Genomic DNA, 144,179 nt, shown 5'->3' with positions numbered 1-144,179 from the left:
AAAGCTGTTCAGATTGCCAACAACAACAACATAAAAACTTGAACTCGATAAAATGTATAGGATATACAACGCTAACGATGAGGGGTGGGGAGGGAGAAATCACACAATTATAGAATCTTTAATTAAAAACTGATAAAAATAATCAGTTTTCAGGTTGCACAAAAATATGCTTAGTGATTACAACTCTACTAATGCTCGATATTATTATAAGATTGTACAAAAAGTGTTAAATGTGTACAAGGATCAATACTTGCAAAATGCAAAGTCTGGGAAAATTATTGTTGATTGCTAAGGTTTCATATATAATTAAATAAAAATAAGTGTTGAGACTCGGTTCGAGATCGAATTATTTTTCCAGTTGGGCATTAGGTGATTTTTTCTTGGCCGATTTAGACCAATATTTCAGTCAAAGCTGCAATTTTGAATTGGATAGTTTTTTTAAGACGTGGAACAGTTTTTTTGATCACAATACATTTACAATATTTTGAGCTGTTTTAATATTCACACAACACATTCAAATGCATACCAAGTTATTATATATAGATGTTCACAATTTCAAAACACATATGTTGTCATCAGGGGCATCCACATGGGATGGGCTACAAGGAGCTACTCCCCCCTCCCCCAAAATGAGGATTTCTTCCTTTTTAATAGAAAATTTTATATTTGAAATTTAATTAATTTTTTTACAACAATTTCATTATTCTGTAAATTGCAATAGATTTTAGAAATTTTTCGGCAAAAAAAATATTCTTGATTTTTTTTCTATAAACCCCCCAAGAAAAAAATATACATATATATTTATATGTAAACCTGTGGACGTCCCTGGTCATTTATAATTATTTGATAAAGATGTTTTATAGAAAAATTTAAAAGAGACTGATTTTTTTTGTAAGATCGATCAGGAGTGCCTTTGGGACCGGTTCAGACCAATCTTTTTTTAGCACCAAATCAGTTATGTTTACTATAAATCATAATGTTCTCAACCCGGCCTAGGATTTTCAGACCGAAATTCAAATCTAATACTAATGTACTACAGAAAATAATTGTTTTTTCTTCTTGCAAATGATTTGTGAGGCACTAATGAGACCATACTGATGACTAAAGGATTTTTATGTGAATAATTTACGAGTTTCAGCTTCAATTATTTTTATTGCCATAACTTATAGCTACTTCAGCAAAATTAGGCAAAATGAACAAACTTATTTATCGATTTGTCAAAAAAAATGTCATAAAAAGCCGGACGAACTTTTTGTAGTTGCAACCTGAAGAGGGCTCTTAAAAAAGAAACATTTCATTACAAAGAAATATTCATAATAAGGAGTAATTGGAAAGCCTATATGTCCTTCCTATATACCGAGTGGGATTTGTGCTTATTTTCTTCCTTTCACAGCTGCTTGCAGCTGATGTAATAAAACTTCATGACAACTAAACCCCTCTCCTCCCAAACTTTCCTCAAATTGGTAGAATTACCAAGCCATTATTTTTTTTTTCACATGCCCAAAATGCAAAGGATTTTCATTAATGATTATAAGTGTAAGTCCTTGTTGTATTACGGTTAAAATTGAGGATCAACATCGGAGTAGTACGAGCCTATATGTTATTGCTATATACAGAATATGATTTGTATTTATTTCCTTTCTCTCACGGCTGTTTGGTGCTGATCCAATAAAAAGTCATGAAAGTTAATCTGCTCTTCTCCCAAACATTCTTCAAGTTGTCAGGGTTACCACGTTCATTTTCCGTTTCTTTTATTTTAACATATTTGCTTGCGTACTACTACTCCTTCTTAATCTGAATGGACCTTTATAAAAACATGCAAATAATATTTGTGTAAGTGACATTCAATTTATGTTTGGAGAATGTTTTTCATTGTTTATATTGTCTCCTTTATTGTATTATATTTGTGTATGTACAATGTACATAATTATTCTACAATGAAAAGAGCACCGCTGCTACTGTAGCTAAATAATATATAATAGTTTTATTTACATTAGGATGGCTCTTATTGTGTACTTAAAAAATCCATGTTATTAATTCCATTCTCTCACACCCTTTCCACCGGTTCCAAGTATGAAAATATATTAATGTGTCAACTATTGTAATATTTAGGGTACAGTCATAGGTGGCCACCCTTGGGTCTTAAACTTTTGAATGGAAGGGTAGATGGCTAATTATAAATTAAAATTTATTATGTACCGATAAGAGATGAGTAACGTTGACATGTTTCTAATGAAAAAACTATATTCAAAAATTTAGTAAAGGGGAAACAGTTGTTGTGTGTGCTCTTTTTTCTTTTTTGTTTATTATTTAATGGGTCGTTGTGGTGTTAACATCTCCCTCTGAAGTAGAATTATCTCATATCTTTATTGTAAATTGTTTTAAAAATGTATAATAAAATATTATTAAGATATTTTGCCTTCATTAATGCTATTTTAAATGTAAAAGATTCTCTTTTTGATTGCATTTTATCTCCAACAAAATCATATAATAGGCAGCTGATATAAATCAGGGTTTGAATTCACTCATACCATATGTCTTTCTCACGCCTTCTCTCTGCGCTCTTTTTTTTCCTCACAAACATGCCAATAATGTTATAAGTGTAAGTACCCTGTCTTACTCAGAGTTCGTTTTGTAGATAAAGTACTTTTTAATATAATTATTATTAAATTACCTAATATGGCATTACCAAACTAAAAAAGTATATATTATCTGTAAGGTGGTGTCAAAGTCTGTAGCTTACTGTTTAAATCACTGTTTTTTTGAAGGGATATTTTGAGAAATATTTTTAGAGTGCTCCCTAAGGAGTTACATATTTGTATAATGTCATCATTCATGGTGTTGTGTTATTTTGCTGCAAGATGGCGTCACTTAATATCGCTCTGTTAGAAACTAATATAAGTAAATAATATTCATGCTCATTGATGTAAAAAAGAATTAAACCGTGCTTTTGAATTGAAAAAACCGTTGCTAATAAACATAACTTTATGTTATTAGAAAAAAATTAGAGATAAGAATTTTTTATTTGGCTCATTTTTGAAAAATAGGGCAAAACATTAAGAAGCAAGAGCCACCATTAAATATCAAAAATTATAAAAAAATTGATGATGAAGGGATATAAATGGAAGGGTGAGACAAGACAAAGTAAAGCATTGAATTTAAAGGGTCACCCTAATGTACAGTGTACACAAACGAATCCATATAAATAGTATGCATATGTTGAGTATACCAAGTGATCCATTAATGCCTCAACCCTTTTCATTCTAAAATTCAACAGATATGATTTATTAATTAACAATAGAATTTCAGATAGAGTCCTTTGTCATGGCGTCCTAGTGCAGTGACTTTGAGGGCCTTGGTGTTTGGATGAAGGACACTGCTGGGCTCCCTCAGACATGCACCCAAAAGCTGTCATGGGGAGGTTGGCATTAGGGCTGTAGCGGGCCCAAAATAACTCATTGAAAATAGTTTTGCAACGGAGTAAAGGGCTTTCTTTCATTGCTGGTGTCAAAACTGGCATCTACATCCTCACGAGGGTCTTTCCATCGACTTTTTTGATACCTGTCTGGACAGTCTAGTGTGCAAACCCGAGATCTCTTGCATGGGTCATCATGGAGTGGGGGGAACTTGCCTTAGCTGTTTTTTTAAACTCCTCCAGGTCCAATTTGGTCTTTTTGACAGATCCCTTCTTGCTATCCACCGTTTTGGACTTGCTGACGGTGTAGACGGTGGTCCTGGAGACGTTTACCTGCCTGGTATGTAGGAATGGAAATACATCGATGACATTCAAGTGTCATTTGCTCGACTTGTACGTTATCTAGAGAGCTCAGATTTGTTTTGTCTCGTCACCAATCGTTTTTGCTTTAATATATCAAAAATATGAAATAATTTCAATCAATCAAACCTAATTAATAATTAATAAAATGCTTCAAATTGTCAGTGTAACGACTTTAATTTAGAGTATTTTTTTCATAGCGATGCTTACAATTTACATTCCTACTTATTAAAAATATAAATGAGAACATTTCAACTTCATCGCATTTCATTGGTTATAACTTGTACAAAAAATTCCAACTTAAACAATGACATATAAATAAATAGTCTTGGTTTTTGTTTTAAGTAGTATATGTATTATTCATACTGTTTATTTATAAAACAAGAACACTGATTTATTTGTTTTTTAATTAAATAAATACATGTAGAATATTGTATTTATAAAACAAGATGATTTATAATTAAATATATGTAAATATTTAATGTGAATAGTACTAAGTTAAAAAAATTACACAAGATATAATATATTATTTCAAAGAAAAACAGATTTTTCTTCAGGGAAGAAAAACACGCTTGACACACAGATGTGTGTTGACTTGTATAATGACTTTTTTATATCTTCATATCCCTACATCCTTCTTAGATGATTTTTTATATAGAATATGAATAAAATGTAATTTTATTAGTTATGCAAGTATATAATGCCACCCATAAAATGTTTTTAAAGTTTTGTTATTAGTTTATATACCGGGTGGGGATTTTAAATCTGGAACAAGCTTAACCCTTAATATCTTGGCAATCGGGATGTTTATGTTTTTGAAAGCGTGCTCATCAGATTCAACTGACAAAACAATAAAAGAAAAGTAAACATTTTGGAAATTTCTTCCAAATACGAACATCGTGTGGCCATTCTGATGGGATGTGACTAAACCTTCAAGGAGTCTGATTGGTTGCGAAGACCTGCAAGAAATACTCATGATCGTTCTGAGAGTTTAAAAAAATGCATTTCAGACTTCCTGAAGCAAAAGGGTAAAGGAAATGTAGTCTCCTGGCTCCCCTGACTTGAATCCCTTGGACTACTATGTGTAGGACGTCTTGGAGAGAGAGTCCAATAAACGTGAACGTAAATTTTTTGACTCCTTCCGGGCTTCCATTCTTTAAGCAGTGTGTAACATGGACACGGAGCTCCTCATCAAGGCCTGTGCCAGGTCCAAGACCAGGTCAGAGGCTGTGGTTGAAGCTGGATATGGTTGGTTTGAGTGAGACTTCAATATGGACCTCTGCATGCAGGAGCAAAATATTTGTAAATTAATTTTGGGAAAATAATTGTACTATACATTGTCCTTTAATTTTCTAGATTTAAAATCACGATGATACATTTTTTTACGATAGGATCCGTAAGGTAATAGGTAACTTCGTATCAAGCATATTCGTATTAAGTCAATTCGTATAAAACGTTTTCGTATAAAAACAATTTTGTACAAATTTATGAGGAAACGGGGAATAGACTTTATGAATTGTCATTTTGTACCGCGAATGTGGGAGGGTGTTTTCGTGTACTGTCGGGTACGCGAAAATACCCCCATCCTTCGGTGTAAAATTGTGGGGAGGGGTTTCAGGGGCTCTCAGTAGTTAATTAAGTATCAGTGGTGGGTTCCATCCCGTTTTGGGAGCCTGCAGTACCCAAAAACACCCCAACATTGAGAAGTTCAGAAATAAATTTCTTTATCTAGGTCCCAAAATATAAAAAACTACAATTTTAGGCTATTGTTAAAGTAATAGATTTACATTAATGTTAATTAAATCATTTATGCATGATTTTATAAAGAATTATCATTAAATGATGCCATTTTTAGGTATCACAACACCTAATAATTTCAAAGGAAATTAGTTTAAAAAAGAGTCCAAAAGTCATTACCCTTGTGTACACAATGTTTCTAAGTACATATTTGTTTATATGTCAATCAATATGATAATAAATCATTCAATTGTTTATAGAACAGGTTAATGAAAAAAACACCCGTGTAGTCATGCTGGAAGTATAGGCTTAGCAATATCAGTGAGTTGATTAACACCTTTATTTTATCACACAATTATTTTATTTCCCCAAGAAGCAAAATGAATTAACGCTCCAAATCATTTTGTAGTTAGCCAATTCTGGGCCACTTCTTCCTAAATATGGAATTATTATTCAATAATTGTTGGAAATTGCTCTCAGCTGAACCAGGAACGCTAAATAGAGGAAAATAAGCAGAATTAAATTATTTATTATCTTATATAGGAGAAAAGCCCACCAGTCCCGGAGTGATAAAAAACTTTTAGGGGTTAAAGAGGAAGGTCTGCCTACTTGTACAACAACATCAACTCTTTGAAGGGTTCCATTACTGGTACAAAGTCTCCCCCGTGGCTTGCTCAATGCCTGCAAATACTTTAGGGCTCGTATCGAGTGAATAATTGGTGAAGCTGATAGACAGATTAAATCATTTTTTCTTTTGTATTATTAGCACTTTTATTAAAATTTCAAATATCTACTTGCTTCCCTAATGGATCAGAATGCAGTTAAAGGTTCCGGATTTATCTAAAAGTCCCCCTAGCATTGATCTTCAAAAGAACGTGTTCAAATTAAACAGCTGTTTCGTGAGATATAGCATTGTGAGTGAAGCAACTATTGTTATAACTATGGATTTAAAAAAATCCAGTATTAATGAAGCATTGCTTTTTGAAAATATGAAAAGTTTTAATTAAGAAAAATATTAAATCAACGAGATTGTAGAATTTAATTAATATTAAAACAGCGATTTTAAAACTAGCAAGGCGTCATACCAGAACAAATTTATAAATGCAAGTACCGTTAATCGATAAAATAAATCTTAAAATTTAAAAATTGTGACAAGGTACTGAGTTGGGGTCCGAAACTTGCAGTAAGATGAATCAATTACAAAAAAACGGGATTTTTATTGGATCAAGAAGAGACAACTAAAAACAAAATTGTTTTATGATTAAATACTTTTTTTAGCTATATTTTTTATTCAATATGTCCTTCTTTACAAAAGGAATAGCTACGACACACTCGTGAACAGATTGACAGCTCTTGGCAATGAAGACCGTGTCCACGGTGTAGAAGTTTTGGTTCTTCTTGGCTGTATGGGGATATAATGTATTTGCCATTATTATGTACAGAGTTACAACTTTTCTAAAGTATACAATACAATATAAAAGTTCCTTTTTACTATAGATTACTAATCATTTTAAAAAAATCATAGAACTGTAAATTTAATACATATTACAAATGCCACTTGATAAAGGAGTACTCTCACTTCTAAATTAAGAAAGCATGCACGCTATTTTTATTATGATAAAATGAATATCTTCTTAATGGGACACAATATAAATAAAAGAAAAATGATATGCTTTTAACGTAACTCTGTATCTCTCATACAATATCTCTGACACTCGACTACTTATCCCTTTAGTATACTTACATTTTGAGAATAAAATGCTTAGGGGTCTCATCTTCAATTTGTCATAAAAAAACATCATTTTCTCTCCTCCGCAGTTTTTTCATACATGCTTCCAAAAGGTAAAGTATTTGTTATGGCTTGGTAAATGAACCAATACATGGAAAAGTTCAGTCCTTTATAATTTAGGGCATGCAATATTCACATAAAATATTAGGGGTTGGGAGGTTGGTATTGAAAAAAAGTCTAAAAATTAAAACTTTAAAAAAAAAAAATTCCAAAAATCTTCAGCTGTTGACTAGAAGATCAAAAATGAAACTTCAAATATTAAATTTATCGGAAAAAATGTCAAAAATCCGCAGTTGTTCACAATGAATATAATTTTATGGACAAAAATATCTAAAATTGAAAACTATTTACAGAAAAATAATTTTTATTAAAACATTTTACGGATAAAATTTTTTGAAGATTTTTTTTTCGGGGGACGGGAGGAGCTATAGACTCTCCAGCCCATCCCTGCGGACACCTTTCCTTATTAAATAAAAAAAATATCCCTCGGTCCAATCGCTCTTGCACGTACTTTTATGTCTTTAAGAAATCTCTTCCTCTCCAATTCCTCCAGGTAGGTCGAATTAAGATGGACTTCTTGATGTTGTAGGCAGTCCAAGTGGAGATTTCAAGGATTTTTACAGCCTTTTGGGTATTGCCACCGGCACAGAAAAGATTGCAAGAGCTTTGCCCTTTTTTGTTGTTGCTTCGACATTTTAACACTTAGAGCCATAGGTAAAAAAACTTATTTATTTTTGTTTCAGCTGTCGTTTAATTCCGTAACGAAACCTCGTAATTCAAAATAACGGTGTTAAAATTATGATTTGATGTTACTGTGAGTCTTGGATCCAATTCTGTATATGGATCAGGGCTCCCGAAAATGTTCAAAACTGGGGTGGGGCAGTACTGGCACTAACAAATAATTTAATGTGTTATAAGGATCAATTATATTGAGTTTTCCCAATAATAGCTCATTTGAAATAGTAAATTTTTATTCAAAACGGATGAAAAAGATAAAAAGTGTAAATTATTAAAATGGAATATTAAATATATTTCACATAAATTATTTTCTGTTTCATAATGTGATTTATTTTTATGCATACAAATGCTTTCACATTTGTATGCATAAAAATAAGCTAAAAAAGTTTAACTCAAAGGAAAGAATAGTAACAGCAAATTGCTGCCTCGTTCAAAGTTAAAAAAATATAATGTTCATAAACTAGAAAGGTTTTTCTATGTGAGGGTACATTCACAAACCACGAGGTCACTTAGGTAGGAGGGGGCAATGCCTTAAACGACGTCTATTCTCATTGAGAAGCAAGAAACTTAAAACCACGTAGACATGAATAATACGCCAAGATGACAAAAATGACGTAAGGGAGAGGAGGGACCAAATTTTGAAAAAAAATATTGGATGGACCAACCTTTTTCATTTTTGAAAAAAGGGGCTAGAAATTCAAAGATTTGTTTTCTAAAGGAATAAACAGCCACAAGAAAAACTTTAAAAAAGTTTAAGATTAAAAATAAAAATAAACCATGTGGTCAATGAATGACTACATGGTTCTGTACACTCTTCAGTTTAAATTAGTGCTGTGTGAGGAAGTTTGTAATACAATGAAATACTAATCCGTGCCAAATTTTAAAACGATGGACTGTATTTTGGAGTTTCCTCAATTCAGCTAAAAAAATCATTATAAATATTTAGTACATTTTAAAAGATTTTTTTACATTACAACCAATTATGATCAGAAATTTCATTCCTGGCCTATTATTTTAAGCTATAATAATCAAATTAAGTATATATGTTGTTAAATATTCATCTTTATGTAAGAAGAATGAAATTATTTTTTTTCAATTTTCTCTACAATAGTAGTTAATTATAAATTATTATCAATATCTAATAAAAAGTTAAGTAAAATGATTTTACCTTTACAATTTAATCGATAGGGTTAGTCATCCACACAAAATAAATAAATTATATAAACATAAATACAACTTAAAAATTAATTGGGAACCTTTAAAATACAGTAAACTGACCTAAAATTTGGGATAGAATAGTTTGTGGCGTTTTCACTTGAGGAAACTGTCAATTTTAATCTCCCTCTCAAGTGCAGAGATGAACTGTTATGTCATGAGAAAACTGCCAATTTTAATCCCTCTTTCGAGTAATAGTTTAAGAAAATAGGATGGAAATCCATAAATCCATTCACAAAATCAAGGCAGCAGTGGATGAGGTATCGCCTTGCCACATCTAGAGTATTTACCAATAAGTCCAAACCACATGGAATTTTGTAAGAAGCACGTTGAGTCCTTCTTCTATCTCTTTACAAATGTTGAATCTTGAAACTGGTGAGAGCGGTACTGTGGACAAAGGAAAGAAAAAAAAGGAATGTAGAATGGAACTTCAGAAAGAAGAATTGCCCTTTTGCTATTCCTGCCAAGCTTCGAGTCCACTAAAAAGTAGACTACCAGTCATTACTACCATTATATTTAAAATTTGCCAGAATGGAACGATTAGTACAGCTTAGAGGACATCCTGCCTAAATACTTTTATTAATAGACAATTTAGAATTTTTAAACATTTTAGACAAAAATGTAATCTTTGTTTAACCTATTATGAATCACGAAAAAAAAAACATATTTTCATACCAAAACACAGCATTCCTTATACCAAAAAAAAAAAAAAAAAACTATTTTCATACCAAAACACAGCATTCCTTATACCCCATTTTCAAAATTCGAAAAAATTGATACACCCCCTTGAAAAGACCGACTTTAATATAAAATATATACCACAGTTCGGTAACAAAGTGCAGGATCTCACTCTTACTAAAAATATTCACTCATTAAAGCCCATAAAGAAAAAAAAATCCCCACGATAGTATTATATAAAAGTTCACTTAATATTTATGTCAAAACAGATAAGTTAAAAATCATATTTGAATGGGATATAGAGATGTGCTTATAACCGATTCTTTATTAATATTATGTATAAAGGAATTACATTAACAAATAACAAAATGATTTCCTTTTTATTAATTAGGGTTTGGCAAAAAATAAATATATATCAATCATAATTATGATTATCATTAGTTGTAAATAATTTGAAATAATATGATTAAGGAAGTACAGTTATCGGTGGTATCGGTATAATTAAGCCGATTCTGATACTTCAAAAAAAATACTTGTGTATATATCTACTCATAATCTATCAAAAATATATTTCTAGTTAAATCAATGTATGCAATCGTAGAAAATATAATCTGTTCTAGAAGTACAAAAGAATTTATACTTTTATCCATGGGTAAGGATTTTTTATCTTTACTCCTTTTCTAAAAGGAAAATTGTTTTACCCATTAGCAAGTATGAATGTGAATCCCCCCAAAACCTTGTAAAGTAAAAATAATTATTCCCGAGAGAGATGAGTTTTAATTAAGAGGCTCGGTAGTTCTGGTTTATTAATGATCTAGATGGTTCTTTCAGACAGAACATTCGGATATGGATCTACACTCATTGTTCCAATGAATTCATTTCTTTTCATATAAATATTTTAACCATATTTTTTTATGTGCTCGATAATCAAACACAATTAAGACGCAATATAAGCTGATTTTGAGCGTAGTGAAGTCTATAAATTTTTAGTAGAAGGCCTTTAGTTTCATAATAATGACATTTACATTGATGAAAACATAATATATTCTTCGCAACTTTTCCTCGCAATGTGCATAAATGATCATCATTGTTAATGTACAATAATGGTAATCATTTTTTTTGCTTTGCCCTTTTTTTTATAGTTGTTAACCTAATGAGTAAATTCTATTTTCTTAAGCAGCTATCATTATTATTTCATTTTTGAGGAGTAAACTTCCTCTCCTACTGCATACAATTATATAGAAGCTAAGCAAAACATCATTCAGATTGTTAGGGATGTCATGTTCATTTTTGATTTTTTTTACAATGAGAAAATGCTTACGATTTACAACCCTAGTAATATTCCATTGTTCGCTTTTTACTAATTATTATAATTAGCATCACTATTAATGCACCTTCATACTTAAAAATGAAGAACATATCGACTGAGCAGATACAATCAGGGAACAAAGAAAACAAATTATAGTTCACAGACCCCACCGACAAACAATAGTGTATTTTGTCAATAATTAGAAAGCTGAAAATAAGAATTATCCAGTAAGTGAAGAAGAAGAGAGTTAAATAGAACGATTTTGTAATCTACTTTATTTACGTTTATACTATTTTTTCATATAAATCAATTACATTACCACAGTACCCAGTATGTTAGTATTGGTCATTAATTGGGACTTAATATTAATGTACATCTTATTGGTCCTTGAAAAATTAACCAATTTAAGAGTAAATTCTAGAAGGATTCATTTTCACTAATATATAAGGTTGGAGAAAAAGTAATTTCGTATTTCCCTCCCTTTTTTCAATTAAGTATATTTTGTTCTTTGTTGGTAAGATCGAATCATACGATAAGGTGTTATAAAGGTGTGGGTATATAGAACAAACGCTTATTGAACACTATTGCTGTTATAAAGGTTAGGGTACGAGAAATTTACCTGAATATTTAGGTATAAAGATTCAAACCGATCCAGGTCCGAGAAAATGTGGATCTCTTTTATCTTTATCTCTGACTCTTTAATTATCGAGATGATTTTGGCTATTAAAGTAGTCTAGTAGAAAATTACAGTGTATTGCAGTATGAATCATCATAAAATATATTTATTATTACTTTCGGCAAAATATCAGTTCAGCAAAAGGGCACTCGGAAAAGTGGCTTTCAGTGTGATAAACTTGCAGTTTAAGCCAAGTATGTCCTTTTCTGTTCCATAACTTGTTGACAACGAGAATCCAACTTCATAATGCTCTTCTAGTAGAATCCCTTGTCCCTATTGGCAAAAAAAAGTGGACAACCGATTTTCAAAGGCCTCTATTAAGGGCCAATTTGTACCCTAACTGCGTTGACTATGGATAAGGACAGGTGGCTGTCAATTGGTGCCAGGTCTGGATTGTAGGGTGGATACATAAGAACTTCCCTTTCGACCTCTCGGAGCTTCTGAGTCATCATCAAAGATATGTGATCCCTGTTGGTGAAACACGATTCCTCTTCTATTCCAGGTTCTAATGTAACCAGCTTTCTACAAATTATTCTAAACAGTTTCATAATAGTTTTCAACTCTTGGTATCTTCGTACTTGTTTTTCAGCTCTTGGAATTGTAGTAGATACTACAACTACTAACATGACGGTATTCCGTATATAATATATGTAAAATATGGCGAACTTCTTCATTTGAGACCTCCATACTCAACGCACAATAATTCACAACTGAACAGGACAAGCGCAATACTGTCCCAAAAGCATTTGTAGTAAACACTCACATTTTATGACTTAATGTCGTATGATCCGATGTGACCAACAATGAACAAGATATATTTAGTCCAAAAAACACGGGAAATACGAAGTTAATTTTTCTTTAAACTACTATATATGAATATTATTTTTTTCGGCAAAATGTCCGTGATTGTACATTCAGGGATTTAAAATTTTGAAATCTCATCCCAAATTTCAAGAACGCATCCAAATAGGATGAAAAATATGCCTCAAAGAACAATCCTTAATCGATGACGTCATCATACCAGTGATGGTATTAATCTTAATTAGATTAGAGTATATGTTTGTTTACATAAAAAATTGTGACTGTTGAATATACAATAAGTTATATTTTTGAGTTGGGTATATTATCTTGGTAAATATATAAAAATTATTATCATTTAGAATTGAGCTTATCCTTGTCACTGAATCTTAGGTTTAAAGATGGTCCAATCCGTTTCCAACCAAATATTTGAAGAATTACTCGAATTATCATCCTCACTCTCCTTGAAGCACTCTATTTTCCGTAATTATGAAATTGTTTGCAAAGAGTAAAATTAAAAATAACGACGTAATCTTTTTTTCTAATCGTTTAAAATATCATAATATTCAAACAAGTGATCTAATAAACTTAAATCAACTAATTTGAAATTAATCACAACCATTGCAATTCTAACTTAATGAAAAATAGGTTATAAGCTAAATAAATAAATTGAAATGGATTTCAATATACAAAAATATTAAAAAAAACCGATATTTTCTTCTATTACACAAAAGATCTGGGGGTTCCGATAGGCGTAATATTTAAATTTCTAGGAATACTATGAAGAGAAAGCATTCATGTTATCTCTTGCCTTTAGTTAGTCCCTAGAAAGTAATCATTCCTCAATAAATAAGAAAATATCTTGACTCTTTTGTAAAGAAAAGTTGATGAGTTTTCTCAAAGCTCCTAGAAATGACTTGTCATGGAAGGACTTGAAGTTGTTTTATTTACGTTCAAAATCAAACTTTAAGACTTTTTTGACCTTCTCTTCTGTTCTTCATCCATCACTCTTAATCATAAATGTAACTGGCTTTAGCGGCATTGATAGCTTCAAGACGGCAGTGGAAGGCCTGGAACCAACTGTGGATGTAGTCTTCTGTCATGGCGTCCCACTGCTGGCTGACAATGGCTTTCAAGGACTCAATATTTGGATGACAGAAACTACAGGCCTTCTCCTCGATATGCACCCAAAAGGTGTAGTCGAGGGGATAGGAATCAGGGCTATAGGATGGTCAAATGTGTCAAAAAAGAGTTCAAATAACTCAAAAGACTCATTCAGAAAGAGTCTTTGAACGGAAGAGATGGGATTCTTTCATTGCAGAAATAAAAGGGGCCTCATCCCCCTCAATAGACTTTTTTGACTGGTGTGAAACCCCGAGATCTATTACATGGGCCTCATGGACTTGAGGGGATTGGCCTGGGCTGTTTTCTTTAACTGCACCAGATCCAATTTGGCCTTTTAGACAAATCCCTTCTTCTACTCCAACGTTTCGGCCTTTCTGAAGGTATAGACGGTACTCTTGGAGACTACTGTAACTGCTTGGAGTGCCGGATTGGAAATTTGTCGATCGCTTTCAAGTGTCATTTTCTCGACTTTTTCGTAAGTTAGAGAGTTCAAGTTTGTTATGTTTTGAAGCTAATTGATCTAATATATCAAAATATGAAATAATTTCAACCACTCAACCTTTAATTAATTATTGAATTAGTAAGTGTTCCGATTTCAATGGACCACCCGGTGATATGTACATACTTGTACAAAACGCTAAGCCACGTATTACATTTCAATAGCAATAACATTGACTTATATTAAAAAATAAGATTTTTTTTAGAAACTTGAATGAAGTCACATAATTATGAATAATGTACAATATATTAACTATACATAAAATATTTCTTTTCACTCTCTCAAAATACGAGCCCTTCCTTTGTTGTTAGAACTCAGCATCTTTCTCTACTCGAAGTCATATTCATGATGAAGGATCAATCGTCTAATTGTTCTTCAATTTTAACGATCTAATAATAGAAAAGAACTACTTCAATTCATGCCATCTGAGCAGATGTTGTGTCTCAGACACGTGATTGAAACTACAGTAGTGAAACTTCAACCTAGGGCCGTTACTAGCATATAATTTTTCTTTGATAGGGTTTGTTCTTTTGTGTAAACTTGTAAACGGGTATCGGTAGCTACAGACTGGGATAGCCTCCGATTTTTTACTTGTTCCAGGGGAGTACCCAAAAGCAAAAAATATTAATAAAATCAATAGTGCTGAAATATCATCAAAAATTTATGTACAACCAAACATAATATATTTGTCTTTTTTATATATTCCCTTAAGTTGAGAACTTTTAAAACAACGCAAGGTATAATTCTGCATTTTCAATGATAAAATAATACGTAACAAATATTATTCTTAATCAGAATGTGGAATGCACTTTTAGGATTTAAAAGGGATTATCCAGGATATTCAAATAAAGTTTTTTTCGAAAGACACAGGTGATAATTTAGCAGCCTTTTGATTTTTTCCGCTTCAGAGTTGAACGAATACTTTGTATGAAATCTTGCTCAATATATCCTGGTACATGTGACCAGATTCACATTTTTTTATTTATCAAGTGAGAATGAACTTTGATTGCCATTAATTCTTTGGATCACCGCACAATTGAAAATATTAGTAGCAAATGAAGCGTTGAACAACTTTTTGATTAAATCTCGGCTCTTCAAAATGCTACTCAGGAAGTCGTTTATGTAGAAAATTGACAAAACAGCAAATTCGAAGGGCTAATAAGTCCTCCTCTATTAATCAACACAATTAAACTATTTTTCTCAGCTTCTTCTTCAGTAGTAGCTTGAATATTATTGACATCGAAAGAACACTTTTTAATTAAAAGATTCTTGGAGCTGGAAAAGAACTTTTTTAGAGAATGACCTTGCAATGAACCCACAGGCGTGGTAAAGAGTCGCATTGAGGGTGGTATCTTCATTGGTAACCCCAATTTCTGTGTTACAGAGCTCGTTATAGATGTTAAACGCCAAATCTAAATCTCCTTCACATTCCAGTTCATTGGTGTCTTTCAAGCGAAGTGCTTTTTTCTGCTTGAAGAAGTTGTCTAATTTAGATGAAATAGTTTGCCTATGCCATCATACGATATCGTCCAAATCTCTGTTCAATATGTTCAGATTAGAATTTCCTAGTAAGTACAAACTCAAATCCCCAGGTATTAATCAAATAAAGTGCCAAGGAAGGAATTTCTCTACTTGCATGGCACACGTTTCATGTTTCAAAGATAATTTATATGAATCTTTCTTTTTCTCCGTATTTTTGCTAATTCTTCCAAATAACCTAAGAAAGACGAAAAATCTGTAAGAAAAACTGCCGTTGAAGAGTTATTTCAATATATTGCTTCTCTTGTAGGATCTCGAAGTCTTGTGGCTGTAAATAACTCTTTCACATTCAAACGGTTCCACCATTCCCTAATAAGGCGCAGAAAAAGGACGGCTTGTCGAAAATGAGGGTAGTCATTAATTTGCATACCATTCTAGCCGAGCAAATGTACTTTCATGGAATACCGGATTTGCCAATTGCACAGACGTTTTCTCCAATGCTGTAGGTGCGAGACATTTTTCTGTAAGTAGTCAAGCAATTTTGGTCCCTTTTGTAATTTCAATATTTTAAAGTTCTCGGGTATGAGAGAACTTCGGTATTCTCATGTCCTTTGAACAAAATCCGAAATTGAAACATTCCGGCGATCATCCAATTGTTATAGACAGATTTGAAGAGATGAGTTGAGTTAAAAATTGTGAAAAACTCCCGGCCATCATTGATAGGATGGGAGAAAACTCCCTTAGAAGAATATGCTTTTTTGACATAAATGCGATATGTCCCGAGAAGCGACAAGCCCTTACCAATATCAGCCTGACGAGGAACACGATAGCTGAGAGGATTTTGGAACTATCGTAAGATTTAACCAATCAATTGAAGCAAAGAGTTGGGTGTTTCATAGCATTTTCCGTTGCAATTGACGAGAGTACTGACATTACGGATGTGGCTCAATTGGCGATATTTATGCGTGGTGTTGATAATACATTGACAGTTACTGAGGAATTTGTTGAGTTGGTGCCCATGATGGACACAACAACAGCTGAAGAGATTTTTGTGTATGTCGCAGCTGCACTGGGCAGAGTAGGAGTGGAATGATCAGCATTGCTACAGACGGTGCACCATCCATGATTGGAAAAAGGCAGGGGTCGTTACTGAGTTCAAAGCGAAAGTGCAAGTACGCAACGGAGGAGATCGTTTCTTGGCTTTCCATTGTATTTTCAACCAGGAGGCATTGTGTTGTAAGTCCTTGAAAATAGACCCCGTTATGGAGGTGGTTGTTCGAACTGTAAATTTTATCCGAGCCAGAGTGCTAAGCCATCGTCACTTTGAAACCTTTCTACGATAAATTTTAGTTAAATTAAACACTGTACCTTCTCTTATTCACATAAGAACAAAGGAAATACATGATGTTTTGGTTATTTAGAGGTTATTTATAATTTTAATAGCCGCCCCTCAACGAACACATAACGCTCGTATGTGGCCCACGATGTGAAATGAGTTTGATACCCCTTCTTTAGAGATTCTTAAGATACAACTGATCAGAATAGAGATAGAGTAAAACAGAGTGTTAACCCTCTGATTCTCTTAGACTCAAAACGTCTCTGGAATATAGGTCGGTCTAACTCAGACATTGGAAAATTGGGATGGAAATCCGTCTTAAGGAATCCGTTCACCAACTCCAAGGAAAAATGTTTGCTATATCGTCTTTCAACCTCCTCAAACTTCAATTACAAATCTAAAGAAAATGAAGCTGGTAAACTCTGCTCTTTCTGTAAGAATTATATTGAATACTCCCCCAATTTGTTCAACGAATGTAGTAGAATTGAACCTGTGATGAAAATTGTGGAAAAAAATATGAGAGGGGTATGGCATAGAAATGAAGAAAGAAGATTGGCTTGAAGCTATGCCCCTCATAACAACGACTCACCAAAAAGCAGATACTATGGTAATGAAATTTTTTTACAAAATATATTTCAACCGAACAACACTCAAAATCATAAGAACGTCTGGCCTCGATGATTTTATAAATAGAGAATTTAAAATATTACGGTCGTTAAATATGCATATTTTTAACTATTTTGACGAGAAGGGCTTAAGGAGCTGGATTTTATTAATTATTTACTACTAGTTCTTATTATTACCGAGAACTTTGAGAGTGAGAGAGAAGTAGGGATGTTATTGTATTACGAACCACTCATTACTTATTTTCTCCCGTAATTTAATTTTACAAAAAACATGTATTTTTATTTAAAGTATATATATTGTAATAATTGATTATTTAGACAAACAAAAAAAAAAAAAAAAGAAGAAGACTTCATTCCCCTACAGTTCAGTCTCGGTTCAATTGAGTCCTGAATATCATTTCTAAAATATACTAAGTTCGGTCTTTGATGATTTCATTTAACTTTTTTTCTTCTTTTTACTATCAGTTCTAATCCTGACAGTCTTAAAGGCCGATCCCAAGTACTTATAGGATTTATTCCTATTACTAGACTGAACTGGACGGAATTAATAAGGACTGACACTACACTATTTGCAGCTCCAACATGCCATTTTTTTTCGTTTACATATTATAAAAAAAAGGACGCTCTAAGGAAAGAAACTAATAAATGAATTAAGTTTATTATAAAACGTGTAGGCAAAATGTATTCCATATGTTTTGATCATCGTTTGATTTAAATGTCTACAAAAAAGTGTATTGGAAAATTGTGACAGAATGTGAGTAGGTTTTTTTTTTTTAAATTGACAAGAATGAATATTAATTTTAAACACACATTTAGGCGACATACATTCATACTTTTGACAAAAAAAACGTTGTCTCTTCAACAAATTTGACAGCTAGATTGTAGCTATTGTAGGTATGTGTAGCACGCCCGTAATTCTCTCCCCACCCGGTGTCATAGGCCTGTTTAAGTTGTATTATTTTCTGAATAGGACTTCTAGTTAACAGACTTCCGATTCAACCAGGAATTGTGGTTCAAAGAAACTGTCGAACAAAATTTAATACTTGTTTTTGTGTATCTATGCATAATTATTTCTGAAAAATTGAACAACAGTAAATATAATTTGTATTATTTAGTGCAAAAGACAACTGTCGCTGTCAAAAATTTAGAATATTAAATATCAGACTAAAATCTTAGGATAAATTATAAAGAAACTTTATGTAATATCTTTTAAAAAATTAAAAACTAAACTTATATGAGGATCAACTTAATTTCCAATATAAAAGAAATTAAAAGTAAAATAAACTTTGAGTATTTGATTTGAGAAAATACTCAATTATCGTTAACTATCATAATACCATACATTGAAAATATAATGCTTAATAGGGATGAATTAAAGAAACTAATGTAAAAGTTAGAAACAATCAAGTATTTAACCATGATCAGGGATTCTTATTGTCATGACAGATCTGTTTTGATAGAGGGGGAAGGGGAGGCCTTAAAATTAAATACAATTTTAGCCCTACTTTTTGCATGCAAGAGCATATTTTAAGTACTCTAGAAAGAATAATTTTTCCGGCCACTTCTTTGCAATTTATATACTTATGCCAATATTTTTGGAAATTGCCATTAGTAACACATAAATACTTTTTTGGCTTAGACATATATCTCGTTCCAGACAAAAATAGTTTAACTTTTATATAACGAATATTTTAGTCCTGATTTGAAATATAAATCATGGAGACAATTCATATGTACAATAGCATTTAGTGCCCGCCTTTCAATTAAGTCAAACAGAATTGTAAAAGTAATTGCTTTTCTCAAACTAAACTAATGATTCCATTGACAGAGAACATATGTTTTTGGATTTGAAGATTTTGATATGATCAGAAGATATTTGTTGGGGCCGAATTTAATTTTTTTTTCAGCAGAGTACTATAAAGATAATAAGCCTCCTGGACGAGTTGGGCTAAAATTGAATTGGATCATTTTCATTAATTTTAATTAACGATATGACACTAGTATATATCTAGTATTCAGTTGACACTGGAGGTGACTATTAATGGATAGGAGGCGGATATAAGTTATGGTGTTTATGGATAGTATTTAATAGTGAGTAGGAATGGAATCCGTGGAGATTATTTATTGGTATCTTGGGAGATAGAAGTAAAATCCGTGATTGCTCTTCTTCTCCTATCTTCCTTTCCTTCCCTCACAATTCAAATATACATAGCTCATAAGTAGAGATGGGATGTTTGTAAGAACGGGAGGAGAAGGGAGAGGAAAACTTATGGTACCATTGATTAAAATAATGTTGTGATAATCAGCTGCTTGCTTTGTTATCATTTTTGTAGGTATAAATAAAATTATTTGATAAAAAGGTATTTTTAATTGAGGTACAGAGTACATTCAACTAATTAGTTAAGAACTATATTCCTATGGCATTAATAAATTATAAATCAAGCAACAAGGTATAGCATTTAGAAATATATTTATAATTCTAAGTTTAAAAAGAAGGATTAAGCAAGAAATAATAATATAAATTATTACTTTCAATTATAAGTTAAATGTACAAAATTAAACTAATAGATAGATCCAAATTATCTATTAAATTATAAATATACAGAACAAAACAATAAATATTTTAATAGAAAATAATGTTAGAATTTTAATCCATCTCCTCTAATAATCTTAATTCAAACAGCTTATAGAATCCTACTTATATTTTTTGCATGGGGTAAGTTCATCCAACAAAATAAAAGAGAAAAATTAATTAATGTATTCAAATTTTGATTTAACTTGGCGCTGTTGTATTTTTAGTTTGGCAAAAAGTAACTGTATCATTGATTTATTTCTTTGTTTTAAAATTGAAATCACAGGGCCGTCTGCAGGATTATTATTTTTTTTTTTTTGGCTTTTTTTGCAAATTGAATTATAATTTACTATTTATATCCAAAACTATGAATGCACAAGGTGCAGATATAGAATCTAGAAAATTAAAGGACAATGTATAGTACAATTATTTTCCCAAAATTAATTTACAAATATATTGCTCCTGCGTGCAGAGGTGCATATTGAAGTCTCACTCAAACCAACCATATCCAGCTTCAACCACAGCCTCTAACCTGGTCTAGAACCTGGCACAGGCCTTGATGAGGAACTCCGTGTCCATGTTACACACTGCCTAAAGAATGGAAGCCCGGAAGGAGTCAAAAAATTTACGTTCACGTTTATTGGACTCTCTCTCCAAGACGTCCTACACATAGTAGTCCAAGGGATTCAAGTCAGGGGAGCCAGGAGACTACATTTCCTTTACCCTTTTGCTTCAGGAAGTCTGAAATGCATTTTTTTAACTCTCAGAACGATCATGAGTATTTCTTGCAGGTCTTCGCAACCAATCAGACTCCTTGAAGGTTTAGTCACATCCCATCAGAATGGCCGCACGATGTTCGTATTTGGAAGAAATTTCCAAAATGTTTACTTTTATTTTATTTTTTTGTCAGTTAAATCTGATGAGCACGCTTTCAAAAACATAAACATCCCGATTGCCAAGATATTAAGGGTTAAGCTTGTTCCAGATTTAAAATCCCCACCCTGTATATAAACTAATAACAAAACTTTAAAAACATTTTATGGGTGGCGTTATATACTTACGTAACTAATAAAATTACATTTTATTCAAATTCTATATAAAAAATCATCTAAAAGGATGTAGGGATATGAAGATATAAAAAAGTCATTATACAAGTCAACACACATCTGTGTGTCAAGCGTGTTTTTCTTCCCTGAAGAAAAATCTGTTTTTCTTTGAAATAATATATTATATCTTGTGTAATTTTTAACTTAGTACTATTCACTTAAAGTTTACAAGTATATACATCTACAATATTCTACATGTATATATTTAATTAAAAAACAAATAAATCAGTGTTCTTGTTTTATAAATAAACAGTATGAATACATATATATACTACTTAAAACAAAAACCAAGACTATTTATTTATATGTCATTGTTTAAGTTGGAATTTTTTGTACAAGTTATAACCAATGAAATGAGATGAAGCTAAAATGTGCACATTTATATTTTTAATAAGTAGGACTGTAAATTGTAAGCATCACTATGAAAAAAGACTCTAAATTAACGTCGTTACACTGACAATTTGAAGCATTTTAGGTAAGAGAGTAGATTAAATATCATTATATCAGCTGCAAGCAGCTGTCAGAGAAAGGAAATAAACACAAATCCCATGCCTTATATTGCAAGGACATATAGGCTAGAATTACTCGGATATCGAACCTCAATTCTACTCTAAATACAACAAGGTCTTACATAGACTTTAAACTAGTGATGAAAATCCTTAGCATTTTGGTCATATTAAAAAAAAACTGAAAATGAACGTGGTAACCCTGACAATTTGAAGAACGGCTGTGGAGGTAAGCAACTTATCTTTCGTGTCTTTTTATTAGATCAACCCCAAGCAACCGTGAGAAAAAGGAAATAAACACTAACCCGATTCCATATATAGTTAGAATATATAAGCTGGAATTACTTCGATCTTTTATTCTACCCCGAGTCCAACTTATAAGCAGTGAGGCTAATCTTAGCATTATTTATAATGGCTCCACATCCATTGTGATCTCTGTCTTTTAAAGTGGCCATATTTTTATGACATTCGCTTAGCTTGCAGAATCCTGCTTATATTTCATACATAGAGAATGCTCATCTATAAAAAGAAAACAGAAAAATTAATTGATGTATTCAAATTTTAATTATTTATCCAGGCAACTACTCTTAACTTCATAAAGTTTTATAATATGTCATCGTGGAGATTTAGAGCAATAGGTAATTATTTTTGGCCGAAATCAGCAAAAAAATTTATCAATAATGTTACTGCCATTAGCATTTTTGTTGTTCATCACGTTAATGACATATGGGCTACCCGGAAAATAGCCATGCAAAGGACCCATCAATAAAGCTGTAATTGATCACTCCTGATTATCTTTAATCTCCTACTAAACGGCTACGACAATATCATTTCCATCAACTTTTTCTTTGATTATAGAGATGACATCTTGACCAACATCCTCCAATAAATTAATATGATTCTTCGCCAAGGGACGGATTGTCCGTTGTATTTCTCCAGGAGTTTGTTAAAAGTAGCATGATTGACACTGGATTGAGGCATGCAATAGGTAACAAGGATCTTTCTGAGGTCGAAGTTGAAGTCCAATATGTTTTCCTTATATTCATCATTTACATTAATTTGATCGATTTATATCAATCTAGACATACGGGCACGTTTTATTAGCCATTTTATTCAAACCTCTATTGACTCTCTATATTAGTATTATAAAGAAAGGCAATAATTTATAAACTTCTTATTAGAGACAGATGTTTGAAACACAATGGTCTATAAAGGAATGTTAATCATTAAAATATAACACACACATACACGCACTAACCGTTTTTCTGTTTCTAATCGCTATAATTAGTTTTTTCTTTGGAAACCACCCATCTTTACTGCTAAGAAATGTCAATAAGCAAGTTCCTCGGTCTCTCACTCTACAGCAGGGTTCCTAACCATTGGGGAATAACTGGTCGGACAAAACCACCACTATTTTAAAATTTAACTAATTTCAATTTCAAATCTCAACCATTTACAGACTGTTTTAATAAGAAAAACAACCAATCTATGAGGTATTACAAGTCATTTTTGGGTAAAGTGACAACACTGCTGGGTTAGAAATGTTAACAACAGCTCCCGCAAGCTCACTACTGTTGCATCTCAAGAACAAAGCCATCATCTGCCTCAACAGGCTGCTGGACGAGTTTCAGGACTCTTTTCCGTACTTCAAAAGTGACATCTCAATGATGGAGTTCACGACGTATCCCTTCATGTTTCAGGTTGACAACTTCCCGGAAGAAAACATCGAAGACCAGTTTCTTGATCTGGTGCATGAGTCCGCAGCAAATGCTGTTTTTGTAGGGGAAACCCTAAACGCATTCTGGGCCAATATCCATGGTTTGCATAATTTCCTTGCATTGGCGGCTGGTTGCATTTCTCTTCACATTCCTGTATGTTCAGCGTTTTCGAGCATGTTTGAGACCAATACCAAATCGCACAACCGTCTGATTTATCTTGAATCTGATTGTGCTGCACCATTTCAAAAGTGGAACCGAACATTGAGGCACTCATCAAGGCAAAACAAATGCAGAAGTCTCATTAACCTATTTGCGTCTAGTATTGGATTTTTGGTATGTTTGTTTTTTATGGCAAAATAAAATGAGAAAAAAACTCAATGAATCTTTTTATATATATTTCCATGAGATTAGTAACAAATATAAGATATGCAGAAAAATAAATAAATGGCTGTAAAATGGCACCAAAAAAAGTGTATTCGATTTACGTACTAAATGCTGAAACACTGCAAGTGTTGATATCGAATTTGTCAAAGACTGATGCTGTGGTGAGAAATTGAGAGTTGACTAACTAAATCCGGAGAATTTGAGAAAAAAGATTATGAGGCCCTGGTCTACAGCGTTACAAAAAACTACTAACTAGTTTAGAAACATAAACCGTATGATATCATTAAATATCCCTCTTTAAAACAGGGATTAATTCACTAGGAATGAAAAAACATGTAATGAATTTACTTTAAATGTATTTACCGGTAATCATTTAACGAATTTTAATAACATTGAATATATTGTTCTGTCTCTTATTTTAGAATAGATCATCACTATAATCGTTATATCATGCCTTTAAATACAAGAGCTTATACTTTAACATTCAAACTTAAAGTGATTAAGTATGCTTTAGTGAATGGTAATTGACCAGCTGGAAGAAGATTTTCATTAAGCGAAAAGCTTGTTAGACATTGAGTTTGCGGAGTTATTTTTTAGTGATTCTGAAGCTGAAGAACTCAATGGTTTTGAATAATTTAATTACTTTTATGTTGTTTATTTATTTGATGCGACTTAGAGTCTGGAAAGTACGATTATTTATTCTTCATTTTGAAGTTTGTTGAGTATTTCGTCCCGAAGTGTATTCAAATATTCCTTTGTTATCCATGTTTGAATTTCTGTGGAGTTCCTAATGTTTGACTGACAAATTAATTAATTAAATATTAATTATTGACTGACAATGTCAATAATTCACAATTTTTCAAATTTAAGAGTTTAAATCTTTTCAAATTGTTAGCTGATGCCTCCCTCATGATGACTGATCTCATAAGTCATACCTCACGTGAAAACGACTCTATTGTTTATTGTTTGACAACGACCTTAGTGATGACGAAATCTTTTTTTTTCTTTTCCTTTTTTGAAGAATACAATAACTAAAAAAAAAAAAAAGAAAACCACAATTAATCACATTTTAAAATAAATTTTACGAGATGTACATATGCAAGGAGTGAATTACAATAATAAAATTATATTTTCACTCCCTTTCAAGAATTACAAAATTCCAAGAAGTCCTTAATGATTGTGATCATTACTAAACCATGAATGAATGAACATTACTAGGATTGTAAAAGATAAACATTTTCGTTATGGTAAAAAAACCAAAAAAAAACACCCGTAAATGAACAAGGTAACCTTGATAATTTGAAAATGTTTGAGAGTAGGACAGTTTAGCCGTCATGACGTTTCGTTAGATCAGCAACAATCAGCTGTGGCAAGGGAGGAGGAAAAAAGGTAATATACAAGGAATTACTCCAATGACGATCCTCATTTCTACTCTGAGTCCAGCAAAGACTTACAATTATACCTCAACAACAAATCCTTAGCCTTACTCTCCATCTGATATGAACACACGGAAATGTTCAAATTCTACTCTGAGTCCAACAAGGAATTACAATTATTATTATGCAAAAATTCTTCAGGGGTTTCTTCGTCTTTTATGAGCACACATTGAATCTATTTAGGAAAGGATGTACAATACTCAGTAAATTAAATAATAACGATAACTGCTTAGGAAAAAAAAAATCCTTCTTTATATTACCAATGATAAATTAATAGGCCAGCTAAAAAACACACCAGATTTATGATAACTTGAAAATATGTAGCAGAAAAGGTTGCCAACTTATAACTTCCCAACCATTTAACAATGTTAATTTTCAAGAGTTGTACGTACAACTCTTGAAATTACTGATTTTTACTGAGACCTCTTATCTCATCAAGAATGAAATAATAATTATAGCAGCTTTAAAAAATAAAAGCACTATAAATAATAAAAGGACACAATTGTAAGTCAATGAAAATATAAGTCATACAATCTATATAAAATAAGTAGTTACACTTAGTACACACATAAAACGAAGATGACTAAATATTTTTTTCTTTCTTAAAATGGTTTCGTATCAATCGTACGTCTATATTGTTAATTGTCATCATTAAAATGACTTTTTTCTTTATATTTATGAATCAAAACTATATTTTCCCCAATAATATAAAAAATTAATTGGACGATTTCAAGTTAATAAATAATTGAAGTAAAGCTTTTTTAGTAGACTTCTGAGAGAAGACTTGAGACTCTACATGAACTTGAAGTATAAAAACAACCAGGGGTGTCCGTAAGGAGGGGACTGCATGGGTTGTAGCCCCCCAAATGAAAGAATGTTTGCTCTTTACTATAACTTTGCTTATTCGAAACAAAGCAAACAATATCTTAAAAAAATTCTGAATAGCTGTGAATTTTTTAATTTATTTTTCGAAAAAATTTAATATTTGAAATATTTTAAAATTTGTATGAGATTCTATTGACTTTTGAAATGATATTCTAAAAGAGATAACTTTTTAAATTGTTTTTGAAAAAATTTAATATTTGAAATTTAATTTGTTAATTTTTTTTCAAAAAATTTAAGATTATGTTAATAGCTATGAATTTTTGATTTTTGGCAGGTTTTTTTTTCAAAAAAAATCCGTAATCTAAACCCTCCAAAAATGATATGCTTCAAAAAATAGAAAAATCAAAAGTACAAAGTATATTTTTATGTAAGTTTATTGTAACGGTGAAATCAAATCATCTGCGGTTAAACATTTAATTAATATTTTAATGCATTGTACAAATATATTTTATATACCATCGTTGATTGTAGTTAAAAAAAATTAGTAGATACTGAGTTTTAGTAACGAAGGTATTTATTTATATTTATACTTCGCACGAAACCATTCAAAATATAACCTTGCTATTACATAGTTACTTAGTCATTCTTTAATCTGCTTTCGAATGTTAGATGGAGTATTCTTCTCAAGTGGTAAAGAACTGTTGTGAAAATATGAAGGACCTCTCTAATTATATACATACAACCTTTTGAAGTATGTAATGTGTAAAGTTTAAATCATGAAAAAAAAAAAAAAAAAAAAAAAAGTGTTTATGATCGTGATTGGAGGATTGCCTGTAAGAAATTTTTCATTTGCAGAAAATTGATGGTAATTATAGTACATTTATAGTGATTTATCTACAGATTTGTCCCATCTACCAAGGGCGATCATAGGATTTTGGAAAAAAAAATCAAAAATTAAATGTCAAATATAAAATTTCAAATATTAATTTGTTTGGAGAAAAATTTCAACATAAATCAAATTTACACACTCATTTAAATTAGTACCTTTGTCTTTGTTATATATATATGACGAAATAACAATTTTTGACTTACGGGTAAAAGAGAATGTTTATGAGGGATATAGTAAAAATCAAACATTTCTTAATTTTGGTGGGGTGGACTACAGTCGCTTCAGCCTACCCCTGCCGATGCCCCTGTCAACAGATGGGTATGCCCCATCTAATAATCCCTTGATAGTTTTCCTATCTCTAGATGGGCGACAATAAACCACCAATCTAATTTCGAATATTGTACCCAAGGCAACAAACATTTATATAGGGCAACTATGAGACCTCGATACATACTTGTTAAAAAATACCACCGCCACTTCAAAGAACCCCCATAACTATCACTTATGCTCCTGGTAAACAGGATGTGCAGTATATTTGTAGCTGTGAAACAAATTAAAAACCTCCATCTCAAAAGTATCAATGTACTTTTGAGAACTATTTACCTTATATTTTACTTAGAATTATATTTTAAATATGAATTTAAATTGTATTAACATAAATATACTTTTAAAATTCTTAGCATGAAAGGAATAAATGTGTCTTCAAAAATGTTTTCATTTAATAGAATTATGTAAAAATGAAGTGAAAGTTATGCAACAAGAGGCTTAGACAAGTTTAGTTGAATATACAGGGACTGCCAGCAAAATGAAAACTGTTACATAATGCCAATTTCTTCATTAATATAGGAAGGTTTAGCGATTATTTTTTGACATTCTGCTTCAGCCATCTTTTGTGCATAAACAAACTTTCACTAGAAAAATTTAATATTATAAATTTTTCTCAAAAATTTTTTATTATGAGACTTATTTTTCTCAAAAATTTTTTATTATGAGACTTTTTTTTCCAAAAAAAATAATTATTGAGAATAGCTAAGAATTTTTGAAATTTTTTGTGAAAAGCTAAAGATTTTTGAAAGTTTTGTCCAAAAAAGTAAATTTTTTGTGAGCAGCTGTGTATTTTGAATTTTTTTAAATAAAAACTTAACTTTGTGACAATAGATATGAATTTTCGAAATTTTTTGAGAAGATACATGCATTTTTGAAAAAAAAAAACATTTAAAAAAATAAATTATTTGTCAATACCTTTAGGATTGTTGAATTTTTATTCAGATTTTAAAACCAAGAACCAACCAACCAACCGCAATCAGAAATGTAATCCTGCGGAGGCCTTGTCACTGAATCTGAAAATGTTTTGTCCTGGTAGGGGGTAAGAGCTTAAATAAATATTTTACAAGTGGTACATCAAGGTGGCCAAGATAAAGAATGCTGGAGAACACCTGTTCAGGAAAGCAGGAAGTGGAGGGCACAATTTAAAAAGGGATTCAGAGTTCTGTGCCCAGCTTGGAGAAGAAGATCAAGACGGACCTCCACATCAACCAATCACCTCGCTAACGACATATTTGCAGCTGCTAAGACCATCAAGAGGGCTGTCTAGTAGGGATTGCCTCATACACGACAACCTCATTCCACCCTCTGGTAGAGATCATGAAGGCCAGGAGGCTCGATATTTCAAGTTTTATTACCCTGTTTACTATTTGAGTCAAGCAAAATATCCCAAAGGCTTAAAAGGGCTATCAAAAGGGAGGCGAATATACACTCCGTTTGTACTCTAAATAATATTAATAATTATTTGAACATAGTTAGAGATTAAGTTTTATTTCACCTTTTTTAGAAGTTGGATTACATCACATTATTTTAGAACACTTCAAATTTTAACGCAACATGCTGACATATTTCTGGTATTATTTGAGTATGCTTATCAACTTTGCCGATTTATTGATTTTCCACAAATTGCAGTTGAATTCAGCTCATCAAATTTGCAACTCTTCCCGTAGCAAGGAACGAAATTAACACCTTATTAGTTGAAGGCTACAAATTGAATCCAGACTCAATTTTAAGAAAAATAAAAAGATACACAATTTCTTCTGGAAATCCGTAAAAGTTGAATTCCAAAAGTTTGTCGGTCCTATTAGTAGGTATTTAGACACACAGTCGATTAACATTGATTATTCTACTTAATTAAAAAGAAGAAAGGGTTTATTCTTATACAATTTGAATATTTATGCCTTCTTCTAGATGGCTGACTTCCATATAAGTGAAGTGATGTGAAAACAATCAACAGTCTATACTCTATAAAATTAATGGCTTGAGCAGAGAACGTGTGCTATATTTGGATAGACGTCACTCATTCTTTTATTAACCTGTTGATACTTGTTTTTCCATTTCTTACTTTTCAAATATATAAAATCATCAGTGTACTTAGTAAAGGAGGAGATGTGACTCCGCTAAAAGTTTTTAACAAATTTCATAAAATAGATATATATAATTAATGTTTGTTTTATTATAACAGTTAACTAAGGAGTCAAATGGGGTGAGTCCTAAAGATCACGGAACGTTCATTCTAATATTGATTAATTATGTTAAAGAATGAACAGGGGAATAATGATTGATGGGCTTCATTTATTCGGAATTTGGAACACTAACAGCAGAGATATGACCATGGAATCGAGACTTTAAACTCGAATAGATCAAACAATCAAAGACTCGAGACTTGACTTGGACTCAAAAGCTAAGACTAGCGAAAATATTTACGGACTTGAACTTGATTTAATGAATACATTCATGGACTTGGACTTGTTGGTAAAGACTTGAGGCTCAACTTGGACTTTAGATTTGCAGGTTAAGGACTTTCCCTTCACGCCTGGAATAATGAGTTCCAAATATATAACTTTAATCTTGAATTTAAAGAAGTATCTACTTAAAATTAGTTGTTAAATATGATCGACAGAATCAAATGTTGTGCCCAGGGCACGAAAAATCAGTACCCGACGTCCTGGGGCTAGGCAACTCTTTACCCCCATTATTAAAATTCTACACTCAAAGCCCAATCGGTTTTCTGCTTTTGATAAACAGTGATATTTTCTTTAAATCAAAGTGATATCTACTGTTAAAATGTATACATTTTTTTTGTTGTTGCTCGATTACAGACGAGAGTGGTAGGGTACTTAGAACAAAATATCATTATGAATTCCATTGTAATAGTTAATTTTTATCTATGTATACTACCGAAATAACGATATATTAACCGTTTTTAATCCATTTTAGCAAGGTTGTGCCCTTATCGGTTCTATCAGTTCAAGCGGTTCCTTTTATTGATCCGTTAGAACTGGAACCAACAAAGTCTAACTGATACTTTAATATATTACTTATCGGTCTCAGTTCTTATACTTTTGTTCCTATATAGAATATATAAAGAAAATACAATATATATTATTAAAAAATAAATTAGCTCAAATCAATAAGTCAATTATCTAAGTTTTTATTGTTCAATTACGCGTTTTACATTTTTTTTTATGCGTCGCTAGGGTGATCCAGTTATATCTGAGTTCCAAATAGCTAAGGGCTTCATATGGATCTGGAAAAGGGGTTTAATGCTCCACAAGGTGTCCACAATAAATTGGAACTATCTTAAAACTCAACCTGCTTGATAAAAATGGAATTTGGAGTGTATTTGTTAATATGAAAAAGTTAAACATGATATTAAACAATAAATTTATTCAACATGTCCTCCCTCAGCAGCCACAATCTTCTCCATCCTGCCCCTAAAGGATTTGCATGCCCTGATGACTTCCTCTTAAAGGAGCCCTTCAGGGCTGCGATGCTCTTGTGGCTGACCTTGCACACCTCCCTCTCCAACTTCCCCTACCAGTGGTAATCACACAGATTGAGGTCGGGTGAGTTGGAGGGCCAGGTGTTGCAATCCCAGAAAGTGATGTCGTGGGAGTTGAAGAGGTTAGTGGACCTTATGGTGATGTGTGCAGGTGCGGAGTTTTGTTGGAATATGAACTCCCTCCCAGCGGCCGTATCCTTTATCCAGGGGATGACAAACTCCTCCATGACTTCGCAGTACCTTATCGCGTTAACCCTTTCCTTGGGATTGAAGAAGAAAGGAGGCATCACCTCACCGGTGCTGTAGATGACATCCAGGGTCATCATGGTGGCCGGGAACTTTGTGGTGAAGACTGCAGGGACATCTTCTCTCTCTTTGGCAAGCCACCTGTCATTTTGGACGTTGTAGCTTCTGTCGTCAGTCCAGTTCTTCTCGTCGGAGAAGAAGATGATTCTTCCTCTATGGCTCTTCAGGTCATTGAGGAGACGCTTACCGTTGGTGAGCCTGGTGGCCTTCGTGGATGCCGTGAGGATGTGTTATTTGGCCATTCGGTATGACCTGTACCTGAGGTCCTCATTCACATCCTTGGAGACCAGCTGCTTGCTCACTCCACGGTTCTTGGCCAACCTGGACAAGGAAGTCCCCGGCGAAGCCTTGATGGATTTCCGGAGGCCTTCAAGGAAGTGGGGAGTGCGGATTCGGTCACTTCTCATGTTGTGGGCATTGCGGCAGACCTTCCCATCAACCTCCCAGGCATTGAAGACCCGGTACACCGTGGTCTTGGGATAGTTAAGAAGCTTGTAGATAGCAGAGGGCTTGTGTCCCGTGCGAGCCAATTCGAGGATGGCGTCTCTCCTTGCTTGATCCATGATGAATATTGTTTGTTGTCAAAACAATTGTGGTGGAAGTTATACTGTATTGTTCACGCAACCTTTTATATTAGTATAATTTAACCCTGAATATCCACATTATGGATCTGGATGAAGTTTAAAGTAGTTCCAATTTATCGTGGACACCCTGTAAATGAAAGAGGGAAGGGGTGGGGTAGATATGGATCCAGGTCCGATACTAAGCTTGTCGGAGCCTGATAAATTTTATAACTATAATATTTCCTAAGCCAAGGTTTCCCAAACTTGACTATACTAGGGCCCTCCCCCCCCTACACTAATACATTTTTTGCTAAGAGCCCCTTCATACAAAACATGTGTACAACGGCAGTGGCATGCGCCCCATCTATTCTAGCCAAAAGAGAGGGGGTGCCTTTCATTGATGCACCCTTTGATCAAAAAGTTTAATTAAAAAAATAAATAATGAATAAACTAATAACATTGATAGATGCATGAAACTTCCTTCAAAAAAAAGGGTGTATGATTAATTATGTAGTAAATAAATGGATTTTTAAGGCCACTGTAGAATATGATATAGTATTTATAATATTGCGAGACTCCAATACATTACAAGAAGTATCCAGTGTTTCTAAGTCATAATTAGTCTCAAATCAACAGAGATAATGTTAAAAAACGGAGTAATTCCTGTCTATGTGCTTGCTTGATACACAGTAAGTCTTGTGCTTATTTTTTTTTTTTTGCTAGCTAAGCTGCTCTACTCCCTAACATTCTTCAAATGGTCAGGGTGACCACCTAAGGCTTTAGGCTTCTTTTCGTTTAGCCATAGCGGGATACCATATTATGTTCTAAACTATGATTATAAGATAAAAATCCAAGTTATAATATAATAAACATAAATATTACCAGGACACAGATAATTTTAGAGTCATTTTTTCACAAATAATAACAATAAAGGATGAAAAGAAAGCTGTATAGTAAGAATATCCAAGGATAGAGAAGAAGAAGAAGCTCCGTGAGAAGGAGGCAAATAGTGAAAGGCGTCATTGAAGAATGCATGAAAAACACCCTCATATTAAGGAAAACTCATCCCGGATACAATAATCTCATCTCTGTTATAAGAACGACAATAATGTCGAAAACAGTTCTTAAATGTCTTCCTACTGGATCATCATGGATTGGGGAAAAACAAAACGTTTAATTAATATAATTTCAAAGCGCACCCCTCTGGTGAGGAGAGAGGTAGTAGCTAGTAGGTCGCTTGCTCGAGAAGAAGAGAGAAGGAGCTGAGGGAGTGTGAAAGTGAAGAAGGGAGGAAAAAGAAAAAAGAAGGATAATAAAGCCGGCCGGAGTAGTACTTCTTGTTCTTCTTATTATTACAACATAGATAAAAATAAGTTCTCCGAACGCAAGAGACAAACATTCTGCTACTTGACAGTTGTGCTCCAAGTCCTGGCGTAGGTAGCCGGAAGAGCGACGATTTACGCTGATTCCAAATAGTATTACTATTAACTCGTATAATTATATTTAATTGATGTGTTTGAGTGTTTATTGAGAGGGGATTTTTAGTTTTGAGTCTGTGAGACGATGAGACGACGTAAATGTAAGGGCCTCGTTCTGTTGTCCTTTCTTTGGGCCACTGGACTCTTCCTATATCTTTACCAAAGGGATGATAAGGTAAGGGATCATAAGACATTTTTAATGGAAGTTAATTGTTAGATAACGGGGAGAGACTTAACTATTGCGGTGCCTTATGCGCAACGGAATGCACAGGGGCAAAATATGTGTAGGGATAAAGATAATATCCAAGGCCAGGGCTGATATCAGCGTGAGTGAGGCTTTTTCCTTTCTGTCCATTTTGAGAAAGTGAATTTAATTTCGAATCTTATTTTTTAGTAAATAAATTGCGAGGCTATCAATTATTTTTTGGTTTTATTTATTTGTATTTGGTATTTTTTAACTAGTTATGAAAATAGATAATGGGATAATGGAGGGGATATGAAAATAGGGTCTATAATACATGATGACGACTGTGTAAGTGAAGTGTTTTTTAATCATCAATATATTGTGGGGAAAAACACTTCAATTAACGTAAAATGTGACTCGTCGACACGAAAGCAAACTAGAATGATTTTTCTCAAAATTGAGTATGGATTGCATTTGTATTCTTGGGCAAATTATCATTCATTTCTATGTACAAATTATTCTTATTAACCCTTTGAAAGCCCAGCAATTGCACTTTAAGTATCAAAATTGATTTATTTTACAATAAAGGAATAATAATTTGCTATATTTTATAGTTGAAAGGGGCCATATCAGGGCCAATATAAGCCTTTTAAATCAAATAAAGGTTCTCAACTACAGCAAAAATACTTGGCTATCATAAATAATCCCACAAATTTGTATAAAAATCCTATAATTGACTCCAATATGTCCATGAAGTCATATCAAGTTGTATATATTTATATGAAATAAAAATGATGTTTTTCTCATTTTATTTGAAGATTGTTTTATTTTTTTTAAGCTATATATTTTATGTTTTGAGGGGAATTAGATTAAAGTCCCTTAGGCAGGGTACGAAGTGGGTTTTTAATCAAGAAGAGTTCAAATTGCATAAAAAGTACCCTTAAATCTTGTAGATATTCTCATTGGAATAGTATGATAATTTATGCGTGTTTCACTCAGCATAAGATATTTCTATTACAATCTTTGCGAGTATGTAATACAATATTAATTATATTCTATGTATTTATATTTTTCAAATAATTAAACAAGAGGTTTCAATTGTCTCGGATATATTTGTACTACTGATTACAATTAAGTGATAAGTTCAACAATTGAATAGTTTTTAAACTATAGATATGGTGCCCGTCAACACAGAAGCAAGCTAGAGGAATTTTCATGAAAACAGAGTGTGGATGGATCCAGGCGTGTCTCCTAGATTATATATATTTTTATGGGTGGGGGGTTGGATGTTTTTAGAAGAAATTAATTCTTTAAACATAACCTCGATACACGTCAGTAGTGCCTTCTTTCGGACTTTGCACGGACATTTAAAACGGCCCTCGTAGAAATAAATTGCTTATGATTAAAGAAACTGCAACATCTATATCCTTAAATTTATATGAGGACCATTATGAATCAGTTCAAAACCTTGCCTATAATAACCTAACCTATTATTTTCAAGATATAAGTGTGGATAATGGCCTGTAAAAAAATCATATGATCCTTTTTTATAAAGTAAAATATCTAGAACAATAATAATCATTTTTTGTCAATTTCTACTTTGTTAACCCAGCCTTTTTTATTTAATACGGCACATATATTAAAAAATTAATTAACAACCCTTGGATTCTAGGATTATTCTATAATATACCGTGGAATGCTTATCAATTAGTAACTACTATGAGAATTACACCGTACGTATAAATTGTAAATTCCTCTGTCTAAATGCTTTCCGTCATTTTTCAATTGCAAAATCTGAAGAATCTACTTGAAATAATTCAAACTTGTACAGACCCCCAACTTGTACACGACGTTTATCTTGTCTAGTATCTACATATTTATATAAAGCGTACTATCATATTTCTTAAGCTGAAAATTATGACATTTAAAGATAGTTTTGTCTTAGTGTTTGACTTCCTTTTGTCTAATGTCAGTTTCTTCATTAGAATGTGTGTATATAAAAGAAAAACCCATGCTCAGAATTAGGGACGGGGGATACCTCCATTGAGTAAAAAAACCAAGGTTATAAAATTAAACATTTACATAGTCTGGACAAAAAGGGCCCATACAAGGCATTAAAAAATTAAATAAAACATTCATTTCGTCGTTCGTTAATTTTTTTTACAATTTTTATTTTATTTCTTGGGGTATAAATGAAATGACCCCCATTTTATTTTCAAAAATAAATAAAGCCAACTCATATTTAAAGTTAAACCCCCACCTACACCCTCAAAAAAAAAAAATCAAATCTAACTCCAGCCTTTCTTAGAAGGATCTCAAGATGATTTTATGGGGTTTTTCTTCGAAGAGTGTATTAGTATGATGATTGCTTGGACCTACGACCTTCGTATTCATATTTTTCTCGTTTCTATTAAAAATCCGTTGAATCGCTCATTTGTTAATTTATTTCCGTTCAATTTTTAATATAACTACTTGAGCAATTTAGTCCTAACCTATAAAATCCTTTCTTCGTGATATGTCCGTTTTGAGGTATCAGATACGACATCACTGAATCATCTAACGTGCACAATTTTTTCTTCTCAGTGTCAAATACACATTGAGCAAAGACTACTAGATAGAAGGATTGATTGTAGAAGTGGAACAGCTGTTGACTACTGTGCATTTACTATGATTCCATCATTAATTTGTTTCTTATTGTTTCATTTAAATAACATCACAAATAATAATGAGGAAAGGAGTTAAAGGACTTCAAATGAACGGCTGACTCAACTTAGTGTCTAGTCTTTCTTTCTAGTAGTCCTTGTCTTGTGTTAATTCATGGAGGTAGCGCGATTATTTATAAAAGTAATTCATTATAGCCAGAGGTCCCATAGTTGGAAAAAAGTACTCTCGTGGCCAACAAATGGATCTCGAAGTAGGGGTTCACTGGGGTGGAATTTTTGCTTTTTTACTAGAAAATTTAATAGTGCAAATTTTTACCCAATTTTTTTTATTTTCTGTGAACAACTGTGGATTTTTGAATTTTTTTTTCAAAAAAATTAATATTTTTTAAAAAAAATGTAATTTTCTATAAATAACTATGGATTTTTAAAAGTTTTCTTCTAAAATTTAATATTTGATATTAATATTTTAATATTTAATTTTTGTAAACAACTGTGGATAAAATAAAATAAAAATCCAACACCAAGCCCCCCTCTAAAAATAAAATAAATAATAATATTATAATTAATGTAGTGTCAGTCCTAGGACTGTTTGTACTTGGGACCGGTCCTTAATTGTCGGTCCTTGGAATTTTTAATAAAAATATCCATGGTTTATTAAGCCAAATAATTTATATTAAATATTTATTAAGATTATAGCAGCACATATTTCATCATAATACAATAAAATACGAATATATTATATTGTTACTTGGTTATATAATTTGTTATTACGTAAGAGAATAATTAAAAGGAGGAAAAGCCCCCTCATTGACGTCACGAGGGATCGGTTTTACCTTGTTTAAGAACCGACAAGTGGGACTGGACTGGACCGCGGCCCATGGTCCTAAATAAGGACCGAGACAACACTAAATATAATCCTACGGACGCCCATACGAATTTCTAGCTTTGTTTTTGATGTAAAATATGTCTTTGAAGAGCAATAAAAAAGAGCCAATAACTGTCCAAAGGTTGTTACACTTTTTTCCCCATTGAAGCCCTCAGTGCTTCAAAAATAACCGGAAAGCATAAACGGCGCCCATTTTTCGATTTCTCCTTGATACATACATACATACTTAAGAACAAAGCCCTATTTACATTTGATTCTTGATTAAAATGACTTGACTTAAAAATACATAAACTAAAGCAAACATTGCTATATGTACTTATTTCTTTCTTTGTTGTGTTTTTGAATATCATGGTAGTAAATTAATTAAGAGCGATTAATTTCTGCTCTTTTCGTCAAAATAATTTATGTATTGCTTAGTTAGATAGGTTGTTGCATGAATGTACATATTACATTGTAGATATATAATACATAAATAATCTTTGAAAACAAATCAGGAAGAAAAGAAAATCCCAATCATTTTTTCACTTCAGATATGCACACATCCCCAATTTCTATATACATATTTGAGTCAATTACACGCTTATTATTCAAATTTGGTGGATGAACTAAAATACCCAAGAATATTAGCTATGGGTATAAACTTTATTTGGTTTAAGGAACTTGTATTGGCCCGTTATGTGTCTTTTAAACTCTACAATTTATCATTCTTATATTATACCGATACATTTTGGTCTCTTCAAGTGCAATTTGTCGATTCTTCAAAGGGTTATTACGAATAATTTGTTGATAGTAATTGAGGTTCATTTGTCAAAGAATACAAATGTGATCCGTCAATATAAAAACAATATTGGGAAAAAATCAAATAAAGGAGAAAATCCCCATGTATTTGTTAGTTATATATATGTACATACAACTCAATATTTATTAAGCCCTATCTATTTGAGTCAACTATTGGCTTATTATTCAAATTTGTGGGATGACTTTAGATGCACAAGAGTTTTAGTTATAGTTTAAAAGCTTCTATGAGACTTATATTGACCCGGATATGGCCCCTTTTAAATAAAATCCGTCTATTTCTCATTCTTAACGATCAATTTTGGATAATTCAAGTGGAATTTGCGGTGCCGTCAAAAACTTAATTAGAATAATTTGTTGTATGTATTGAACAATAATTAATTCGTGGAGAGCTTTTATGTAGGCATTAAGTTTAGTAGGATTTCTATATATACTTCATACATTTTCGTGAATTTATTTGTTTCATTTCAAGATATTTGAACGATGTATCTACATAATATTTGAGTAAAAAAACATGAATAACAAATTGTGTCAATTAAATTCAAATTAATCGCAATCTCTCGCTACCTGTTATTATATTTACTCTTTTAAGATTCTGCAAGATATTTTAGGCCTACGTACTTAGGTATAAACTAGTATTGGGTCAAAATTTTCAGCCAATTCCGATACCATCTTTAAGAATGATTACGATACTAATTCTTTATCAGTATTATCTATAACATAATTATCTAAATAAATAACAAAATGATTTACTTTTTTGAAATTTTTTACCTTTTATTAATTAGGGCTTGACAAGAAAAGTCAATTTATGCCTGGTTACTCATATATATTGCCTGCACTAATAAATTAACTTAATTTTCAATGGATGGACTTGAATTCCGTTATGTAGGTCTATTTTATAGCAACTATTATATGTATATGATTCTCACTTCATTTTCTTTTACCTAATAATCTAAATAATTAAGTAACCGATTCCGATACTTCAAAAGTGGTGGATTCTTGCCGACATTCATTTAACAAAATCATTTGGAAATTGGATACTCCTGTGACGAGTAGTACACATAATATCCTCCAGACAAGCCTAGATAGAGTAGTTTAAGGGGTTCACGTCTGGAGAGGAGGGCATCAACATGTTGTGGTCCCAAAAGTGCGGAAAGTTGTCTCTCAGGAAGGCCGGTGTCTTAATGTTACGATGACACGGAGCTCCGTCTTGAGTGAAAGCAAAGTTGAACTTTTATCCGGCCTAAGGGTGCACTTTCTTATCTAGAAGTTCGATGTAAGCAACTGCATTGAGCCGTTCCTTCCTCTCCACATAAATTGGAGGCAGATTCCACAACGCCCAAGACTATGGTTCCGGCTGGATTTTTTGTCCTGAAGACATGTCTCACTGATGTTGAGATGTTGTCGGAGTGTTCGGTTGTGTAGTAGTGGCTGTTGTATTTGTTCACAGTGGCATCAACGGTGAAAAAATTTTCATCAGAAAAGAGTAAAACTTTTTCTAAATTTACGTTCCCCTTGAGAAAATTTAGAATCTTCTTTGTTCTTTCCAACCATCCCAACTTTTTCTGTTAAGAGATAAGGTGTCCTATTGTGCTTCTCTATGATTTGGCACAATGCCATTCCGTATTGAAAATAATAAAATGTGTACCAATAGATAAGATCAACCCTTTATGTAGAGGTACTCTTGATATGTACATATTTATAAATGCAGAGACTCGGTCTGAGACTGATTTTTGGCCGTTCGGCCTAAAGTGTTTTTTTTCAAGTCCATTTGGACTAATACTTCAGTTCTGACCAGATCTCAGATCGTAGACCGAAGTTAAATCGTTTTCAAATCATTTACTGATTTTTTCCGTCTCAATCTGGGGTCCGATTTTCTTCCAATTCCCGAGGTTCCGACCCTTCCATTATTATCGGTATTTCGAAGTTTTTTCTTTTTAATACTCCTTTAATTGGCCAGATGGAGTTGCACTGATTAGGTATAAGCACACATTATAGTATTACATTTACTCAATCTGACCTAAGAATTATCTTTGAAGTCCATACATATATTAAATATATTTCCTTCTCTAGGAACGACCGAGACGCAAAGCTACGCATATGTGTAATACACTATTCGAGTTTATAAAATCAATGGGGCATTGTTTACTTATATTCGTTTGTAAACAAAGGGACAGAGAGTGGCAAGTCTTGTGGCAAAATAATACAATTTCCTGAATATGATATTATTTCATAATAAATTTAGTAATGTTACTCAAAAAGAGAGTGCCGTAAAAATTTATATTACGTCCCGAAGCCCCGAAGCTCAAGACTGTTACACCACATTGCGGATAATGTTTTTCTTTTGTTTGCTCATGGTCCATTAGAATAAAGTTATTATTATATATATATATATTTTTAAATAGATTTAAAAAAAAAACCTTTTGTGAAGAAGTGATCTCCAAACGACCCTATCAATTATGTTAAAAAACATTTTTACACATACTTTTTTCTCAAACTACTTTTTCATCATTAACTCATTGGATGAAATATGTAGTATTAATTATTTTTCATTTATTTGATGTAATATAAATTGAAAAAAATGGCATGTGATATACTTTTTCCTTCTCTCTGTTTATTTAAAAATATGTAGGACAATAAAGATTTTTTTAATTGATATTATGTTTCTAATAGTGATGGATTCAAGTACAACTCGAACTCGAATTTACTAAAGTCGACCATATTATTTGAAAACTACACTAAACTGTAGTTCGAGTGTTCATAAATCAAAATATTCCAGTATACATACATAAAGCTTTTTCTCGTAACGTCAGTTCTGTTGATGTTGGGCATTTTGGTTCTCTAGATAACCAAATTTTATAACAATGAAAAGCTTTTTTCCATTCATATTAAGGAAATTATTAAACGATTGGTTGTCAAAATATCTATGTTAACGATTAAAATGAGTTAAACCTTACTGTCTTTTCAAAATCTATCCCTCGAATACCTTGTTTTATTATATATCTGCCACTAAAGTGTATTAAAAATATGTGATTACATCGTTATACAGTCTTATTTCCATAGCGTAGATAAAAATTAACTACCCGGTGGTCCATTGAAATTGGAATTACTCTTGAACGTGATAAACGAATTTCCATTCGTGCACTCCAAACAAATGGGCGTCTCCAGTACCGTCTACACCATCAGCTAGTCCGAAACGTTGGAGTGGAAAAAGGTATCTGTCAAAAAGACCAAACTGGACCCGGAGGAGTTAAAGAAAACAGTCCAGGCCCTTTAAGTCCATGAGGGCCCATGTAAGAAATATTGAAGTTTCACACCGGACTGTCCAGACATATATAAAAAAAGTGGGTGGAAAGAGCCTAATGAGAGGCCACTTTGGACACCAGGAATAAAAGAAAACCATTTTAATCAGTTACAAGACTCTTATGAACTCTTTTTTTACACTTTTGGCTCACCAACAGCCCTGATGACTACCCCCTCGACTACACCTTTTGGATGCATGTCAAGGGGAAGACCTGTAGTATCTGTCATTCAAACACCGAGGCTCTCAAAGCCACTGTCAGCCAGCACTTGTCAGCCGTGACAGATGACTACATCCACAGTAGTTGCCAGGACTTCCACCGCCACCTGGAAGCCATCATTGGCGCTAAGGGTGGCTACATTAATGATTAAGAGAGCTCAGACAAACATCCTTTTGTAGTATTTTTTTTTTTTAATTCAATTGTTAATTAATAAATTATATCTTGTTGAATTTTAAAATTCAAAGTGTTCTTAATTTAATGGACCACTCTGTATTACCATGGAAAAAATAAGATATTTTTTCTTTAATGATCCAACTTTTATCCATCAGAAAAAACAAATTACTATAAATCAAGGCATTATAAGAAGATTTTGAGTACATAGTACTTTGATTTAATTCAAATATCACTGTGTATCATTTGTATAAAGTAGAATTTAATGGATATGTTAAGTCTTTATTTAATCTTAAAGCTATTTAATGTAGTTTAATGAAGACAAAATTGGAAATTTGTCTATTGCATATAGTATAAATATCTACTTTGAGCCTTTAAGATAACGTTTCCTTTAATTATAATGCAATTCATAGCCTCTATGTATTGTGAGCTTATACAAACATTAGTTGTTTTTACTTTTTTAGTCCTATCGTTGAGATATTTTTATTTAGTCTATGTATTGATTAATATAAGTTATATTTTATCAATTAACTGACTAGATTAATCTTATTATGCTGATTTGGTCTCTAGTTGTTTATCAATTTTCAGTGTAGAGTTATTATAGGCAAGGGCTTGAGCTTTTTCTTGATGTTCCTCATTCAAAATTTAAGGCCTTAGATGTTGCAGTTTTAAAAAATCAAAGCGAATCTATTTCTATATTTAACATTGTATATTGTATTTTGGTCACACGCAATAAAACATTTAAAAACCCCGGCTTCCGCCCAACGAATCAAAATAATTTGCTAATATTATTTAAAGAGCATAACTTAATTGATTATTTAATCTTACTGATCGATTTTATGTTGATACGTCATGTATATAGTTATCTTATGTGTTTGAAATGATTCCCATCTCTGAAAACAATCGATGATGAGGAAAAAGATTGGTTGGTTGGTTTTTGAAAGTAAATATGTAACCTTGTGGCCATATGGTATTTTTACAATACTTTCCTCTTTGCCTTTAGAGAATACTTTAAATTAATTAATACTTTATTTAATTAATGATTAAACTAATTTACTTTTACTAATTTTCCCTTTGGTATTCTATAATAAGAAGAGGGGAGAAATGCTCAAAAATGAAAGTGTTTTTGGATGAAATCATTAATAACTTGGAAATAGCGTCTCATATATACATATAAAACAGATCTAAAAATCAGGGAGCATCTGTTTGTTTTTGCTCTATGAGCACATACCAACCCCTCATGAAATACCACATGCTTTGCATCTGGCTTTGTCTATACTACATTTCTATTTAAGAAAAGGTTCTAAATGATTTTACCACGAGCATTTTGAAGTGATCACAGCAAATAATTGTTTTTTGCTATTTCATGCTAGTCCGCTGGGTTATATTTTGGGGTTAGGGCTTGGTTTATCGAGTTTAAAATTATTAATTAATTAACAAAGTAGGCTATTCATAGTTATAATTGAATTTACATATTTGCCGAGTTGGACTGGTGTATCTGTAATAGTACAAAAACTCTGATAACGATGTTTCCTAGAATGTTTTACACTTTGTATGTATTAGATTATCGTAGTGATGACGTCACTGCAGAGTAAAATTATGTAGCAATTAAACAAATATTACGTAGAGAAATCTATTAGCCCAATAACTGCACCAAAATTTATTGAAGCCATTGGAACTTTTCTTTGATAAACATGATAATCAAAACTAAATTTCACATTATCGTTTTTGCCTATTTATTTATTCATGTGGTTTAGTATAGTAAAATAAAAAAAACTCATATGTCCCACCAAAACATTGCCATGTCCCACTGGTGGGGCGTGCGCCCCCATGTTGGGAACCAAAGCTCTAGAACCTCTCTATGAAAAGTTGTGTAAAGAGAAAAAAATAAAAACGAAAGAATCACCCGTTATTAAAATACCGAAGTTCGGTTAATTCAGTGTATAGGAATCAGGGAACGTCACTTATCTAATATAATTTTTAAAACTTTAAATATATGTTATCATTATGAAACAAAAATAAAACATTTCTAATTTATAAAACTAGTTTAATTGCCGTTTAGAAAAAGGAAGGGATGTTGTCACAGCCCAGAGGTCCTCCAAAAATAAGCCTTTTCATTACTAGCTATTGAATTTTGTGTTGTGGGTACACGGAATTAAAGTTACGGAATTAAAATTAAAATGCAACATAAATATTAAAAATGATGTCTTTTTTTTGTTGTCAAAACTCCTATTTCATGTCAGTTTCATTTGAAGTGATAGGTATATCATTTATGTCTCTTCTTCTTCATCTCTTTGCTTGTGGTTGTGGATCATAAATATTTTATTAGAACGAAAATATCTACTCTATATTATTAAATGTACTACAAACATATAATTGTACACATTACTTTTGAGTAAGATGGTGTGAAAGTAAACACTTTTTCCTCTGATCCATCATCTTATAATTTGGGGGAGAATTAATAGAATTAGAATGACACGATAGTGTCATTCTAAGAACCATGTCCTTCCATGAATAATAACGTAACATTATTAAAAAAAGATAACTATACATTTTTATTTGGATATGATAACCAACATTTTTTCATATAAATAATAAGATGGCCAATATCCATGTTGCAGTTAAAGTAAGAAATTTGTTAATATGAAAAATATCTAGTTAATTTGCACAATAACTGAGCTAGAGCTATATTGTGCAGAATAACTAGTAATGTGCAGAATAACTGACCAAGGCCGTTAATGTACCTTATAGCTGGATAATGTGCAATATAACTGAAAAGATCGTTATTGTGCAAAATCATTGAAATCATCAATTTCACATTATCTTCCGAGACCCTTTCCAGAAACACAAATTGTTGCTCTTCCCATGGGATATGCAGCATACCCTCAGGACTGGATTTAGAATCAGCATTCTTTGTCAATTCATGTATTACAATCAGGTAACCTCGGCTAATAGTCTGTCCACGGGTTGTCTTGTGTGCTAACGCAACTAATGGACAGCCAATTCATGTAATATGATCAGAGACATAATTCACTATAGACCCCAGTTGAAATCCCTATCCATGTGTTGTTTTGTGTACCAACGAAATTAAAAAACAGGTTGGAACCCACCTCCAAGTACTTGTATATTTATAACTGAAGGCCATAGTGACAACCCATTCTTAAAGAATAAATATCGAGAATCTTGAGCTATATAATATGCCAGTTTACTAACGGTGGAGTAATAAATTTTATTTCATTTTTGCAGAATGTTATGCTAATTTCACAAATGTGGTTATATTCGTGAGAAAATACAATTTAAAGTTTTAAAAAACCACCATTTTTTAAGGGTTTAATTGTTTAGAGGACACAGAAACTTACTTGAAGCTTAAATAAATATAATTTCATTGAAACGAGTATTTGGTTCTAGAAAGTCCAGTTTAGATGCGAAATTAATTTGAAGTTTATCGATGCTGAAATTTTTTAAATATTGTGATAATAAATTAAATTGTATCAAAAAATGGTAATAAGTATATATATCCAAATATTTATAGATACACAATAGAATTTCCTATTTTACTAGCAGAGGATGTCTGCGTTGCAGGGATGATGAGAGGGGAATAGAAACAAAGAATGAAGGTAGAAGAAAAGAGACAGAGATATAGAAAGAGACATGGAGGAGATAATAGTCAAAAATAGCCTCTTAATGACCTCGGAAGCCCACAAAAAATCATAATAACATGCTTGGTTATACGTCTACTTGCTAAATTTAAGACTGATTATTTTTTTGATTGCTTGTGTAATTCATTAAATGGCGAATTTCTTCCTCACTAATTATCTCATACTTCAAGACACTAACCACAAAATATTTTTTAGATCCTTTACTTTTTCCCTTTTTGGTAAACCAAAGGACTTTTGTACACAATAGGTATAGAAAGAGCAATCCTCATTACTACTATTCCCTGAAGAGTCTTTTTTTTATATCCAATCTCATTATATTTTTCCGAATTAGATTTGATGATGACATTTTATCATCATGTTCTTTAGAAAATAAGTTTTCCACAGTGTTTGCTCCATCTAGTTTTTGTGTTAGGACCATGGATTACACAAGAGAGGGAATAAGAGCAAGGAAAAAGGTTTTACTGCGTGATTTACATTAGTCGTCCATAATTCCCTTCTTCTTTTCGATAGTTCGATTTTTTAATAGACTTACTCCCTTGATTGTACTATGAATCGATAAGTAGATGGTCATTCTTTCAAAAAAGAATACCGGGAATTGTTAAATAAAATCCAAATTTCACATTTAATCATTAAAATTGATTTGTTGACTTCAAAGTAATATCCATTGAATACAATCACATATATGGCGACGTCTTTTCAAGTCCTTGAAACATTTTTTATAGGCACTTTCTGCCATGGCCTTTCGCTCCTTCAAATAGTTTTGTTTTATGGATTTAATAGACTGAAAAGGGATTCTAAGTTTGGGGAACAAAAAAAAAAAAAAGTAGTCACACGGAGCTAAATCAGATTAATATGGTGGTTGATTGACGGTATTTATTGTGTGTTTAGCTTTGAATTTGCTCATAATCGTGTCTCTTTGCGATGGCACGTTATCGTTGTGTAAAATCCAAGAGTTGTTTTTCCATAATTCTAGCCGTTTTGACGGATTTTCTCACGTAAACTCCTTAGTACGCCCAAATAGTACTCCTTATTGACCGTTGCTCCCTTTAGAACGAATTCATGATGCACCAGACCGCAAATGTCAAAGAAAAAAATGGTATGTCTTCGACGGACTCCTTGAACGCTTTGTATCACTCATATGTACGGATTTTTGATAAAACTGATTCACCAAAAGTTTTTTTAACACGTCAGCTCGTAACATAAAATTTAAGGCAAACTCATTGTTCAATAAATTCCTTCATTTTAAAAATCGTGGAACATTAGCGAGATAGACTGACTTATCCAGCTGTTGCAAGCAATCTGGTCTATAGATCACGTTCAAACTTGGCATCAAAATGGAAGACAGTGCTGCCGAACTGGATTTTAAAAAAAAAACCTTTAGCGCAGGCAATTTAAATTAACAATTTCCGCTACTTTTTGATAGAATTGTAAAGAATTGTTTTACTCCTTACATATTTTAAACTTTAGATTTTAATTTTAGTGAGTACTTCAGATCGTTGTATTGTCCCAGAATATGTTTATCCGAAACTAATGGATAATATATAAAATTCACAGGATTTTCAAGGAGTCTCAATGTAAGATATATAGATAAAGGCCATAAAAAAAGTTAGGGTCGATTAGATCGATATCCTCCGAAAATTAATTATCAATTCAGAAAAAGACCCATCTTTTTTGCTGACGTCACTACTCAGCAAACGGAGGTGGAAGAATTAATAAATTATAATATCAAACAATGATGCAGATTTGTTCATAAAATCTTTGATAAGAAAGTGTACTACTTATGAAAGAACCATTTTAAAATTGTATGGCACATTATAAATATTATTAAAGATAATCCTAATGTTCTTTAATAAAATTTTATCTATTAAGGTTTGACCATTTTTTTAAATATCATTTGTATTTCTTTTTTTGTTATAAATCATTATTGATCTTATTTCCAAGATTTATATGGTGCTACAACGACTACTGTATTTTCCCTATTCTATTTTTTGTTAATGTATCCCATGCTTACATTATGGCTACATGACAAGTTAATCTGCTTTGTCTCTCTAAACCTTTCCTCCAATTAAGTATATGTATAGTTGTAAATCCTATTCACTCTCGGTATATAAAAAAGAGTAACCGAAAATTAACGTGGCAACCCTCTTAATTTGAATAATCTTTTGGAGATGTGAGCTTAGCTGTCATGAAGTTTCATCAATTCACCCTTTTAACTGAATATACAAGACAAATTCTGCAAAGGGAAGAAAAAGTTGCTTACGACATATAAGAAAATGACAAAAAGTGATATAGTGCCATTATTTGTTGTATAAGAAAGCCACATCTTGTGTCAGGACAGAGATAACTCTACGAACATTTGTACATATGAAAATTGTGTGTATTTTGCGCTAGTTAAAAAAACGTATAACAACATGGTATCCCTGACAATTTGAAGGATATTTTGGAGAAGGGCAGCTTAACAATCATGACGTTTCATTAGATCAGCTACAATCAACTTAAACAAAGGAGAATGGAAAAGGAAATGAACAAGGACATTGGCAAGAATGACTCCGATGTCGATCCTTCGACTCTGAGTCAAACAAGGACTTGCAATTATAATACTGCAACTAATCCTCGAGGTTACTCTCTGTCTTTTATGACCAACCACGAATGTTCAATCAGGTTTTGAGTGCTATTGAATGTAGTAGAAATTGAAGTTCACTACTCAGGAGTTACATGATAATAACATCACCTGAGGCAAAAAATGTGTCAATTCGGGTATCCTGAATAAGTTTGCCGACACGTCATATTTTCTCTTTATACCTCGAAATTGGAGACAACGACAGAGGGTAGTTGAAATTCAATTATCACAACCTTTTAATAATAATGAAATAACTTTGGTACGTCAAGCGAAGGAACGCAAAGTGAAGGGAAGGGTATATTGACGGATGGAGAGGAGAAGGATCTCGACTTTTTGGAGTTATTCGGATAATTAGCACAATGATAGCCATTACTTTCATCCAAGAAGAAGATATATATCTGAAATATTATTCCCAAATTGGAGTTGTTCGATAGCTTTGGCTCAAAACATTTTCTTTTGAAAGTATTTTGAATTAAATTTAATTTTTTGGAATTCTTCTTTTTTTTATATTTAAGTATGACCTTCGACACAATGAGACCTTCCTTCTAATTTTCTGACCCTTCGAAGTGCAAATTATCCGAATAACTCGAAAACGGCGAGATGCTTCTCTTTACTTCGGGTCTCTACGATTGACATACCGAAATTATTTCCTTATTATTAAAAGGTTGCGAGAATTGAATTTTAACTATCCTCTGTCGCTGTCTCCAATTTTGAGATAGAAAGAGAAGGTATGACGTGCGGGCAAACATATACCGGATACCCCTTAATGCTCATCTCTAACCATATATTTACTTATGATATCATTGCATGTTTTGCTACTTTCTTTGAAGCTTTAGTCTTAATATTTGTTTGATATTTTTTAGAACTTAAATTTCTTGATATTAAGTACTTTTAATATTTCGTAATAATTAATTGTATTGTTATATAAAAATGAGAATAATTAAATACATACTTGTAAAACAGGTGAACAATTGAATTTTCAATTATTATTATATCAACCTCGAGTGATTTCTCAATTCAAAAATCCATGCATAATCAATATTGTTCCTTACTATTTAGGCCTTTTAGAAGGAACTACTATTTCGGAAATAAAAGGCCAATGTTTATGAGCGTTGTTTAATAGTATTAGTTTGTTTACAAAACTATCGAAAGTGGCGTTCTCTTGCAATAAAATGATAGAACCTCTTAAATGATGATATTATTTGATATATTTACTATTTGTAATCAAAATTCCAAATTGTATTTGGGGCGCAATAAAAATAAATTAAAAAAGATTACCCCTTTTTAATTATTTATGTTTCTTTGTAACTAAGAGCTACTGAGCTAGGTCTTTCCCCGTGAAATAATTATTGCCTTAACAGAAAAAGGCAAACAAATAAAAAATACTTAATTATTTATAATGAAGATAAATGGCAAAACCTTTTTGTACATGAAGTGTTTGCTCATCAAAGTCAATTGGTACAAATAAGTGTTTTTATATTAGTGTTAGGGATTTTTTTTTCAATGTATCACTTTATCAAAGATCCATAATAGGGATATGACTCCCTTTCAATCCAATATCACACTAATAGGAATTGTTGGTGTATTGGGGATATTATTGTTACTATTTTTTTTTGACTTTGCGCTTAATATCTTAGAGCTTGACTAATTAATCTAGGAAATAACAATGTAGCAACGAGCGTGTGTAGCCAAAGCTCAGCGCGTCGTATTGAACCAGAAAAGAAAAGGGGAATATCGATATTATTAAAATAAAAGTTTGTGTGTAGTTTTGTCTTTTTGTCGACGCCAAATAACTTCTTCTGGTAATAATAAGATTTATAAACATTCTTAGCTCGCTTGGATAAAACCGATTTCTTCCTCATGTAGACAGGGCCTTAACTTATTATTGGCTGAGTAGCAGAATTACTTGCTGCACCTTAAAACTACTTTTTTTTGTGATCAAAATAAGAAATACTTGGATGAAAAGCTTATGAATATTCTCTTGAGGATTTCTACCCATTTAAATAATCGGACATTGCTTTTTATAACCTCTGAAATACGTTTTGTTTCAAGGGGGAAACAGTTCCTAAAATCCTTCAAATCAAAACAGTAATTATTTTTAATTAAATTAAGGCTCTACGATCATTGAAAAAACATGAATTTATTCCCGAGGACATGAAGTCCTGCGGGTCTACCTCATGCTTCATATTTAAGTTTACAATAAAATAAATGCTTACATCTCAAATTTTGATAGGCATTTTTACATAAGTGAAGTTGTGTTATATTCTAATAATCATTTGCAATTATTTTTATTTTTAAATTTTGGCTGTATCTTCAAAGGCGACAAAATGAAAGCCAAAACAATTCTTGTGCTGGAAATGCTTGCTATCCACATACCCCAACCAAGATTGCCAATAACATCATGATCAGGTGGTCGGCCCCTGTATGACATTAACAAGCGGTTGGAAAACCAAGGAACAGTCCCCAGAAAATCTGAGCAAGGTTGGTTAGAAACAATAACAATAAAGACCATGATTATGCGTGTGAAAAACTTCCTTGGTAGAAATCCAGTTAGGACGTTTTTGCGGTATTGTCAAGAAGATGAATGTGAGCAGGTTTACGCTCTGAAGGATCATTAAAATTACTTAGTGTCAAAATCAAGAGCAAGAAGAAAAAAAATATAATTAAGACGGCCACAAAGGAGAACAGGTTGTTTATTTCCAAGCTTTTTTGAATGTGTCTAAGAAAATATGGCCTCCTGCTCTCCCGATCTTAATCCTTTAGATTATTCCACCTAAGCAAAGTTCAAGGGAACTGCTTTGCAACAAGCCTTCCGGATCTGTGAGATATTTATTTGGAGTCCACCATTAAGGCTGCATGGGCTGACTTGGCAGGATACTACATCTGTAAGGTTTGTGCCGCCTTCAGGGAGAGGTTGAAGGCTGTCATTGAGACTGAGGGAAGCCATAAAAAATAAAAAATGTTGATTTCAGTTTCTAATTCACTGAAATAAACTTAGTTTTGTTTTCACTGTATTCACCAACTAATTTTTATTAAAGTTTGAAAAACAATCTTGAGTGTAAACTTAAATATGTCGCATGGGATATATTTCAAATACTGTTGTATAAAGTCAAATAAATTATTTGTAATAGGTTGGTTATTATTAAAATACAGAATGTTAAATTGTTTAAATTACTGCCAAATAATTGCTGTATGAATGAGTTAACCCTCCTAAAATAGACGTAAAAACTCAAAATCAGTTAATGTGTAAATACTCTTCAATAATAGAAGGAAATTGTTTGCGGCTTGATTGCAAATAGCTAATCCGAGTTAATCCTATCAACTTTCATATCTTTTATAAAATTAATAAGGGTCAAGAGTAGCGTGGAAGATCGATAGTTTATTTAAAAAAATATAGAGTACACTTATGTGTTACTAGTATAATACCGTGGGTACATAATAGCTATCTATTTAGTTACAATGCACACTCCTTTTTACAATTCGGGGAGTGATTTCTCTTATTGCCTGGGACAAAGGAATATTATCCTGTTTTTAATTATTGAGTCTTATTTAACAGGATTCTATGGAAATATGGGTGAGGAAAAAAAAAAAAATAGTGCTCTGTCGACTCAAACAATTATAAAATCAGTTCGACACGACTTAAATTATATACCCGGTTCACCACATCTATTATGCGTCTCCACATATACCTGTATAGAAAATTTATTTCAAAAATCCAAAGCTAGTCACAAAAAATTATTTTTCTTTTTTGAAAAACATTTCAAAAATTAAATTTTTAATATTAATTTTTTTTAAAAGACTAAAATATTACATTATAATTTCCAAACTTCAAACAACTCTTCCCATCGAAATGAAGAGGTTTTGTTATTTAAAATGTATCCTGTCTGAAAAAGAGTAAATGGCATGACAAATTAAAATTTGGAAGCATAGAAATGTTGCATTTCCTCTCCCCCAAAGTAGACACATTTTTAATCCCAGAACCTCCTTATTTTGTCTTGCAGCGTTGTTGAGATTTGAAAATTATAATATTCAAAGTTCTTAGAAATAAAAAATTAAAAATTTTCCTTCAAAGTCATAATTTTTGGGTAGTAACGAAACAAAAATCTTTCATTTTTTAGGTGGGGGGGGGACTCAAGCCCCTCCAGCTCACGCCCTTTAGATGTCCCTGTCACAACAACATTATATAATTTGGCCCCTAATATTTCGGTACAGACATAAATTTTGCTGTGGACTGAAATTCAGACAGTGGATAGAAAGTTAAGGTAGATCAAATATTAACTGTCGATCCGAAATTTCTTATTCTAATAAAAAAAATGACGTAGACTTAATGTGTTAGATTTTACAACTAGATCGGTCCGGGACAGAGATTGACGGAATTAGTTAAAATTTTAACGGTCTCAGACTGTGGATCGAAATTAACTTAGACCGGTCTAGGATTTTCAGATTGAAATCCAACGCTGATATATACCAGGATTTGATAACGAATTTAGAGTTAAAGTTCCATACAAATTAATAATTGGTCCATGAACAAGTTAATTTTTCCCCTTTTCTTATATATCGAGTCCATCAGTAACAACTCTACTCGATTTGGTTTGAATTAAGTCGACACAATACTAAAAAACAAGGAATATTCTCAAGTGGTGATGTAGATTTCATGAATCCAATAATTATATATCTACTTAAAATATCCGGCCTCTTAAGAAAATAATTAATTTTTGTAAGTCAAACTCTTTAATTAAATTGGTATTTTGTGTCCAGGTACATTGTTATATAACGTACTTACATATTGTACAATATTTTGAATCTTGATATTTCTACAACTCATTCTTTGTAGTAAGAGCCAAAATACCATCAAAGAAAATAAGGTAAAAAAATCAATATATATACGAGTATATATTTTTTTAGATATATTTATTTTAACATAAAAGTAATTCATCAATATACATACCTTATAACATATTTTACTCACTCAGAGGGCACTTTAAAAATTCTTCTCATTAAGTAAATTTAATGATCCTCTATATTTTAAAGAATTGATTAACTTTTATTTATTAAAATATTATTTGATTTAAACCACTCGCTTATACACTGTTCAATGCTGATGGACGCTATACTTAATACAATTAATGTAATTTCATTTTTTTACATTGTCTATCTAATAATTAAATTGAATTCCATTGATTATAAACGGAGTTGTATGATTCTAAATGTATATTCTAAAATACTCTCAGATACTGTTTTTTTTTTTTACAAAATGAAATTCTTTGCATAGAAGAAACACGATCTACAAAATCTGCATAAAGTCAGGGGTATCCACATGATTTTTAGTTTTTTTAGGGGACTTGGTTTTTTCAAAAAATTATAAAAATTTTACAGTTTTACTCCGCTGCTTAAATATGATCGAATTACCTTTGTTTTCTCTTCAAGAAAATAAATCCTTATGGAAATATTTCGGTCCCTTTTTTCTCATCAAACTTTTTTCTCCTAGAACAATAATTTTTCCTAGTCCAATTCAAAAAATTCCTTTATTTTATTGGTAGAAATTGTATGCTGGTGGGAAATTTTTTATTCTGTATCTTTCTTTTTAAATTCAATTCACATTGTTTTTCAATCAATATATACAAATATCATGAGTGCCCCTGAAAAAAAAACATGATCTAATCAAACACTGATTGCCTCGTAATGAGGAGTTTCAAAATAACTTATTTACATTAGTATCTAAAAATGGTGTTGTTTTTTTAAAAACATACTTTGAATAGAGTCAACTTTTTATCTATTAAATAGTTGTTTCCTTTATCCGGATCTGAAAGCTTCATTTCATTTTATATAATTCATTAAATTAAACATTAAATACATACGTATATTGAAGAATCACTAAGTTGAAATTTTTTACAATTGATGCTTTTATGATACTCAATATATCACAAAAATGTTTCAATTTTTACAACAAAAACAATTATTTAAGCTCCTTGTTCTTTTTTTTAACGCTCCATACATTCAGTAACATAATATATATATATATATTTTATCTCGTATTAATCGGAGTTATTAAGCGTTAATAAACTTTAAGTATAACGCTATGGACTCATTTTTCGTTTATTTTCAAAATGACGCACTGAGCTTTAACTGCACAGGGGCGTTGCTAAATTATTATTTTTTAGATCACGTAGTCCTAAGATATTAAGTGCACACTCAAAATGAGTTATCCACAGACCGACAAACTTTGCTTTAGTAATATAGATTCAAGTTTCATACTTATACAAAGGAAATATGGAGTAGGAATCAACCAAAAAAAAAAAATTATTAAACCTTAAATTGTAGACTGTTCTATATCTACACAAAAGTTCCGTATTTTGAATAAAACATGTTTTTTAAGCAGTATAATATATGACATTCCAGATCGATTATTTTTTTATAAAAAAAGTTACATGGATTCTAGTGACGTGCAAGTTGGCGTTTAGACCGCTGGTTAGGTTGTGTATATCACAATTGTTCAGGCTTTTGCTCCATCAAGAATTAGCTCCTTCGTCACTTAGTATATAAATCTGTTTTTGGGGCTAGATTAGGATAAATAATTTTAAAAAAGATGTTGGTTTTAAACCTGATTAAAATGAAGAACATGAAATTGAGAAAATAAGGGGAAGACTTAAATTAAAATTTACTATTTCTTCTTTAAGTATAAAAATTTCACATTATTTATTATTTACTAAGAAGACCCCAATATTTCTTGGAATCCCGTAATTTAAAGAGTGTTTCCTGGATATTACTCAAAGACAATATCCTACGAAATGATAAATCCAGATACCTCCCAACTACGTAGAGTGTAAGGAGAGGATTGGAGCTAGACTTAATTTACTACTGAATAAAGAGCCAAGTTACATTCAACTAGCTTCTTGCTATATGATTTTGATGGAAGAAAATGCATTACTACTTTAGAGTATTTTACCTTCAACATTTAAAATATAATTTGTGTGGGGAAAATATTGTGAAATTATTTTTTAACATATTTAATATTATTATTTTTTTATGCATAGTTAAAAAATTACAGCAAAAGTAGGTGAATTCATTATTAAGAGAGGGATGATAACACCAATTAATCTATGGAAGCATGTGTGGACACTTGCTGAAAATATTATTGCTGAATGCCACTTTAACGAAAAAATAATGAGTATACTTTATAATTACTCATACTGAAATACTATTTAATTATGATTTCCATTCATGTGCCTTCAATTTTGAACGATAAAATGTTTAATTACACTTTCCAACAAAATCACATGTTTTTTTACATATGCTCAACTTAGTACAGTTTGATAGCCTGATTCCAAATATGGCCTTATTTTTTCTCTCATAGCCTCGTGGCCTTCACAAAAAGGCTATATATTTTTGGCTACTTTTAAGGGTCCAAGCTTTTTAAAGCCCTTGGTGTTGAAGATAGGGATGTATTATGTAAATATATTTTAAAGCCGAATATTACAAATTTTTATAATTATTTTTAAAATGTCTGCATCATACTTATTACTTTAGTTATCTTTTTTAAACTGGAAAAGGTTCGTAGCTTCAAGACGAATAGATTCAAAACGTTTATAGTATCTTTTGGGATAGCAGAAAGTATGAACTTTAATTTAAAAAAAAAAGAATCTCCCCAAAAAATGCTCTATATCGTTGTGAATTTGAGATAAGGCCAGGACCATATTTCAAAGATAAAACTCATTTTTGAATTGATCTCATAATAAAAGTCCATATATGCCCCAGGTAGAAGAGATAAAACAAAAATCAGTGGATCAAACTCTATTAAATTGAACATACACTGTTTTTGTACCATTTTTGCTGTTGAACAGTGTTATTTGCAACGAATTTCAATGATGGAGTGCTCATTAATTAATTTTTGTCTCTCACTCTATAATTCTAAGGATAATTCGTCATTGGACAAGAAACTTAGAAAACTTAGCTCTCTAAGTAGGGGTCGCATGATGATTTCCAAAAGAAGAATATAATTTAAATTTGCATAACTTTGAGTGGAATCAAAACTTTAATAATGATGGATCTATATATTTTTCTAAGTCTCTTCTGAATGATTTGGAATAGTATTTGACAGGAGATTGTGATCCAGAAAAACATAACTGGATACAAATCTTTTACTGCCTAATCCTAATCTGTTGTCTGACATAAAATATGCACTTATTGAACTAAAAAAAGATTTGCATTATAAAACACATGACTAATTCTGGATTTATGTGATGAATGTGTACTCACTGCTAGCTCAAGCAGCTTTGGATTAACTTATATCATTTGGCTCAACTTATTTATGTCAAAAAACCCTTTCGGTATTAACTTATACATATCAAAAATAAATACAGATTGCAGCTTAACATGGTAGGTTGATCTTCGAGTGACTGTGTCCAAAATAAAAGCGAGAATAGACCTGCTTTGCTCAATGCACAGTGCCTACTCGTCACATTAAGACTGTTTTTTTTATAAACCTATTTGGACATCCCCAGCCCCCTTATATTATTTTTTTGTGAGTCTCATTTTTAATTCATTTACCGACAAAAAGAGTATTTATAGTATCGAAATGATTCCAAGTCATAAATTGCTGATTTTATATTTACAATATATTCGCTTATTTTTTGTTGAATTTCTTATTTCTTCTTACTTTTTTCAATATACGTAGAATTAAAATCTTTACTTTTGATCAATATCCTGTAGTGTTGTAGGTTTTATGTGTTTAGCTATAGTGCATTGAAAAATGAAAAATAATTCATGAAGCAGCAAGTATCTATGTTTTTGGCATTATTATAGAATCTCTTTGATTTCTCTTTAAAAGAAAAAAAGGTTATACGCCAACTTTATCCCCATTATTCTTCAATTAATAATTAAATCTATTAAAAAGTGATATATGAAGGATGAAGTCTCTGTGGCAAGCGGTAAAGGAAAGTTTGTGTTTAAGAAAGAAACAGAGAGAGAGAGAGGGGGAAGAAGAATGTGAGAATGATTTGCAAAATTTTATTTTCATCTTGATTAAATATATATATATATATATTTGCGTAAGGAATAACATACATTTCGTAAGATGTAAAAAATAATAAGTTAATTAATTAATAGCGACGAAGCATACAACCTGTAAACCAAGTGGCGAAAAGAGGACCATGTGATCGTTATTCGTAGCGACACTTTTTTTTCGTGTTCGCCAGAAGCATTGAATATTACACAATGACTATCTCTACTATTTTCAAGTATCTTGGTTGGTTGGTTGTATCCTTAGACGTAAATATTCAAATAAATTTTTGCTATATGAGTTTTTGGATCCATATCCGTAACTGTAATTATACGAATAACTGTCTCAACTTGTATCAACATTTTCCTAACTTCGACTTTAAATAAAATATGATTCGGATTGAGGTTACATTTTGGCTGGTTACTAGTGTTGAGACAATGAATAACCCAATGTTATTACTATTAAAATATGATTAATAGTTATTATTCGAATTATTGTTATAATAACATTGAAATAAACACGGGATGCAACTGATAATGTAGATGCCACTCTAAGCACTAATATTGATAAATAGAGTTGCTACATTCGATATTGATAATACCTTTCTTTAAACTAGGATTAAGTATTAATCAATACAATCAGTTTTTAAGATCCAAAAAAATCCCTCGGATCTGTTTTAATATTCGTAAAAGTTTGAGTAGTTCAAGCCTGTTCAGATCCTGGATAATACCAATTTAACTATTATGTATCCGAGTACTTCGGATCCAGATCCAAGACTTGTCTTTTCTTTACATATTAAGGCATTTTAAGCTTTTCAAGATCTGGAAAATCTATCAGATATTTTTTAAGACCTGGAAAATCTATCAGATATTTTTTAAGATCTGTAAAATTTTGAGTATACGCAAAAGAGGCAGGGATTTTTTCGGATAATATAAGTTTTTTTACTGTTTACTCGGATATATCTCTATAAGTGACAATCAAATCTTGCGTGGACAAAGAGATAACTCCAAGTATCTCCCAAGTTAATAGGATCGTTTCGTTACTTTGTTTTAAAGCTTTATTTTGAGCGTAGGATATGGAAACGGGAGGAACAAGGAGCTAGGAGGACTGAGGAGTTGCCCTATAAGTTCAAAGTGACTTGTACTAGGGAGGGGTTGTTCACGATTATCACATTAAATAATCATTTTAATGATATTGTGCATGACCTTGGAGTATTATTTGTACGTAACCTTAATAAATGTACGTGATGTACAGTTTAGACTATCCTTTCATCTTCAAAGAATGTTATCTTGTCTTCTGACAGTGGTATCCTATGACAATTTACAATTTTTTTTTTTTTTTTGAAAAAATTGAAAAATTAAATTTTTTGAAAAAATTTTCAAACATTAAATTTAAAAAAAAATTCAAAAATCCAAAGCTATTGACAAAATAATTAAAATGTAACAATTTTTTGAAAAAAAAAATCAAAAATCCATAGTTATTCTGAAAAAATTTAATTTTTTGGCAAAAAAATTCAAAAATCCAAAGTTATTCAGAAAAAATTAAATTTTTTGAAAAAATCTTCATACTTTCTCATTAAAAAATAAATATTTGAAATTTAATTTATGTTTTCTCCTTTTTTTTCTCCCAAAAATTATTTTTTCTCATTTTTTTTGTTTCAAAAAATTTAATTTCTCTCATTTTTGAAATTAATAGTGGAGTTTTTAAACTTTTATATTTGAAATTCATTTATTGAAATTTTTTGGAAAAAAATTTAATTTTCTGTGAATAGCAATGGATTATTGATTTTTTTGTGAATGGATTTTAATATTTGAATTTTTTTCCAAAAATTTTATATTTGAAAGTATATTTTAAATTTTTTATCCATACCTTTACTATCTTTCTCTTTTTGAAACAGAGAGGTTGCAGGATACAATTTTAGTATCACTTTATTTTCAATCAATTTAACATGAATATGAGTAGATTCGTTGGCCCACATAGGAAGAAGGAGTTGGTTGTTACTTGTATCAAATATCCATTCATACATTAAAAAATATTTCTATTGAGGAGCAATATATCCTTAGTTGTACGTTCATATATACATGCACCTCTAAATATAGGTATATTCTATGTGGATTTTGTCTATTTGTTTGATTATATCCATGAAAATATACACACACACACACACATAAAATATGTACAATATTACACGAATGATAATAATATTAGTAATAATAACAAACCACCCAACCAAAATAGAAAATAAACAACCTATGTATTTTTGTACGTACTACATATGTACTACATTAGTGTTGGTGTTCGATCCAACAAAAAAGCTCAGTCTGGACTTGTCTCATAGAAAAATTCAAACTAAATCTGTCCAAAAAAATCGGTCTAGACTGATTTTATAGATTAATTGTTTATAACATGACATCATATGTATTTTCAAGTACAATTACGTCATACGAAGTTTAAAGTGAGATAGCCTCGATGAATTTTAATCATGTCGTCTCTCGTGGAATACGGAATTTTGAATTCAAACATCTCTTGAGATGGATGATCAAGGTAGAAATATCTTAATTCGATTTCCTCTTCCTTTGGTTCTAATTCTTGGAGAACATAGAAGTCCCCTTCTCCGGTCTTCATGAATTATGTATGTTAAAAAGCCTGAAGAAGAATTTACTAAATACATATTTACATAGATGTTATACAGAATATCTTCTTTTTATTCTTTTATGTTATGTACAAAGTACAATGTTGTAATTCTTTTTCAATAGGGGTACCAAACGATATGCCAACTCTTTTTCATACAGCGGGTATTGCATGGAACTGTGAACACTTGTCAATATTAATTTAAATAACCCATGTGTCTATAACAAAGGATAGGTTGGGAAAAAAGTAATTTCGTATTTATTTGAATGCTTTATAAGAAATGTTACAATCCTCCGATTTATGTAAATGATGCAGCATTAGAAGAAGAAAAAAAAGCACAACCAACAACAAAAACGCACGCCATAAAATGCTTAAGATTTACATCTCTGGATATAGATTACATTATAATTCCCTTTAATTCGGGTTAATATTTTTACCCCCTGTGCAAAAACCTTTTCTTTAGTCCCATAAAGGATGATGCTATGATTGTATTTTTATATATATTTTTAATGTATCTATAATTTAAAAATATTGTGCACCAAATGCTTAGTAATTTGAGGGCTCCCAAATGGGATCAATTCATATTTGGGGTTTCTTAATTTTGTCAGATTTAACTTACCAAAAGCCTTGTTAAATTTTGACATTTTCGTTTAAGTGTATCACACTTAGTGTGATAGTTGTCACTTTCGGGGAATTTATTTTTTTGAAGGATTGTTTATTCTTTAAAAATAGTTACATCTGAGAATGGAATTCGGAATGAGAAAACCCCGATTCTTTTTGATCAGACCTCGTACATCATAATTTTATCAATTGATTTTACTAAATAGATATTTATTTATAGTTTGTAATCTTCTTCTTTTTTTTTTTCTAAAGGTCAATTACAATTACATACATACATTGATATATCTTTCAATGTATGTATTGATGTATTTATGAACTTTCATCTATCTCTCTATCCATCCATGTTCTTATTAATAAATCATCGGATCAAAAAGTTTCTCTTTAATTCATCTTGATTTGGATCAAAATGTAATTACATTCTTAAGATTAGTATTATGTAATTTCATTATTATGTAGCGTTGGATTCGAGTTATGACAATCGAGTTCAAGTAATTGAATATTGAGTTCGAGTAAAGGCATCAGGCTTAGAAATATTAAATTCATGAAATCTATGTTCAACAATAATTAATTTAGTATGAGCCCCATAATAAGATAGTCAAAAAATTAGACGCCTTTAAGGCATGAATTAAGTTTAAACAAACATAAATATCTGCAAGATGGTGCAGATGTACTAAGTTTATATAATTAACAAATAAGTGCAGAGTGGGGAGCCAAAACTTACAAAACTCAATAATTAATAGTTTAATTGGTCTAAGGATACATTTTTTAATGATGAGGCCAAGATTCGGACGTTTTGACGGTTGAGTTTTTGATCCAGGACCGTTTTCTTCTCATCCGAAAAGACAATATTTCCTCTACGCGTGTAAATTTCTAATAACGTTTTATTGTTTTCATTCCGTTTCATCCGGGCATCTTTTGTGAGATTCTAAACATAAGGAAACTTCAGAGAAACCCTCCCTAGGTCCTTTTGGATGATTCGATTTGTCAAAGTCCTTGACATGTTGATCTCCTTAGCCATTTTCCCCATTGATCTGTTCGGGGTTCTCTATATTTTTAATTTAACTTTCTGGACGTTATTCGGATTCCGATCAGACCTTGGGCATCCACTTTTTGGTTCATCATCAACGTTTTCAGGCTTTCGAAAATTTTCAATGTTATATTTAACGGAACTGTGACTTATTGAAGGATGCAGAATCTGATAAATTTGAAGGGATTATTTGCCAGCACGATGAAGACTCTCTACTGTCTTTCTTAGATGATGCATCTTGACTAATAAAAATATCTTTAATTGAACTCATATTGCATAACAACCAATCCGATTGCAAATCTAAGAGGTTTTAGACTTTAGGACACCCTTTTATAAATATATATATATATTTTTTTTTTTTTTTGGGGGGGCTTGATTTTCTGATTAAAAAAAAAATCAGAAAATTAAATTTTTTGGAATTTTTTTTAAAAATCTATAACTATATACAGAAAATTAAATTTTTTGGAATTTTTATTAAAAAATCTATAACTATATACAGAAAATTAAATTTTTAAGATTTTTTTAAATGTTCCTTCAATTGGTTGGATGGATTTGCACTGACTAAGCATGAGTAAACATTATAGATGACATTTATTCAATCGAAACTATAATTTTGAGAAATAAATCTTTTTCGAAAAAAATTTCAAATATAAATGTTTTGCCTCTGTTGCATTATTTGCCCGAATGATGAAAATATTTTCTAGTAAGAAGCAAAATTTTCTTCTTCTTTTTTAGAAAGGAGGGGGAGGGGCTATAACCCCTTCCCTGCGGGCGCCTCTGTTTTATTATACCATATTTAAATGCTGATGGTAAAGAAACGAATGAAAAAAGAGAAGAACAGGGACTTTGAACTAATTTTATGATTAACTCAATTATATCAAATAACTTGTTTTTATCTCTTTAGGAGTACAATGAAAGACAGAAAGAAAGAAAAGGGTAAAAATATAAAGAAGCGGGAAAAAAACAAAAAACTTTTTCTTCTTGACATTTTATAAGTTCCTGTTCGTTTTCTTTTGTTTTGTTTGATTTTCTCTCTTCTCCTTAATAGTTGTATGTTGAAGGGAGTATTACTATTATTATTATTATTATTATTATCAAGATTGGTGCAATAGACACTAATCAGAATGAGAAGAAAATAATAAAAAAAAAAGATTTCGTCATGACGAGGCATTGTCTACATACTACTACATATTTTGTTTAATGTATATAATATTCCCATGCAAGTGGAGGTCGTTTCCTTAGTTATTCATTTTATTATAAGTCTCTATTGTTGAACCCTAAGGGCACACTTTTTTCCTTGCATGTATGCCAAGTCATGTACAATTGACATTTTTATAAACAAAAAACTAAGTACAGGGTTGATGATCTTATCTAGTGGATCCCATTTTATTAATTCCATTTAAATGAGGAAAATAATAATCTGAAAATACTGCTCGGCACTACTTTTTTTTATAAATATGTGTGCCCTCAGCTCTAACAATTGCCTCAATATGAGGCTTAAATCCGCATGCAGACCTTAACAATGTAGTCAGACTGTAGTTTGGTCCACTCCTTCTTGATGGAAGGCTCTAGAGACGTGTTACTCCTGTGAGGAGTAGTACAAATCCTTTCCAGACCCGCCTAGATAGAGCAGTCTTAGGGGTTTGCATCTGGAGTGGAAGGCGGCTACATGTTGAGGTCCCAAAAGTCCGAAAATCTCTCAGTAAGGCTTAGCTCATAGCGGTGATATGACACGGAGCTCCGTTTTAAGTCCAAACAACGCTGTCCCCTAACTTTTCTCTTGCCAAAGTAGTACTTTCTTATCCAGATGTTCAATGTAAGTACCTGAATTGAGTTGATCCTTCCTCTACACAAAAATGGGAGCGCAGACTTTCGCCTGCGCTGGACACTGGATTTTTGTTCTGAAGACATGTCTCACTTAATCGAAGACATTGTATGGATATTTGGTTGTGTTGTAGCGGCGGTTCTGCTTATTCACAGTGGCATCAACGGCGAAAAAATTTTCATCAGAAAAGAGAGAAACTTTCTCCGTGTTTGTGTTGGCCTTTAGAAAATTTATAATTTTCTTTGCTCTTTCCCAATCGTTTCAGGTTGCTCTGTTCAGATATAGAATATCTTGCTATCCTCTTCCTTGATTTGACACCATTGTCATTCTGGATTGCAAATAATAAAATGTGTACCACTAGATAAAATCAACCCTGTATAGTGATTAGAAAAGGGAAAACGTTTTTTTCTTCTCATCTTTCTTGTTATTTACTCATTATTTAATAGTCAATAATTTGTCTTGGTGTTAACTTCTCTCTCGGAAGTAAGAATATCTTTCTTGTAAATTGTTCTAAAAGTGCATAATAAAATAAAAAATATGTATGAATTTAAATATAATTATGATTTTTTGATTTTAAATTTTAGCAGGTTCTCAAACATTTTCGCCTTTTTTTTGCTATATATTGCTTTAGAAATGTATAATGAAATAAATTTATACGGATAAAAATATAATTAATATATTTTTCCTGCAATGATGCATCAAGCTCACCCTTTCCATTAATGGTTAAATAATTATTTTTTTGTAATTTTATGTCGATAATAGTCTTCTTATTTTTTTAGCCATTTTGTACTAATCTTAATGTGTAATTGTATTTTGTGTTTTTTCAGAAAAAAAATTATATTTTGTTTTTTATTACAATTGCCCAATTTGAAAAGAACACGGTCAAAGTCAGGATCACTGTGGGAGCTGTCAAAAATATTTAAAAAAAGAATGGCTACTCGGTAGAGTGCAAAACAATTTTGTCCTAAATTTCATTTTTTTTTTTTTTTTTTTGCTTTATGAAGTATGATAATTAAACTACGTAATGCTACTAATTTGAGCTCTCTACCTCAAATTGTTCGAAAGTTATGGTCAATTATGTATCTTTGACGTTTTGTCCTACCTGGACCTCTTAACATTTAATGGCCTCTTACTATGTCCATTTATTATCTTCGTACAAAGTTTGATTGAAATCGATTGGTAACCTTTGCCGTAATTCTGATGACTAACGAACAAACAGAGGCAAAAAAATAATCTCTGTTCCACTTCGTTGAAGAAGGGAAATAATAAGTTTAAGAAAATTCAATAGGGAGTCTGTGGAAGACCAAAAAGTATAGACTATTGGCTGAAAAAGTATGTTAATATCTCCTCTAGTGAAATATGTTTAGAGAAGATTTCTTACACTTTAAAAAATTAGTCAAAAAGTATCAAACTTTGTATTAAAAATTAAAAATAAATAAATAATAATGTACACTTCGATCAAAGTTATTTATGAGCAAGTCAACTAACTCTCTGAATAAATATCATAGTCACGGCCCTGTGTAAATAGCTTTAAAAGAAGGTCATCAAACTTGTGTATTTTTTCCTCTTCATTGCTAGTGAATTAGTATTTTGAGTTTATTTTCAGTATTTTACTCTGTATTTACTCAAGTACATATGTACAATTTTACTCCACTTGATGACAACGCCCCCTCCTGATAAAATGATGATAAAAAGTAATCACTATTTGTACAGTACTCTGTGTGGTTTACCTCTATTAGTAAAGCTTTAAAAAACCTTATCAAACCCTTCCTCTCATCCCTGTCACACACTCACTTTTTAAATTAAAATTTCCTTTTTTTTCCTTTTCTTTTCCTTTGTTCCTCAATTTATATCAAATTATTATCTTCACGAATAATATATATATATATAAAATAATCATTTTTGAAATTCTACGTTAAGGGTCTTTTCCTCTTTCATAACAATACATAATTACTACTTCAAAAGTGGAAGTGATGAATGGGTTACACCCATACCAACGCCATTGAAGGAGTAGTAGAGTCCCTTCTTTTGTGTTCAGAACGGAGTTTATTGTCAAATCTATTAAGGCAATAAGATGCGCGAATGATTGAGCCGTAGACTTCAGCTGACAAAAGGGGTATTTTTAAGTTATCACTTTCACATTTGCCTCCATGTGGTTCTCCTTCATCCCTGATCTTGGAGAATAATGTCTGCTGCACTTTTCATCCAAATTTGGATTAGCTCCGAGCTGTCATGACACCATGGACCGATATGCTAAATATTGTCTGTAAATATACCGCAAATTGGTTATGTTGCCTTTTCTTGCTTCCATAAAATTCGGTTTTCGTGATTTATTCAGGCAACATTGAAAGTTTTGCGTCCCACTACTGCCTTACTATGCCAACTGTCAATTGAAGTCCCTTTGTCCTTTCTATGTATTGCTTTCTCTGTGCTAAAATCTCATTCACAGATATATAAATTGTCTTGTAATTTTGATTCAATTTATATGCATAGTAGATACAAACATATCCCCCTCTTTTACGTAATTGGAATTGACGCAATTCAATATATGCACGTTCTGTTTTTTTCTTCTTAATATGAGTTCGTGTTCACTTTGATTGAGTTGTTATTGTTGTTCTGTGAGGGACTTTGCCAATATATATATAAAATGTATTATATTTTAATACAAAGTTCATACGCTTCACACTCACAAGTGTTGAAACTTTTGATCACATTCAATTTTAAACATATTTAAAAATAGGCTTGAATTATGAGAAAAATTTGCATGATGAGTTGACTTGAAGCAAGACAGTCTCCCATATGTCATTTTTTTTTCTTAAACACAGGTATTTGAACTTTGGACGTGGGTAAAACTGGGTAATTACTTGTCATTTTTAGCTTTAATTACAAATAACCTATAGAAGTAAAGAATCATTGCAACTAAGTAATGTACTTAATTTACTGATGAGTAGGCATGGACATTTAATAGAGCGCGAGGAGAGATGAAGTAATTGTAATACTATAATGTTAACTTAAAATTGTTGAGCTTTCTAGACATCTGACTACGTGTCAAAAAACTATGAACTAGTTTATTTGCTCAGGGATCACTTCTAAGTCGTTGTTCTATTAGTACTCACGCAAAAAGGAGGAAAATTGAAATTACTCGTCTATAGTTATAAATAATTGACAAATACACATTTTAACTGCGTTTTTTAAATGTGATATGTGGGTACCTTTTACATTGATGTTCCGAGTAGGATTCCAGGAGTGATTGTTGAACGAAAATACGGATACAAATACATATATACCTGTTTATAAAGTATTTTATTCATTTTTAAACATCCACAGTTGTACGCTGGGGTAAATATGAGAAATAAATGTTTTGAATATCATGGAGATAACGTATCTTTCAAAACAAAGTTAATAACAAGGTTACTTGAACGCAAATATGAAGGAATGGGAGGAGGAGGGAATGCAAAATAAAATCAAATAGAAATAAAGCATTGATTGACCTCATTACGAGTTAGAGACACTACTGCTTTGCTTTGCCTTTGATTTGTTTCCTCATTATTTATCAGTTCTATATAATTATGGGTTTAGATATTCGATGTATCTTTTAGCCCTATAAAGTGGCCAAATAAAAGTGAAATGCAAATGTCTAGCATGTTTAGGAGCGCCTGGATAAGGGGGAGGATATCGGAAAATCCCTCAAAAGTAGTCGTTCAACAAAATTGAAAACTAAAGCTGTAGTCAAAGCCTTTAAAGAGCAACCAGATCCATCCATGAGGGAGATGGTCAAGGACGTCAATGTCTCAAGATACGCCGTGTCAAGAGTCATATAAGAGGTTGTTGGTGTATCTCTACTAAGCCAAAAAGTACCATTTAACACAGTAGAAAAAAATAAACATCATTTCAGTTCCAGTTTTTTATTTAAATTTTGAGCTCCCCAATCACCAGATCTGAATCCCCTGGATTATAGTATCTGGTGGTAAGTAGAGTCCCAGGCCTACATAATCTGATAATTAAATGTTGAAACTCTAAAGGGCTTTGACAATGAGCAGTGGGATGGTATGTCAGAGGTCTACATCCATAGACCATGCAGCAAGTTCTGCCACGGCGTGGAAGTCGTTATTGTCGTCTACGGTGGTCATAGTCAAGACTAATGATCCTTATTATAAATTATATTAAACTTTTTTTCATGGGTATTAGATGTATACAAAATTTTGAATCATTGTTCAATTCGTTAATTTTAGTCTCAAAACTTTTGTACAACCCGGTATACTCGTATATCCAGTATGTCCAGAAATTGATGGTCGTTTATAAAAAGCTTCAAAAAACGGCAAAAAACGGCAAAAAACAAGTGATTTTTTTAAAGCATTTTTTACTTCCCAACATATTGACCTTTAAACTTTACATATACATCTTTTAGCTCGTTTTGGGACTCCATCATACAGATTGTTCAAAGTCTAATGTGAAATTTTTTCCCAAGTTTCTTTCAATTGAATTTTAAGTTATCTTCTGACGTTGCTGGCACATTTTCATTGAGTTCCCTCTGGACTAAAGCTCACAAATCGCTGACATCAGAAACTTATACTGCCTGATGGAAAATAACTGCCCAAGTCCACGCCACCTTTATTTCTTGTCCATACCCGGTTTTTCATAGGATTATGTACATGGAATAGCTCATCACAAAAGAGAACACATGTTCAGTAATCCACGGTCCAGTGTTTAGGTTCATGGCAGAATTAAAGTCGAGCTTTCCTTTTGTCTTCCAAATTTTTGGGATACAGTCGAGGTTTGTAGGTTTTGTATTTAAATTTTGACTCAAGTAGGAGTGTATAGTTGACTTGGATATTGGAAACTCCTTTGCAGTTCTTGAGGATTACCTTTGTCTGGTCAAATATGTTTCAATCACCAGTTTAGTAACTTTGGTTTTAAAAAAAATCCCTCGACCATCTTGATTAAAAAGACTGTGTCCAGCCTTAACTTTTCTCTACCAATTTTCAATGGTCCTGAGAGGTATCTTTAAACTATCTGCAATGTCTTTCTGACCTGATCCATGCTCTCTCATGGCAACACCCTTGTCTCGATGAAATGTTCCTTTACCATGTCTGATTTTCAATTTTAACATAAGACAATAGTTACATTCTCACCCTGTAATAGTTGTTATTGTTGATGTAATTGCCAGAAATTATTACATTATAAATTGTTGAACATTAATTAATGTCTGCATCAGACAAAATTCAATTTTCTCTGATGAAAAATGACATTTTTATAAAAGTGATCATGTGATTTTTGGACATACTATATTTGAGTTGGTGCATTGGAGACAGACTTTTGCGTGTAATTGTACATGTTAGAATGAATCATTAATCGCTTTAATTTTCTACATACTGTCTTACCAGGGGATCTGATTAGTATGAGGTTTACACAATACATTAAATCAATGTAAAGGGGGGTTGTTCATCTAAATATTTGCAAGCCAGAAAAAAAGTAAAACGCTGCTGTGACTATATTTCGTAACCGATTCTATAATTTTTTTCAATAAACCAATATTACAACATAAATTATTTATTCAATCAATAAAATTACCGTTAGCTTGGACCACACTTTCACAATGCCCCTGAAAACGTCTCACTGCCTTCTTGACAGTCCCACTGGGTAAAGTCCAGAATATCTTCCTTATCCCACCTTTTCCAGATCTTTTTTTAAATTCAGTAACATAACTTTAAGATTCAAACTCCTGAGTCCCATTACAAATAAAGAATGTTTTAAGAAAAAGTCATTTTCAAATGGCTTTAGAGGTCAAAAAAGGCCTTTGAAGACTGAAACTTTACAAACATAACTTTTCATTAAAATACAACCGAAGATCGAATTAACAGGTCACCATAAAACTTGGACACCCTAAAATAAATCTTTTGAAGAAGTTGACCTTTTTTATGACCTTGATCTCTATTTTATTAAATTAAAATGTTATATGACTATTGTTTTAAGCATAAAAGGTTTTAATGATCACGACATTTGTGAGTTTCTCCTTATTACTTTGAAAATATACTAAATAAATACGTATTTATGTGTGAAAATTTAATTCGGGGTAAAATATTACAAAGATACATAGTCATTGGAAAAGATAGGCTCAAATTTAATTTGCTCATTTTCATAAATTAACACACCCTCCCCTATTAAAATAAGAATCCTAATAAAAGTACATATCTGTAAAACATATTTACACGTAATGAAATTCCTGCATTGAAGACAATACTTTTGCGTTGTTGTGTCAACAAACTCAAAACTCAAGCAGTACGCATCTTTTTCAAACGTGTGGCAATAACAGATGTATATTTGAGCATCTTTGGATCTCGTCCAAAAGATTTGTGCGTGACTCAAAGCAATATGAGACGATTTCTGTTAAGAAGGAAGGATGTATTGCATCCCCAGAAGAGCGGCAGGGGAAAGTTAGATTGTAAAACCTACATACTACTTGACAAGCATAGTAGGACTAGAATATGTATGTTCTGAGTCTTTTTTCCTTCCCCTCCATTTTTTTCTTTAAAGTCAACATAGATTTAACACAAGATATTATGTTACTTTCCTCAAAATTTTTCTCTGCTTCTCAGGAGACTTGTAGTAGTGGCCTCGTACTACTTTGACCTAGATATTTCAGTTAAAAGGGTGAATTCATACAAGATGCGTAATTAGTTATGGAATTATATTCATCGCTATATGTTTTAAAGCTTTGGACAGAGTTGTTTGACATCGATGTTTTAGTTAAAAAGGACAACAAATACACAATAAACTCATTGATAATGAAAAAAAAATCAAAATTAAATCTTAAATTCTAATTTTTTGAAAAAAAAAAATTGAAAAATTCTTAAATTTTTGAAAATTAGATCTCAAATATTAATTTTTTTTAAATAAAAATTCATAGCTGTTCACGAAAAATTTCAAATATTCAATTTTTTGAAAAAAATTGAAAAGTATTGAATTTTTTCTTTCAAAAATCTGTAGTTATACACAGAAAATATGAAATTTCAAATGTTAACTTTCTTTGAAAAAAATTTCAAGTTTTTTCACTTGCCCGAATGACCTTTTTTAAGAAAATAAATTTTTCAAAAAAAACAAACCCCTCCATTTTGCTATTAATTCATCCTGACCCCAAAACTCTAATAAAAAGCGAAAATTCCTTAATTCAGAGGGGAGGGCGCGGGCTACAGTTCGCCCTCTGCAAACGCCCCTGAAAATGATCAATTCATCAATTGAACGTTTTGATTGACGTCATAAATTGCATTGTCATTGAAGGAGACAGCATCTTGGGCCACAAAACTAATATTTACAGTTGTAAATAATATTAATTGAACTCTATCAAAAGGCTTTAAGCATAAAAAAATACTTAACATCTTCATTGAATATTACTTCATCTGAATAAGAAACACGGATATTATAATTCAATCAAAGTAGTAGCTACTAAAAAGTCCTATCTAATGGCTAGATTTGTACAATTATTTTTATTAATCGATTAATCTCGAGAAAAGGAGGATAATTAAAGAAAAATATCTGATTATTTCCATTGTAGTTAATTAATTTTCTAATATATGGAGCTAAGCTTTTATAAATATGTAATAACATATTTATAATACATTTTAGGGTATAATATATAATTTAACTAGGCATTAAAGGGTTATATTTTTGAAAAAAGTGTACATGCCGTTACCTTTATTGTATCACTCAAACTTTCCACTAAAAAGAAACTGAAAAAATGGCATAAAATCATCTGGTAGTTAGCCACATAAGTCAATCATGCAAATTTATCTCTCAAGTACTCCCAGCCTGTCATTGCCATGTTATTTCTACACAATTTTTAAAATGAATTAGATTTAAGTATTTCATAGTATTAAAATTCTACATAGTATGGTGTTCGATACTATATTATAATATTGTTTCGTTAAATTTTATTAAAAGGGTATTTGTTTAAATTTCTTGAGGGAAATATATAAAATGGACAATATTTATATAAATGTTGGGTACAAGTTAGGATGTATGTACAAGTTGCAAGACTTTGCTTTAAAGTGCATTATTATTAACTATAGATAGATCGTTAATGGAAACTTCAATTATTACATTATTTTTATATTTTGGTATTTAAAATAAAAAAAATCCCGATAACCAAGCTTCTCCTCCCCTTCAAATATAACCCTGCGGACTCCCCGGCACACGTATGACGTTCCTTCATGTACACCTAGAAGGAGCTAGCAGTTCATAGTTTTAGAACCACACAGCTAGACAAAACATCAATTTATCAATTTAAATTTATACTTTGAACAATACCTCATGAGTCCAACCTTGAGAAATTTTTTAACTCCTTCACAATATTGTTTATTTATCTCATTTCTAATTTGTTAATTAAGGTCATTATTCTCTCTCTTTCTCTAGCCCTTTAATTAAGGATGAACTCCAACGTGATTTATTACTATGTTCCATGTCCAAGTCATAAATCAATTCGAGACTAACTTTATATAAATAAACATGACTGTATAAAAGGAAATGGGCCTCTTGGGACCCATAATGTTAAGTTAATTAGTATAATTTTCTTTTTCCATAAAGATAGTTTATGTCATAATAATTATTATTTAATTAATCACTTCATATGTTTATGGATAGATGTTTACATTAATATGTATAATTATGTAACGTACAACTCTTTCAATTTTCAGGACCATTTACCCTGCCACATTTAATAGTTTTGTGGTTTCAATAATGATTAAAACTCCCCGTTTTTGCGCAAAATACATATGTAGTTGTGTTGCTTTCCCGGGAAATCCGGAATTTAATTATTATATAGTAGCGTAATTTAATTCTTATGATTATACATATATGTATATCGAGTTTCCTTTAAGGCCACGTGCTGGGATGTGTACGAGGATCGTTTGAAAAGTCTTTACAAAGTCAAAGAAATGGGCACATTGCTGGCGCATCTACAGATAATTTTTAGTTAGTAGAATCTCTTGGACAAACACATATCAACTTTGAGCCAGGTCGGTGTATTTCTTTCAGTTTGGCATTCGTTTGAATTGAGGAATAAGCTTTAAAGATTAAGGAGATTGTATCTTGGATTCGTAAGGAATAGTCTTCCTCGACTATCTGGAAAAGTGTAAAACTGTTACAGGTGCTTATTATTCATCGCAATCGGACTGTTGGAAACCCGAGTTGCAGGAAAAACGCCCAACATTGGCCCACAAAAAAATCCCTTTTCCATCACGACAATGCATCAGCTCACACTTCAGAAGTTGTGGTTGCAAAATTAATAGAAATGGGGTTCCCAAGCGAGATACCCGCTGCACTAGCAATCTCACGCACCTTCACTCTTCCGTCATCCATCACCATATTATGGATTTTATCAATGATTTCTGGAGTAGTAACTTCAACAGTGTGTCCAGAACGTTCAGCGTCACTTATGCCCATATGACCTCTCTGAAAATTTCGAAACCAATTATAAACTGCTCTTATCGATGGTGCAGAGTCCCCATAACATTATTAAGCTTCTTTTTTGTCTCTTGAGGCGTTTTGCCTTTCATAAAGTAATGTTTAATCAACATACGACATTCTTTTTTATCCATTTTTTGAGAATCACTTCACTTCTCGGTTCAAACGAATGTAAAACCGAAACCTTGTTGTGTTCGACATGAAATGTGTCATGATATGCTTGCTTAACATATTTATGGGTAATTCAATTTTCACAAATAAACGTGTTTGGCTAAAATTTGGTAAGTGATGATATTATATTTGATAGTGGACCAGCTCAGCAAAAGAAATTTTGGATCTGTAAATTAATTCAACGATGCTAGTATGATTGATAAAAATCATGACTTCATTTTTTGTACATTTATTATATTTTCATATAAAAGGTTTAGTTTAAATATTTCAATTGAGTTTTGTTTTGTTATATAAATCACATACTTATTCCATATTCCATAGCTATTCCACTCTACAGTTTTTTTCACAATAAGGATAAGGATTAATTAAAAAAAAAAAATCAAATATCATAAATCTTGAAAAATTTAAGGTCAAAAATAATGCCATGGTGTACATGTTTTTTCATTACAAAAATAAAGAAAACAAAAAAATATAAGATAGGTTTCTTTTAGATAACTGATAGCTTTTCAATGATGTATTATTCTACTTGCCTATCATTACTTTTGGTTAAGGATATACTGCTAAATAAATATTCATCAAAATGGTTAATTTTTCGTCTTTAATGCTGCAGAACTCAGATTTGGATTGAGATACAGATTTAGCAAAATTTATTTATGAGCTGGTCTACTGACAATACAACCACATTTCAATTTTGAGTCCAATCTATTTGCACCTGAAAATTCTAAACTGTTTTCCTATTTAATATTTTTCATATTTTTCCATGGTTAGGATTGGATGTACAAAAAATCCATAAACAAGGATAAAATATTTAATAAATTTAGGAACGTACAGGACAGAGCTTTCTTGTTTTGGAGGTAAAAACCTAGCGAGTTTGTAACCAGGGATGTTACTATGGAACTATTCCACTAATACACATTTTCTACCTAAAAATGGAAAAAAATATATTTACAAAATTTTGACATCAGTTGCACATTCAGGGCGCGAACTCAAAAATTAGAATTCTCTTTGAGGCTGTCTAACATCAGTTCTAAAAGTATGACCATTTTTTACTTAGCGTATTTGAAAGAACTGACAAAAAGCTACAATTTGATGTTTGTTTTGTTTTTGTGCGATCAAAAATTTCTGAGCAACAAGCAAAACGGCAGAGGGTGTACAATCTCCTCTGCGCACAAGTCGATCTCCGACAAGAATATCTTTAAGTGGACACTGCTCTGAATAGGAGAAATGATTGCTTCTTGGCTGAATCAAGAGCCCAGGTCAAAGGAACTTTCAGGACTCAATATCCAGCTTATGTCATGATCCTCGGCGTCGTGGCGTTCGACGGTAATAAGATGCCTCCCTACTTCTACAAGGCCAACAAGAAAGTCGACACAGACTCCTACTACTCAGGTTCTCAGGTACCATGTCTTGCCATGGTTGAAGAGCACGCTCCCCAGGGACAACTGTGTGTTTACCAAGGACGGTGTCCCGGGACATACGTCCAATAAGGTACAGCATTTCTGCATGGAGATCATGGCTGCCTTCTGTCTAGCAGACTTCTGGACTTCGGCCTCTTCTAACGTGAACCCCCTGGACTTAGTTGTTTAGAGGGCAAGATGTACAAGACTTATCACTCGAATTTTGATGTCCTGAAGTCCTTGATCAGGGAGGAGGGGAACAACTTTTCCTCGGACTTCATCAAGACCATCTGTGCTTCTGTTCGTCCGGACTTAGTTGTTTAGAGGACAAGACGTACAAGACTTATCACTCGAATTTTGATATCCTGAAGTCCTTGATCAGGGAGGAGGGGACAAAACTTGTCCTCGGACTTCATCAAGACCAGCTGTGCTTCTGTTCGTCCCTGTATTAAAGCCATCATTCAGAAAATTGTTGAATTACCAACTTTTACTTAAATGTTTTGCTATAAAAATATGTAGAAGTGAAATGGCTTTTAAAATTTTCTAATTTTTGATTCCTTAGCCTGTTAATGGTAACTTACCATGTTCATTTTCGAATTATTTGTTTTTTTATATACCAAAAATGCTTACGATTTACAACCGCACTACTTATAAGTGTAAGTGCCTGTTAGACTCAGAGTGGAATGGAAGATCGCTATGATTCCTGCCTATATCAATACTAGATACAGACACCTATGTTTATTTCCTTATTCTTAGGACTCCTTGTAGCTACTCTAATAAAATACCACGACAGGTACGCTGTTCTCCTTCTAAACATCCTTCAAATTGTCTGGGTTACCATGTTGACTATCAGTTTCTTTGTTTAAAACATATTGGTAGGTCGTATTACATATTATCTACAACTCTAGGAATAACACAGTTTGAAGTTTATGTGTCATTTGTCAAAGCTAAGATCAATTATATATATATATACATATAGGGACATATTTTTCATTGTTAATATATTTTAATGAATATACAAAAGTATTATGTAACTATGATGGATAAATACTAGTGTTGGATTCGAATTATAAGTGTCAAGTTTGAGTTTTTGAGGCTTGATTCAAGTAGAGTTCGAGTTTGTTGACTTTTTGTCACCATTGTCTTTGTTGATTGATGTATCGCAACCAATAATCAGCTCCTTAAAGCTGATACATTTTCAACAATTATTTTTATATAGCCTAATATCGATTAAATGTAATAAGGGTTTTATGGAGCTATAATTATTGTTGTACGATTTGTTTACAAACATTGTGTATTTTTAAATTAATCTCGTCTTGTTTTTCAATCAATGTGGATACATATTATGAGTGCCTCAGAAAAACACATTCACTGAAAGATAAGAAAAGATCCTCGCCGATCTGTCAAAAACAGGATCTAATCAAACACTGCTTACCTCTAAATGAGGAGTTTCATACTACTTATTTATATTAGTATCCCAAAATTGTGGTATTTATATACACTTCGGATAGAAGAAAAAATACAGATATAGTCAACTTTTCTTTTGAAAAATAGCAGTTTCCTTTTTCTGGATTTGCATATAGTTGTGTCCATATAATCGCATTCATTGCGTAGTATAACTTATTAGTGATTATATTACAGTATTCTACGTCTCAGCCACTCCTCTATCCATTCTATTTGGTCTTTTCCATATAATTTCATTTTTCAATGAATTTATTTATACCCAAATATTTTGAAGGTTGAATATTCAAGCTTAGTCGAGATTTTCAAATAATATTTTGGATGAGCTCGAATAACTGTTAGAAAATTGTGGACTTTAATAGTAAAGTTAAGCTTTTTTTGGGTTGGAGTATTACTTGAATCTAACACAAATTAATAATATCGTTGAAACTCGATCTAAGACCCTTTTCTTTTTTTTTTTTGGTTAAGTCCTATAGTGATTTTTTATAGTCCGATTTGGACCGATTTTTTTTAGACCCAGACCGTAAATCGAAATGTTTTCAAATCGTGGGCCGATTTTTTCAAATGGCGTTCGGATTAAGAGAGCATGAACTTCACTATGCCAGAGGTAAAGTCCCATAGCTGTCCATAGACTCTCGATATTTTGTGATACTAAAAGCAACGTATCTTGCTGTGGTATCTATTAAAATGGCTTTCAAATGTTTTTTCCCAATTGGCTCTCTCAAATTGACTTGTTTTTTTCCCAATATAATTTAGGAGTCCAAAGAAAAGTTCCTTGGTTTTTCGAAGGTGAATTCCTTTTTACAGGTAATCCAAAAGGAATAATATCCGATAGGTAGCTTGACTTTGTGTTTTCAATACCCTTCATATTTATAAATACAAATAGTCCAAGTATGTTGAGGCGGGACTCTCAGCGAATGTGTGGATGATCGAATTATACGTCTTCCCACACTCTTTACCCGATTTGTGAAAGGAGATGCATCCTGGTGAAATCTGTTATTTAGGGATAAATTTACGACCATCCAAGATTCCACATGTAGATCTTAGTATTTGTTCATACAGATTTCGAGTAGTTTTAGTACTCTATGGGCACCCTAATGGGTTCATCTTTATAGTTTCTTCGTATTTTAATTTCACTGGCCGAGGAGCAGGGGCTTGGTACCGCTTGGTGGTTCTTATTAGTGAATATAGAAATTTCTATTATAAAGGCCAAGGTGCAAACAATTTTTTTCTTTTAGGGCGGTCCAAACCGAACTCATTTAATGGATCAAATTAATTATGTCCACTAAAAAATTATAACAGTCTCAGATCGATCTAGGATTTTCAGACTGAAACCCCTACACTAGTTAACATGTATGTATGTATAAATGTTTCTATAAATATATTACTTATGAATATCATTTGTAAATTCAAATATATTTGGTGTATCGTATCATATGTCCAATTATAATGTACAAGGAACTACTTTTTTAAAGTTTTAACAATAAATATATTGTATATGATTTTATTTATATGTCCACTTATTTAAAAAAACTGAAATTTAAAGCCAAAACGGAGTATTATAACTTAGTAATGGTGGATATCAAATCATTATATTTCTTTTATTCCAAATTGAAATGAAAACTAATTTTTACAGAAAAAATATATATTTAAATAATAATGTAAGGTGTTGCCTACATTTGTTTACTAATAATAGCGGATGTACCCTGCATTGTTCGTAGTTATTTGTTCAACTATTACAGAATGTTTTTCAACGCCTTTGTTACCCAGATTCATCGTCAGGGCTTCAAAAAAATATGAAATTAGACGATGGTGCTCTTTTTGTAATGACTACCTCAAAAGGTTTTTTTTTATTTACCAAAGCTGTCATCAGTATTCTTTTATTCTTAAAGGGAAAACATTCAGTGTAAAATAATCACTTGTGCAGGAAAAACACAGTAACTCTTTTGTAGACCCAGAACCCAGAAAGAATAATAGTTTTTTCTAGAGAAATAATTAATTATGTTATACCATCAGTGAATTGGATACTGACTATGAGCATGTCGAATTAAGAGTAGAGTTGAGGATCTATATTTGAGTAATTCCTCCCTATCATTATTTCCTTCTTCTTAAGGCTGATTGCAGCTAATCTAATGAGAAGTCCATCAGCTAAGCTGATCTGCTCCCAAATATTATTTAAGTTGTAAGGCTGACCGCACTATTTTCTTTGTTTTTTCAACATACCAGTAGATAATATTATTTGAATCTCGGTTCATATTATTATCCATTGGAAAAAAATCACATTGGTTATATCTGTGGTGAATACTTATGCCCAAGCTTATATTTAGAACTGTATTTAGAAATTATAATACCTAAGGATAACACCCACCATTGCTCACAGTTATTACGTGTCGACGAACTGAAAAACTTTTTCTCAATAATATAGAAGATCACTCAACATGATATCCGGGTATTTAGTAGATATTGAATGTAAAATTCTAAAAAAAATATTCAAAATTGCTAAGATAGAAACTAAAGTACTGATTTGAGTACTTCCATCTTTAAAAAAAAGCCTTTTTACAATCAATTAAGCATCCAATGTATTAAACATGATTTATTATAACATGATGTACTAAGCATCATGTTAGCTCGTTGTTATATTGTTATTTTTTAGAACATAGTCACGTAGTTCGTAGATAATAATTGTATGCTCAAATGGAATCCTTCACAAACAAGCGGATAAATTTGGCTTTATTTATGTAGGGGATAAGGGTTTTTGTCATGACTCCATTATACCTACATACTAGTGATGTGGGTCGCGCCGGGCTGTTTATTTTCAATCCGCAATTCTAACAAAAATTATCTTATTTATCACATAGTAGTTAAGTTTTTTTTAGCCTTTTAAATTTCTTATTTCTTACTACTAAGAAAAAGTGAGCCCATTATAGGCCTCTACATTTTCATTCTATAGGCTGTAAACTCAAGCGAATTCACTTATCGCTTTCATGCTGCATATTAAATTTTGCATGCACTTCTCAAACATAGAAAAGATAATCTTGAATTTGATGTTAGAACCTTTTTTTGGAAACTAACATTAAATGTAGCCTTTGAGGGTAACGGGTTCTGCCGTTTCTGTGACAGGGTTTTATAGAAATGATTAGATATATTATTGTTTCCTTTTAAAAGCGTTACGTCACATTAAAAAAATTGAAGTTAGTTTCATTAGGAGCAAAAAGATTTATGAACAATTTTGAAAAATAAACTTATAATCTTTAATTAAATTTATCGAATTAATATCTATTCGATAAGTATCTACGTCAAGATACGTGCAGAATAAATACATCCTTTTACAGTGAATGAATGTCCCGTTTTGAATTTAATGTCCCCTTTTCCCTTAAAAAAATGATTTTTGCTAAGATAAAGGCCTTAAATGCCATTTTTTACATTGCAAATTGGCAAATTTTAAGGGAACTTCTGGTACTGTTCCAAATATGATGATGCTATGAGTCAAAATTTGTACTTTTTATTTTTACTAAACAATACTAATTTAAAGGGTCTAAAATTATGTGCTGAAGGATTTATAGTTTCCCGCTGTTTTATCCAAGATAATTTATATTCTTCGTTTTTATTCCACAACTATCACACTTTAACAATTGACATGTTTCATTAAATTTCTCTATGTTATGCTTGATAAGACCTCACAAATTATTTCAATAAATAATTATTAATTGGAATAATAAATCTTAAATTATAATTTGAAATTTACAAATATTTTGGTATGGAAATTTATTCGAAATAAAAAAAAGATTTAATTATTTCTAAAAAAATCTTCGATGTGATCAAAATCTGTTTTATCATTGAATACATTTTTAATTATGTAACTATATATTGATGATTTTCTTGGAGGCACGCCCCCTAGTGCTACCCATAATTAAGGCACTGTACCTATATAGATTTCTCATTTTGTCTTTTCAGGATCTAAACCAGGCGCTTCGGCTAAAAGAAGAAGTCATAGCTGGAGGGAGCCTCTCTGCATCTCTCCCAATATCTACCTCAATCCTTGCATCTTCGTCATCTTCTTCCTCTCTCTTTTTACCTGCCTCTTCGTCTGGAATGTATTTTGATCAAAAGTCATATATCGCAGGAGGATCCCTCCGTCAAGGTGAAGACCCCTATTCACGAAACAAGTTCAACCAGGCTGCTAGTGATAAACTCCCTTCTAATCGAGATATCCCGGATACTCGAGCAGCCCTATGTAGGAATAAAGATTGGAAGGAGGAGGTAAAGGGATACTCTCCTACATCCATCATCATTACGTTTCATAATGAGGCGAGGTCCACTCTTCTACGGACTATTTCGAGGTAATGTAATTTGACATTGAACTTGGCGTTATTTCGGGTAATTAATAGAGATTTATCGGTTCTTAAATTTTGAATTATCGTATTGTCTCGTTCAGAGTTACAAATGACTGGTCAACTTAATCCCATAGCTATATAAAACCCAAGAATTAAAAAAATAAAGTCCAAGGCTTCAAAAATATTAACATAATAAGTTATTTACTTACCCATATTTAAGAATTACAGCAACTGCTCATGTACACTCTCCTCAGTTACCGTTGTAACCGTCATTATTCCCTCTATTCTCTCTTGATAACATTAATGCATTAAAATAAAGTGACGAAACTCCACCGTTAGCTTGAGGATATACAGTGGTACAGTTTTTTAACAATTTTTCGTAAGATTTCGCTTTTCATACGACATCACTCGGTCACTGTTTCTACTGACGTAGACTGGGATATAATAAAGAGTAATGAAAACGCCTCACACTCTAAAATTTCTGAGGTGAAATAATAAGTTATTTTATTCTTTAATTTTTCCTTTTCTAATATCCCACCAAAGATGAGTTTTCAATTATACATTTATGATTTATTTATAGTTATTAATAGTATAATAATATATATAGAATTTTGATACAATGGTCAATTATTGTCAGGGGTGAGAACATGGACTCAATACTTGATTGGGCTCCATAGCTAAGTCTTGTTTAGCTAAGTTAAGTATGTACCTCGAATGAGCACATTTAAAAAGTTAAAAGCAACTACATAACTCCTAATTATATCTCCACAGGGGCGTCTTTAAGATTATATGGCGGCCCTGATCCCGTCCGTATCGGACACTAAAGCTGTCCTATAGACTTATCTTTGATAAATATCGACGTCATCTATATATCTACTAGTAATGCCATCATAAATCAATCTTCTATAACTCCAATTTAGTTGGGCCTAAATATATAATAATGAAGTAAATTTTATCTTTATGGATGTATGCATGTATACAAAAAAAAGTTGAAAGAAGCACTGTATACAGTCCTCCCTGACGTATAAAATCTGGTCAAATGTTTTGGAATTGGTGATCTGAAGATAGAATTTTATATTCCTTATCAGTTGTCATTATTATTTTATGACTGAGTTGTGAGCATCCTTTCCTAAATAGATTCAATTATATTCCAAACCTGATTAAACAATCGTGTGTGTTAATAAACGATGGAGTGTAACCCTGGAGATTTGTTGCAGATTAATAATTGGGGATCGACATTGGAGTAATTCTTGCTAATACACATATTATTTCCTTCTCTCCCTCCTCTCTTGTTACAGCTGATTTTTAGTTGATCTAATGAAACTTCTTGAGTATTATTCTTTCTCGCCTCCGTAAACATTCTTCAAATTTTCAGGGTTACTATGTTGATATTACTGTATAAAATGAATTAAATCTCCCTGGCTTATATTAAAAGAAAAGAAAAAAGGAAGTACTTTATATATTTAAAAAAAGAAAAAAGAATTTCCCTGAGATAATGAACATCAGCAACCAGCTTAAGTATTCTCTGGCTCATCAAATCATGTTACATTTTTGTCTCCCAAGTTATTAGTAGTATTATTATTTTTTATTTTTGAGGAGAGAATTTCTAAGTATTGAGTGAATAGCTACAAGAAACAGTGCCTAAAGAGTATATGTAATGTTAATGGATTAAAATTTTACAGCTTCCATGTATGAATAATAAGCATGGAACATATGTACATTAAAAAAACTATTTAAATACATTTTGTGTCCATTAATCTTTTCGGAAATGAGACAATTTACACTTCCCAATGCAATTTATTCACAGAGTTTTTTTCTACTTATGTTTTGCCATTTATTTAATTTCTATGTATATATATATTAGGGCGGGCCTTAAAAATTAATTTTTAATTTTATTTGTCCTCAAAAAATTCTCCTAGGAAACAGGCGACAGGCATATCAGTATGGAAAAAAATTATCACTTTGCATTCTGAAAGGTTTAAAGTAGTTGAAGTAAGCTATTTTAATCATTTGATACGCACCATTGTTAGGGGTGTAATTTTTATAGAGAAACATTCAAGTTTAGAGGGTGGCCGTAAATAAAATATCCGAAGAAAGGGTTCACACCCCTAACTTTTTCTTTATCAGACTTTTGAATTGAAAATTGGTAAATTTAGAGCTCAATAACTACTATTTGAGATATTCAAAGGTTTTTCCTTCAGCTACAATGACAGCCTCAACACGTCACCAAAATGAGGAGCAAGCTGAAACAATCTCTTCTATGAACGGGATCTCACATGCTTCCCTGATATCTGAATGAAGGGAGTCAATGTGGTTGTGGTGGTTACTGTTGGACTAGCTCTGTGCTTCACCACCAACAATCAATTCAATCACCTTCAGTTCATTAGAGATTGAAGTAGACTGGTAATGATTTTCTGATTTCGTTCTTCAGAATTTATTCTTCAAACTATCTAAACATGGGAAATAACTTTAATACATTTGTTGAATTTAGACAAACTGACAAAAGGTTTGCCAGATGCTGTAAATTAGAATCAAGATCATTTAAGTTTAATTCTGACCACCCTGTATAATCTTCTTGCATTGTGCTAAATCCCCAATCCTAGTCATTTTTTCATCGAGGGTGTGTGAATGAGGGAACATAATTTATCTGGATAATTTCTGTTTTATTATTATTTCTACCAACTTGTCTCCTCTTTCCTTCGAGACCTTTAAGTGTACCACTTTTTTAGAGTAATTGTAATATTTCTAAAATAATATTGTAAATTGGCCTGACTATGACGTCACCATTATTTAATTTGCCCCACACATGCAAATACACATTGCCGTCGCTGCTTCATAATAAAACTTCACTGTTTAAAATATTTTCTACTTTAATTAATATTTCATAGTGGCCCTCACTTCTTAAGCTTTTGCCCCTTATTGAAAAATTGGTAGAAAAAAAATTGATATTCCAATTTTTTCTAATAACATTGAGTTTTATAGATTTGATGTCAATATGGACTGTTTAATGTACAAGAATATTCACTAGGGCGCCCTCTATCCAATCAAAACCTGTAAATATCCCAAATTATAAGGACTTAGAGAAAGTTAAATGCCTACCAAGAAATTGAAATGACTCGTTGGCATCATTTTCATTTGATAAAAAATAAGATTTGAGCTTGGATTGTTCATATTTCATAATGTTTTCAGTCGTTACGATAAAACATAATGTGCCAGATTTTTTAAATAAATTCTAAGTCTTTCTTCCATGGATCAAAAATATTAAAAACGATGTTTCAATTTTGATAAAGTTCTAGGGTTGTATTGGACCTTCATTTGGGACTTAAAATCTTGCCCGACCACTCCAGTCCGTGTTATCTATCATAAAAGAACATTTTTTTCGTTATTCTTAACTAGTGGTAGTACCCCTTATTGCTCGTAGAAATTAGGCGTCGACTAAAAGACAAAATTTACAAACACTGAATGCAAAACGCCTGCGATATTTAACTAATACGACTAGATTGTTATTTCTTCGACAGAACAAAAATTATATATATATGATATATATCAGGGAGCAATATCTCCAATGGATCCTGTATACACGCTCGATGCTACATGCTAAACGACTGTGAGCTCTACAATGTTATGTCTTAGAACAAATATGCCTTTATTTAGTTCAAATATTCATTCATAAATAGTGATACACTTCTCCTTATTAGTATAGATGTATGTTACTGTATGTATTGGGTATCAAAAGGAACAAATAACTATGAACGTATCATATTTTGTTCGTTATACTAAAGTTCACTCATTAAATATATTTTGGTACTTTTTATTATTGATTGTTCATTAGCTTTCTTTTAGATGGTAAACCTCAGGAAATGAGAGAATCCCTAATTGCCATACTGTTCGAATATGAACCCCTTGACAACATTTATTTTTAACCCTCCGTTATTATTTCTATGAAGACGAGTTTGGCCGTAATTTACAAATACAAATATTATATATTGTTAAGTTTTACATAAAATATTATTTAGCAGTATTATAATACAGTATCAAATAAAATACTATCTAGGATTTCAATATTATTTATTTATTATTTGTGCAGTTCATTAACCGTGTTTTAAAATGAGTGTTCACTAACTGAGGGTTAAGAACGAAGTAAAGCATGAAAAACTCGATGCTGTGACTGGTTTTTTTTTTCTTTTGGAGAAGGGGAGTTGGCGAGCTCAGAAATGTCAAGTATTTTGAAAGAAATTTTGAATAGCTTGTTTAAAAATACATAATTTGACAATGTATCTACTTCTGAAAGGGAAGTTGATTATTATAATGCAACATTTCTGAAGAATACAGGGAAAAGGAGATCACGAAAGAGAGTCCCTGGTATCTACGTAGTTCTGTGTCTAGATACATAAATATTTACTATGTATGACATATATTTATATTTAATATATGGAAGCCTAACAGTGATACGTAGAAAGCTTAATACCTATGAGAAAGTTGGAATGATTTAAGTACTTAATTGAATAAAATTAGGGTAAATTATAAGAATAATTTCATACAAATAAATTAATTATACATAGAAAGGAAAACGGGTTTTCTCAGTCTTACATAATTTGATTACTTTATGACCAAGTAACTAATGATTACTTTATTAAACTTATTTATATAGTGTTCTAAATCGAAGTCCTGAGAGGTTAATCCATGAAATTATTCTAGTCGACGATTTTAGTGATAATCGTAAGTACACAAATATATATATATATATATATATTTTTTTAATTATATAACTTTTTATTGAAAACAGCGGATGATGGACAAGAATTGGCTAAAATCCACAAAGTCAAAATCATACGAAACCAAAAACGAGAAGGATTGATGCGTAGTCGCGTAGCTGGTTCAAATGCAGCGTCTTCCAAAATACTGACATTTTTGGACTCTCATTGTGAATGCAATAAAGATTGGCTTGTAAGTTGCAACTTTCTTTCAGTGTCGCCTATTTCATGATAAACACTTACTCTCATTAATTATTTTTTAGGAGCCAATGCTGGAAAGAGTGATGGAGGATCCCACCCGTGTTGTTTGTCCCATCATTGACGTTATATCGATGGACTCCTTTCAATACATAGGTGCTTCTTCAGATTTACGCGGTGGATTTGATTGGAATTTGGTATTTAAATGGGAATACCTCAGTGCGGAAGCACGTAAAAAACGGTTAAAGGATCCAACACTCTCCATAAAAACTCCTATGATTGCTGGCGGTTTATTCATGATCGACAAAGCCTATTTCGAAAAAATTGGGGAATATGATAGTCAGATGGATATTTGGGGAGGAGAGAATCTAGGTAATCTAGGCATCAGCTGTAATTTGTTTCAAGAAAAGCTAGATTAATTATTTGTTTACACATTTTAGAAATATCATTTCGTGTTTGGCAATGTGGAGGATCTCTAGAAATCATTCCGTGCAGTCGAGTTGGTCATGTCTTTCGTAAGCAACATCCATATACATTTCCTGGAGGATCGGGTAATGTGTTTGCTAAGAATACACGAAGAGCAGCAGAGGTTTGGATGGATAGCTACAAACAATACTACTACAACTCTGTTCCCTTGGCAAAGAACGTACCTTTTGGAAAGTAAGTTCATTCCTCTTTGTCCATCAATGAATTGAGCTTTAAAGGAAGTCCTCGCATAGAGCAGTTCCAAACACTGCGGATTTTGCATAATGCAGTGTTTGGAATTATTCTGACTCTCCGTATAACGCAGTAGGAGTAATGCTAGCTTTCTATCATTTGGGGGAAGAGGGCTTAGCCCCAAAAATTATCAACCCCGTTATAGACTTACTTATATAAATAGGTGTATTATATATATATATATATACATATACAAGCAGAGGGTGCCAGGTTTTGTGGGACTAATTAAAAGGAATAGAAACAAAAAATGAATGTAGAAGAAAAGAAACAGAAAGAGGGATGTAAAAAAATACAGAGGACAGAAGGAAATACAGACTTTATGTAATTCAAAAAGAAGGGGTTTTAATGACGTCGGAGGCCAAAAAAAAAATCATACGGATGTGCTTGGTTATTTTATAAGTCTATTGCTTAAGTTTGGAGTGATCTGTTCCACCATTTTGTATTCCGTGTGTGAGAACACCGAAAACATACTTATAAATAGAGAGATATATTTTTTTTTTGGGGGGGGGGGCACTTCGGAAACTTTTAAGAGGGCTCAAGTCCCTCTAAAAAGGGCTAGTAACACCATTATGGTGTGGTAAATTCCCCTCATATTGCGTTTTTTTATATTATGATAATAAATTATAAAAAAGTATATATTGAGGTAAATAAGAACTTTGTAGTTGTTGATTGAATTCGTTCATATTATAGCCATATATTCATATAATTAAAGTGTATAATTTTACATTTGGGGGTGAGGGAGTGTCCTGTAAGAATTTGATTTCAATCATTGGTTATTACTTGTTATACAAACTTGGAATAGAAAAGGTTGCTAAATAAATATTGGTGAAGTTCCGATTATTTAATTTTACAATATTGTAATGACCAGATTAAAAATCAAGTAAAAATTCTATTAAAATTAAATTTTACAAGTATTTTGGTTGGCATACATTATTTTAGATAATTAATGATGAATAAAATATTTTTATTACTTTAACCATCCTAAAAAAACAGAAACAAAGGAAAAATATTAAAAAGTGGACTTAAAAAATTAATTTCTCCCATTGTACGGGTTTTAGTACTAAAAAAGGTGGATTTCATATAGCACGAACTTTTATAGTATGCATTTTTATGTACTCAAAATATACTGCGACTATAATTATTTTAATTCCTTTTTAAAAGTATTGATGAGAGACTTAAGCTTCGGAAGCAACTCGAATGTAAGTCCTTCAAATGGTATCTGGATAACGTGTATCCAGATTTGAAAATACCTATAGATGATATTCTCCACTCTGGATCCATTCGACAGACTCGCTATTGTATGGACACACTTGGACATCTCAGCGGGGGAACGGTTGGGATTTACTCATGTCATGGAACAGGCGGTAATCAGGAGTGGGTATTTTCTAAGTCAAACCAAATCAAGCATTCAGCAGATCTATGTTTAACGCCAGAATCCTTAAACGAGGGTGCTAAAGTTCGTTTAAAGTCCTGCAATAAGTCAATGTATCAAGTATGTATTTTCATGGTTTCCATAGTATTTTATATATATATATATTTTTTTGGAGGGGGATTGGTTTATTGTATTTTTTGGAAAAAAAATTCAAAAATTAAAATATTTTGAAAATTTTGAAAAATTGAATGTTATGGAAAAAATATTGAAATATTCATTTTTTTTCAAAAATAAATTCAAAGACCACAACTATACAGAAAAATTAAATTTTTAAAAACAAATTATATTTTAAATATTAAATTTTCTGGGAAAAAATTTGAAAAATTAATTTTTTTGGAATTAATTTTAAATGAAAAATTAAATTTAATTTCATTTATGAAATCTTTTGCGATAAAAAGTTAAATATTAAATTTTCTTGTAAAAAAAGAAAAATTCCTTTGTGTGTGGGGGGCTACAACCCCGCCAGTGCACCCCCTGCAGACGTCCCCGATTTTGTTTGTTTCAATTGTTTATATTTTGATTCGAACATTTTCCTCTCTCTCTCTCAGGAATGGATACCAGTTCGAAGGAATGAATATACGCAGTTAAAGCATAAATATCGAGATTTATGCTTGGATTCTCTGGATTTTAAAAAACTCACTCTTTCTAGAAGTCGACGTAATAATGCTGATGGTTCAAATGGTCTAACCATTCGGAGTTGTAGTGGGGAGGAAAGAACACAGAAATGGATGTTTGAGTCCTCTAAAGTGGAATGAGTGAAACACTCTCTACAAACTCCGCATTTGGAAAGTGCCAAAATCCGTATCATCTTTACGTACATATTTGTATTTGTAACTGGAAGGATTATTTAATAGACATTCATTGCCAAAGAATTCAACTTACACGCATAGATACATAGATTGATATCAATCAAATATATATATATAACTAATATAATAATCGTTCAAAGAACTATATTTTTGTATAAAAAACTCTTGCCTATACTTCAGTTTATGCAAGCCCAAAAAAACTATTAAAAAAGACACACAATAGACATATAGCATTTTAGCTTCTTCTATTGTCAGTATATATATTGAAAACTGTATTTAATTTTTTTTTTTAAAAGGTTAGTTTTTTGTTAAAAGTAAAAAAAAATATATTATGCACGTGTTAAAAAAAGTTTATTACACATTTAATTCTTGTATCTTTAATTATGATGTACTAAATCTATTTTGAGAATTATACATTTATATTCATTCTGATTTTCTTAGTTTTGTTGTTTGATTAATTAAACGATTTTTTCCCTTTTTGTGTTGAATAATGAGGTGGATAGGTTTCTTTGTGTATATTTCTGTTCATACGCTCTTAATTTGGCTTATTTTGAAGGGGGAAAAAACCAACCATATATCCAAATAACAGTTTTTGAGTCTGATGCGGAATTCAAAATGGTGCCCTTGCGAAGCAGCAAACCCAATCTTATTTTAATTTTGGTATAACATGTCTCAGTATATGTTTTCAAACATATTCAAAATTCAGAATGGGATCTTAATGGGATCACTTCCAATGAGAGCATTAACTAGAGTATGTAGAGCCACTGTTATAGTTTAGTAGTATTATTGTTCTATATTTAAACTCGGTGTTTTATATAATTTTTTTTTTTTTGATTAAAAAATAAATTAGTAATCATAATATAATTGAATATAATTGAAAATTTAGATATTTTATTAAATAAAAAAATAATACTATAAATAACTTATGATAATATAATGGAGGATAGCCGAAATAACAACTTATCAAACGTACCGTCATGTTATTGTATCTAATGTATGCATTACTTTCGTACATGTGATGCATTCAAACTTAGTGATAATCATGAAAATATATTACTCGATAAATTTGAGAACAACTTGAACGATGTAATATTTCAACAGTGGGTATCTACTGATAAAGATGAATTAACTTCTACAGTACTACCAATACAAGACTTTTATTTGAAAAAACAGTCAAGCTAGCTAAACACACCTTTATAGCAAAGTCCAAAATACATTTCTTAAATAAATAAAAAAAAATACGAAAGAAGAAGTTGCGGTAATTTATGGCTTATCATAAAATTACAGTTTTATTCTCCAGGATGCTGCTCAAGGATTTCACTGGAATAAAGCACAGACAACAATACACCCTTGGGCTGACTATTATAAAAATAATGGGAGGCTATGCCACCACTCTTGCACTATTATATCTGATAACAACCATCACGATGTTGTAGAAGTACAATTATACCACAAACGACTTGTACATCATGTAAAGGAAAAAATGAGTAATATTGAAAAAATAAATTACTTGGCCTGTGGGTATGCGAGCCAATATAGAATCTGTGAGCCTTTTTGAACCTCACGTTTTACCTAAAAAATTATAATTCAATTGTCTGATGAGTTGCAATTTTTTGCCAGAAGGCACTGCAAGCGAACTTCCGACGATATAGGTGGGACTATTAAAAGAGAAGCAACGAATGAGAGCCTACAACGTCCTTAGAAAAATCAAATTACAAAGCCAAATGATTTATTAGAATATTCAAGGGATAATATGAAAAATATAAAGATATATTTTTGCACGGAGGAAGATTATCAAAAAGGAAAGACTATTTTAAAAAAGTTGAGTTTTGTAAAAACCTTCAGTGGTACACAAAAACTTTAGTCCTTTATTTCTGAATTAGACCGATAACTAAGAGTTCGCTTGTATAGTGAATCAGAGGAGTCAAAAGTTGAATCTGTTATATAATTTAAGTTTAATATGAAAATTATTGACTCTATCATAATGTTATTTATAAAATATCTAAATTTTCAACTATATTATACTTACTTATTAAGAATCCTAATTTATTCATTAATCAACAGAAAATATGTTTATTATATAAAATACCGAGTTTAAATACACAACATTAATACCAATATACTATAACAGTGGCTCTACATACTCTAGTTAATGCTCTCATTGGAAGTGATCCCATTAAGAACCCACTCTAAATTTCGTATATGTTTTAAAACATATACTGAGACAGGTTATAGCAAAATTAAAACAAAATCGGTTTAGCTGCTTCGCAAGGGCTGCATTTCGAATTCTGCATCAGATTCCAAAACTGTTATTTTTGATTAAAATAAGATTATGATTGAATGTAAATTATAGTTTGTGTTCTTGTGCATCTTTTGACGTAATTTTTGTTAAAATAGAGCCACTACAGGAGGAATTATGGCTTCCTGAACAACATTGGCCCAACGGATTATGCCCTACTTTGAGCGCGTCTAAAACGTACCAGGTGAGTCACATAACCCTAATATTTCAGACACTCTTTTATTTCATATAGAAAAGCCAGCTCACTAAAAATCAGTGATGATCATGTCGTAAATTGCAAAAAAAGTGTGTACACTTGACGTGGAATGACCGATAAAGGAATATATGGCTTAGATAATGGACAAACCCCACGAGGATTTTTTTTGTATGACACATGGACAGAAAAGTTCAGGGCTACACGCATAGATGGCGCTTTTTTATTTAATTAATCTAATTTTCATTTGTACCAACCTTCAAAACACAGCTGTCAAAATCTGTTTTTTAGTTGGTGAGTTATTGTTCTATGTGTGTGTCATTTCCGAAAAAAGTGGGATCAAAAATAATTTCTTGTTTTAATTTGACATTGCTTCTTTATTTGAGAAAAATACCACTTAAGACTTAAAAAATGTTATGAGGAATCCACTCCATAACGTAAATAAATATATGTAGGACATATAAACAGTAATAATTTATAAAAAACCAATTTTGAACAGGGTGTTAATATATGATTATCTGAGATGGTAAATAGATTGTATTGTATAATTTGAATGAAAAAGTTCAAAATGTATTTTAAACTTTTAAATAATAAAAATCTGAGACAATCGTTACAAGCAATGATGATTAAATGAGTAATATATATATATTCAATTTAAGGAATTAATAATATCTTAAAGCTATGTAGCAAATATGTTGTAATCGGTAGTTAAGGCTTAAATAAAGTGTTGCGTTAACCATAAGTTCTTATTTAAATTAGAATCTTCTTTATTAGGAGTATGTAATTGAATGATTAAATCTTTGCATTAAAGGATAGAATAAAATAGTTATTTTAGTTGATTTTTTATTAAGATATTTTCCATAGATAGGTACTGTTGGAGAATTTTCCGTGGGATAAACTTGTCTTGAGATTAACTTACTTTGGGATGAATTTGCTTCAAAATTAACCTCCTTCATGATGAACTTGCTTCGGTATTAAACTGTCTTGAAAATAGGGAGGTACACTTTCTGGGGTAAAGAACACAGTAAACTTTCCGTACATTGGCCTATACATTTACAACACCCTCTAAATATCAATAAATTTTGTACAAAAACGGAAACAAAAAAGTTGGAGGTTGCAACTTTATCCGATGGCACTTCGAACATCGTCAAGCACTTGAGATCAACTGATCATTTAATGTGTTTTCAAGCGCCTAGATGATTGGCTTGGCAGTAAGGCTCGTCCTTGAATAGGTAGGCTAGTCTAGCTGACTCCCAAAGATACCAAACACTCATTTAAGGTCAATTCGTCCATGCCCATAGATAAATTTTCCAAAAAGGAAGTCCATAGACGGGTCTGAAGGCTGGTGGGGAGAAGTCAAAGAGATTTGAGGATAGGCCATTCTTGACTGAAAATTTATATTATTCTTTTCAACTTTTGGCCACCCTATTGTCCGAACCTAAGCATGCAAAAGTTGTGTAAGACTTAATCACTACTCAGTATTTTCTTGACTGACGGAAAGGAAATTGATTCTGCTGTAAAGTTTGAAAAACTTTCAATATTGTACATTTTTTTAAATAATCAAAATAGGAAATAAATTTAGTCCAAGAAGGTTTTCCTAATTTCAATTAATTACAACAAACAACAGTATTTTGGCCTGCAGGTGGAAACTCAAATTTAATATTGTTATTTAAGCCGTAAAACACGAAAATGGAATCGCTTGTGAGTTTATAACTATCAATTAATTTGAATTTGAAGCATCTTTAAACTTCTTCTAATCCTCTCACATCTAAATTATTTATTATTTCAGTATATATTATACGTTATTAACTCTAAATATTATTGTTATCTATATATTCAACGTAGCCTTGCCAGCGTATTTTATTTTATTTCTTAATGAATATTAAAAAAACTAAATTGACCAAAAATCAATCCAAATCCACTTTTTTTAAAGGCAATTTTTTAAAGTGGAACATAAGGTATATTCTATATCTTCAGCTAGAATATAAAGCACTTGTAGAAAAATAAAAAATATATTAGCTTCTAAGTAAGCTTCATTTAACTCGATTTTTTGGTGGTTTTATATATTTTTATTAAAATTAATCAAGATAAAATAATTGATAATTTATTTTTCAAATGCTGGAATGTTTGCATTAATTAATTTGTTATTTGCTTTGATTTTCATCTATATAGTTCTTTCATGTCGAAACATGGCAATGAATAGTAGTTATAACTTAAAAAAAAGGTTTGAAAGGTCAAACCGATATCCTTTGAAAGTTTTAATGATCATATTCGTGTTCTACGCCTTAAATAACAATAAAAAATGTGGGGTTCAGCCTGCAGGAGCTCCAATACCTTCATTTTGTTGGATACAACAACCATCTTTCTAATGGAAAATTTTGAATCTTCTTTGGTTGCATTAATGTTGGTCAATATACTGCCATTATGGTGGTACCGGAGTATTACTGGATTTAAAACGGCATTTTACTAAATTGGTACTTTAATCGGTACAAACCTTAACCTACCGTTGATGTAATAGGCCAAATTTCTTCGATATGACATTGTCCTTAATAAAAAACAGGCTAAAATTAAAATTATGCTTTATAAATATGAATATCAATTTTTTAGTTAGGCCCAATCATAAATAAGTGTGTGTGAATTGCCCATAACTACATTGGTTATGTGTTATTGATGTGTAAGTCCTTATTTATTGGGTCCAGTCAAGTCCAGTTTTAAGACCTTCGTCCTTCGGACTGCCATTACTAGAACTGATATATACAAAGAAATTCAGTTGAGTTACGTCATCAAACCCAAATTGATTAGTTTTGGGACTGATATAAAAGGCTGAACATGACCGGATCAAGAATGAATTGGATGGAACTGCAATCTTCAGTCCTAAATAAGGACCAACACCATAGCAGAAATAAAGATACCAATTTCAGTACTGAAACCGCTACGAAGATATTGGCATCGTGATAACACTACTTTTTGAATATTGATTGATATTTCGTTGTCCATTCCTCTAAAAATGAGGGACATTGGAAGATCTAAAACATGGGGTCCTTTTTGAGAAAGAAAAAAATACTAAGATTCCAATTATTAGAGGGAAAACCTACTTTCGACGGCTCTAAAAGTGAACTCCTTATTTCAGAAACATACCTAGAAGTTATAAGATTACTTTATATCCAAGGGAGAAGTTATAGGATTATTTTATATCTAGGGAAAAAATGCAATGACTTTCGAGTTCGAATCAAGTCATGGGTTTTGATTGTGCTATTAAGTCGAGTTGTATGTCTTAAATATATAAACTTGATTCCGGATTCCCACCTTTGTCATACCTGTGTGTACAACTATCAATATTATGTATCTCAAAGTTTATCAGCAATTTCGTTTTTTTGTATCCTCTTCATTTGACAAGAAGAAGTAAGAAATGAAAATATTGAGTTATTTTGAAAAAAATAAGGATAATAATCTGAAAAAAGAAACGAACTTTATATAAAATTTAAAATAATGGATAAGACTTTAGATAAGGTTGAGGGAAAAAGATTGTGTAGCTAAAGCTCACACAAAGAGTGCTCAAGAAACTAAATTACTTCTTGGCTCATCAAAATCATCAACCTGTTTTTTGATATTTTATTTCATTCTTTAGGAGAGAAAATCTTAATATTGAGCAACTACATTTGAGAGTGCTCATGAAAAACAAAGAAATTTCTTGAGAAATTTCATCTATACTATGAAAGCAAAGTGTATATGTTCATCGATGCTTATTAATGTCGTGTACTATAGCTAGTTCTCTAATGGATCGTCGTGGTAAAAATATTTCTCTTTGAACGATTAATTTTCGCATTTTTTTATAGGTTTTATTTTTTAAATTGCGTAATAAAATAAAGATATATATAGAGTGAGGACTCAAAAATTAGAATACACTTCCAGGCCGTCTAGCATCTGTTTTAAAAGTGTGACAATTCTGTACTTGGAGCCATTCGAAAAAAATAAAAAAGAGCTACAGTTTGATTTTTGTTTTGTTTTTGTGCAATTAAAAATGTTCTAGCAACAGGAAAAACGGCAAAGGGTGTGTTATATCCTCCTCCTTCCCCTTCTTCAAAGCCAACAAGAAAGTCAACATGGACGTCTACTACAAGGTCCTCAGGTACCATGTCTTACCATGGTTGAAGAGCACGTTCTCCAGGGACAACTATGTGTTTACCAATGACGGTGCCCCGGTACACACGTCCAAGAAGGTGCATCATTTCTGCAGAGAGAACATTGCTGCCTTCTGCCTGGGATACTTCTAGTCTTTGTCCCCACACGACGTGAGCCCCCTGGACTTCGCTGTTTGGTGCATCTTGGAGGACAAGAAGAACAAGATTTCTCACCCAAATATCGATGCCCTGAAGGCTGTGATCACGGAGGAGTGGAACAACTTATCCTTGTACTTCATCAAGGCCAGCTGTGGGTTTCTGTACGTCCCCAAATTGAAGCCATTATTCAGAATGGAGGAGACATAATGAATAAAAAGTGTAGAATTTTTTTGAATTTCCAACTTTTGCTTCAAAAGTTTGACAAAAAAATGGCAATAAAAAAAAATATGGAGAAATAAAAACAATATTTAAAATTTTTTAATTTTTGAGTCCTCAACCTGTATACCCTTTCTGTAAAACATGTTATTTTATGTTATGTTTTTACAAAAATTACATTAAATATGTATAATAATAAAACAAAGTTTATCTCTATGCATTGGGGAGACAATAAGTTATTTTTTTAATTTTTTGGAAAATCAAAGGGTAAAATATAACTTCTATTGGTACAAAAACATTTGAGAAAGTTTGGAATGTTTTAAAACATATTTAGAGTAGCTCAACAATCTTAAAGTTTTAAAAATTTACATTTTAAGAGAAAAACTGATTATTTGCTTGAATAATGTCCATATACTTCAAATTAAAGTTTTTTGTTAATATATTAAATTGAGCTTAATAAATTTGCAATACAATATATTATATAATAATTTCGAAAAAAAACTAATTGTATAAAATATGAAACACTGGTTTGTAAAAATAAAAGAAATCTCACAGGCGTTAAGTTCAACTCGTATTTTAAAAAAAAGGAAGTACTTTATATAAAATTAATAATGAATGTAACTTTAGATGAATAATATTGTTTTTCATTCTTGAGGAGAGAACATTTAAGTATTGAATAGCTAGGTGTGAATGTACTCATGAAAGGGAGGGGGGAGTAACACTGAAGATGTCTGTGGTAGTTGTATTATACATTTTTAAAGCAAAATGGGTTTGTTTTTCGACGTCTAATAACTCAGAGTGAAGAAGTGTACATCAACTAATATATACAATATTTGTATTTATGTATTATTAAAAGTCAATTACAGTACATAATTTATAGGTACATTTTTATAGCATTTGAGTCTCGAACTCCTACGAAGTCTACAAATATGCATCTTATATATGTGGACTTTTGTCTGCTATGTAAGTATATATTCCAAAAATCGTGGATGGATTGAATAAGTTTCTTTCTCAAGATATATCCATCATATATATCTTTTCAGTGTTGACGTTGATTGATTTGAAAATTATTCCCGTCAGTTCCTTCTATGTACATTAAAATGGGTCTTTTAAGTATGGTTTTAAAATGTTTAGTGTCTCCTCTCTTTTTCTGAAAAATATTGACGTAAGTTTGGAGTGCAATACATATTTTTTTGACTGATGACGGTGACTATATATTTGATTCCATGTCGGGCCGATCAGTGACTAGTCTAGGATCGGTCCTAGTAATGCGTTTCTAATCAGTCTTTTCTCCCCCCTCCTCAATTCAGTATTATTTTTATAAAAATCAATCCAACCTTTATCTCCCATTCAACAGTCCAAGGAGCCATTAGTCGATCAAAAGGTACTTGCTAGGACTGAAAAAAATAATGATGAATGATAGCACAATCATATACAGCGCCCGTCAGCAAATCGCGAAAAAAATGGTGCAATGCCTTGTGGAGGCTCTGGGGCGTTGGTAGAAAAATACGTGTTAAATCTCTTAATTATTTACATATTCAACTAAAATTTATCCCAATGCCCACCTTCTGCCTCAAACTTGGCCTCAAGCCTGTCCTTGAAGGTACTGCAGACCCTCACAACATAGTTGTCAGATTTGACGGCCCATTTCTCCTCAGCAGCAGCTATAAGGGCGCTGACAGACGAGTGTGGGTTGGAAAAGGCTTTACTTTCCACATAGTCCCCGATTTTATAAGCTAGGAGAGCACAGTCAGGGGATTATGGAGGCAGAAATTGGATGAAGAATTAATGACTCTTTTTTGCTTATCGAATCTGCTGATTTTGGCCGATTCTTGAGTAGCTGAATTTACATTCTGACATAAGAGGTTATACCAAGCCTCTAAGACACTCAACTCCCCTCAAATTAATAGTGATCGTCGGGGTTCAGTATTATTTTACCATAAACTCTCCTTTGTGGCATTTATTCATTTGGTTTTGAGTAGTTTTCTCCTATTCAATACATAACGATTGTTCCATGTATTAAAATAAGAGATGCCATTGCTCAAGCCCAATCAGAAACGGGTAAAACTGTGACTTTTTCTATTTCCATCTTTTAGAACATAGATATCGCAATGAACAGGACTCCAGACCTTGTTTTAGCTCCTACCATAGAATTGGCTCAACAAATTCAAAAGGTGGTCATTTCTCTCGGAGATTATTTGAAAGCCGCTTGTTATGCCTGCATTGGTGGTCGTTCCATTGCGAGTGATATCCATGTCCTGGAACAGGGAGCTCACATCGTTGTTGGAACACCTGGAAGAGTATTCGACATGATTGCTCGAGAGCATCTTCGTACTGGACACATCAATATGTTCGTCCTCGATGAGGCCGATGAGATGTTAAGTAGATGATTTAAGGAGCAAATTTATGACGTTTTCTGTAATTGAAATCAAGATATCCAAGTTGTTCTTATGTCGGCTACCATGCCTGACGACGTCTTACATCTCACCAAAAGATTTATGAGAGATCCCATTCTCCTTGAATATCCTTGTCCGTAAAGAGGAATTGACCTTGGAAGGTATTCTCCAGTTCTATGTGTTTGTAGAGAAGGAAGAATAGAATCTCTCAAATCTCCGCGATTTATACGAGACTCTAACCATTACTCAAGCTATCATCTTTTGTAATACACGCAGGAAAGTTTACTGGCTTACAGAGAAAATGGGTTAAAAACACTTTAATGTTTCTTCCATGCACGGTGAAATGACACAAGAGGAACGTGAAGTGATCATGCGTTAATTTAGAAGTGGATCTTCACGTGTATTAATTATTACAGATTTGTTAGTTCGTGGTATCGATGTGCAGCAAATTTTCTTGGTTATCAATTATGATTTGCCTCTCGATAAGGAAAACTTTATTCACAGAATTGGTCGTGGTGACCGTTTCGGTTGTAAGGGCGTTGCTATTAACTTTATCACAGAAAATGATAGAATGGCTCTTCAAGATATTGAAAAAAATTATCATACCCAGATCGAAGAGATACCAAAATATGTAGTGAATTTTATAAGAATATATAGCAGATATAAAAATTAAATAAAATTTTGAATAAAAAACACAACATCTCCTCTTAGTCACTAGCCTGTATAAATAAAAATATTTATGTTTTTATTGATATTTTTTTGTTCAATTCGACTTAATGGGTTTCAATGACTTCCTAAAGGTTAAGACTTAGGTAAAATTGTAGCTCAATATTCAAAGATTCATTGAAACAATTTTTTCTTTCAAAAATAAACTCTTTATATTAATATAATCTGTAATGTATCTCTCAACCTTTCTTCCAAGAAGAGTAAGAAATAAGGTGCAAAATCAGTAATTAGTTAGTCTAAAGGACTCACGGGAAAGAGTGGACAGCAACAACAAAAAATAAAGGTAAAGAAATAAAGTCTTCATCTACAGTTGTACGACTGATATATAGTTCTTATTCTGTCATGATTTATGGTTTAAAACGGTTATTTTTTATAAAATAGTTGTTAATATTTCGTTTTATTATCTTTATTACAAAATTCAAATAAAAATTTAAAAATAAATCTAAATATATTTAAGATAGTGTATTTTTGCAAATAAAGATTTATTTGCCAATACTTAATTGATACAATAAGAGAATGGTACATATTTTAAAACTTCAATCTCAGGGGTTTCTTGGATAAAAATGTCTGATGAGAGCGGGTTTTGAACTTTGTGATCCGGATAATCTTCCTTATTTGATGCCTTACGAGTTTTAGTAATTGCGTCTCTGTTTTGGTTTAATGGGAGCTTTTATTTGTTTTTTATCTTAGAATGTTCAAATAAAGTAGGAAATACATTATATAACTAACGCCACCGTCCTTCTAGAGACTTTCGCAGAAACATTGGTCCATCAAAGTGAGCCTAAAGTGAATAATTAGAGTATGAAGCCCAGTAAAATCCTTATAAAACAACCTATTAATTTACAATTTTAAGCCAATCAGTGAAAAGAAGGAAAAAACATGGTCTTCTTCTACTGAGTGTCTACTCTTTCCCTGAGTCATTAAGTTTTTCTGAACAATGAGACTATTCTTAGATTTCCCATAACTAATTCTACTTCAACCAATCAACACTAATAAGGAGAAGATAACTAGAACGTAGTTATGGAAAAAATACCAATATCGTATCATGTAACCTTCTTCCGCAACTGATAAAAGAACCATAACAATTGTCCACTATGCAACTATTAGTTAATAAATAGTTGTCAAATGTCCCACAATTATAATAATATAATGCGGTGTTTTCCACGTCAAAATAAAAATTAATAAGATCATTTGTTTTTTTTTTGTCTATATTTATTGATAATTGCTTATAACTTAACAATAGCTAATTCGAATTCAATCAATCAACGTTTGGATCACTGATAAGGAGAAAATAAGCAGGAAAATTGACAACTGATATCAAAATCTTGTCTTGTCAAAATTCCTCGAGTAGTCCTATGTCATTGACTTCAATAACCAAATGTTGTACAAATAGTTTTCGGACGAACTGTGTAGTTCAGCCTCTCGACCTTCAAGTTGTATTCGAAGACAACAATAGCTGAAATATATCTCTCTATCTAAATAAATTGTACAGCCTTGTTAATATAAGAATACTTTGTTGAAAACTAATTACTGAGTTTTTCAACACATCCAACATCGCCATAAATTAGAGTCCTGCTTGTGGTTTGGGTAGACATTATTTGTTGGAGTTTTAAATGAAGACATGAACGTAAATGGTTTGTAGAGAAATATAGTTCAAAATGGGAGAGTCAAGTCCGAAATTAACCTAGATTAGCCTCAGCTGATAGGCGATCTGGCTGAAGCAATTCGTTTATTCGTAGTACAGAAATGTAAACAGTTTGGAATTGATGATGCTGTAATGAGTAGATCTGCAAAACTGGCTAAATCTTATATGTTAGTACCAACTTTGATTATTTTAATTTGATATTATTCAATATCAAATTATGCATTATAAAGTTATTTCTAAGCTAGTAAATGTGTAATTTCGATAGAAGCATCCTCCAGGCGTTGAAAGGAGGTCTCAATCTTGATTAAAAGAGATTATAAGAAGGAGATTTCCATTTTGGACGGTTTATGTGCTTAGTCCGTTGATTGAACTTTGGAAAGGTTGGACTTGTAAGTCCTAATTTATGGCGTAAGGACACTTTTTAATGCTGAAAATGAGTTGTTTGACAATTTTTCTTACCACTGTGATTGGACGAGATTTAAAGAAGGACTAGTTTATTATCAATAAAAATAAAAGGATATTAAAGGGAGTACCTCCTAACATTATATACAGGAATACATTAGAGGTGAATTATAATACGTGAACACAACACGAGACTGAACATTTTTGTGCTAGTAAGGACACGCCGTGTTATACCTGTTCATAGGTTTTATGTATTATATAGTTATATCATTTTGATATTATGATGGGGTTTGTTATACATCAAATAATTGAAACCATTGTCCATTGGTCCAATCTGACAATTTAAATATGAATATATGTTCTACAATTATTAGTTTATTTTTAAAATAAAGGTATTACGTATTTTATCTCAATTTGTAGATGCTTTTATTTTGATTAAGCTAAACAAATATCTTGTAAATATTTGTTATAATATGAGCTTCATAACTATGGCTCCAAATCTGAAAGATTTTTTAACCTGTGAGTTTCTTAGTTGTTGGCAGCCTCAACAGGGTTTTTTATTTTCTAATGCTGATATCATTACTCCTTTATTCTTGAGAGGTGAACATCTAAGACAAAAATATCTGTTATGTATCACCATTGTTTTATTTATATGATGTAGGGATTAGTTTTAAGAATCAATATACCTTTCAGCATTAGTTAATATATCTTTTATATATTAATCCCTGATTCAGTGTATGATTGCATCCCCATTGCAATAGTATCATTTACATGCTCTTCCCTCGGTCCGTTGCTTTCCATAATAAAGTAATTTTCTTGGGACACTACATTAACCACGAGTGTGGGTGTTTTTTTTTTGCTTTTACTACAAAATTTAATTTATTTTTTCAAATTGTTTCCAAAAAAAAATTTAAATTTAAAATTTAATTTAGTTTTTCAATTTTTATTTTCCAAAAAAATTAATTTTCTGTGAATACCTATAAATTTCTGAAATTTGTCTTCTGAAAATTCAATATTTGAATTTTTTTTCAAAATCTTTAATTTTTTGAGAAAAAATATTGATTTTTGAAATTTTTATTCAAAAATTCAATAATTATTTTCAAATTGTTTTTTCAAAAAAATTTTATATTTAAAAATGTCTTATTTTTTTCAATTTTTTTTTCCAAAATTTTTTTATTTTTTGTGAATAGCTATAGATTTTTGACATTTTATATTTGAATTTTTTTCGAAAATATTTAATTTTCTGTGAAAAAATGTGGACTTATGAAATTTTTATTCAAAAAATAATATTTAATTTTTTTTCAAATTTATTTCAAAAATTTAATTTTTTTTTTTCTCAGAATAGCTATAGATTTTTGAAACATTTCTCCGAAAATTAAATATTTGTAATTGAATTTTGTAATTTTTTTTTTTTTTTTTTTGTGAAAAGCTGAGAATTTTTAGAATTTTTTTCCAAAAAATTTAATATTTAAAAAATAATAATATTTTTAAAATCTTTTTTTATAAAAATCCCAAAGATCGCCCCCCCCCACAAACACAACCAAATATAATTCTGCAGACGCCTCTAGTGCTCATGAATGACGAAGAGGTGAAACTAATAATTTGTTAGGAATTAGTATTAGTAGTATAGAACTCCGAATATAATTGATGATCTAAAATGGGAAAAATCTCACGAGTAATTAGATTAAATGTTATGACACTTTGCTGCTCACCTCTCAAACATCAATCAAATAATTAGGCTTTCTATGTTAATTTTCGATTTCTTTTTATCTTTTAAGAATATATACATGTAATAGCACACAATAATCCTTTACAAATTTTTTGAAGTGCTTCAGTCGAGGTTTTTGCATTCTAACAAGGTACGAAAGTAAGAAAAATGTAGGTAAACTGTACAAGGTGGTCCAAAATTATAGTCTTATTAAATTTCATGTAATTAAATCAAGCATATTGTGTGAAGATATTTCGTTTCCCAAGTCAGAAATATAACAATAGCAGTGTGGGCCTCAGCGTAAGTACAAGGGACATTAGGGGCCCCTGCTCCTCCAAAACGATGCGTGTGTCTTCCAACTGAATAATAAAAATAATTGAAATGTTATTCTACTAAAGCTTCATATTTTTAACTAAAATAAAAATAAAAAAAATAAAAAACACCTCACAAAATATCGGAAAATAAAAATGTCACCTAAAACTAGTGAACCGGAAAAGAAATGTCATAGTCACGGTCCTGGTCCTTCCTAGAATTTGGAGTGAACATTGGAGTACAACATTCTGAGATAACCAGAAATTTCAGCTATAGTTTATAATCTATGTTTGATTTATGAGCCTTAATATAGGCCCCGATATGACCTTTTGTAAATAAAATCTGTCAATTTCTCATTCTATTATTGTAAATATCCCTTTTGGCTACATTTAAATGTAATTTAGGACACATCCAAAGGGTTCAATAGAATAATTTGTTAATAGAAATTGACGAAAATTCGTCCAAGAATATAAATGTTGCAAACAATGATTCTAGACTACTTTATGTTGACGGGCCACATATATAAGATTTGATATTGTATGAATTGTCAAATTATCAAAAAGGAAATTTGATTTTTTTTAAAACATCAAATGTTGAATATAAGGACTTACTCACGCAAATTGTTCAGGAGAGTAACGAACCATTTTATTCCATCATCCCATTATGTCTATTACATAATTTAAATACATCAAATAAATTAGGGGAAAAGGAAGCTTTATGTACAACCATAACTTTTCTCTATGGAAATGACTAGAAATTGGTACCATTAATTATTTGAGTGCCGAATGCCAGTACACACGAGAAAGAGTTTCTGTAACTGGTTTTATATCTTTCCTGGAATGAAATTATGCTATCAAAAAAGGAGATCCTTTGATGTTCTTTTACCTTTTCAGAAGAATTTTTTTAAACAATATTATTATTTGAATAAAGAAATGCTTAGGTCTCTAAAAAATATCCTTCTTCAGGATAACTTTCTACTCAGTGGTCCATTAAAATCTGAACATAAATGAATTTTAAACTTTAACAAGATATAATTAATTAAATAACAATAGAATTCCAACAAAATTAATATTATAAATAGATGTGTATCTGAGCTATCTTAATCATTAATGTAGCTGCCCGTAGCAGCAATGATAGCTTCCAGGCGGTGGCAGAAGGCCTGACACCTGTTACGTTTTAGTTAATATCAATAAATACATTTCAAACACAAAGAACAGACTGACTCATTATTTTATTTATTAATACATATTTACACATACTTCCTATTTACACGTTGATATTTATATCAAAATATTTCCCTCAAAAATACGATCTTACTCGAATTCTTTTCAACCTTCTGACTCTGAGTTCATGTGTATTTCCATTGTCTTCCAGATATTCCATTTCTTCCCCTTTCTCCAGCCTTAAGAAACGTCTATTTCGCAATATAATTCTTCCTGTATTTAATCAAATTTGGTATTTTTTTCATTTCCAATAATCTGTCCCTCATCCAACCATCGATTATTCTTGTAATTTTGCACTATCACCTCCATTCCTATTTTCAACTCCGGTAAATCCCTCTTATTATTATTATTACGGATTTACTCCTTCTCCCTTTTTGTTCTTTTTCGGATCTTGGACCATAGCTCTTCCAATGAATAGGTAAACACGATCTTACTTGATGACCAAATAAGATCTCATTTGGTGATCTTTCATCTGCCTTTGGAGTGTTTCGAAACTCCAGAATTCCACGTAAGAATTCATCAGAACTACATTTTCCTCCTGTTTTGACTAATAGATTCTTCATACATTTCACCAAACTCTCAGCATATCCATTACTTTTTAGAGAATAGGGTGAAGAAGGTCCCCATGTTACTCCCCACACCTTCAAGAATGGCTAAAAATTCCCCGGAACTAAACGGAGGGCCTTGATCTGTTCTTATTTTCACTGGAATCCCGGTTTCAGAAAATATTTTTCTTAATGTCACTATTACTTCTCCCGAAGATGGAATGCTTTTGAATTCCTCTACATATAGATATCCTGAAAGGCGATCTCACTATAACAAGTAATGGTTTCCTCCATAGTCAAACAAATCTACAGATGTGCTCTCAAATGGCCTCATTGGTATGGGGTCCCTCATCATCGTTTTTCTGGTTAACTAGGTAATCTTTCTATACATTTTCTACATGTTCTAATTATTTCTTTAATATTTGAGTTCATTCCAGGCCAATAAATCGTCTGCCTAGCTCTTTTTTTCGTCTTCTCGATATCTTGATGTGAACTGTGCAATCCCTGAAGAACTTGAACTTGCCCTCTTTTGGAATTACCAGCCTATTACCATATAAAACAACAAGACCCTTTTCAGTAATTAAATCATTTAATATCTTGGAAAATGGTTGTACTGAATCGTTTATACAATTGTCTTCAACTCCATTGACTAAATATTAATATGTTTGATCTTTCATTGCCTCTTTTCTAATATCTTCTATTATTGGATCAACGAATCTTTCTTCATCTTCGAAATGAGTAGCTCTAATAGCAGCAACTTTAATAACTTGTCTTCTGCGATATTCAACATCTCCATCGAACTCTTCGTCTTCCTCGGAATGAGACACCGGTGATCTCGATAATGCATCTGGTACTTCACGATATTTCCCCTTTATCCATTTCGTTTCAAATAAATACATTGATATTTTCAATTTAAATCTAATTAGTCTAACATTATCTAGTTTATCTATGGTGTAATTATTAAGAATAGGAACAAGTGGTTTATGATCCGTAATTACACTAAATGTAGGTAAGCCTGCTAGATATATGTGACATTTCTTAATAGCCCAAACTACACCCAAACATAATTCTATCAGAAAGCATCCTGTTTCAGCACTTGATAAAAATCGGGAGCCATATTGAATTAATTTCTATTCTTCTTTGTGCTTCTGACATAACACATATCCTAATCCATTTATTCTTGATGCATCAGTTTGGTTTCTTATCTTGGATCGAACAGTGCTAATATTGGTGGTGAAGTTAAAACTTGTTTAATTTTCTTCATTGATAAAGAATGATTTTTGGTCCACACATACTCTACTTTTGACGATAAATTCTCTCTCAGTGGACCTACAACTTCAATAATTCTTGGTGAGAACTGTCGCAATTGATTCACTAATCCCAAAAAACTTCTCAATTTCTTTCTAGATGATGGTTCTGCAAAATCTTTAATAGCATTCAATTTACTTGGATCCGCTTCAATACTCTTCTTGGATAAAATATAACCACAATATTATAATTTAGGTGGTGCAAATACGAATTTAGCTGGATTGAATGTTATTTTGTTTTCTCTACATCTTTGTAGGATTCTACAGACATTCTTGATATGGTTTTCGAAGTTGTGTGATACAGAGAGAATGACATCTACGACTTTCCAATGCCTCTTCTCCACGAAGACAATATGCGTCCCCCGTTGCTATGAATCCCATCGGAGCTCTATTCCAAAAATATCTACACCAAGGAGTCATAAAACACGTCATTTCTCTCGATTTTTCTTCTAGTTCCATCTGCCAATATCCCTATTTTGCATCCAATGTTGTAAAAAACTCAATTTTTCTTGGATTACTTGATATTATGTCCCAAGGTGTTCTCATGGAATGGATTGGCCTCTTAACTTAATCATTCAATTTCTTAAGATCCACACATATTCTCACTTTCCCACAAGGTTTGGGTACAACTACTAATGGATTTCACCAATCTACTGCTTTATCACCGACTTTACTTATTATTTTCATTCTTTCTATTTTGTTAATTTCTTTATTTACTTCTTCTCTATAGGTAAATGGTATGTTTCTTGCAGTATTAATTGCGTATGATTGATAATCTTCTTTAAGACTTATCTTCATTGGTTGCCCCTCCATAATTTTCAATTCCTCCTCATCGTAAAATACATCTCTAAATTCTTCCATCGATGCTTTTTTATTTTAAATCTCTATCTCTTCTGTTTCCATCGATTGCACCACAGCTACACCCATTTGTTTTGGAAAATCTTTTGAAATGATGCGCAGTTCTCTACTAACTCGTCTAGACAAGAATATTTCTATATATAATTACATTTTCTTAATTTTTTCTGAATTTAACGCTAAAGTCATTCTTAACTTTGCAATAATTTCTAATTGCGATCCATCATCACCTGAAATCTTCTCTTCTTCGTAATTTTTCATCCTTTTCTTATTTAATCGCATCTTCTTGGCAAACTCTATTCCTGCTACAGTAACTTCTGATCCTGTATCGGGAACTGCTTTAATTTTACCAATAATCTTTCGTTCACAAATTACATCCAGTAATACCATTTGATTATTGTTATCTTCCTTAATCCCATTGATTCTTATTGCAGCGAATCGTTAATAATCTATTTTGGACTTGCAAGCTCTTTGATCATGTCCTATCCTTCTACATCGATTACACTTCTTTCCAAATGCCGGACATTTTCCTCCCTTTCCATGATTGTTACCTCCGCAATAAGAACATCCCATGCATTTTTGACCTCTTATCCCTTAAAAACTTTGTTGCTTTATACTAGATATTTATCGTAAAGATTTTCTGGCCAATCCCTCTTCCTGGACTTTTCCCTTCTCTTCACTGCGGCAGATAAAAATTATTTCTGCAAGGGATAACTTGGGTGATTTAGATAATAATAATTTCTCTGTATCTTCATTTCTTATCCTCAGTATAATTAAATTTGACATCCAAGCATCAAACGTCATCTCACGTAATCCAACGTTTTTAGCTTGAACACATAATGATATGTAGAATTAATCAAATTTTTCATCCTCTTTTTGTATTCGTTCCACTAATTTTATTCGTTTCAATGTCATATTTTTTTATTTTCTTAGGTAATTTTCTATAAGTACCATAATTTCTTTTATAGAATTTTCATTTTCAATGTTAATTCCTATGGTGTGATTGATTTTATTCAACATCTCCGTAACTACATAATGATTTAAAAATTGTTTTTTTCTTCACTTCTGTTTGGTCATTCATCCCCAAAAAACAAAAAAATATATATATGAAGGAACACGCTACCTAGAATTACTAACTTAAACTGAATTTATTTTAACAAAGTTCTCAAATAACATAAAAGGGATCTCAACTTGTCTTGTCCTAAAAGTCCTATAATACTCCCCCAAGAGTCTGCGTCAATTAAGACCCATTAATTTCTGTGTAAAATAATTAAATGAGGTTCAAGTGTGTCTGAGCACCCCCCTCCCCCCTAATAGACCTCCTGATCCGTCTGATGGGAGTGAAGAAGGAATGCCTCGTATACTTTACTCGAGAACTGTTAAAAAAGGAAGAAACTAGAAGATGAATGAAAGGAAATAAATTTGACTGGGACAAGAGGTTTAAATGGGAGATCTTTGTCATCATGATTGAAGATAAGTCTTTTCTCATTGAAGGAATAAAACATGTTGATGTATACGAAATGGCTATTCTTTTTGGTTTTAAAGAACATGAAATAGACGGAGCAAATCCAATGTTTTGAATGAATCAAGTTGGATTCTACTCAAAGATTCCTATTGATATAAGGGGGAGAATTGAATACCTCAAGAAAATACAAACATATAGAGTTAAAAATATTTAAGGAAACTTTGTCAATGTAAAACTAAGATTAAAAGGAATGGCCAAACTTAGTGTTAGAAAAAACGGGTCATAATCACAATGACGTATTAACAGCACCAGAGATACTTGATTTTTGAAGAGCCCTTTAAAACGGTGAATGAAGTTAGAGCGGTTGAATGGTTTAAGCAATTTGGAGATGTGGTTGAGCATTATCAAAAAAAGAATCCGTTAAATGAAGAGGCTGAACTTAAATACAAGAATTATAAGGATGTATGGAGAGACGAAGACTACGTTGTGGAAGTTGTTGCAGATCCTGCCTGTATACCACAGATAGTTCCTTTGTATGGTTACTTAATAAGAATAAAATTTAAAGGGGCCATGCTGCAGTGTCAAAACTGTTATGGTCTTGGACAAACAAAATATGGTTGTAATAATGCGAGATTGAATATCCAGGAATATGCCAACATATTGCAAACTATTGCTGAATTATTTTTTAGTGATAATAAAGAAACTGACTCTCCGTCAAATCCATCTCTTATTTTAGAAGGAGAAGCTCTTCAAAAATCAAGTATCTCTGGTGCTGTTAATACGACGAAATCAAGTGAGATCTCACCAGCTATCGTCAATGTGGTCGGATCGGCAGTTGATACTTCTGATGAAATCATTGACAAGTCTGAAGTAGAAAATATTATTGAAGATATTGATGTGGACCTTAAGGGACAATTAAAATCATGAAGACATGGAAATTGAGAAAAATAGCAACGCTCCTTAAGAACTTAATGAAGAAGGTAATGATGCCCTTGACTCCTCCTCAGTGAACACAGTTGAGGTAGTTGATAAGTCAGTGTGTGTTCAAATAGAGGGCGAAGTGGTAAAGTCTTCTCCAAAAGAATACTTTGTTCCATTTTTAATAATTGCAAGCCAAAAAAACTGCCACTAAATCCAGATCTTATCCTACCTTTTGGGACGAAGGCTGGTTCGGTTTCTAAATTATCGTATACAAATACGGGTCTTTCACCTCAAAAAGGTCCAAAAAAAATTCCAAGGAGTTATCTCTATGGGTGATAGGAAAAGTGACCCTATAACTTTGAAAAAGAATTGTCGGTAAGGGTATCCTTCAGCTCCCTTACTATTTGTTGCTACTTTTAACGATCTAGCGGGTTTTATTTTAAAGAAATTCATGGGATTTGGTCTAGATTTTGGGAGCTCAAAAAATTATTGATGTGGTGAGACAAAATTGCTATAGTGAGTTTTATTTTAAAAATCTTGTAAAACCCAAAAAATTGGAATGAGTGGCTTTATCAAATAATATTGTTTCGATTCACGATTTAGGCAACAACTTAATGTTCAACTGTGGTAAATTTTTTTAGTTTTTTAAGTTTTAAACCTACCGATATCATGGAAAAAGATAATTTAGAGATCAATTGCGAAAATTAATGATAAAAAAAGTTTTACTTCGCAATATCAAATCCCCACAGGATAACAGAGCCCACGGACTATCTACCCACTGCTCAAATGAGGCACACAGAACTTTCAACGAGGCGTCTGTTGTAAGGACTAGAGGTATACTTTCGACACGAAAAGCTAATAAGGTCTACTCCAATAGGGCAATATTTATTTTCGGAAAGCCTTATCAAGCTCGGCTTCCCAAATAAAATTTTGTATGCTTGAACAGATGCAGTTTGCCTTTGTATTGTGTGAGATTGGTTACAAATCAGGAAGATTATTGCACCATACCGAGAAACGCCTGGAGTTCCTATTGAGACTTAGAAGGAGGAAGATCCCTTATCGCTTCACACGATTATTTAAAGGGGAAATTCCCTTTGCTGCCACTCTATGTCCAATGAAATACAATGCGGGTTTTCCCCATTCACACTTCAGAATGTCCATTAAGCGCTGAAAGGATAGGGCAAAGTTTTTCAATCTGAATGGTAACTGAGTTTACTCGAAGGGTCCCACTAGAGTTACAATGGCAGTCTTGTGAGGAACGAATTACTCCAGACTGTATAGTCCAGCAATCACCCTCTTAAGAAAGGTGAGCTTTTGCCCGCTGAGTCTTCTAGCCTTAGCAAAGCACAAGGGGGGACGTAGCTGATGATATTGTGCGTCACAGAGTGTTTAGGAGGTACATGTGCAGTGACATCAGAAAACAGCGAAGGAAAACTGATAGTAAACCTTTCTTCAAAAGAGAGATGAAAGGTTAGAGAATTTTAAATTTTAAACGTTCTGATATTGGAAACAATCATTAATTTTTCATATCAATAAAAAGCTTTTCTCTCTTAGGAAATTGGCACTCAAAATAGACTGGGCCTGATCAATAACGTAAAAGGCCCAAAATTATTTAGTTCCCTTCAAAAATATTATCATCGAAGAAATTCCCAGTGGAATAATTTTCTGTCTTCCGAACGTTACGAAAGTGGGAATACTTGATTTGTTGGATATATGAGGGGCTAATTTAATTGGTTTAATAGACACTTGTGCGCCTGAGTCGATTAGAAAGTTAATGTTCTTGTAGTGGTTCTTAATAAAAAGAAAATTGTTGTTTGATTTCAATTCCTCAGCTCTAAATAGCTGATGACTAGAGTTTTTTGCTAGAGTAGGTTTGTCCGTTCTTACTCGTGAAAGTAAGAAATTAAAATTAATTCTGAACTCTTCTGCTTGATATAAAACAAAAAATAAAGACTGTAATATTATTAGAATTATTCTCACTGCATGTTGATGTTGGTATGCCACTTTCAAACCTCTTTTTCTAAGAGATAGAGTAAGTTTGATCGACTTTACGAGGAAATTAAGAAAATTAAAATTAATTCTCAATAATCCGCTTTTTTTTAAAGGAGATGATTATGGGGTTTAGAGAAGAAGAATATTGAAATTGAACTATCGTTCGCTCCTCTTTTATATTATGGGTCAAAAATCCTTTGTCTCATCCTCTTTTCTTCTTCCCTAAACCTTATTATCCCTCTTAAAAAAATGTGTACAAAGATACATACTAATATAAACAACGGAAATCATTCTTAAATTTTACGGTCTTTATTTTCGTTTAATAAGAATGAGTCGTTTGTTAGTCAAAAAATTGGTTTTCAGAAAAGCACATTCATTCAGACAGAAAAACTTTGCTTTATAAATATAATATTAAAAGTGCAATTATAATAAACCTGTAAAACAAAATTCCGGGCAATAAATAGCCTTGGTCCATAATCCCGATTATTATTGTTAGTGTTAGTCGTAAAACACGAAAATGATAATTAAAACCTTCAACAGATGCAGGTCTGGCATTTAGAGCCTTTTAAAAAAATTTAGGCAAAATAAGGGGTAATTTTTTTTTTTCACAAAGATTGATTTTCTTAAAAAAGGTCACTGGGGGTTTTTAATAGAAAATGTAAGATTTTGTGAATAACGTTGGATGTTGGAAATTTTTTTTTCAAAAAATCTAATTTTTAGTAAACATTTCTGATATTTTTTTTCAAAAAATAGTAAATGAAATTTAATTTTTCAAATTTTTTTCAAGAAAATTTTAATTATTACCAAGCCCCCTCTCCCCTCAAAACAAAAAATAAAATCCTGCGGACGTCCTTGGGGATTTTTTTCTTATCAATTTTAATATCAAATTATATACAACTGATTATAATTTGTATCATTTATATATTTTCTTGCCTTGCCTAAACAATAAAAAGTTAAACATTAAAAAAAGTAAATCATTTTGTAATTTATTTATGATTAATAAGGAATTGGGATTGTCCATAAAGATGGTCTCAGAATCGGCATAAATTTAGTATTGGTACATATCTAACTAATACCTTTTTTAATTAATTATTGTTAACCTGTACATATACAATTCCCAACAATAGTCTTATAGTTTGAAAGAATTGGATAATTCCTAACTGATTTTGGGTTGTTTTTTTTGTTTGTTTTTCTGGGGGGAGGTTACAATATATACTATAATAAAGGTCATGACGTTTCATTTGATCAGCCAAAAACAACTGTTACAAAAAGTGGAGGGGAAGAAAGAAAGAAACAAGGACATATGCAAGAATTACTCTGAAGTGAATCCTCAATTAAACTCCATGTCCAACAAGGACTTACAATTATAACTCCCCAACAAATTCTTAAGGCCTTTTATGAGCACAAACGAATGTTCAATCAGATTTTTAATATAATTGAATGCAGTAGCAAAATAAATTAACTACTCAGGAGTTAATTAAAAATGAAAACAGCTGAGGAAAACAAAATGCATTCTTCAGATTAACAGTTCTAAGAAAGCGGGCCAACTACAAACTACACACGATTGATATCCCTACTTATTAATTATTCCTTCTTATTTTGAGAATTCAAACATATTAGCAAGCAATAAACACTGTATAGTTTTTATGGTGAGTTGCAATATTTGATCTTTTGAAAAATATTCGATTATATTCGATAAAAACTTAGATATTTACAATATTCGATTTTTTCATTGTTTTCTACAGATAATTTGAAATCTCAAAAAGCAACTACATTAAAATTTTCCTATTCTAAAATAATAGCAATATCTAGTTTTTCTTGGTCTGAATCCTATAAAGTCTTGACATCATTTTGATACCTGCATCCATAAGTCTATGTAGGTTTCATATTAGGGTGTCTTCGCCACAACAATAGTTCATAGATACATATGTTGCTTAGATAAAGGAATTCTATTTTATAGGTCAAAACGAAATAATAGCAACAATTTATATGTACATATGAATTATTTGTTATTTAAAAACACAGGTGTTACAATTCAAAAGACATAAGGTTTTTTGGCATCTAAACCCCTCTGTTACCGTACACATTGGTGATGCATCAAATATTCGCTTTCGTATTTGTATCTGAGAATTTTCTGCATTGTAGAAATATTTGTAGCCATAAACTTTCATAATTCATATCCGAATAACTTTCCTCAAATTTCAGATGTAAAAATTCGCTTTCAAAGTTAAATCCGCATTTTTAGATATTCGATACATCACTAAATGTACTAAAAATGTGTATTGTGAATATGCAACGTTGTACTTAGTCATTAGAGTGAACACTACATATTGTTGAAATGAAATAGTATGAAACTACACAATTTAAGTATGATTATGGGATATTTTAGGATTACAAAAAAAGTTTTGGCTTCTCTCAAAATGTTTCCAAAACTTGCCCGGCCGTTGGAAAGATTTTGATTAATTTGACTAAGTTTCGAGAATATATTGATTTTAAATATGCAAAAAAATATTTCACCTATGGACTCTTCTATATTGTCTGTATCGTTACACTTATACTCCGTTTCCTATACGACAGGACTACAATTTCATTTTGATCCCTCAACGTATTGATAAATACAATTGGCCATCTTAATATTTAGATGGAGAAAATTTGGCTATCATATAAAAATACAAATTTATAGATACTAGTCCTGGTACGGTACGGTGTTGTTCCGCAGTTTGGTTCGTTAACATAAATAAAATTCTTCTTTTTTTTAAAGATCTTTGTAATTTTTAAACCCTAAAATAATATTTAGGACAGGGCACAACTTTTTTTTTTTTGAAGATTACCGAATTCTTCATAAAAAAAGTTTTGGTTAGTTATCTTTTTCAATTTGATTTGAAGAAAGGGAAATTCTTTCTTAAGCCATTTTGAATGTTTACGGTTGAATTTTTGATAATTTGTGAATCATGGGTCGTCTAAGAACTGTCGATCAATATTAAAAAAAAAAAAAAAAAACATAACCTAACATCAACAAGTGAGCTAAAAAGATTGAAAGGAAATATAGCTGATTGGATTCTTCATGCAGAAGTTACTTCCTTGACTTGTGATGCTAAATTATCACAAAAAACCTCTCATTCTTTTTTCTTATAAGAATTGGTTCAGTAGAAAACAAAAAAAAAAAGTCTACACCAACCTCGTTGGTGGCTTAGATCTTAATAAATCAACCAAAAAGTGATTCATGCGAAACCCTTTACTTCGTAGTCAAGGGAGGGATTTCGGTACAGTTTGGCGACATCTTCGAGAAGCACCATGAAGTCGAATCAAACGAACTGTAAATGTTCTTCTGCAAAGAGGGATTGGAATCTTGATTCCGCTTAAAATGTTTAACAAAACAATTGTAAGATGCTTTGACTCAATGGATTTTTAAACTATTTTACATATTATATTTTTAGTACATAAAAGGGATAACTGCGATATTTAATAACTTGAGAAAATTCCATTTTTTTTAAAAATTACATATTTTAACTGTAATTTTAAATATTTATATGCATTTAATTACGGGAATAGGCCGTAATGATAATAATAACAATAGAAAACAAATTATTATAGATATTCTTTGGAGGTTTGCTAATGTTCTGAAAAGAGAATTTGTTCGGAGCAGTTCTAAAATCCACTTACTACACAGGGGTACTGCTAGCTTTCATCATTTAGAGGGGGGGGGCATACCCTAAAAAATTATCATCAGTGTTGTAAAATTATTTAAGTCAATAGGTTTTTATTATATATATATTAGCAGAGGGTGCATGCGTTGAAAGCCTGAATGAAAGGGAAAGACACACAGTATGAAGGCAGAAGACAAGAGACATAGAGGGATGTAGGAAGAGACAGAGGAAGAAGTGAACAGGGGAGAGACGGAGAGAAGAAAAAATATATGGAAAGATAGAAGAGAAATGAGCGTTATTTTCGTTCAAAAAAGGCTTTCATGGACCTCTGAGCTCCAAAAATAATTTCATAGGAATATGCTTGGCTATTTTATACGTTTACTTCTTAAATTTTAGACTGATCTGTTCGACCATTTTGGATTCTATTTGTGATAACACCAAAAACAGACATATATATATATATAGAAGATATGATTTAAAAAAAAATTGGGTGGAGTTTCAGAAACTTTTTAAGGGGGCTTGAGCTCCCCTAAAAATCTCAATAAATTTTGCAATACCAAAATTATTCAGCAATATTGAAGAGGCAAAAGTTTAGACATCTTGCTTTGTTCAAGTAGGGATTTTGTAAATATAATGAGATAAAAGCTTCCAAACATTTGTTAGACCATAGACGACTTTTTATTTTCCGTAGACCTATTATATCTTCGTACTCTTATTAATTCAAATGTTTTTGACAGCTTACACATGGGTTCTGACGTTGATAGGGTTCTTTTTAAATTGGACAGTTATTATATAAGAAAAAGAAAAGGGGAAATTTTATATCAAAAAACACCAAATCCATGTGCATATTAAGATTATTACGAACCAAATCAAAAAATAGGAAGATTATAAATTATGTAAATGAAATTATAAAAAAATAATGAGTGAGTCAGTAATTGAAAGAATGAATTTGACATGTTCATAGCAATTTGTCCAAACTTGGCTTCAAATTAGTAACGTTTCATCTCATCTCAAGTTATCACGTTGAATGATTTGTAATCTTTTTTTTTTTCGTAAAAAGATTAACAACCGTGATCAAACCCCTTTCCACGATGTATGGGGACGGAAAAGCTATCAATAACTTTCTTGCAATACCCTATAAAGTAGGAATAGGGAACTGCTAAAGTTACAACTGATGATAGCTCTTTCAAAACTGCGCTTTAATTACATTGTCACAGTGCATTTCTTCTTGTAACATATGTGTTTTCAATTTCATTGTATAAGTTTGTCATCCATGGTGGTATATTTGTTTTAAAATATTCAGGAAGGACATTTAAGTATTGAAAGTACACCAAAACCTCATTATCCTGAACGTTTGTCGACGACAAATTGGGAAACTGGAAAAATGGACACCTTCCCATTTTCGGCCTCATCAAATCAATTTGACTAAGAAAGGCTGCTTACACGAAGCCCTTTAATAGAATTTCAACAAAAATTAATACTTTAAATAGATATGTGTGTGTGATATCTCTTAATCATCAATGTAGTCGCCCTTAGCATTAATGGTGGCTTCCAGGCCGCGACAGAAGGCCAGACATCCGCTGCAGATGTAGCAATCTGTCATGGCGTCCCACTGCTGGCTGTCGGTTGCTTTCAGGGCCTCAGTGTTTGGATGACGGACACTGCAGGCCTTCATATGTATGCATCCTCGAGGGGGTTGGCATCAGGGCTGTAGGGGGGCTAAAAGTGTTAGCAACATTTTTATTACGATAATTATAACTATATTAACTGTTCCATAACTATATTTTACTCTTATAATTACAGATATAAATTTTATAAGTGTCATTGTAAAACATAAGGAGAAAATTTCTTTGGTCTTATCTTATTTTACAAATAACATTTGATTTCTTTTTTTTTTTAAGCAAAAATTTTTTCCAATTTTTAAAACTTGTTTTTCCTTTTCATATAAATAAGCTAACGGATATATTCAGCATTACAAGAAGTTATTTGTTTAACTATGTACAATACAAAGTCTTTCAAGGTGTTTGTTGATCAAATTTATTGTATAGTCAATTTGAAAAATATATCTTTTTGTTTATTTTATTGACTAATTAAGCCCAAATTTAAAGTTTAACATTTATTTTAAGATACAAATTATAAAAAAAAAGTTTAGAAGGTATATTCCGTATAAAATTCTAAAAAAAGAAAAAAAAACATTCAAAATTGTAAACTCAGATACAAAACCTTTACTAACATTTTTTTTGTACTTCCGTCTTATTTTATCAACTAAGCATCCAATCAGAGATATAAACAATACGAAATGCTGTTATTTTAAAGAAAAAAGGAACCGAAAATGAACGTGGTCACCCAGACAATTTCAAGAATGTTTGGAATGAGAATAGCTTAGCTCTCATAACGTTTGATTAAACTAGCTCCAAGCAACTGTGAGATGAAGGAAATAAACACTCTGTAACTAGCAATGATATAGGCATGAAATACTCCGATGTCGATCCTCAATTCTTCTCACCAAGTTAAACAAGCACTAAGACTTTTAACTCCACAACAAATCCTTGGAGTCACACTTTGTTTTTCATACAATACTCATTATTTTATACTTATTGTTATCTCTTTAAATAAGAACCTCTTTTCAGGTGGTAATCAGAAAATGAGCCCCATCTTCCGATTTTACAGTTTTTTTAACTTCTGCAAACAACGTAAAAACGACCTGCCTGATTTTTTCTCAAAAATGATGCACTGCGCGTCACATACCCTGGATGCTACATTGTTGTTTTTTAGATCTAGTAATTCCACAGTTCTGAGATACCAAGGGCACACTTAAAAATGAGCCCTTTATACACAGACAAACATTGTTTTATCAATAATGATACCTATGTATCTGTTGTGTACAACTTCCACTTTTGGAAGTTGTAAATTGTATAAGCAAACTATACAATTGTTTAAATCTCATTATACTTTATTTTATTACATCATCAGTCATTTTAATTATCAACTATTAACCTTTTGTTTCAATCAATTAAGAAATGCATGTATTATGTAGTTACGAGTAATATAACTTTGGGAATTTGAACTTTATAATATCCCACAGTTTACTCATAAATAATTAATTTTCATTATAAAAGCAAAATTACAACATTAATACCATCGACCATCCTTTGCAAATTAAATTTTTTGCATTATATTCATGAAGAGTCCTACTTTAAATTTCTCATTTCATTTAAAATTTCTCAATTTCATCTCATTTTTTGGCTTTTTCAGTCTCATTGTTTTTTAATTAATTAGTTACTCTTTCAAGAGGCATGCAGTTCCTATACTTTAAGTCTCTTGAGGTCACCCAAAGCTATAAATCTAATAATAAAACAATGACCACCTGATCAATATTTGTACAAAGTAGTGACTGTATCGACACTTTTTTTATCCTTATATGGGCGTAGTGTATGCTTGAATATTACACTATAGTTGACTATGCAACCTCCATGAATTCTCCCTTTTAATTGAATTAAAAACGTTATCATGAAATACGACTTCTTACGTTGGAAAAAGTATGTTAGTAGGGTCAAGTACTCCCAGCCTCATCAATTATTGAGTCATATTAATTTTTTTCTCAAGTTCTTAGTATTATTCATTCATTCTTTAGGAGAAAACATCTATTTATTGAGTAACTACGAGTGAGTGTGCTCATGAAAAACAGTGAGTGACACTGAGTATTTCTTGGGTAGTTATCTTCAATATTTTTTAAGCAAAGTTTGTCGGCTCGAGGACGCCTTATAACTCAAGACAATGTCGGATACTACCGCCAGTATTAGATAGACCAAGCCCAGTAAATGGCAGTAATAATTATGAAATTGTAATATCTCACTGGCAGCATTAGCCTTGCAACTCCTCAAACAATATATTTAGAAAAAAATATTGGACAACGGAAAGGGTATTTTACATATGCCATAGATGCACACGTAAATATATAGAGTATTTATATATTGATCTGACGGTAAAATTGTTCATCTTATCAAGGAAATTACATTGGAATCAAGCAAAAGGAAAATAACTTCTTCTATGTTAATTCCAACAAGGAACTTCTTTTGTTCGAGAGTTAAAGAAAGCATTGACTTCAATAACATCTTAACTACAGAGAAAACTACAATCTTCAGTTAAAAAGATGTTTGATAGTTATCTAGAAAACAAATCTTTGTGTACTGGAATCTAAACTAGTAGAAGCAAAGCCACAAAAAAAAGAAAAAAAAAAAAAAGAAGAAGCTGATTAATAGTTAATCAGTAGTATTTTACCGTTTAGTTGTCGATTCATCAGTGTACTCCTTTTGCGTACGTTTCTTATCATTTTTCATAAGAAATTATCTTTATAGGCGAAAACGATAGAAAAACTTTGCACAGTTTGTTTACTTATCTAAAAGTATTTAATATTTCTATAATGCTCATTTTGACTTGTGTGGACTATTTTCAAATATATTTTTCCCCTATAAAATTGTGAAATTTACAAACTTTAAACATTGACCAATATATTGCTCTAACTAAACTAAAACTAATTTAGGAACCAGGTTAATGTCTACTATATATATAAAACCCTTTAAAATGAGCTTTAAGTTTAAATTAATAATAAAAAATTAACAATGGAATGGGATAATATTTTGTGGTAGAGTATAACTTGGTATTATAAATACCATAAATATTAAATATGCATAAAGCTTCCTTTTTCCGAAAAAAAAGATCAATATAATTTAATAAAAAAACGAAAACCTCTTTCTTAATGGAGATTTATTACATATAAAAGAAATTAAGAGGCATTGCCTCTATTATTGTTGAGGTTGGGTATGAAAACCATTATCATTTTGAGTGGACTGAAGCCATTTGGCTTGGAACAGTCTCAAAGAAAGATTCGATCTATATCAATCCTAAAGAAAAACTTGGTCTGCCTCAGTTGTAATACAAATTAGTAGAATTTTATATTCGGTCTAGACCCATTCTTTAAATGAACTGATGGCGACGTCAGTTGGGATTAAAAACTGAGAACATGGACCTGAAATGACGTCATATGAAGTTAATTATGTTAGATCTTATATATATGTATAAGTCTGTTTTTGATAACACATTGACTCCGCAAAAGTCGAAGAGATCAGTCTGAAATTTTGCAATTATACGTAAAAAATAACCAAGTATGCTTTTATGATTTGTTGTTAGGGCTCTGATGTGATTAAGAGCCTGCTTTTTACCTAAACAAAACCTCCTTATCTTTCTCTCTTTCCATATCTATGTGTCTTTTCCCTCCTCTCCTCTGCCCTCTCTTTGTTTATTTTTCTACCTTCATTCTTTGTTTCTATTCCCCTCTATTTTGCCCTGCAACGCAGGATCATCTGCAAGTAAATTATATTTATACAACTCATAAATAACATGGGAATTAATATTGGTTCTTAGATTGAGACTGAAAAATTCAGTTCAAGATTGATTTGAAAACGGTCTAAGACCAAATCTCAACACGAATACATACATATAGGATCCACAACATTCTGAAGGTCGTTCAATGAAGTAAAAACAGCATACATGGATATTATAGATATAAATATTTTATTTGCTCAGAAATTGCCTGAAACATTAAGAAAGTAATACAAACCTGAAGACATGTAATAATAAAATTTTTCAGAAGACACTAAAGTTTAACGAAAAGAAATTTTTAAAGGGGAAATAAATAAATTTCATTTTTTTTCAAAAATTATGAAAAAAGCTTTACAAGGTACTGAATAAATAAATTTATATACTATCCATTATACTTTTTATTTGATCCATTACAACTTATCCGTAATTTTGAAGGCTGTATTGAGATTAACTATTTTGGCAGCGAATTGTGCGATTAAACGAAGTAACCAATTGAAGAAAAAAAAATTAGACTGTGTGAAATATTAAGAATTTATCTACATTAAATATAAATGGCTTGCAATTGATTTTACACATTTAAGTAATGGAAATCCAGCATTTCTATGGAGATTATATAATATTAGCTTATACTATAGGTAAAGGACAAAACCATTTTTTGGAGCTCAAAAAGACTAGATAAGTGGTTGAGTTATTAATCAAAAAGTGGCTGGCAGTTCAAAAAACCATTACACGAATAACTACGTTTCTTAAAGTTAATTAAATTCAAAAAAGTTATGGGCAAAGAAATTGACTTTTTTTTCGTTCGTCGATCATTCGTTCAAAAAATGAACGGAAATAGTGAACGCCATTTGTTTTTTCGTTGAATGTCCAAGTCTATATATATATATTTACGACAAGAAATTGTATTCCTATCCTTGTTAAATCAGAGCATAAGTATAGTAGAGTATATTACTTAGTTTATTTATCAAAAAGAATATATTATGAAATAGCCATGCCGTATCAAGTGAAGTGAGATGAGTGAATGGAGAGCTGACAACAAAATACATAGAGTATTTTTATAAATATGTTGTCTCTCAATGTTAAAGTTTTTTTTTTTTACATTTTACCAAATGTTGATTTACACTCACCGGGATTTTGACGTTTTTCACATCAAAAGTTGTCGTCTATCGACTCCGTCCTTCTACCTTTCACATTATAAACACTCTTTTACTTCATTATAATTAATAATATAGTAAAATAATATTTAATTTGCATAATTATATTCTTTTCTTGAGGAAAATAATTTTCTGCATTAAATTGATTATGTAAACAAGATTTTTCAAAATATATTTTTTTTGAAGTTGTATAAAAGAAAAACAAGATTAAAGTCCTTTTAGGTTATCATTATATCAAGCTATTGTGACATATAGATGAGTATTTCTAGTTTTTTATAGTTGTATGTAAATGTAAGTAAAGACCATTTATCCAAACACCTATTTAATATACATTACAATATAGTTAAGTAAATCTTCAAACTTTTTCTTTTAACTCTGTATAGTCTGTACATACATGGTAGGGTTTTATTTTTCCAGGAACCACATTTTTTAATTATGGTATCTCGGGAAATATTTGGATCTTGTTAGTAAAAAAATATTTGGATATGGTTAGTAAATAATAAATACTATAAAATTTAATTATTTCTTTTAAAAATAAATAATTAGAGGTGTACTGATGCATTGGATTCGGCAAGAATCGCCCTTTTTGAAATATCGGAATCAGCTCAATAATGCTAATTCCATTGATACTTATTCATAAATATTGGATAATACACCTTATTGGAGCTCATTTTTGGAGACAAAATTACGATTAGAATATTGTTTATAACAGAACTGAAGTCGACCACATATTTCTGAGTCAAGTTCGAGTCATCAATATCTGTTTTGAGTCCATTTAAAAATACACGTATCCAACTTTTTCTTCCTTTTTCCAAATTATTCTTGTTGGTTTAGTTAAAATAGTGAACTCTTGGAGGTTGCAGAGTTAGTTACAGAATAATAACTACTATACATTAGCGGGCACAAAAGATGCCATGTAGACAACTACGTATGGGGAAATATGAATGTTGTCTCACCACTTGGGGTAATAGCTCTTCCTTTCCATGTTAAGTACAAAAATCATCAAATGCAATTGGCTTTCTACCACACCTCGAAAAAAAAATCGAATGGCTTCAAGACAATTTTGATGACCTCATCTAGCTGGACTTTTGCCTTCCAAACTTGGTGGATCTGAATCCTATAGATTTTTTTGTAAGGGGTTGATCAAACGACAAACCAACAGAACAGCCTGCAACACTAAAGACGGACTTATCAGTCGGAACAAGAAATAATTCCAGGACTTGCCAGGGCACCAAGTGACGAAGGCCTGCTCGCTCTTTTGGCTTCTTACTTTATGGAATAATAATAATTAGAATCTACAAACTGACATAATATGGTTTTATTTTTTTAAATATGATAACTGGGTGGAAAGAAAATTGCTTTGATAAAAAAAATATTTTTGCAGCACAGATAACTTTATAACTTTAGTACCCTGTACAGTGTACATGTATGAACCTATATATATTTAAACTTTCTGCTGACAGGTATCTAAAAAAAATTTGCTGTAATATGTATGTATCAGAAAATATCAATTTAATGTAAAATAAAAAGTTTATTCCTCGAAGAAAACTTTACAAAGTAAAAAAAAGCCTCCTATTAATATGTTCCTTCTCATCAATCATTCATTCAAATAGATTCACGATGCTTCATTGTTCTAGATCTTACAGACCCAACGTTTTATGAATAAATCCATTAATTAGCTCTATTTAATTGGAAAATAGCTCTAGATACTTTACCCATAAACTATATTGCCTCAATAATATTTCGCCTTAATATATAAATAAATAAGGATCATACGTCGTAAATGTACATTTTTGGTTAAAATTGATCTTCCCTTTGAATTTTTTTCATCAAAATATCTAATTTTGATTATTAGTAAAAAACATAAAATCGTTGTTTCTGTTACAAAAATAATGGAATTATGCCTCAAAATTTCAATCCAAATAAGTACCGGTTTGAAATCTCATTACAGGGTGTAGAAAAAGTAATGAGACATTTTAGAAATACAGTTTTGAATAGGTTTTGTGGATTAAATCTTACAGTTCGGATTATTTTTGAATAGCTTAGATTTAAAAAGCCTTTGATTGATCATGTACATGTTGTAAACAAAAATTCTGCCTTTTTAATTTTTTTATTTTTATTGAATCGGTTCTCTGATGCTTATGGTGTCATTAGGGATGGATATTCTGGAAAGCGCGAGGAAAGGTAGGAGCGATACATCAGCTCCTGAAGTATGATCATAGAGAAAAAAATATATAAAGGCGACAAGTCCGGAAATATCTTGAAATGCATTTCAGCTGTTCACTAACAGGAATCTAAAATAAGGTCAGCTCTTGATTATTTTACTTATAGCTATTAATATAAGTAACAAGTAAATACCATTTACTATTTATTTAATATTTTAGTTTTTACTGCTTACTTTAAAAAATACCTGGATCCTTGTATTTTTCTTATTGTTTTATCGCTGATATGATGGAATCATAATCGAAGTGAATTGAGCCGTTGGCATCATGCTCGTCTCTCTATAAATAGAAGAATGATACATTTATATGAATGATGGAAGACCATGTCATAGTCATTCCGTTGATGGTGTGAGTTAGACACCTTAGAGTAAGGAGTACGGTCTCTATCCCTCTATGTGTCTCTCATTTCATGTTTTTTTTTAAATTGTCTCTGAGCATGAGGACTTTGAGTTGTTTTGGATTCGGATGACTCAGAGGCATCTGGACATGGACTCAGACTATGAGTACTCTGAGGCATGGGGACTAGGACACACCAAATGTATGTGCTATGGCTATCTAAGAATCTCTGCACTGCGATGGCAAAAAGGATGTGTTATACCTATTTTTGCGTGCAAATTGATATATATTATCCCAATGTATTGATAATTTGCTATGAAGTTGGATAGTACGAGAGCTGTGGTGGTACTCAAGTAATTGTATGATAGACTTGATGATGAATCAGACTCCCCTCGGACAAGATAGCATGATGATATGGAGGCATGGGGATTTTGAGTAGTCCTGGAGTCGTAAATATAACTTGAACTTGGTGGACTGGACAATACAGGATATTATATTCAAATAAAGGATTATTCAGTTAAAAAAGTTTGGTTCATTTAAAACTTTGTGTGTATTAAGTGAAGAAGAACATTATCATCAATTAGCATATCAACAAGAAATCAATTGATTATTTTTAGATCTACATCCAGGCATTGATAATCCTTAATTTAGATAATACAAATGGCTTGAATTTCTATAAAAATAAGTTTTTAACTAGGAAAATATTAGTAGGAAATTAAAATATGAATATCAATTATTTAATAATTACTAATACATGTTTAATACAATTCAGATTAAAGTCATTTAGTTTATATAAAAAAAAGTAATTATACCATGAAAAGCTCTCTATAAAGACGTCTACCGCCGATGGAATATACTATAAATATATTTTGAATAATGAGATCGTATAACCATTGGAAATGAGGACTCAACAGTAGAAAAGTACGAATATGGGAGACGTGGTTGATGATGGTAGCAAATAAATAATACCAATTTATAATCCCGCAACATGATGAATTGGAGTGGAGTGCCTCAGAGTGACTCCACCGGATCCTTTACTCATGGTTAATATCCGGACAGAGGAACTAACTGTGAATGATATATTTGATAAACCCTTGGCATTGATAGGATATCACAGCCCCGCTTACATTTAATTATTTGGAAGTAAGGACACGCATAAAGAGATAAGTTGCAAAAGAGTTTCAGACAGTCCCATTATTAACGAGTAAATGATTTCCATACGGAGTTAATTTTTTTTGTTCCTTTTGGAAAATTGTTTTGGTCAATTATATAATCAATTTAATTATTATAGTTGATGTAAAAAAAAAATGGATAGGGTTAACGTTGAATAGTCCAAATTTGTATTCAATCCTATAACATCTCTACCCATTCCATTTTTTTAAAAATTTGGGTTGTCATTATATATGCACAAATTACATAAGAAGTAAATGAAGGAAGAAGGATCATGTAAAAAGAGAACATAAATGAACATACACATTCCATTTTTTATAGCAGCTGAACTCTCTTTTACCCTGCTGTATATTGAAAAAGACATCTGCCACACAATGCCAAACTGCCATCCAAATATCTTGTCGCCTCTATATATTTCTTTCACTATGAGTATGAGGTTGTAGAGAGAAAATGTATTACTACTGCCTTGTAGAGAGGAGAACCTTCTAAATTTAAAATAGTATTAGTGTATAAAAAATATTGTAAAACTATATTTAAACATATACATTGTGCGTGGACAAAATCTGCCGCTTCAAAAAAACAACAACAACTACAAGCTTATTTTATAATATTTATTGATAAAATAAAAACAAATATCATTATTAGGATATAGAGCAGCTATCTATTCAATGTAGCCACCGTCTGCGGCCAAAACTCGCTCAATGCGGCAACGAAACCGAGAACAGGCATTTTAGATCTGCGCTGCTTCTATCTCACTGAATTTCTCCTTGATGCAGGTGATGAGAGACTGCTTGGTGTTATGGGAAGAGCGGTTGGTCATGTTCTCCAAATAGGACCGGAACAAGTAGTCCAACGGTTTCAAATCCGGTGATGAGGGAGGCCAAGAGGAGAAGGGTACGCAAAAGAAGAAAAAAATCAGAGAAGAACCAGAGCATGTTCGGCGACTTTGGGCTCTTCAAGATGTTCAGCAGCCAGAAGCTTTTGAGCAGCCGCAACACTTAAGTGTTTTCAGTCAGAAGTTGGGCTGTCTGACGCCTGTAGGACTTGCACCTTAAGTCCTCCTTCACACAAACCCTAATGGTCCACTCGGGCACGCACAGGTCCCTCGCCATGGCTCTCATGGAACGCTGGGGGTCCTCGTCGATGATGTCCCTGACCTTGTTGATGAAGGTGACGTCCTGGACAATCCTGGTGCTCTTCTCCTCCTTCTTCTTCCTGTCAACAACGTCCATCAGGTCCGATGACTCCTCCAGCTGCTTCCGGAGACTTCTGACCGTTCTAACTGGCATTGACAGAAGGCCAGAGATGTCAGCATTGCTTAATTTCATGTGAACACTAAGCATAATCTGAATAGCATCTCACCTACGATCTCTCTCATTGAACATAATGACTTTTCTTGGTGCTTAAAATGATGCTATCGCTACAAGTGGTAATAATAACTGAAGCCTATGACCTGGAAAAATTTATAACACCAAAAACAGACAGATCAGACATCAGTTGATGGAGTAATGTCGTCTTTAAAATGCGTCAGATTTTGTCCACGCACCTTGTACAACAAAGTTAGAAGGGAATTTATCATTAAGAGATAAATTTTAACACCACAATCTTTTAGAGAATGCACAAAAAAATTACAAGTGCACCAATTGTATTTTTTAAAAGCATAAAACTGTTATTTTTCTCTACATTTGGCCCATACATAAGTATAATATATAACCACTACTAGTAGCAAATTAAGTTTTATTTTGTTAAATAGCCATATTAATGTTAGAGTTGATAAATAAACCTATAATAAAGATTTTTCAAAGCTTTTGGCAGAAATTGACGATTTCAAAACACTAGCTGAACAAATTTTTTGCAGCTCCAACACCTCACTTGGCTTTAGTAGTGTAATCAATAAAGTTATGCAGATCCTGGAGGCTGATATGAAAATAGAGTAGATACTTTGTTCTCGTATACATTTGAAGATAAGTAACGGAGGATAAGTAGCACTCTCCAAAAGGTTGTTGACCCTTTTTCTATATTCAAGCATTTTTTCTACCAACCAGTTTTTTTTAATGACAAGTCTGACAATTCCAATGAAAAACTCGGCGTAGAGAAGGAAATTGTTTGGGAAAGAGCTTTTCAATTATTTAAATAAGTGAGATCCTGGCGTAAAGCTGTTTCAAACACCGCGGATATCGCATAACGCGGTGTTTGGAATGATTATGACGCCCGAATTGTGCAGTACATTCCCCTCATATCACGTTTTTTTATTTATTTTATGATTATAAATTACAAAAACACTATATTTAGGTAAACAAGAATTTTTGTAGTAACCGATGAGTTCGTTCATATTATGCGGGCCTATACATCCATATAATAGAGGTGTGTCATTTTTCATAGGGGGGAGTTTATTGGATTTGATACCTACAATAAAACTTTTGGCTATTATACAAAGATAGCAAAGTTGCTGAATATATTTTGCTTAGGTTCTGTATAGATACACTTTTCAATATTGTAATGACCAGATTAAAAATCAAGTAAATAATCGATTAAAATTAAATTTTTCTATTATTATACAAGTATCTAGTCTAACAGACATTAATTTAAATAATTTATGACTGATAAAATAATTTTATTCTCCTAACCATACAGAAAAAAAAAAAGAAGTAAAATTGTACTTTGAAAAATAATTTCTACCATTTTACCGGTTTTAGTACCAAAAAAGTACTAGTAAAACGCATATCTCATACAATGCAATTTTTTTTGTTCTCAAAAACGGTGATAAGCGGGAACCCCCTTAATATGAGTACCTATATATTTTAAAGTATTATACTTAATATCATAAAGTATAGTTTAAACACTTTTGAAGCAGGGGTTCAAATACAATAAGGAATTTATATCTACAATTCAAAAATAAAAATGTATATTATATCTTCACGCTCCATATAATTTAATCAATTGAAAGTTTTCTTCTCCCAATTGATATAGTATTTAATTCAGCTTTTTTTTTTATTATAAAGGAAATATCTTACTCACTCAATGCATTGTATGTTACTGGGGTTTCATAGGTGTTTGAGTGCAGTTTTTGCTGAAGATGTTATTTTTTTTTCATCAATTCAACATTAAAGCAACCTTTTGCAGTACAATATGGCTTGAAAGATAACCAAGACAACATATTCATAGTTTTAGTGTGTACTATAAGTATTTGATTTGATACCAAGACTTAAAACTTTTTGTCGTTACTTAACTTAGAAACTTACAATTTAGAAGATTGTTGAATAAATATTGGTCTAGTTCCAATTTTATGAATTTTAAATGTATATATATATATATAGCTATGGTATGAAAAACTCATCAAAAATTACAAAAACTCTTTTTTAGTTCAATATATAGTTTTTTATAATTTTTTATGACTATATAAGAAAACGCAACATGAGTGGAATATACTGTCCTATACGGGGAGTCAGAATAATTACAACCCTTACGTAATTCAAAATCGAGTTATGCAGAACACCTTTTCAAACAGTGCAATTTTGTATTAGACATGTATCCCCCAAGGTTAATAGAAATATATTTCTATTAACCTTGGTAGCCCCTAATTTTTAAAATGTAAGTTGTTTTAAAGAACGGAACAAATGTTACACCTACAGTCACAAAACCTATTTTCAACCCCGTTTTTTATTTAAATTAATATTAAATTTTATATTTTATGAGATAGATATGTTGTACACTGTACTGAATTTAAATTTCCTTTCCAAAGGTATAATCATATGCATTTTTAAACCATAGGTATTTAAACCTAATAGTTTATTATCGATGATATAAAGACTACTTCATATAAATACATAGTTTGGGTATTATTTATAAATTCTTACCAAAGAGAAGTCCTATAATGTGTCCCTTCAACACATAAGTGAGCTAGAATAATTTTCTCAAAATTTAGTGTGAATTACATTTTTCTTCCTTAGCAATGAATTATTGTCAATTAATAACAACAAAATATTTTCATTCACCCTTAGGAAGGGCAAAAAATTGCACTTAAAGTAGGAAAAATGGATCGTCACAATAAAATATTGCGGCCATTATAAATCTCCCAACAGTCATTTTAAGAAAATCAAGTAATTAAAAATTATTTATTTAGTAAGGGCCATCACAAATTATTTTGGTATAATAAAAAAATAAAAATTTCAAAATCAAAAAACATATGTTTATCAATTATGGTCCATATTTTTGTAGAGTTGCTGATATGTTATTTATTTATGTTTGTTATATCTATATAACATGATGTTAAGAACACATAACCTTTTTTAGTATATGATAGTGTATGTGTGTATATTTACCAATTATAAATTTTAGATCTAATATATTTGGTGCGTCAACATAAAATAATATTAAATCAAAATCAAAAAAAAGGAGAAATCGGTTTGAAGATGACAATTCCATCAGTAATATACCAGTATTTAATATAATAACTTAAATAACGGAACTTAATATTTATAATACAACTAAACCTCACATGTTTAAAGCATTTACTTTTAAGTAAAATTATGTTTTTTAATATAATTGCGTCGACTGGGAGCCAATTAAAGAGTCAATGTTCAATTTTTAACAAAACCCCATAGTCGACTCAAGATTTTTTAAAAGTCGATTACATAGAAATTTGGGTAAGAAGGTGACCATATTTCTTTGCTCGAAAAGTGAGAAAAATTATCTACACAGCACTTTGGGATGCTGTTTGCGGTGTGGCTTCAAAAGCAACATGTTATAGTCAAAGTCGACAGCGCAATATTATAAAATCTTAGTTACTGATTTGAACAAGGCTGAATGAATGAATACACGTATTTACTTCCGATACTTGTACAATATACATGAATATGTTATTTTTATTGATGGAATAACAAAGAAATACAATGTTGTTATCGAATAATATTATCAAGATGATTTGATAATCGTGGTTGGCTCTATCTTTATAGATCCACTCCACCGATGTTGACTCTTGAGGATAATTGGTTTTTAATACTTATTATTAATAAAAGAATAACAGTTGTGCTCTTCTTCTGTATCTGAGAGGGATTCATTGATTTTCTCCAGGGGAGATTGAAATTAATTTTCAAAGTGGGACTGGAAAGAAGGGGAACCTATATACATACATAGGATATTTTGTACATTGAACATCTTACTAATAACAATAAAAAAGACATCAACCTTTCATTTCCATTAATATTCATAGGACACATTTCATTTCAAGTTGGGGTCATGCAATTTCCAACTCCATCTCACTTTATCACTTAATATATTTTACTCCTTACATGTTTTAAAAAATGTAATTTTTTAAAGGTTTTTTTGTAGTTCAAAACAAAATAATTATATTATAAGGACATGTGTAGCAAAGCCCATTCTTAACCTTTTTTAAGACTTTTTATTATAATGATGCTGAGAATATTAAGGCCGACTTGAGTTGTTTATAAGTTCAAAACGTTTCAGTCGTATGCACTTGCCAAATATCGCAATACCTCTTGGTCACTTTTATTATGTAAACTAATGTGTTGATAGCTTTTTTGTTACTAATTTTAAATTTAAATTTGTCTATATTAATAAAGCATAGTTCTTCTTTCTTAGTACAGGGTGCATTGTATAATGTGGTGCTTGATGTAAATAATATACATATTTTTGATTTAAGAAATAACAAAATAATCATATTAATAAAATATTGTAGGCATATGTATTAGAACGGTTTGATTTTTCAACTTTTTTTGAAGGCAAAAACTGTTTATTTAGTCAATATAGATTCTAAGCAGGATTTTTTAGTTATTTTGTATTTAATAATTTTGATTGATATTTTTTAGCATATAAAAATTGTTTGAAAGCTTTTTTTAAATTTGTCCTATGGAACAAAAAAAGTTGAGAACATTTGATTCACCGCGTATAGCGCGCATCCTTTTTTTACATTTTCTTTAAGGAAATATCAAAATTTTCTTATTTCATTCTCTCTATTTGCTCCATAGAGTAGCTTTAGAAAAAAACTTTTAAATATTTTTATACATAGGCAAGAGTAATGTTTATCAAATTTAATTAATGAAAAATAATGATTAATTCTGTCTTGAAACCTTATTGACAAAATCAATAACTTTTGTCTCCTCTCAAATTCTAAACTAGATGTGCTACTTAATTATGATATCGTAGAACAATACAATTTTGAATAGGTTTATTTCTTACCATAGTACAACTTTTTCGAACTAGTCGTAATCGAAATTCTAAAAAAGTTGCTAATCAAACCGGTCTAATCTCCATGTATTACAATGGATACAGCAGTTTCTGTTATTATTTTTTTTTTTTGCTTTTCTGGATTATAATTCATTCTTTTACTCATCAGTCATCCCAAAATATTAAACATTTTTCTCAAACTATTATTATTACATTCATTCTTGTGGAGGGCAAACGTCATATGAACTGATATAAATATGATTGTATTGAGTAGTTACGTGTTACTGTTTGTCTATATATGACAAATGGAGGTAAAATTAAGGATTTCTTTGGGGGGGGGGTTTATCAGGTATTTATTAGAGAAAAGTTTGTCTTTTAGCCGGCGTTTAATTAACCCGGTCAAAGTCGGGTACTACCACTAGTTTATAATCAGTTACACTATATATAAGTACCTTTGATGTGTGCCATGAAGCATCATCTCGAGTTTATATCCAATTCCAAATACTATAGGAGCTGTTGAGAGTAAAAAAAAATTTGTCGTCCGAAACACTTTTCTAATGGATGCTATTAATTTTGCCATTTCTGGACTAATTTTAAGTTATAATGTTTATTGACATTTTTTATTGAATTTTTTAGTATATACTATTAAATGAAGACCCATAAAAAAGTATGAGGGAGAACCTGTATATACACTCGATGCTACATGTTAAACGAATGAAATCTACGTGTCTTCGATCAAAAATGTATTCTTTTGTTACAAAAATTCATACATACATTGTCTTGATATTATGCCTACGATACTAATAGGAAAGTATTCCCGATGATATTAAGAAGAAAAAAAATTAAATGATGAATATAATCGAAATTCCCTTAATACAAGGACTACTAGAAAAAAAGGACTAGAGACAGAAAGAAAAAAATTAGTAGACAGCTGTAGTCCCATTTTCATGTTTTATTCTTGTTATGTTATATTTCACTGATGGATTTGTGTATGTTTTTTGGACCTTGGAAACTCGTATATTGTTGTTTTTTGTCTAAAATGCTGGAGAAGATTACGGATACCGTCGGAATTATACCTGAATTATTCTGTCTCTAGTTCTTTTCCTCTAGTAGTTCTTGCATAATATAATGAGTACAAACAAATTTTTATACAAGTATTACCCTATTTGACACTCAATAATTCCCTTAGATCAGCATTATCATATCAGGAATATAGTTATTTAAATCAAATTACAGTAAAATAATCTAGAAATGCTCAATAATATGATTTCAAAACCTTATTACTTATATGAAATAAGGCAAATTTTCCTTCAGGAAGTTTTACACACGGCAAAATTTCCAAACGTTCAAATATATGAAACTTTCAATTTTTTTCCTTTAGATATTATCCTCAAATTAGGGATTTTTAGTTAGAACCAATAAAAGAGGATTACATTTTGCGTTGAATCCAATGTTTTAAGACAAGATGAACAAATTATAGTTTCTTAATGATGGATTAGTACCCTTACGATAATACAATCATAATATTTGTCACGTAGCTTTAAAATTAGAATAGCACAAAGTGTCCGAAAATGGTCCATTTCTATTCAAAAAGGGGACATTTTTCATCTTTATTGTTATTTTAAAATTTGATAATTATGGTTTCTTGATACCCTCTAATAGACACGACCATGGTACATTCAAAAAGTATATGAACAAAGGAATTATTTTGAATTATATCGATTAATTGTAGATCTACAAAAAGTAGCAAATTGGATGAGAAGAATTATGTTCAATAACAATTCAATTCAAAAAGGTTAAGTTTCTAAAAAAAAAAAAAAAAAAAAAAAAAAAAAAAAAAAGGAGCTTTCTATCTTCGGAGTAAGCAATTATAAATTAATTTAAGTGTTTATGTCAATGCATCATTGACATGGAAAGCAAAATTAGAAGGACAAAGACATTTGAACCAAACATCAGTAGTACACAGTTGGTCTTCCAATCCATTGTAGCATTAATAAAACATCCTCAATATGTCGAAAAAACTTTACTTTGCGTCTTTCACTTGTCTTCGCTTTCTCTCCATGACTCTGGGTGCATATTCTTGTTCCAAGAGTTACAAACAGATGGATCCTATGGAAAGATGTGAGAGTATGTCGATATTCGAGGACCGAAGAATGAAGAGAGTAAGTAAAATGGTGCTCTGTGGACATAAATTGTTCAGTCCTTTGGGGTTTGTATACTCCTCAGTCCGTTCAAAAAGGTCTATAGACGTCTTTTCAGAAAAAAAAAATGTAATGGCTGAGAAAGGTCTTCGAAGCAGCATGAAAAAACGAGCCGGCCTCACGGATCAATATTGTTCACAGTCATGCTCTTTCAAGGCCCTTCTTAGCTTTTGCTAAGGAACCAACTCTCTTTGACTCGTACAAATGAATTATGTTACATCTTGCAAAGTTAATACTTACTTTAGTTCGTATTCACCAATGTATTGTACAATTTACAATACATGGATGAAGATGGACTAAAGTAATTATAAATTCATCATACCAAATATTATACTTTAGTTCATCTTCATATTTGTATGTATTGTACAATATATAAATAAATATAAAATAATAGATTTTAATATTTCTATGAGTATAATGATTGTATTATGATTGCTGGGTGCGAATCAAATCGGCTATATTTTGTCTTTTGGACACCATCTCGACAATGAATGAATCGATTTTTGTCAGTTGTACCTCATTTGAACATTAACATTCACCGAGTGGATAATTGGAAACAGGAAGGAAATAATGGCTGAATGCTGAACAAATAACAAATTGGTACGGAATCCCAAAATAGCAAAATGCTTTTTACATTTTGGCAGGTAAATTCTCAAGTTATCACATTAACCACATATGCAACATCTAAGTATAATAACAAAAAATAGGTTAAAATTGGGGGTTTGACCCCTTTTGTAACAACCTTAGTTTATTCCATTTAGGTCATTCTTCATAATAAGTATATATGTTATCTATATAGAACTTCCGATAACTCCAAACATTCATTTTCAGAGATCAATGAAATTTCAAGTAGCCAAAATTCCCCGTTTTCCTCCCTTAAGATATGGAGCCAAAGGATTCACAGCTGAAGTAATATGAAATAAAGAGGATCCAAAGGTTATAAATCAATTATAGAATGGAGAATGACATTGTAATAAAAGGTGAGTCCATATTTGATATATTTGTTTAATAAAATGTATTGATTTCCAATAAATCTTTATAAAACTTTATCAAATGTCTTTAAGAATAAAGAAAGACGTATAACCTGCATTACATACTAATTGATGATAATGAAAAGCAGTCACATTTGAATTAAATCAAAGAAATATGTATAGAAAATCCCTATGAAATAGCTAAATTGGTACATTGATTTTTTTTAGGTACGAGAAAAGTAGGATTATACAAGAGAAATATTTTATTATTTCCATCATAATAGTTAATTTATAGAGCATTTTCACTGACGTCATAAATTGCGTCATAATTGAAGGAGACGCCATCTTGGGTCTCAAAATTAATATTCTTACTACATAAAATAGACAAATTTCCAATAAATCTAAATTAATCTTCATCAAATGTGTAGCTTTAAGAATAAAACAAAAATTAACAGCTGCAATGAATACTACTTTATGTAAATGATTAACAGACATATTTGAATTAAATAAAAGTATCTTGTTTTAAAAATCTCTATAAAATGGCTAGATGTACATTTTTTTTTTTTTTTTTTGGATCGATTATGGAAAAAAAAGTAGGAAAGTAAAAAAATATATATTTTTATATGCATTATAATAGTTAATTTTCATATACAATATGGGAAAAAGATTGTAAAAGTATAGCTACGTAATAACATATTTTAATACATTTTAATGTTCAATTTAAAATATACTTGGCAATAGAGGGATATTTGATAGACAGTAAGGTTAAAGTCCTTTTATTTCTTGATAGCATTTTGACATCCAATAGTTCACTATTTTCCGTAATATGAATAAAAAAAGATAATAAAACATGGTTGTTTAGACCCTCAAAATGTCCAATATCACACAAAAACGCTCTATTATCTACAAAATGGAAATATGATGTAATAACTTATTTTTAATACATATTGGGGTCATAATATAATAAAAGTAGGCAATATTTTAAATATAGACAGTAAATGCATAAGTCTTTTTATTTGTCGGTCCCCTTTTGATATCCAATGGTTCACTATTTTCTTAATATTTATGAAAAAATAATTTTTACATTTATAAAAACTTTGGGTGGTTAAGGTCGACAAACTAGGAACAATCAACAACGCTGACATCAAATTAGAGATTGAAAGGGTCTTTGAGCTGGACGTGAAGTACCCGGGCACGGTATAATTGAACTTGTATTATTCAAAAAGATAAAAAACCCGAACCGGCTTGGGTAACCGAACTTTTACTTATCATAAAAATATATAAGGGATTTTTGTATCTGAAAAAGATGATAGTCTTGCTCAAAACTTAATCCTAGTTAACTCTAATGATCTTAATTAGTGATTGGTGTAACATCTACATAAACATTTTTTCATCTGCTGTTACCTTTATTATATCACGCAACCTTTCATCTGAAATCAAACCAAAAAAAAAAAAAAAAAAAAAAAAAAAATGCCCCAAAATTCGTTAGTAGTTAGCCAATTCTTCCAAACTATGAAACTATTGCTCAAAGTTCAAAAGGAGGTAATTATAATTCAACAAATCAATCTTCAGAACACTGATTTGGAAAAAGAAGTAAAACATCGACAGCTGACAGGTACCACTGTGCTAACAAACACAAAGCTATGTACATTATATTTACTGTTAGCTTTCCAAGTTACTTTTTGGTTTTCTTCTAATTAGCGTTCTTAACATTGATTGGTTGAATACAAATTAGTCCAACCTTTAAACTGTATACAGTTATCAACTATTATAGAATAATAATTTCATTGTCCAATTATCAGCTACCTTTGACATGTCACATGTAAGTATAATAACAACAAATACGTAGAGAGGGACCTTTTGTTCATTCCATGTAGGTATTTCTTCATAATAACTATATATATCACTTATATAGAACTTTCGATAACTCCAAAGAATCTTTCCTCCCAAATGAAATAGAAAAATTGCCAAAAATCAGTCAGTTGTTAGCCAATTCTTCCCGCCTATGGAACTATTGTTCACAGTTTAAAAGGAGGTAATTATAATTCAACCAATCAATCTCCAGAACACTAATTAGCAAAAAAGAAGCACAAACATCGACAGCTGATGGAAAATAGACTGTTTATTTTTGTGCTAGCGAGGTAACACAAAAATGTACAGAGTATTTTTTTTTTCATCTATCGAAGTACCTTTTTCTTTTCCTCTAACCGGTGTTCTTAACATTGATAGGTTGAATACTATTTAGATCTTTTTAAGCTGTAAAAAGTTATCAACTATTACAAATAATAATTTTATTGGTCAATTACTAACTGATTTATGGCCTTTTTTCATCTCTTTTCGGATGAGAGGTTGCGAGATACAGTAAATGTAATTATGTGTCCCATATTATTAATAATAATAACGAATAATTATTTTCTAGTAGTCATCTAATGTGGTTATTCATTGTTTGGGCATCAGTATTCAGCGAAATGGAACCTTAATCCTATTTTATTTACCTCTAAATTTCTTGTAAAATGCTTATAAAATTTGAGACAATATTCGTACAATTATGATTTTAGATCTGGGTACCCAAAATGTAATCGAATATTTACATCTATGATCCAAACCAATCCGAATCTGAGAAAATGTGCATTCCTTCTATCTTTACGCCACACAAAAACACTCTATATGAAGTCTGTAATTATTTATTTATTTTGCTCGCAATTTGTGTTATACAATGATACTAACGTTTTTGTTTGAAATGAGGAATAAGATTGTATCCATATTTTTCGTAGATTGTTATTATTTGCTTATCAATAAATCTATCTATACGACAGTTTCCTCTCTTTCATCACAAAAATATGTATATTGTGTGATGAAATAGGGAAATGGGATTGGATTAAGAGATCTTATTCCTGTAGTGTATGTACTGTATATATAAAGAATAGAAAACTTGGTTCCACAAACAACTCGTTTTACAATCGCGTACATACATATTATATATACCCGTATGATAGTATATAATTGGAAAGATAGATAAACGTTTTATGACGTGGACATATCTATCTTTCTCTCTCTTCATTTTTCATTTCAACTAATAAAATCCTATAATATTTACTCACATACTCCCATAAAATAATGAAAGAACGTCCATTCACAAACAATAAAGAGAGTATTAAAAAATATATATAATCTGGATCAATACTCTGAATAGATTTGTCAAAACGGATAGACTCAAAGGCATTGTTCTTGGATATTATAGATCATTTCCCTTTCGAAAGAAGCAGCTATCTTGGATACATTTAAACAGTCAAAGCACTCTATAATGGCTCCATTTTGATTTGGAATATTTCTTAGAACTTCAGATATTATAGTCATAGAGAAATAAATATTTATAGACGAAAAATTATTTTTGATGCCTGTTTGGGATTGTGAGGAAAACATCTTTTTGAATATAAAGCTCATTTAGAAGAATTCCGCTCCCATAAAAATATATTGGGTTGAGATATCCTTGGATTGAAGAACAATTTTGAATTATTCAATGTGTTTTTTGTTTTTTTACATCCGCTGAGTTAATTGAATTGATTAAATGATTGGCCAAAACAATGTTCCAAAGGGAGTCCCTATTGGGATAATTAACTCGTTATTACCGTTACAGTCTTATCTTTACGACTAGTTTTTTTATCCACTCTCAACCTCCACTGTCAAAAGGGAAAGAACAAATTTAAAAAAAGAACAACATAAGATAGATTTCCTTCAGTATTTTCCTTGTTTCCAACTGTTAATTATTATTTAGATAATAGTTATTAATTATTATATAGATTGAATTGATAATTTTATAAAAAGAAGTATCCATGACAGTGTATCGAAGGAATTCTAAACTAAGGCCCTTAATTGATATAAATGAATATATAAATCAAAGTCCTATATTTGAGTTCATAGAACGTAAGGTCAGCTGCTTTAAATCCTAAAAGAGTCAACTTATGAAATTGAATAAAAACAGCTGAATGGAAAATACACTACATCTTTGTTTATTTGAAAAAAGACGGTCCTACTTTTCTAACTCTCCTCTAGGTCGTTACTTTGATTGTATCACGCAATCTCTCTACCGAAAATAAAGAGAAAAAGTGCCCAATGGGTACTAAGCCATTTTTTTTTAAACTATGAAATTGTTATTTAAGAATTGTTAACAGCTTAGAAGGCGCTAATTCTAATTCAAACAGTTAATGCTCAGAACATTGATTAGAAGAAAGGAAACATAAACAGCTGATATCAAAATATGGTATATTTTTGTATTAGCAAAGTAACATCGAGCTATATCTTCTCTATAATATCCCTCCTTCTTAACAGCTGAATTTTAATAATGGTTATTTCCTAACATATCCCCTCTTTATATATTTATTTGTCCGAAAAAAATGAAGAGTTTATGTGATTTAAAATGTTTCTTGTTTATAGGAGTGCAAATTAATTATATATTGGCAGCACAACAATTACTCACTTGCTTACAAATTTATCGCTTTGTGGCATTTTCTCTAATCCAAAGATGAAACATTTAGAAGCCTTTTTATTTTCAAAAGAAAATTTGTTGAGGTTGGAAGATTACTATTTGCAGAGTTCTTAGAAATATGGCGTCCGATTTTTACGTGTACAAGTGCGTTAAGTGTGGAAACTTGCCACTTATAAAATTTGTAAATAATCACCCTGTATTCCAATTATTATAATCGTACCAACAATCATAATGCTTTGATGCAAAACAAATGGAGGTATCAAATAGCTATTTGGACTACATTTATGAAGAAATCCAATCCTTACACTCAGCAAACTTTTGTTTTTTTAGGCAACAACTATAGATAAGATTCATTTGATAGAAAGCTTTCATCAAATTTGAAAGCAACAAGGATAGAAATATGATCTCCTTACTAGCATCATGGTACTGTTGTATTTCCTATAGCAAAGTGCTATCTAAGACAAAACTTTTGTCAAGGTACATAGTTTTAGCAGATAGATGAATGTATTTAGTGATATTTTTGTCGTTGAAAACACCTGCCTTTTCTAAGGGGAAATCACAGTTGACAGCTGTTGAGGATTATCAATAGATTGTACCAGTGAGGATCCATGTAGAGAGGATCATTGGTATGGGGATTTTTTTTTTTTTTTTAGGGGACTCAAATTTTCCCAAAATATTTATTACTTGAATTTATTTTTATAATCCATTAAATGTAGTTTCCTAAATATTCATTCTGGAAAATGGTGTCCATTTTGTTTATTCTGTATAACTAAATAAAATATGAACAATCATACATCCAATATGGAGTCACTTTCAGCTTATTGTGTAATCTCTGACGTCAGTAAAACTATATAAAGAGGCTCTGTCAATCATTAATAGAGTTGACCTAAACACATGTGATATGTTTTTTCTAATAGGTAATATAAGGAGTGTTTTTAATTTTCCTAAGCTAGAGAGAACATCTAAATATAAAGTAATAACCAGTTCGTTTACTCATGAAAAACAAAGAGTAACATTGAAGATTTGTCAGGGAGTTATAAATCTAAATCTCTGTTTGACACTGAGTAGAATTGAGAATTGACATCGGAATCATTTCTGTCTTGGATTGATACGTAGTAGGATTTGTGTCAATTTCCTTAATCTCTAAGCTGCTCGTAGCTAATTTCATTAAACATCATGGCAGCTAACCTGCTCCCTTTCCAATTATTCTTTAAATTGTCAGAATTACCACGTTAGTTGTAGGTTTCTATTATTTTTACATACCAACAGATTATAACTTATACATACATTTTAATAACTATTTAACATTAGGGATATTAGCTATATGTTAGTAATTTGCTAAATATTAGTGCCCTTATTAATTATTCCACCCCTTTTTGACAAGTAAGGAGAACAACAATTTATTTAGTGATCTTTTTCAGTAGAGATGTCGTTTGTCAAAGTTGCCAACTTATAGTTTTCTTTTTGATTTACGGTCACGAGGATTTAGACAATTTTCCTATCTTTTCTACTAGGAGTCATACATTTATGACGTCCAGTTGACCGGGGAAGGGGAGGGGGGTATCGGTTTAAATATTGTTTAGCATAGGCGGGAAAGATGTATGGGATATTTGAGAACTGATCACTGGCCGGAGGGTGGGGTTAAAAACCATGGACGCCCAACCTGGGGAAGGGGGGGTATCATGTTTTGGACAAGCATAGAAAGGGGAGGGGGGTCAAAAATTGTATTTTTTTCCGGACATCATAAAAGTATGACCTCATAGCACATGAAGTTCTTACTATTAAATATAGGAAGGGCTCATCGTTAGGAAGAATGAATTAACTCACAGGATTATCTCAAAAAATAAAATTTGCTCAGTGTCTTTTTTTTTTGTCAGCTGTTAATTTTTTTTTGCCCTTACGCGTGTCCTGAACATAAATTGATTGCATTCGAATTAGTTCTTTTACAGATGGGATTAATCCCAACAATTATTGAATAATGCAAGCTATTACAATACACATTAATCTTTTAATATCTCTTTATATACTACATTTTTGATAAAACCTAAATATATATCTTTTAGTCTCTTTAGTATAGCATATTTAAGGTGAATAAATTAACACGTGAGTATCCTTCTGTGAGTAAACCATGCGTCCATGCATGTGTCACTGATACAGATGGGTTGTTAGGTCAAATAAATTACTTTTTGAGATTAGAAAAGGAAAACAGCTGTAGATTGCCGAGTACATTTGAGTTTGTACAATAAAATTAGTGAAATCCCCAAAAAAATTATCCTTACGCCTAGATTAAAATTAATGGAGGCCATGAAAATCAAGAATATGAATACATACAAATAACATTTGGCTCACGACAACTTTAACACCGACCTCTTAAAGATGCTAGTTTCCTGTAATATACCTTTTTTCACCGTAGAGAACACTTTATTTCTCAAAGTTTATGAAGAAATAAGCTGATAGAACCGTCCCTAGTAGAAGGACTCTACAAAGATTAATGGAAGTTGTCAGCAAGGATGTAATCCTCAAAATTAAAGGGAAAATTAGAGATAAGGATATTTTCATAGCTGTTGATGAGACTAAATCGAACTGGGAACGATCAATGACAGCTATATTGATGGGTCCAATGGATGGCTGTTTCTTGAGTCGTACTTATCTAATCAATATGATAGACATAAACGTTGCTAATACCATTAATGTTGCAAATTTTGTCGTTCAGAGTATTCATCAAACTCTTTGTATGCACTTTGATGAAAATAAGTTAAAAGTTTTCATCACGGATGGAGCGTCCTATTGTAAAAAAAGTGGGCGAACACCTGAAAAGAAGGTACCGCCAATAAAAACATATAACTTTTGTGGCTCATGAACTCCATAACGTAGCTGAACTTGCACGTAAAGAATTCCCAAAGACAAACCAGCTTATTTCTGAAATTAAAAAAATGTTCTTGAATGCCTGGCTAATAAAACGGAACTCTACTGCTTCTTACCAAATTCTCTTATCCAGCGCCTATTGTCCTACGCTAGGGAACTTGGTTGAAAGCAGTTAATTACTATTTCAATAACTTCGAAGTAATCAGGGGATATTTAAACAATCTAAACGAAAAACCACCAACGGTCGTTAAAGCTAATGAGATTATAAATGATGAGTTTATTTATGAAGAATTGTCAATAATTAATCATAATCTCAACCTAATTACCAAGGCCATTACTGCGTTAGAAGGAAAAATCCTTTAACAAGTTAGCTTGACTATTGTCGAACATTCACGCGTCGATATCAAGTTAGAGCCATTCCTAACCAAATTAAATACATTTTTAGATGAGAATCCAGCGTACAACGATTTGCAAGGGCTAATAAATTCTGAGGAAACAATATTTCAGAAACACACCTATTGTTCATTTGGGCTTAGAGTGGATTTTCAGCATATTGAGAGCCATTTATCCAAAATAAGATCCTGTTTATCAGTAAAAAGTGTCAGGAACAAGATTATTATAAAATTGAATATTGAAATATTAGATTCGTTTTTTAAGAATAAATAATATTTATTCCTAAATAGTACAGTAATATGTTCAAGAACAACAGGATGAGTGGTCTCAAAGTGGGTCTTAGCTTCAAATGGCGTGCAAATAGTTTGTCTAACACCAGTTTCTTCGTGTAAAGACTTGGGTAAGTTATTATTGATGTATTTAAATATTCAAAAATTAATTACACAAATACTTCTTCAAATTTAGGATTAGCGTATAGCTAAATGTGCATAATCTCCGAGATAAGGTGTTAGAAAACTACAGTAATATGGTCAAGAACAACAGCATGAATGGTCTCAAAGGGGTTTACCTTCCATGGCGTGCAAATAGTATGTCTTACATCAGTTTCTTCGGGTTAAGAATTGGGTACGCTCCATGGATTCCAACATGTTGATGTACAATTTATTTAAGATAAGTATAAGTCGTTTTAAATGCGGTACATATTAATCTACTTTTTCTTTTCTTAGCTTTACAAATTACTTGACGACCTTTCAATTCCTTTTGTGACCCTTCGAAGTGCTAATTAACCGAATAACTCGGGAAAGTCGAAATCCCTTTCGTCCGTCAATGTATTCTTCGCTTCACTTCACATTTTGTCTTCCTCAGCCAATTATATTCTTCCATTCACTTCGCGTCCCTACGCTTGACGTACCAAATTTATTTCCTTATTATGAAAGGTTGCGATAGTTGAACTTTAACTATCCTCCGTCGCTGTCTCCAATTTTGGGATAAAAAGAGAAAGTATGACTTGTGGGCCAACTTATACAGGATACCCGTTATTCCATGATTTTCACGAAGTAAATCAGGTTTCCCTGAATTTAAAAATTTCAACTACATTTTATATTCACTCTTCTAATGCATATATGTACGTGGTATTCTATCCTCCCAAACCGTAACTTCAAACAATAATACCATATGTCTATTTCTCGCTTTTTACGTGCACCGCTCAATGTCCATTCTAAGTCGTTGACTATTAGCGATGGGATTTGTGTGAGTGCGAGGAGAAGCCTGGAGCTTAATATATTGCATTTATGAATTCAGACCATTAGTATTATGTAGTACTAGGAAAATCCTATAGAGTTAGAATAATTTATTTGTGTGTGTTGTGTGTCTTTCTTAGAAAAAAAAAAATGATAAAAACGCACTTATTTCAATAACGGAGACAGATACAGACTCAAGACATAGTTAGAGCAAGGGAATAATTTTAGGATAAATTGAAACAAATATTAACCATATAAATGAAAGTTGTTCAAAATTTTGAATTACGAACGTAAGGCTATGTTTAATTCAGATCAGATCGTATTCCTGGGCTATGGAGGGCAAGTTTCATTTTTTACTAATAAGAGGATTTTTTTCTTTCAAAAAACAAAGTTGAGTCCCGTGTCTCGAAGTTTTTTAAAGGCTTGAGTTGTAGATTCGAAAATGCATAAAAAAAAAAAAAAAATCCAAAAAATGAATTATGAAACAAATTGAAAAATGGAGAATGTACATATTTTACATACGAATAAAAAAAAGGGAATTATTTCTATGAGTTAATCTTAGTATGTATCTTCAGTCTTCATTATGGTTGAAGAAAGAACATGGCAAGCTAGCAATGGAAATGACAATAAATAAATGAATAGGTTAAACATTTGAAAAAATTGCTTTATATATATCAAATGGTCAAATATGTTGGATTTTCAAGAGTGTCACAAGGGGGTGCAGGTTTGATTATATTTACACCAAATGGACAGAACACAACAAAAAATGTTATATACAAAGAAGTTTTACAATAGTAATTTACCTTTTATATAATTATAGTTTAAAGTAGATTGTTTTAATTTAGAATTTGAACATAAAAAGCTAAATGTAAATAACATAATCTTAATTGGTTATCTTTTAGATAACGTGTTCGTGCTAGTATTATAATAACATTTAAATTCGTAAATTTTTGTTTTTTTATACACATTTTAATCAATTTGTTCGGAAAAGAGGCGAGAATTCTTCTTAGAGGGACATGTTAGCACCACCACGACCTATTAAATAATGAACTAAAAGGAAGAAAGAGCTAACACAACAACCGTTTTTCCTCTTCTAATTTTTAAAGGTAGTTTTTTCTTTACACAGATCCCTTCTCTATTAATTGTTTCTAATTTTATGTTATGATCGATCCAACGCTTCAAAATGTCCTCTGTGTAACATTGACCTTCCATTCAAAACAATGGAATTTACTTTGTGTAATACTTTGGCAATTTCAGAAGATTTTAATGTATTACATACAAAAAGCATAGGAGGATGCAGAACTAAGTGGCAATTTAAACATAAAAATGACAGTGCTGCCCAATGATGATACTGCCATGACAATATTACCATAGCAAATTTATGAGGAAAGTTTTTCATTTTTTTGCCAGATTTATTTCAAAATATTTTTCGTTCTTCTTTTTTTAAACATAATTTATGGTACTAGAACAAAATGTCAAAGGAGAAAACGTTGAACGTATAAAGTTTAGAACGGAAAATTTTTATGAGGATATTTCGAAACAAAATAAATTTTTGAAACAAAGAAAATGAAGAAACAAAGAGACCTGAGGACATGCCTATTGGTGATACTGATTGGCTATCCCCCATCAAACTCCTCCTGTATGACATTTCCAATAGAATTTTAATTTTCTTGATCAAGTAGATATGCTAATGCATACCCATCAATCCGTCATGCAAA

The 144,179-nt window shown here is 31.4% G+C and overlaps 1 protein-coding gene, 2 long non-coding RNA genes and 1 pseudogene across 5 annotated transcripts; 3 read left to right on the top strand and 1 right to left on the bottom strand.

The window, feature by feature from the left end:
• Positions 1 to 32,899: 32,899 nt before the first annotated feature.
• LOC121117989 (polypeptide N-acetylgalactosaminyltransferase 2) lies at positions 32,900 to 88,157 on the top strand. Its single transcript, XM_040712527.2, has 8 exons — positions 32,900 to 33,567; positions 79,436 to 79,821; positions 84,467 to 84,534; positions 84,602 to 84,762; positions 84,833 to 85,139; positions 85,208 to 85,427; positions 86,646 to 86,976; positions 87,465 to 88,157. The coding sequence occupies exons 1-8, from the start codon at positions 33,478 to 33,480 to the stop codon at positions 87,669 to 87,671; spliced, it is 1,770 nt and encodes a 589-aa protein (XP_040568461.1). The 5' UTR covers positions 32,900 to 33,477; the 3' UTR covers positions 87,672 to 88,157.
• An 8,499-nt stretch (positions 88,158 to 96,656) lies between these two features.
• LOC121117587 (eukaryotic initiation factor 4A-I-like) lies at positions 96,657 to 97,782 on the top strand (annotated as a pseudogene).
• Positions 97,783 to 100,237: 2,455 nt separating this feature from the next.
• On the bottom strand, positions 100,238 to 103,359 carry LOC121118671 (uncharacterized). 3 transcript variants are annotated; one of them, XR_011780313.1, is made up of 5 exons: positions 103,220 to 103,354; positions 102,518 to 102,736; positions 101,595 to 101,949; positions 100,569 to 101,534; positions 100,238 to 100,490 (listed from the first exon to the last, which is right to left on the bottom strand). It is a non-coding gene; the product is annotated as an uncharacterized lncRNA (long non-coding RNA). The 3 variants fall into 3 exon arrangements; XR_011780314.1 differs by lacking the exon at positions 103,220 to 103,354 and adding an exon at positions 102,788 to 103,208; XR_005864528.2 differs by lacking the exon at positions 102,518 to 102,736 and having other exon boundaries at positions 100,238 to 100,505; positions 103,220 to 103,359.
• Positions 103,360 to 103,493: 134 nt separating this feature from the next.
• On the top strand, positions 103,494 to 106,947 carry LOC121118670 (uncharacterized). The gene is made up of 5 exons (XR_011780312.1): positions 103,494 to 103,633; positions 103,709 to 104,044; positions 104,108 to 105,020; positions 105,078 to 105,173; positions 105,235 to 106,947. It is a non-coding gene; the product is annotated as an uncharacterized lncRNA (long non-coding RNA).
• Positions 106,948 to 144,179: the final 37,232 nt, after the last annotated feature.

The sequence above is a fragment of the Lepeophtheirus salmonis genome, chromosome 5, assembly GCF_016086655.4.
Source record: "Lepeophtheirus salmonis chromosome 5, UVic_Lsal_1.4, whole genome shotgun sequence".
In the NCBI taxonomy this organism is placed as follows: Eukaryota; Metazoa; Arthropoda; class Copepoda; order Siphonostomatoida; family Caligidae; genus Lepeophtheirus; species Lepeophtheirus salmonis.
The sequence above is the reverse complement of the archived record's forward strand: the minus strand, read 5'-3'. Positions and strand labels throughout refer to the sequence as shown.

Bases quoted from the DNA above. Each gene is read 5' to 3' on its own strand.
- LOC121117989 (XM_040712527.2), top strand. From the start codon at position 33,478: ATGAGACGACGTAAATGTAAGGGCCTCGTTCTGTTGTCCTTTCTTTGG. The intron at 79,822-84,466 runs GTAATGTAATTT...TTATTTATATAG, and splicing joins CTTCTACGGACTATTTCGAG to TGTTCTAAATCGAAGTCCTG. The intron at 85,428-86,645 runs GTAAGTTCATTC...CCTTTTTAAAAG, and splicing joins AAGAACGTACCTTTTGGAAA to TATTGATGAGAGACTTAAGC.